Raw genomic sequence first — 144,179 nt, 5'->3', positions numbered from 1 at the left:
TTGTTGGGTGTGTCAGCGGATTCTCCTGGGATGAACCAATCGCGTAGATATTTGGAACATTGGTCTGATCATTTCCATTCACTGAGATCTTCCCTGTCCTGCAGAACAGAAATCATCAAGTGAGTGAGTGGAGCCGGAATAGTGGTGTTGGATGTGATACATTATTTTAGCTGCGCCACACAATATTTAATCTGATTTAATGGACACCCACTGAGGGTCTGCTCACCTAACCTCTTATTATAGTTCACACCAACATTCTCCAGACCAAGATCTTTAGTACACGCCTCCCTGCCTAATGACAGCAGTACCTGCAAAGACAGAGAGAGAGAGAAGCATGCAAGCAATGGTGTGAACAGCATTTACAAAGTTGCCAGGTATAAAACTATCAAATCATATGTTGTAAGCACTTACAGTGTTAAATTCTCCTTCATACGTCTCAGTCCCTTCTGTAGAGACAGCCATCACTCTCAGCTTACCCTCTTCAACCTGCTCTATCTGTGATATGCACACACACACACACACACACACAAGGATTTTTTTAATTAGTACATATACAAAATAAATATATTAATAAAACATACACTCACCTCCTCATACTGTTCAACTCCTCACTGTATGTTTCTATTACATTGACTGGTATTTACCTGATACATACACGCATGTACATGCACACACACACTCACACAGAGAGAGAGAGACAGAGAGGGAGACAGAGAGAGAGAGAGAGAGAAACTAACCTACATAAAAAAATGAGTAAAAACTAAGCAAGAATGCTGCTATTCATTGCAACTTCCACTGAATCCATTGCAATTACAACAAAAAAGTTATTCAGCTCTACCTGTATAGGGATGTAGTGATGGAGAAAGTTGACTCCATGGACATACATATGGTTCTCGATCTTCTTGGTCACCTTACGGTCAAAGCCTTCGAGTAGCACTGACTGCACCATGACTGTGACATCCAGTCCCAGGCCAGAGAGAAAACCAGCACACTCCAGCCCCTCAGCCGAGCCCCCTACCACCAGAGTACACCCCACAGAGTCTGGCACTGCCAGAAGGTCATCACTATGAAACAACACCAACACCACAAGTCAGAGGTGAGAGAGAGAGAGAGAGAGAGAGAGAGAGAGAGAGAGAGAGAGAGAGAGAGAGAGAAAATGTCATCACAGTGGTTTGGATAATCTTCTTACCATGTGATGCAATATTCCCTGTCACCAGGGATCCCTGGATACTGTTGCCTGTCTCCTGTGGCAATAACAATCACAGCTGCTGTGTGTACTGTCTTTTCTCCCTGCGAGTTTGTTGCCTGGGACAAAATATACTGTGTTATCATCCAGCACAAATCCAGCCTGTTGAAAATGAGTGCAAACGAAAACTGAATGTTCCTTTTCAGAGCGTGGCCCCTAATCTCTCTTCTACGATAAGAGGCCCTTGAAGCACCGGAGTAAAGACTCTAAATCTCATTTGCAGCCTGTGGGCTCACCTGCTGCTTGAACTCACCTCGACAGTATGAGAGCCCAGGAATCGTGCACGAGCCTGTATAAAGGTGATGTTACTTTTCCTAAGCTCTTGTCTGCACTCGAAGCTCTGAGCTCTCCTAAACTGCTGCACAGCTGACACCACCTCACTCCAGCTGTGGGAGACTGGAAAGAACACAAATATGAACACACACGCACACACCCGCACGCATAAGCACACGCATACATGTATTTCTGCTTTATGTTTTTGGAAAGATGCTATTACTATAACATTTGTGCAGTTGTAATAAAAAGCTCTTTTGCACATTTGGTTCATTCACATCTCCCTCTCTCTCTTTCTCTCTCTCTCTCTTTCACCGTTTTCCAGTGGTCTCCAGCCATAGTGTGGTGCATCTCTAAGAGCATTCCCAAGCAGAGCAGCCTGGTGAAGCAGTTTGCTGGCTACAGAGCCTAAATTCACACAGAAATCACATTAATGAATAACTGCGATCAACACACACTGCAAACATCAGGACATAAAATGTCGTTCTGAAAAGGAAACACTGCAGAATATGAAGATATTAGATGAGCATTTTTTGTGGAGTATTCTTTAAAAATACAACTGGCAAAAGTATAATGCACCAGTATATATACAGAGGCACAGAGCAATTCAAAACATATATGAGAGGTACATTATGTTTCTTTTTGAAGACATTAGCTGTCAGGAATGGGGACATTAATGAGAAGACAGATCCTCAGTAATTTCGAATTCACAGGAGTGGAAGAGAATAAGAGCAGCTATAGTTGATCGATGCTCATAAACATATTCGTTGCCTGACGGAAAGACTAACCCCATTTTCTTCCTGCAGGGGAGGGAGACCCATAATCTAGTACCAACACCATCTTCCCCAAAGACGCTGCCTCCTGTGGACAGAGACTCAGTCATTAGTAAACACCAATGGTGCAGACTGCTCTGAACTCAACTTCAATGAAATCAAAACAAGGACAAGGAGTTGGAGTTGTGAGGGACGAAATACTACAAATGAAATGACAAATGGCACAAGAGATATAAAACCGTGTAAGAAAAAGATATAAGAGCATAAAAAGCGGAGGTGCGGAGATAAAGGTAAGCAGTACAGAGATGGGGGGGAAACAGAAAAAGACATTAATGAATACAGAGATAAAGATAAGCAGTACAGAGATGGGGGGGAAACAGAAAAAGACAGTTATGAAGTAAGATGGAGACCTTGGCTACTGCGAGACCTGCTGATCCTCCACCAATAACCAGCAGGTCATAGTCATAACAGCCCAAGGCTTCTGTCTGTTCCATGCTGCTGGCGAGCTGGTGTGTGAGGTCTCTTTTCCTGAAAAGGAGCAACAAGACACTGAAGTACAGACACATGTCCAGAACCATTTCACCCTTTTTAAGTGCCATCTCAACTAGGGTGACTCAACGTCAAACAGAGTGTGTTTGGCCCTTAACTATTCTGAGAACTAATGAAGGCCATGCTATAAATAGACGATATCAATGTAGTTTCCACTAGATACAAAGCCAAAAGACACTATGGCAAAAAGATACTGCAATTTCTAATACAAGCTTTCAAACACACAAATGAGTTGTTGATCCTGAGCACCAAGACCCGCTTAATGTTTACCTTAGTCTGTCTGCCACTTAGGACCTCATAACACAGGCAAACACATTTCTACTATAATCACACCTGTAATACATATCGAGCATAAACTTCAATATATGTACATTTCCAATCCTTATACACACATATTCAAAGTTCATACTGTTTAAAAATCATAATTAAAGGTAATAAAATTATTCTGGAATTATTATTCTGAAAGTGGCTGTGGAAAAAGCCTGTCAAACATCCTCAGACTTACCGAGCTTCAAACCCAGTCAGAGCCCCAAAACAAAGCATTCAAACACAGAATCTAAACACTATGACCAACATACTTGTAGACTTTGAAACCTCCTCCCCCTGTCTTACAGACCTAGACCAATGCTAAACAGATAAGGACATGTGACTCAATCATGGATGTATTCTATTTATGTAAAACACATATATGCCTAGGAACACTGAATTCGTTTAAGTAAGAACATGGTTACAAATCAATTAACAAACAAACAAAAAAAAAAATCTGAAATCATAGTGAAACTGTTCTTTTTTTCTGAAAGAAGTTTAAAAAGCAAGGAGACAAAACACAACATTTTTATATGTTAGGATATGGAAGACATTTTACTGGACAAACAGAGAGAGAGAGAGAGAGAGAGAGAGCATGCCTGTGTCAAATGAGCAACGAGCTCTACTCTTCATTCATGAGAAGATATACTCCAGAGCACCTCATTCATAAATATTTCAGAGAGGAGTAAAGTAAAGTTCTCACTGAGTAAAACTGGCAGTCAGGTCAAAAGTGACAGCTGTTCAAGGGAAACTGGCTTCCTACTCTTTGACAGATTAATTCAAATATTCATGTTGTTGTCAATGTCAGGCAATTGCAAGCAGACTGTCAAATAAGGTAACTGTGTCTGATGTTGAGAATTTTGACATGGGTGTAATAGTCCCACTCAAAGACGAGATTGCTGTTTACTTCTATGGAGAGGATGAAAGGGGAAATCATTTAGACTTTGCCCTGTTGGAGCTGTGCACCGGTGTGAGAAAGCCCCTGCCAAAACAGCCCTAACCCAGACAGAGGAGGAATATACGTTAGGCCCTACTGTGCATCCAGAATGTGGGGTAAAGAAGACAGAGCTCTGTTTTATCACTGAACATCAGAAGCTATTAGATGGTGTTAAGAGTCATACTGCAGATAACACTGTTCAGCTCTCCAGTCTTTGATGATTACTGTCTGCTCATTATGTTTGCATATAAAGGAGGGGGGGGGGGGGGGCAAAATTAGAAGAATGACAAAACATATCTTCTCCCCATGACTGCAATTTTTGTGAGGATTATAAAACAGTCTTTTAAGCACAGGAGAGAAAACTTCTCAGAGCATTTACAGAGATAGAACAACAAAGGTTATGTGTTTCAGGAGGCACAAAAATGAACAAATGAGAGAAGATAAGGGTACTGCAGGAAATCCAGAACTCTATAATGAGAATTTCTGTCAGGTTATCCTTGGCGAGAAAGAGAAAGAGGGGGACATTACAGAGAGTGAAGAAGATGGAGATTTAACAGAACAAGAAAGCCATGGACACATGTCCAAAGCATGAATCCCTCAATATTTATTTGAAAAACAGATAGTATTACTTTGTGATTCAAATTGAGTGCTTTTTGGACCGATGCCAATTTTGTGTTAATCTAGCGATAACCAAAGCATGTTTTAAGTTACGACACAATAAATATCCACTGAACGAGTCGTTCCTGGGCAGGTATATGTTCTAACAATGGGCTCAATGTCTACTTAGGCTTAAGAGATGGATAATTTACTTTTGCGAAATTTATACTGAAATTTGGAAGTGCGCTTATTTTTCATGGTGACTTTCACAGTGGATTGACAGTTACATCGCTGCCAGTGGACGGTTGCTGGAATTGCCGCCTAGTGGATAAAGGAAATATTGCACTTTGGACAAGCATCTCCGCGCTGGGACTGGTTCTTTCGCAGCCATTTTCTGTCCAACCACACGGCCGTTCAGAGAAGGTAACCAACCAGGGCTTCATTGCAGGTTTGTATCTGGCTCCGGCCAATGATTGCTAACCGATTTCTCGTTAGCTCGAATGGAAATGTCCGTCTCTGAGTGATTGTTATTTGTTGCCTGTGTGAATGTGCGATTGAAAGCAGGAAGTGTTGAGGAAAATATAGCCTACCAATTATACGACTGAATCGCAGTTCGTAGTTGCCCGACAAACACAGGCCCAGACTACAGTCATACCGGAGATTTTCCGTGTGAACACAAACGTACAAGTCGCTGTTTAAGACGAATAAACAATAATGGGTAATTTGTTGTCACAAGCAACATATATTTAAGCGATACAGTCACAATGTCTGTGGAAATGTTTTGGCTTTTCCATGGTATTGTCGGTAGAAAACTAATATACCCAGGCAATAAAGTTTTGTGTGGTTTACTGTATGCTACCTATTTGGTTGTTGTTTTAGCTAATTCCAACTTCCTAGCGTAGTAACCTAACTAATTCGTAATGTCATTGCTCTACGGATAAGGTTTACTCTGAAAGTTTATGCTGAGTGTGTCGCCTGGACTAAAGTATTGGTACGGGAACTGCATTTGTCATAAATGTTTGGAGTGAGTAAATGGCTAGGTTAGGACTGAATACATTTACAGTGCAGCTAGCCGACTGTTAGCAATAACAGTTAACCGAGCTAATTAACCTAGCATCATGCAGACGAACAGCTAGCTGTACACCCACATGCTATATACCTACTACAGTTAATGTTTGATTTAGTATAACTATGTATAAAGGCTAAACATTGCTGTGTTGTGAATTACCCAACGAACCATGTCATTTTCATGGATGTGTTAAACTGTTTAAACGTACTTTGAATCCCGGACAGATGGACGGAGACAGTTCAACCACCGACACCTCTCAGTTGGGTATAAGTGGAGAGTACATGGCTAGTGGCCAATACGTACTTCAGAGTCAGGACGGTGAGTGACCTCGCACTGAATTGGTCAGTTTGAATCTTATTTGGCGCAATTTTAAGTTTTCAGCTGGATATTTTATAAAGATGCACCAGGGCACTGTGCGTCCGCGAAAGAGTCACTTTTGATCAGTGACACAGTTGTTAATCAGGAAAAAGATATATTAGCATCTTCCTAGAGCTGAAGTAACAGTCTCGGCTCATGAAGGGGATTGTTATTGACAGTTTGGATCTAATGTGTTGGACTTAAATTGGGTCCAAAGTATCGTGATTGTGATACCTTGTTACATTAATCTCTTGAAGTTGATTGAAAGTTCATAACTAAGATAAAAACTACCAAAATCTATACAGTCTGTATTAGGTACATAAAACTAAAGTCTTTATGTGCAGTAAATAGTTATATCTGTCCATTTGAGATTGATGACATTTTTCTTAATTTGTAATTTACTGTCTGCTCTTAGACGATGGTGAGGGAAGTATAAATGACCATGAAGATGGAAATGGCAGTAAGGACAATCTGCGTGAACAGGATATTTATCTTCCTATTGCCAATGTAGCTCGCATCATGAAGTATGCTGTTCCACAGACTGGAAAGGTAGTGGTGTTTCTTTTTTCTCTATCTTGCAGTCACTTCCGACAGAGATTGAATCCCATTGACATCTAATGAAAAAATATAACCTGCTTCGGTGAAAATGTCTCAATTCTGACAGATAGCAAAAGATGCTAAGGAGTGTGTGCAGGAGTGTGTGAGTGAGTTCATCAGCTTTATCACCTCAGAGGCAAGTGAACGATGTCACCAGGAGAAACGCAAGACCATTAACGGGGAAGACATCCTGTTTGCCATGTCCACACTTGGCTTTGACATGTATGTGGAACCACTCAAACTCTACCTTCAAAAGTTCAGAGAGGTATGGCTCATCTGTCGTTTCCTGCTAACACACCAGTAGCACTACATTCCTTCTCACACAGAATTTCATTCATACTTACAGACCTGAATGAAAACGCGCACACAAAGTTCACCAACATACCTTTGGATGACTCTTTACAGAGAGCACATTTACAAACATGCTTCCCCTAGCTTGCTGAACATGAGTGTTTTTAAGGCTGTGAGGAGAAGTGTAAGGTTTGGCTTAGCTAAGTCGATGGGATAATGTGGTGTTGTTTCCTAGGCGATGAAGGGCGAGAAAGGGATCACGTCAGTGGCTGTCGCTGAAGGGCTGGGAGAGGAACTTACAGATGAAAACTTCAGTGAGTGAAACCTCGATGAGTGATTATTAATTTATTAGCTGTATTGTGTATGCGTAACTGCATACACATATGCTATGATATGTTTTAGAGTTTCTGGTAACACCATAGATTGTGTTGTTCCTCTTAACATTCAATTTTTTTTTTTCCCCATTACAGTTGAGTGGTGGTTTTGTGTGTGATAAAAGTGACACATCTAATTAACTAATGAATGCTTTTCTTTCTAATTGTGTGCTTTCATGTACTGAAAGTTGTGGTTACCTGGTACCTGGTTAATTTTTGTCTCTCTCTTAATCTCAGCAAATCAGCTCTCTACAGGACTGATCACAACTGATGGACAACAGCAGAACGTTATGGTGTACACCACATCTTACCAGCAGGTTAGGGTTATACACGACACATCACATTTAATGTAAACCATACCACTGAGGAATCATCCAATGAACTACTGCTTTGAATTTTAAAAATGAATCACACACACAGTTTTTTTGGTGAGTCTGTGTGTGTGACTTGTTGACTAATAAGAACAATCAGTGATTCTTGTTTTGTCAATCTGTGTCTGTTTTAGATCCCTGGTGTCCAGCAGCTACAGTTCTCATGAAGTGGTTGAGTTTGTGATCACAGAGCTACTGGACGGCCCAAGGCTTCGCTCTCACCTCACAGAGGATAACAGTGTGGCAGCTTCTAAGGGCACAGACATGAGTTTGTTGGAAAAAAAAAGCCTGATTTTGTAAATTTGAAAGTGTTTGTGTGTAAATCATTCAGTAGTTCTTTGATTACTATGAGACACATTAATCTCAGACACAAAACTGCCTGTGGTCATTTTCGACCACAGATCTTAATTTGTGATATTGTCTTCCTTTTTTAGGAATTTTGAACGTTTGACAAAGGGGACGCAGGTGGAATGGAACCTGTTTTAAGGGCGGGGCTTGAGAATTTCATTTAGGTTTTTGCAACAGTGGGATTCTCAATGGGTTTCTGTTTGAATCATGCAAACAGTTTTGTATGTTTAATAACTTAATATTGTGTCATGATAATTTCTTGAATTAAAGTGTACAAATCATACTGTGTGCTTAAGTTGGGTATTCATTTATTCATAGTCATCAAATTAATCTGAAAACAAACAAAGCAAACACCATCCTTACAGAGGGTTAAAGTGACTGCTTTATTGGTATTCTGCTAATACATGTTTCAACACTGGTTCTTAACAATTCACCAGAACAAACTGAAAGACACTCTGCAAATAACCTTTGGCTATGAGAACATGTCGACTTTAATGCACGTTTTTTCATTTCTTGTGACAATTTTTCAGTACAAGATAAAAAGTGAACTGTAATATTTTCACTTAGGTTAATATAAAAAAAGGCATAGCATATTAGAAAGTGAAAATGAGTACAAATTCACTGCATATACATATTATTGCTTTAAAGAGGACAGTAAGCTACTCTGTTATTTCGAAATACTCCAGCAGCTATCTGAATCGTGTGGCCTTAAATTGGCACCAATCGATGTCTTACCAAATGTGACCTTTATAACACAAAACACGGAGCTCTTCTCTCATTAAGTGTTGTTAAGTTTTAATCAACTACATGTTGTAGAAAATCTGGAACCAAAGCTATTTTAGTAACCGTTCTACTGAGGTAAAAAACTCACACCTTTCTCAGGTAAAAACCTTAAAAAATCCCACATACTTCAAGGAATGAAACTGATAATCTAAAATCCCCAGGTCTAAGGAATGTCCAACTCTGAACCCAAAATAACATGCAGTGCAGGACTGGCTGCCTACACCAGTAAGGCACATAACAACTTGGTCCTGGTCTGAAAACTGGCTCTTTTTTAGGTGACTGCTTGCCCACTCCGTTTTCACCCGGGTCAGTAATGGATCTGACAAAATGGAAACTACAGTGACTTCCAGATGAAGGTGATACCACATCAAAATAAAATCAGAAGGCTGAGATACTTGGGCGGCCACATTGTTCCACGTGGAAGATGTTTACAAAGGATCCTTTTTTAAAAAAATTGGAATAAGGTATCCATTATGACTAATACCCCAATTAACAGAACCATAGAAACAGAATCAATAAAAACTAAACAGTTATAAAACTATAACTTTAGGAAACCATATCCAGCTCATCAACAGTTAGAGCTAAAATAACTCAATAACAAGAAATAGGAAAAAAAGAAGTGCATATATACAACTGTAAAAAAAATAATAAATTATGAAATGTGCTGAGAGAGTGTGACAGTGCCTATACACATTGTTTTGACTTTCAACAGCTAAAAGGAACAAAAACAAAACTGTAACAAGATTTTATGTGACACTTTTTCCCATGTTTAAAAATGCTATCTCCTAAAAAAACTAGACAGGAACTCCTCGTAGTCTCCATTAGAAGCTAAATGAAGAAAAGAAAAATGACATTAGTGAAAAAATTGTTTCACACTTTATATGCCTGGAAAACACTTGTAAGCTTATGTCACATATAGACTTCAGTAAAGTCTCCCTCCCGCCGGTGAAACACACACACATACATGTCAGCCTGAGATCCCCTACAAATCATTATAAGCATCTTCTAAAAAAATAGAAAAAAAAGAAAATTGACAAGCTTTGCATGAGTCTTTTTGCCCACAACTAACAAAACAAACCTGCTCCTCATTAAAATTCAAATAATGAACTGATAATAACAATGAATTACAATGAATAACAATGAATTATTCAAATATGCTCTGAAAAGATCAAGACATTTTTTCCAATTTTAATGAATCACCTTTTAAAGTTGTCTTAAAAGTTCAAGACATTTTTTCAATTTTAATGAATTACCTTTTTAAGTTGTCTTAAAAGATCAAGACATTTTTTCAATTTTAATGAATTACCTTTTTAAGTTGTCTTAAAAGATCAAGACATTTTTTCAATTTTAATGAATCACCTTTTAAAGTTGTCTTAAAAGTTCAAGACATTTTTCAATTTTAATGAATTACCTTTTTAAGTTGTCTGACTCTGCTGCCCCTGGAGAGCTGGACTCTGGTTGTGATGAAGTCTTAAGTTTGCTCGCATCTGCTCAGACAATACAAATAATTACTAGGGCACACCAATACACAAAAAAATATCAAGCACCTCCCAAATAGAGAGGTCTTCTACCTCACCGTTCACTCCAACAGACATCTAGACACCAGGCATTATAACCATCAGGATAAAAACACACGCACCTTGTAACCAGCGTATCTGAGTGGCAGGGCCGTACCCCTGTTCGTTCTTGGCTGCAATGCGGAACACGATGGCAGGTCGAGCCGAGCAGTCGATGTGGGCGTTGCCGAGGTGGGCGGAGCTGACTGTACAGGAAGTCTTAGTGCCACGGTAAATGCGGATAAATGCTGGCTCCCCCGGCCTCTCAGAACTGTTCCCCCGACTCTTCCTCACGGCTAGGTACATGGAGTATTCTAGAATCTTCCCCGAGGGAGAAGAGGGAGATTCCCATGTAATGTGCACAGAGTCTGTTGCCTGAGGTGGAGAGAGAGAGAGAGAGAGAGAGAGAGAGAAGAGAGAGAGAGAGATTTCAGTAATTGAAAACACAACATTAAAAAGGGAAGGAACTGCTGAACTGTAGAACAGTGCCTCAGGAAGGAGTTGTACCTTAGTGATTTTGACAGCAGAGGGTGCTCCAGGAAATCCAGGTTGACAAGTCTTAAACTCACTCACTGGACTGAAATCTCCCATCCCACAGCTATTCAGACCTGCTACCCGGAACCTGTAAGTGACCCCAGGTGCCAGCTCCTCCTTCTCTCGACCCTCAAAACAATTAGACTTTGGGAGTTTCCACTGAAGAGATATTACAGAGATACAGACAGGAGAGGCAACAAAAGAGTGTATCACATTAGAGGTCATTAAAAAAAAAAGAGAGAGAGTGTCACATCAGAAGTCATAAAAAAAAAGAGCGTGTCACATCAGACGTCATTTAAAAAAAAGTTAAAAAACTAGGGATGAAGGGAGGGGGGTATACAGTGTAAGGATACTAAAATCTTGACATTGAATTCACCGAGATAAAGAAGCGACAAACAAATCAGGACAGTCTATTTATGAGTGCACCGTGTGTGGATTAGGACGTGGTCAGTCACTGACAGATGTGGTATTATAGCTGTGGAGTGTATGACAATGAAACGCTGGGTCATGGTTTCTTTACCATGAAAGAGTGTGTGAATGAAAGACTGACCTCAGCGTTGACGTCAGAAGTTTGTAGGATGAGAGCTGTCCCCAGGTCACCGTTCTCTGAGGGTAGGAAGTAGTGTGTGACCTCAGAGAAGAGAGTTTTGAACACACCGACATCAAACCACGTGGAGTTCTCTGAGCTCTCACTCTGAAAGGCAAAGAGAAGCAGAATGTTAAAGTGATTTTGAATAATACTGGTCACACACACACACACACATACACACACAGTAAACACAGAATCAGGTCTTACCTGTAGACAAGAGGTGGATGCCATGCCTTGGTCTATAGATGAGAAACAGTCAATACAATAGACCAACACACTGTTTTTATGGAACAGGTTCATTATATTTCTAGTTAATGTTCACAAGTGCCTGATCTGTGCCTGCGAGCATACAAACAGAAAACATTATGACACTGAGACTAATGCAGTGCACATGATGGGAATTAGGAGCAAAATACTGTGGGAAAATAAAGGAATGGATAATATTCAGAGCTCCAAGTCAGTAACATCACCTATAATTGATAATTACTGTTGGTATTTAAAAAATGTGGGTTGTCTATGCTGTCTAAACACAATTTCAAACAAAGTCTTTATCCCTCTATATTGAGATGTTTTGGTTCCTCTCAGACGGCAGTGTCATTACCTCGCTGTTGTTGAGATGCACTGTGTTGGTGATCACTGGTTTCCTTTGGCAACGAGCTCACCTTAGAGTCATAGGCCTGGCCCGGTACCGTAGACACTACAACATCGTCAAGTTTTTAAACATGTAATTACACTTCTAAAGCAGGGAGTGAGTGAGGAATACAGTCTTGAGAGATAAGTGCAGACTGCATAAGTAAGAGAAAGAGACGTTAAAAATGAGAAGAGGTATTAAGAGCGCAAGAGAAGGAGCAGTAAAGAGCATTACAAAAGAACACCCAAAGCAGAGAGGAAAATTAAAAAAAAAAAACAAAAAAAACGGAAAGAAAGAAAGAAACTTGACTTACAGGGCTGTTTGGAGGAGGCCGTGTCCGCCATAGGTACGGTCTCACATCCATTTCTTTTCTCTGTGACTGGGGACTGTATGTGTGTTAGTGTCCCACTCTCACATACCACCTCTGGGCCTTCAGACACCACCTGTGTAGAGTCCAACCCCATTACTGAGCAGCTAGTATCCAGTTTTAGTCCCCACCCTTCCGTCATCTATTAACTAACTTCACTGGCATACTGGAACAGACTGGATATAAGGAGAATGAGACAGAACTCTAGCATTCATACGAGTTTCCTTGGTTTTGCTTTAACTAGGGATGTAAAGAAAAGGGATGATAAGATATCAGCAGTAATTCAGTGACAGTGAACAGGCCTACCTCACAGCGGTGCGTTTGAACTGAACACTGACCTGGGATGAAGGGCTCCCATCCCCTCCACGATGGGCCCGTCCTTTCACACCAAGGTCATGGGCCAGCTGTAAGTCTATGGAGTAAACACACAGGACACATATTTATCTTCCTCTAAATATATATACATATACATATAATCTCTGATAATGGCTAAACATAGCCCCTCCCTCAGCACACATGAATATTCTTTGTGAGGCGTTGTTTAAGCACAGCTTGACACTGAGGGTTCAGTTTTTAATTACAACTTTATCTGACAGTAAATTTTTAGTTTATGCTGTCTGCCAGGAGGAAGTGAGTGGGTTTTGTAGGCGTGAAACTAAGACAGAAAAAGACACATCTCACTGTGAAATATCAGCTGCTTATGTCCTGTTCTCTTCAATGTGCTAAAAAGCTCTCTTTTTTCAGGGTAAGTTTCTGCAGAAATTACTATAAAATTTATTAATATAATTTGTATTTTCATCTCCATGAGGTGGACACAAAAGAACCTCTTCAGGTCAGGATGATCTCATATATTTATATCATAGACCTCTTACCTTTGACGTGCAGGGAATGTTTCTTTTCTGCACCCGTGCTGGGTGGTGGCATGGATGTGGTTAGTGAAGCGGATGTTCCACTGGGTGAACTGTGTGGAGCAGTTACAGGCTGCAGCTGGAGCAAGTAACAGTCAGCAGCAGGTAGTGGTCGCCAGGCAACGTGTAGCATGCTGATGGTGGACTTCACCAACAACACAGCAGCAGGAGTGGAGGGCTTCTCTATACTCAACAAAAACACAACCGAATTGTGCAACAGCCACTCAAGTTTTGGTAGTAATATTTCTGAAATGCTTCTAAGTCTCCCATTGTTCCTGAATAATTACAAGACATCCACAAGTATGAATAAACTGGATCATAAAACTCTTAAAGTCTCTTACCTGTTTCGAGGTACCAAAGGTCCTTGCAGCACACCTGGTAGTTCCAGCTCTTCCTGTGACCATCTCGCCCGCTCCAGATGTAGAGACGGGAGCCTATGGTCGTGCCACAGTGCCCTGCTCTTGCCCGGGGTCTACTGGCACTGCTCTCTTCTTCTCCAGGGTCTGAGTCCTGCTGCTGCTGCTCTGGACTGATACACTGCCAGGTCATGGTGTCTACAAAGTATAGACAATGGCTTAATCAAATAGCACCATAGGGACACCGCAGACATTTTCCATGTAACAAGAAACTGGTGTTTGTCATCAAAGAGGAAATCAAAACGATCCAACCATCTGATGGCACAGCCTGTCTGATTAAAACTGTTGGATATACCCTACCCATCACCATATCTAATGATCTAAGAGCTAGTCTTAGTTATAAATTATTTGTGTATAAATTATCCATGTCAAAAATATACCCAACACTGGTGGCTGAAGGGCAGAGTGAAAGCAGCTTCCTGAGATAACTCTCTATCCAGCATCTTAACTTAAACAGTCTGGATGAAATGTAAAATACATCAGCTACATGTGACAGGGACAAGATACTGACCAAGGTTTAGCACTGAAAGTGAGTTAGAGCAGATCCATTCCACCCCTAGTGCATTGGGTTTGTTCTCTGTCTCCATGACTGGGACCCAGCCACCAAACACATACATCCTGAAACAGGAACCAGACACACAATAGTAACCAAACCAGGCACACCTTCAGAATTTCTTTCTCTAAAAGCATTTTAAGGTTGTTCATATGGTCAGGCTATGAAACTGTAAAGTCACCTTCTGTGAAAAAATTAATAAATGGAAAGACTGATATAAAGTGGGATTAAGACAATGTGTCAGGGAAAGAGAGAAGGACAAAAAGTGAGAGAGAGAGAGAGAGAGAGAGAGAGAAAGTAAAACATGGCATCAAACTGTAACATAGAGAAAGTTACAGAGAAACAAAAGAACAGGGAAAGATTTTCATTACTTGTTTCCAATCACATTGGCAGAATGCATGCTTCTAGGTAGTGGAGAAGGTCCTGTGGTTTGAGGTCTGGACCAGGTCATCGTTTCTGAAAAGTATGAATGTGAGCAGTGAGATAAAAGACATGAACACAAAGTTTCACCTCAGCCCAACCTCTCAAACACTCACATCTACTGCAAAATTGCCTCAACTACTATGACGTCTCCAACGAATCAGTTGGTTGAAGCATATTTACTCTATAACCCCAATGACCTCAGTAAGCTAAGGAAAGAAGACATGCTATAATTCCTCAGTTAACAAGCATCCAAAGTATGAACTTGTTTTTATCAAGTGAACATCATTTAAGCTCTCATGTACAGGTCTATTACTATTTATGAAACAAATTATTTCTCCATTAGATTTATTAATCCTAGTATGACATGCTGTAAAGCTTAGTGACTGTCTTTAAGCTCTGATCAGAGCTCACCAATGTCCAGCTGCCACAGGTCTGCCAGTCTTTGTCCACACATGCCTCCATAGATGTAAAGTCTGGGTGCACCACCAGTCTTACTGCTGTACACCACCGAGGTATGGGACTCCCGGGCCGACGGGCCCCCACCTTTTGTTTCTGGAATGTTCCAGCTCTTCACCCCAGACTGGGTTTGTAGCTCTAGCTCATAGAAATCATCCAAATACCTGGAACAGAAACCAGGGAGACACGCTGTCACATATCTTTTGAGTAAAAGTATGTATGAGAAAAGTTTGACAGCATCAATCTGCAGAGTGTCATATAACTATTCCAGAACAGCACTTTGACCAATTGCTCTTAAAATGTGACCAAGCTCTCTACTGAACTAAGCTGAACTCAATATAGAGTGCAGAATAATTCCATATATTTGAGTTGATGCACAATCTGCAGTTCCTGTGTTAGTACCTTGGCACGTTGCCATTTGGGTCTTCACTGTCATTGGCCAACCCTCCAAACAAGTAGCATTTGTTGCCATGTAGAGTGAAGCTGTGTCCAAGGCGAGGACATGGGGGTGAGGCATTTTTTGGTGGGCGCGGCTTCAGCTTCTTCCACAGCCAACGGCTAGCCTGATAAAGCAGTAGAATTCTTTATTACCACACATGAATCGGTAAAAATGAGTAGGTGGGTTGTTCACTTAACAGAAAAAATTTCTTCAGTAACGCATGAGATCTGGAGGGCTAGAAAGACAGACTGTTGTTGCACATTAGATCAAATACCTGGACATGCTTGTTTAGCAAAACAGTAGCTGGTTACTGGACACTTTGTGGGCAGGTCCCTTGAAACTAAAATAATTATAAAAATTACTCACCAAATGACAGCATTGTGAACAACACACTTACCTGCAGTTCATAAAGGCTGTTACTGTATTTTCCAAATTCAACCATTCCTCCAAATACTAAGATGCGTGTTCCCTCACAGGCAAAACCATGAGCAGCACAACCAGGGGGAATATCTCCTCTCACTGCTGGAAGAAACCACTGTCTGGACACTATCAAAGGAGAGAGGAGACCTGGAATAAATTCAGTGCTCTCACAACTGCACTGTCATCGAAGATAGGCTGTGCTATCAAAAACTTTAAGTTGTGCAGGCAGCACCTAGGAAAACAAGGTAATACCACTTTTGGCTTTAGGAAACAGAAAAGAGTGAAGACTTAAATAGTCTACTATTTAAGTCTTCACTCAGCTTTCAAACGTGAGTAACTGTTTTCCTTGAAGTTTAAAAGGTATATCCAAAATTATGAGCCAAGATGAACCTTTTAGCAGCCTAAAGCTGAATGTATTCATTCATGAGCTATATATGCTTTCCGCAGTTTGATGCATGCAGAACAAGCAAGAGTATAAAGGTGCTTAAACGGATAACCACAGACATAACACTGGTGTTGTCTGTAGGTTCACGTTTGTTAACAACATCTACCAGCAAAGGAGGAGCACCACCGAAATTGAGGACCCACTGTAATGTGACCCCTAGTTATGCTGGTTGTAAGATGCGCTGAATGGTTAGAATACTTGGTTGAAAGGATGCACTATACCTATTACAAAACACAACACATTTACAAATTACAGCTGGCAGGGCTCGCATGACAACCAGCGACAATTAATGAAGCAGTACTCATATCTTATAGGCTATTTCTAGGCTTGCAAAGTGCATTAGCCTACCAGTGTTGTAAACATGCAAGTCCTCCGCTATACCCTCGTTTCCCCCTCCAAATATAACTATTAGTTCCCGTATTGCTGCTGCCCGGTGTCCGTGCCTTGCCCGAGGAACAGGTCCAGTAAATGACTGGACCTTTTTCCATAAAGTGCTCTCGGTAACCATAGTGTAAGTCCAACAGGGGACCCCTGACGTAGGGGTTCAGCCATAGAGTGGAACAATATAATGCTATGATTCTCAGTCCCGCTCCTTCACAGGCTTGTGGGTGCCGATTTGTTCTGGGCGCTCAATACCGCCACCTGCTGCACTGGGGTGCATATGGAGTTCTTAAAACGGATTAGACCCGTCGACAACAGATCTGGAAATTGATCTATGAAAATTATCCTCGCATTGTTGGTCAAATAAAGAATAAACTACAGCTTATAACTGGTATTTCTAAGTTATCTTACAGAGTGAATAATCAGTGTATGAATTAAATGTCATTCTGTACGTTCCATGTTTCTCATGAAAACAGTGTCTGATGCAAAACCACATCAAATCAGTCTCTCAGATCAGAAAAGGCGTGAAAGTCATTCTGGAGGAAAACTGCGAAGAACAGCGTTCTCGATGCTAAATGAGTACCTCAGAGTATTGGATTTTCGAGTTAAATTTGATCTGCCCATCCCTTGTTCAACACGACCCTAACTTCAACCACTCATCCTCAGTTCGAACCCGCTGAGATCTCTGCACACACACACACACACACACACACGCTTTCTGTCTGAGGACCCTATTCGATTGGCGGCCCGCCTAGGGGCGATCCCAGTAAAATTCATATTATACAACAGTTAATTCCAAAAGGACACAGAGAGGGAAATCCTCTGCATGCAAGCTCCGGGAGGACACATACGATACTTAAGATTGCTCTCGTGCTGTGCTTTACTGTTTGGAATGATGTACGTATCCCTGTGTCCTTTTGCTGTGACCTTTTTTTTTTTTTTGTCAAATTCGTCATACTTGGCTGGCAAGTAAAATGTGTCTTCGTCAACACTGAAACCCTCCTTGGACTGACAAATACTTATTTTGATATAACTACACTCATTTATTTTATCACCTCCGAGCGCTAAATAAGTATAAATATAATGTCGTAAATGAGCGTAAATCTGTAAATGTAAACAGACCTCTAAAAATTTCTGGCCCACGAGAAAGACCTGGTTTTGAAATTTTCCCCGTTTAAATTTATATTTAACTGAGTGTCCCGTCTGGGTTCATCTCTAACTCATTCAGGGTGGTCTTTTATTTTAAAAAAGTTCTCTCGGCGGACATATTGACATTTCGTCACAGCCGCTCCACGCAGTAGAAGCATGGCTCCAGGAGGGAAGATAAATAGACCGAAAACTGTAAGTTTCAGTGTACCATATATATGACACAGTTTACTTTGCGAGTAAAGGTTGTATATCGCAAGGAAAAACCGTACTGATCTATGTCTGTTTTAGTATTTTCCGGCAGTATGGCAAAACATTGAGCGTTTGGCCTCAGAGGATCTCTCCAGCAGGCTGCCTACCTAGCTTGGCAAGACTTGTAAAGCTATGTGTGAATACATTAACTGTACGGCTGTGCTGGACGTTTTTCTTGTCTTCGGCAGAGTAGATACATTTGTTGAGTAGTACTAAAACATTCGGGGTGCGTGTACGTGTGTTGGGAAGGGGGACTGGTTATATCTAGTACACCACGTCTTCACGCACTTTCAGCTTATTTCCACTGATCGTGCAACGCAGCGACAAGATTTTAATGAGTTAGAACAAGTGTGTTAATGTGGCGCCGTGATAGAAAGAACTCCTTAACTGTGGAATTTGGTATTGTTTATCTGAAAAAAGTATAATCACACTCGATACTTAATGTCCAGTTTTTTGAGGAAGGTTTTTCTACACTCTGATTATTGCTTAACAAATCCTGTCACACCTGCAGGAATACAAGAACAGATTAGGAGTAGATTTTGGAATTGGGCAGGAGAGGATAATTCATTTTATCTATTTCCTTTGTGTCAGTTTGGAGGAACTTGCATTTAAAAGTTAAGAAATTATACCAAAGACTTTGAATGCTGGATGAGTTTAAGTGTTCCATGTAATAATTATTAGGAATTAGGGAAGAAGCTCTTCAAGAGGCGAAGAGCTCTGACAAGGGAGAAGAAGAAGAGGCATAAAATTGTTGGAGCAGTAATTGACCAAGGACTCATTACTAGACACCACCTGAAAAAGAGGAGGTAAGTGCATTCCGTTGAAGACAATCCAGAAACAGTGAAGAACAGCGTTCTCAGTGCTAAATGAGTACCTGCACCCACACACACACACACTTTCTGTCTGAGGACCCTATTCAATTGGTGCCCCGTCTAGAGGCAATCCCAGTAAAATTCACATTATACAACAGGGCAGGAGAGGATAATTCATTTTATCTATTTCCTTTGTGTCAGTTTAGAGGAACTTGCATTTAAAAGTTAAGAAATTATACCAAAGACTTTGAATGCTGGATGAGCTTAAGTGTTTCATGTAATAATTATTAGGAATTAGAGAAGAACCTCAGAAGGCAGGAGCGTTTGGGTAAAATAATTGTTTTTCACCACTCATCCATGTATTTTGCCTCTCTCCAGCTCCAGCTCAAGAGCTAATATCACCCTCTCTGGAAAAAAGAAACGTAAATTGCTCAAGCAGCTCAGTCACGTGGAAAAGGAGAAGGCTGGCATGGAAGGTAGGTTTGAGGACATTCTAAGCTGCATTCTACAGTTGGGGTTTCAGGCCAGTGGAATTGGTGAAGCCAGTGGTTTGGAAGGAAAAATTTAATGGCATTTTAGTTCTATAATATGTTTATTTTTCAGCATTTTTTTTTTCATCTTTTAGATGTTCCATAACAAAATCTAAATCATTTGGACTGTACTCTCCAGTTCTTGAACTTTTGATGGATTGACCTTACTCTGGTATCTTAAGTACAGAATGCTGGATTGGATTTTAAAACATGACCACCATTTTGTTGCTGTTCCACATGTGATATGCAATTTTTGAGTCAAAACTGTTACGGTTTAACATCAAATCTTCAAATAGCAGTACTGATTGTATTTACAAATGTATTTTTTTTACCCTCTCTGTCTGCCCAGTTGTAATAGTACCACAGAAAAAGGAGCCAGCCCCTGCTTCACAAAAAAAGAGTAAACCAAAGAAAGCAAAGGTTCCTGTGTCAAAGGACGTTGAAATGATGGATGAAGATATGGAATGAAGACTCTTGAGAACTGTATCTACTCCCTGAATTCCCATTGAAAAAGCAGACTGAAGCCAATACAATGGGGAAATCTGCCTGGAATGCAATATATACTGGTGAAGGAACACCAGAATTCTGCTGCATAAATCAGCTACATTGTTTTCACTTAATGATTCAGAAAGACATTCCTTCTTGTCTTAAATATTTTCTCAATTCAATGGCTAACCAGGACCACAGCATGAGTGCTGCGCATAGCTTCTCCAGAATGACAGTTTTATATATTGTCAAATTGTTCAATGGAGCTTAATTCTCACATACTACAGGAGGTGTGCCTCATGTTAGATATGTGGGTCAGACAAGTTGGATGAATACACATGCACAGCACCTGGTCCACTCACTGTGTGAATATAAATTTATGATTAAAAAATCTGTTACATTTTAAATGATTTTTTTAAGCTTGCCTTTTGTTTAATAATAGACACTTCTTGGCCTTCCAATTGCCTTATTTTTAAGTTTTTAGTTTTGTGTCCAAAATATTTGAGAGAATAATAAAATCTAGTCTCAAATTTGTTAATCACAAATATGTTTCTAAGTGTTTTGAAGGCTAAAAATTGCAGAGTACTCTGATTAATTCTTGAATCTAATTTGTTTTGTTTAGCAGAGCTGTGATAGAACTAGAGGACATTGTAAGTCTCAATGTCAGTTGTTACTGCAATATGTGATTAACAAATTGTGCTAAATACAATGCAAATATTGCTTCACAAGAGAGCCCAAAATGCACACAAATAAAGTGCAATGATTGAAAATAATAAAGTAATAATACACCAGTTTTTATTGTTTGTTAACCTGGTTTTGGAAAGAAAAAGCTGGTTTAAACAAAACTGGGTTTTGAGATGGTCTATACATATAAATAAGAAAATAATTCCTTTCCAATCACTGCCTACTTGAAAGGCAGGAATTAGAATAAAACCCCCCAAACCATTTTAAATTTGTTGACTTGGTTTGTCTACCATGTGGCTAACAAAATGTGCCAACCACAATGCATATGTTTCCTTACAAAGGAAATAACATACAAATAAGTTGCATTGATTGAAAGTAATAAAGTTATAATTTATTACCAGTTTTTATTTTTAACCTGGTCTTGGAATGATAGGGCTGGAGTAAAATTAAAACTGATTCTCGAGATGGTCAACGCATGTGATAAGGTCTTTTAGTCATTGTTAGAAATTATATTTCTGACATTTTTACTGTTATGTGATGCTCATTTAGGTGTTAAGATTGGATTCCAGGCGTTCTGTCAGCAGATGTATCATAACGTATGTTTATCAGTAATAACACAAATAACCAGGGGATTTGAAATAAATGACATTCAATTCTTGGGAAGTTCAACCAGATCTTAATTCAGTTAATGGAGTCGCGGTATGTTTTGTCACCTCTGTAGGTATCTGTGCCCAGGCGCCAGCGAAGTGAAGTTGTCGTATATGACAATATGACATCGCCTTTTTTTGTGGGGCGGGGGGGGGGCAGTTTAGGACATTAAAACAGCTTTTGATTATGCATTGCTTAATCGGTCCACGAGGCTTTTTTGTACACTGCAGCATTTGCCATGTTTCTGTTAATGCCAAGAAATATTTCTTTATCAGTGTAGTAATGTATGCATGGTTCGTTTGATGGCATTGGATATGGGGGCAGAACAGAAATGTACCGTCATCTCTCCACTAGTCGCGCTGAGGACAAAGAGTCTAAAATGGGTCAGACTCAGGGATCGGAATAAACAGCATTCTAAATCTCTGCAAATATAGTCGGTAATAATAAACGTCCTCGAGGTCATTTCATAAGAATTTTACTTAAAATTCGCATGCCTAGCACAGGTTTTTGTTTGTCTGTTTTAGGTTCGTGTCGCCTTTGTTATTTCTCTGAAAGCTCTTGGACAGAAAGAGGGAAGGGACTTTGTGGCACAAGTGGCATTAGATTGAAGGAATACATTTCAGTATTTCGGAGGTCTTTTAAAGCCCCTCAGAATAGCCGAATAACCGGTGTTCTGTAATTCTCCTAACCTGACGCCGTGACCGATACTGAGATATTCCAAACACTACGTCCCATCATTGTCGTAGGCGTCCAGATCGTCCTCTCAGCGGATATCAGTTTCAAAGATGAAGGACTTCTCCAGACGCACAGAAACGGATTCACACCAGACCTCATCATGACCATCATTAACCGAAGATGGTAACAGAGTCTCCTCCGTCTAATTCTGCACCAGTTATCTCGACGTTTTCTCAGGGAAGGTGAGAAATATTATAATAACAGCATTCGCTTGCTTGATTAATAGGTTATCTTCAATATTCAGGTGAATCTGATCTATGTAACTTACAGCGTTGTAATATATATAGACCCTGCATTAGTGTTTGATTTTAGTTCTTAAATGAATGAATAAGACCAGATACATATTTCATAAAGATTGCATCACCATATGGTCCTACACCGGATACAATGTGGGATGATGCTCGGTAGCCTAGCGACGCACCAACTCCATCACTGAGGGTAGGCCTACCAGCTGTTAAGAAACGTATGATTAAGAACTAGACACTTAACAAACATGATTTTGCCATTACCTACCAGAATTTTAACCCCTCAGCACTACAATCGTAAACGAAGCAAAGATCAAGAAAACGCTGTGTTCTCGTGGCCATGAATTAGGCTGCACTCGCGAACTATTATGTTACAGTAGAAAATTGCAGGGTTTTTTTTGTTTTGTTTTGTTTTTTTTGAGAGAGGTGATTTTTGGCTCGGAGCCCAATAGCAAACAAAAATTTCTATTCTCGTTTTAATGACTGTTGTTTCTGTGTACGGCCAAACTGTAAACATAACGTGCTTTCAGGCATAAGCTACACATGGTGAAATTCTTTTTTTCTCTCTGTTGAATGTCTTCATGTTCTAGGTGAATTCCAATACAGAATTACAAGATACATATTAGTTGTATTTCTCACCTTTAAAATATTCTGTGTGATCTGTTGTTTAACCTACAAAAATGACTAGAGCTCTTTATCTATGTCAAGTGGAAATATGAGTAATGATGACATTTGATGAAAGTCTGTTTTTTTTTTTTTTTAGATAACCTGAAAGTTGTGTTGTAGAGGAAGGGAGTAAAGTTCTACTCTCTGGAGATAGCAGAAGGGGAGTGTGAGTGAACTGTGGACTCAAAGGACTTGAAATCATCTAATGGAGTTCTACTTACACGCTCGAGATACTGGTTAGTAAGGACTTTTTTAAACATGTGCTTCTTTTTAAACAGCCTAATCTAAATTGTAGTGGTGTTTTAGCTTGGTGTTGGTGAGAATACTAAACTAACTTAATTGTTGTACTTTGATTGTATCAGAATATATTGCTTCGCTTCAGATTAAGTATTAATTGTCAAATCTGTTGATAAGATTTGTTTGATTTGATATTTGATGTCATTAAAGACACATTCATATTTTGATAGAGGTAACTAACAACTCATCCATAACTGATTACAGCTCTCAAAAACCATTCAAGCTAAATGTAGAAGACTTGAGCTGATGAAAACCCAGACGCGCATAATGTTATTTTTGTTGTGGTATGTAAGTCAAGAACTAAATGTTCTAAAACTAAAAATGAAGAATCTCATTAAAGTCCAGATTTGTGTAGGTTATATAACACAAGAATAGGTGCTTATCACTTTGTGTTATGTAAACGTAATTCATGTTTTCAATGTAATTGCCTTCATGTACAGATTGTCTGGTAAGGCAACACCATAATGATTCAGTGTCACAAATCAAATTAGGTTTGTGGAACACTGACTTCTCTTTTTGGTTGCACAGTATGATTGCTTGTATGAACCCAGTTGATAAAGACACCTCAGGGATCTTCATATCCATAAATAGGGAGAGAGAGAGAAAGAGAGAGAGAGAGAGAGAGAGAGAGAGAGAGAGAGAGAGATTGGAAGAGCCTGCAGACAGATTTAAAAACAAATGAATTTCAAACTGTCAGTCTAAATTTCCTGAAAACCTTAGACGAAAACATTTTCAGAGAAGGTCCTTGCGCTGGAGTGTCTTCAGGAATCCAGGATGTTTACCTCATGATATGAAAAACTTTATTGTTTCCATCCATTTGTCAGCTTTACTGAAAGCTGCAACAAAGCCAGGTTCATTTTCATACCTGTTCTGTTTCTCTTCTTTCAGGCAGTAATGACAGTAGGTGGTGAGATTAAATTAGAGGTTACCGTCCATTTTTAAATGCCGCAATTGTATTTTCAGGTTCTCTGTTCAAGTTAAGAGCTTAATATATAATCTTAATACACAAATCTGTCTACATATAAGTAAGCAACACCAAGGTGTGCATAATTTTTTTTTTGCTGTGCAGAGAGCAGTCCAGATTGTAAACAAAGTGTTTTGTTGTCACCCTTGCATTTGAGGGCTGCTTAGGGTTACTGTCTGCTAATCTCCTACAGACATACTCACGTATTTCCACCGCTACTACTGACTCTGAGATTGTGTGGTCATCCTGAGAGCTGGGCTATTTTAAAGTCATGTTCTTCACACCTGTTCGTATGGCTTCATCCTGGACGCCAGTCATCCTGCTGGTCGCAGTGCTATTGCTCCACGCCAGCACTGGGTTTGCGGGCTCAGACGGGGAGATGTGTTTCTCCAGACAGCACCGAAGTGCCATTGTCAATGTTCAAGTTGCATTGGCCAGACAGGGCACCGCCTTGCAAGCCCAAGCCAAGCGGAGTGAAAGGGACTGTATCTTCACCTGCTGCTCAGAGGAGGTGAAATCAGGTATCTCAGGTTCAAAGTTGCTGATGTCTCACACTATCAGGACCCAACGACAGACCTGTCTTCATTTGTATTTTTTGATAAATGTAAAATTAGTAATTTGACTAAACTATACAATAATTGTCTAGAGTGTGTCATCATTAACCTTACAGTAATAAATCTCTGTTTCTCTCTTTTTTCTCTGTCTCTTTTTCTTGCTCTTAATCTTTCTTGTCCCGCTCCCTCCTTCTCTCAGGTCTAAAGTGCAACCTGGTAGTGTACAAGCCTCTAGATGTACCTGACAGTAAAGAGAATTGCTATCTGTTTCACTGTGAGACTGAACAGGACTGTCCTTTAATGGCTGCCAAGAATGGAACAAACACCTACGACATTTTCAAAGGTAATTCAGTTCAGCAGCATGTTGTAATGACATTTATTCATTTGGTCAGCTTGCTACACTAATGGTGATTGGCCGGCCCACCAATGTAATGTATCTGCTGTAGTTTCAAACTGCTTTCGTAAACATTGTTCTCTCAGATTTTGTGCTTGTAAATTAGCAGCGATAATGGTTGTTTTTAGTACACTGAAAGTGTACTAAAAGATCAGCCATGTGACCTTGTGTCTAATTATAATCCTTATGTAATCCATATACAGTTCTGAAATGTCTATTTTTATTCAGCCTCTTTGTATCTTAATTTTTGTTTTCAAGGTTTAATTCATCCCACTTCAAAGAGCAATGCCAGGACAACTCTCAAACCCAACCCAACCACCACCACCACAACCACAACCACCACTACTACCACAAAACCAACTACCACTACACAAACAACAACTACAACAACACAGCCAACAACAACAACAACAACACAGCCAACAACAACAACAACACAGCCAACCACAACAACAACAACCACACAACCCACAACTACAACTACAACCACAACCACAACCACTCAGGCTCCTGCCACTACAACCACTACACAAAGGCCCACAACCATATTGCCAACCACAAGTAAGACAATAACTACCACCACAAAAAAGGAGGTTGGTCTCATCCTTGTAACGCTGCCCATGGTTACACTACCAACTATTGCTGATACCACAACTACAACAACAACCACACAACCAACCACCACAACCATGACAACAGCAGTCATGCAAACCTCATCTCCAACCACAACAACAAAAAAAGTATCCCCTCCTTCACACCCACACAGCATAAAACCAAACAGACCCCCTAAAAGACCAAACAAGCTGCCAAAAAAACCAGAGCCCATCCCTCCAAAAACCATTAATACAACAGTGAGCAAGACACCTTTTAAAACCACCACCACTCAAAAAGCAACCACAACAGTTCCTGCAACCACCACCACTACTACTACTGCTACTACTACAACTACGACTACAACTACTGCAAGTACCACCACAACTTCTACTGCAACCACTGAGAAGATAACTACAGCTATTATAGACATGGAGAGTGAGTTGAAGGGTGAAGGCCCATATCTCAACAGTCCTGTTCCTCCAGCACTGGGGTCAGTCCCAGGGAAACCTGTAGTGTCAAGGGGAACTTGGAAGAACAGCCTTGTTGCAGTGGTGGTAGTGGGGCTGGCATTCCTCACCCTTGCCCTGACGCTAGTCGGCCGCAAAGCCATGGAGTCCTTTGACAGACGGCACTACACAAGACTAGAGCTCAATGATCTACACTACGAGGTGTGAAACTGTAAAACTTTGATGTCCCTGAAACCACCGCTAACAGAAGAGTAGGGAACCTGAAAGGACAGACAAAAACAATCCTCCTGTTTTTTTTTTGTATTATAAATAATTGTTGTTTTCATCCACTATAAAAAAGTAAATATTGCATTTTAATATTAGGACAAATTGAACACCTTGATTAACAATAAGAGACGGAGAAAGAAAAGGTGAAAAAAAAAACATTTGTAAGGGGAAAATTAAAGCAATATATCCAACTCAGGAAGCCTCCTCAATTAGAATAAAAGATGTTTTGAAGAAAGTTTTTGCATTTAGTGATGTCCATTTTTCTGCCATGTGCTAGACATGCTTTAAACTTTTCATGATCAAAACAGGAAGAATTAATCAAGGGCACCAAAATACAATGAATTTGCCTTTTTTTTGTTTCTCAAGCCTTATCCATCTTATCTTATAACTACTGCGAACACCACTAATCCACTGATCTAATTCATTACAAAATGCATACAGCTTATGCTTATTACTTGTGTATAAATATCGGCTCTGATTTTGGTTCATCAGAATGGAGCCACATGTTATGGACATAGTATGTAGGAGACAACCACACTCTTGCATGCAAACACCTTTGCCTCATTTTTTCTGTACAGCTTAAGAGTGCTGTTACTACTTTAATGATTCTCTCCAAACTTTGCTGGTTTTTTTTTTATTATTATTATTATTGTAAATGTCTTACTTTCACTGTGTCGTCCTGTGGTATTTTCAAACATTTCAGGAAAAAAACACATGCAATTGGTGGATGCATATATCACGGTGCACTTCTATCCTTTCTTTTAATAGAATGTGTTGATTTCAGAACAGCAAATGATTTTCGTAGGAGTAGACTACACTGACTGTGCACTATTTTCATATAATTTTTTTAATGAATGAATGTGTGTGTGTGTGTGTGTCTGTGTGTGTGTGTGTGTCCAACCACATTTGGGCGCTTGAGTCTTCATATGGCAATGAACTGAAAATATACAAATAAATAAGCATGCCTACTGGTAGGCATAAATTGAAGAGTTTTTCCACACATGGATGTAATTACATTGTACACCATAGGGTGGCAGCACACAACCAGTCTAATAGTCCGAGTTTTTCCACGATTCAGCGATCCTAAACTGAATCCTAAATTGAACAACCACCGACTGGCAGTGAGGTTACACAAATTAGTTGCACCAATTAGTACATAACTGCTTGTATTGCTTTAATATTTTGTATATCCATGTAAATGATAATGGGTTTATCTTGTTTTTGTGAAGTGTCGCTTTTTAATCAATTTTAAATTTATGTGACTATTTTACTTGCAAGTAATAAAATGTGAATCTTTTTGATTTAAGAGTTTTTGAGTCACTGACTTCTTGGATAGTCCATACAACTGATATTCTAAACAAAACTATTTATGTTTCTGTGTCTATAACTGAACCTATTACAGTTAATCCATTAAGTTACCAATCTCCAGTGGTTTCAGTATTGCTTTTCTAGGTGTATTGTGTGTTCGCTCGGATATTTATTTCTTTGAGTGGTTAAAGTGCTCCCGTCAAATATTTTCTTGCGCATTCCGTACCTTTGTATCGAGTTTATCGCGATCAGGTTTTATATCTTGTTTGACGATCACTAAATGAGAACAAACTCTCCTAACGCATGATATGTCAACCTTTTACCAATGCCCACCACAGTCTACAGTTTATCACTTGGTTTTATATAGAGCCTTTAACAGTGATATGAATGAAGAACATCAATAAACAAGAAGTGTTCTTATAGTTTACATGCGTGGTGCACTGGACAAATCTGAGCCTTTGACATACCTTGCCACCTTTCAAACATTAAATGGTTGAACATTAAAACGTAACACTGATATGCTCTGTTAGTGAGCTCAGTATGACATACAGTTGTTTCTAATTTATATGCTTTTATACATTTAAACTCTGGTGTCCTTCAGATCTAATTTCAGTGGAATGAAACGATTGGGGAATTCAGCACCATCGGTTTTCAATGAGACGTCATAACCGTAGCCTACATGTTGAGATTGCTGATCACCTAAATACGTTACATCGTGTTAATAAGTGTCGGTGCACATATTTTCTTTAAACAAGGTACACAGACTGGACACGGAGGAATGATTCAAGGCCACTCCAGTACACCCATTCAAATCTCCCAGTAGACTCCGATCACCACCGTAGCAGGGCCATAGCGGTATGTTGCTCCAAGCCGAAGCACGAATCACGCCGTGAGAAACTAGTCCCATTGGAATGTTTTTGCCTGTGCTTGATCAAGTGTTTTAGACACCCACATTTTCACCATTTTGAAACATTGAAATGACTCTCATTGTACTTTGAGGTTATTGTGGATCACCACCCCTATTTTTAATTTAAAGAAATCTGTTCGCCCGAGAAGAGCGCACGTAATCAACTATAACAATAGCCGGCAGTCGCGGTCTCTCAACGAAATACACAGAAGAGAATCAGGGAAAGGGGGGAGGGTTGGCATTTTTCCTCCCAGCGGAAGGAGACGGACTGAGAGCCAGCGTGTTGTTGCGCTCAGGCAGCAGAATTTGGAATTACAGCGCCACTGACTCCGAGTGAGCATAGAATGGAGCTGAGAATAAATGTAGTTATATCGTATCCGGCCAAAATATAGATACTGTTTCTGTAGATTCATTCCGAGTGAGGAACAAAACAGAGAAATGCAATCCTTGCGCTAAAGAAAAGCGTCAGGGGCACGAAAAAGGGAGGAAGATGGGCGCCGTGCTACGGAGTCTGTTGTTGTGTAGTTTTTGTTGGCAAATCCAGGGTGAGTTTTGGTTCTCTTCTCTTATTCGGGGAAGTTTGGGAAATTAATTGCTAAACAGAGACACTGTTTTGCACACGACTTGACGAGACGCATAAGTGAGGCCCTGAGTTTTAGGAAATATGAGCTTGCCTATTGACAAATAGTGCTATAGTATCCCAGATTCACTGTGAGACTGCTGTTGATAGTTAGCCATATGCTCCAGCCTATGTAGCTAGTGATAGTGTTGAATGCATGCCTGCAAAGCATCAGGCTAGCAAATGTTTTATCCAGCCTTTTTTGTTCTCGATACATTGCGTTTTGTCGACATAAGTCGGGGAAATTGTTGGTCAAGTGTGTCATTTTTGCACTGTGTCGTCTTGTGGTAATGTTATCAGTTATTACACACTTATTTGCTCCTTGATTTAGATAGCTAGCCAAGAAGCCTGGCTAACTGTATTGTTGTAGCAGCACCTCTCAGCGTGCTAACTAGCCATTATTTATCTACGGTAATTAACATTAGCTCGCACAGCTGGCTGAATAGGATTGGTGCCGGAAACAGTACAGTTCATTCAGGCTCGTGGTGATCAAAATAGTAACTTCGGTGATTTCTGACCGGATAACGTGGCTCAAGGTTTACATTTCTTTGTAATATATGCCACAATTAAGAGGGACAGTAACTAGTGCTCGAATGCTGGGCTGACGTTAGCTCAGAACTTGTCCAAATTCCTACATCTGTTTTGAGGTTTTACGATTGCTTGGGTCTCCTAAACTTTATTTTTGTCATCAAAGGACCTGCATTCACGAAATTGCTGCTAGTATAGCTCGGTGGTAGAAATTCCCCGTGCACTAAATGTATAGGCTCTGCATAGTCTTAAACTTTTTTCTTAAGCCACAACTTGCTTCCTAGGCCACAGTCACTTCATTGGAAGTGTTTGTACTTTGTTAACTTCACCGTACTTTAACGCAGGTATGAGAAAGCACCACAGTAGTTTGCACAATCAACAGCAGTATGCAGAACAATCATGTCGACGTGACACTTGACGCGCTTGTTGCGATTTTAAGGTGTTGACATTTATGGTTTGAATAGGATCTTTTTGCTACGATTTTGGGTGATCGTGACGTCAGTTTGAGCCAAAGTTTCCCTTGTGAAACTGGATACTTTCCCTTATCGTTGTAGTCTCAGTATGTCGAAGCAGACTTAACAAATATCTTAAATTGATGTATTCTCCGTGACGCTTTTAAGTCAAATCACCGAATCAGTTATCATACACATTCACATTGTTTTTGTGCTTTGTTTGAATGTTGTATCCAACCGAAAGGATGCAGAGTAACATGTATCACTTCTATTGACCAGGCCCTTTGGAGATCCCACTGAGATGAAGATAGCAAAAATGTATTAGCAAGAGTGATGCGTAGACAGCCTCGTCCCCAATCAACTGTTTTTTTACGTCTCTTGTTTTTCCATCAAATGCAGCTCTGCAAGTGTTGTTTTCTGTGATTTACTGACCATTTATGTACTAATGGTAGCCAGAGACATTGGAGGCAATTTCACAAGAGTGTTGACTTTGAAATGGACTTAGTTCTCTCTCTTTTTTTTTTTCCCATGTCAGTAAAGGTGAAGCCTGAGTCTACAGATGAATGTGTGAAGAGTTACAGCAGGGGAAAAAAAGCCGTTTGGAATTCTGTCATGTGAAAACGTAGTTGTTAAGGACTCAGGAAAAAACTGTACAACTGTGCTAAAGGGGGAACACAAAAGTTAATATTATCTGTGGCCAAATATTAAGTGTCCTGAAAAAAAGAGCAGTATTCCCGCTATTTACACTTGGCAGAGTAGACGAGTGGTCTTGGATGGACTTCAGTAAGCTGTCCCGGTGTTCTGAGAGTTTCTAAATATTTGGAGAAGGAAATTCCCCATGTTAGAAAAACAGCTAGTCAGTTGGAAGCAAGGGGCTTGAGGTTGACCTTAATAGGGATACACTGGCAAATAGTGGTAGTTGTGTCAAATTGGGGTTTGACTTGGTGCCAAGACTCCAAGGAGGTGAAACACATGAAGTGGAGGAGGTGTTGAGGTCACTTCTCACCAGTCGATAGGCCCCAGTCTTTGAGTCTCTTGATTTTTGGTGGCTGAAAAGAACTGATGGAATGGAAAATATTTTTGTGAGATTCCAAGGAATTATGACTTGTCGTAAGCAGCTTGCTTAATCTGGCACCGGCAGACGCTTTGCAATGGGGCACATCTTGACTGATCGGTGATGTAATTATTAGGGGAAACTAGTGTCTCATTTTTTAAATGCAACTGTTTGAGGTGCTTGGCATCAAAGTTAATCCCCCTTTGTCAGAAATGTTATGACTATTTAACGTAAGAAGTTAAGTGAAATCACTGCTCTCAATGTGGGAATTCTGAGATCACCACGGGCAGTAAAGTTCTAAAACTCAGTGGAAAATAAACAGTTTATTCTACCCAAATCTAACACCTAAAATTTAGCTGGAAGTGTTTGGAGAACAAGTAGTTTCAGTGTTAAGTCAGAGTCTGAATGAGGTATGACTGTCACTTTTCACAGCTCACCAAATGTTTACTGGTCTCTTCTGGCACAGTGCTGAGAGCATTGTGCTGTGTTGTGATGCAGCCTGAAGTTTGTAGGCCAGTGCCAAGCCAGTAATGGATAAATCAGCTGTTCTTGTGGAAGGCGTTTTGATTCTCATGAGTTGTGAGTCACGTTGGCACCTTTGAAAGTGTGGCTGTTACAAAAATACAGACCAGACACAGAACACAGAGTCTTTTATAAGAGCCTACATTTTACACAAGTCGCACAAAAAATACTCTTTGATCTGATAATCATGTTGCAAATTTTGCACAGCTGTTAATACTCATGTCTGAAATGTTCATGATTGAACGTCTGAAATGATTTAGTTGGTTTAAAAAAAAAAACACTGTGAAAAGTTTGACCGATGTTGCCATTATTTCATTAAATTATGTCTGCTACTGCTTTCTGTTTCAGTCTTGTCACTCAGGTTTTTGCTCTCCCTACAGGTGGACCCCTCCTACTTTATGCCAATCGGCGGGACTTGAGGCTGGTGGACGCAGCGCAGGAGAAGGGCAATGCCACGGTGCTGGTGAGCGGGCTGGAGGACGCAGCAGCCGTGGACTACGTTTACGCACGGGGCCTGGTTTATTGGAGCGATGTGAGCGAAGAAGCTATCAAACGCACTGTTTTTAACCAGTCAGGCTCGAGCGGGGTGCAGACCACTGTGGTGTCCGGTTTGGCCTCCCCGGATGGACTAGCGTGCGACTGGTTGGGGAATAAGCTGTACTGGACAGACTCAGAAACCAATCGGATCGAGGTAGCGGAGCTGGATGGATCTTTGCGGAAAGTTTTGTTCTGGCAGGACCTGGATCAGCCGAGAGCCATCGCTCTGGATCCTGAGAGAGGGTGAGTGAGAGTTTTTAAATTATAAATAATGGGAGAAAATAACTGTTGACATTCCTGACTTTCGTATCAAAGACAGGGCTCAGGGAGCGGCTTCACCCCGCTGCCTTTTGTCTTTCCTGTTTAAGACAGACCCTGGAGTGCGGAGAAGGGCGGCAGCTCTCTGACTCGTGTGATTGCTGTAATTCATCTGCCTCGTTATTTGTTTCACTGGCATGGAAAGGGAGTGAAGTGGGCACTATGTGTTGGCAGCTGTGGAATGTCTTTATATCAGTCTGAGATAAAGGGGCCATCTGCCTCAGCCAGAGAGAGACACACAGACAGACATGCCCGAGCTGCGGTCAATGTTGTCAGTACTGAGTCAAAAACCACTGAATAGTACAGCGAGCTGCAGGTTGTTTTGTGTGGCTTAACTGTGGGAGAGTGATTCCCGTATATTTGTTGGTATTGATGGAAGTTTATGTTTCCATAAACCAATCACCTTTTTTAAGATTTCATTTAGGTTTGGTGTCCTGACGTTGTTGGTGTCCTGATGCTGTTTTTTTTCCCCCAGATGATGTGTTTGCACACAGTGTGAAATGAAAACTTAAGTCAGTGTTGCCTGTTGAATGCAAATATTTTCAACCAGCCAAGAGAAGATGTCTAAAAATTGATATGGATAATTTATGCTCTTGGCACAAAGACTCACATTCCCGGCAGCGCCGGGGCCTTAAGGTGGCCCATATGTAAATGGTACGGAACAGGATGAAACTAGGTGGAGGGATTACATTTCTTTGAATAGACTTCTTTTTGCCTCTGTCATTGAGAGGAGAGGCTGAAATATCCCCTTTTGTTAGTGTAGATTAAAATCAGGGACTGACTGTGTGACAACAAAAGCCATTCACTGTATGATCACTGTCTTTTAGTCTCTGTTCCCATGACTCAGAACCTTAAACTGCTGTGACTTATCAATCACCTTAGACCTGCTCCGAGTTATATTTACCTTTTCATTCATGGGAGAGGACTAGAAATGTTTGTTTGTGGAGGCCTGCGTGATGTTTGTATGAGTCATGTGTAAGCTCACATTTTTCCTTTTGGTACTTTTGCTTTCTTTCTTCAGAATGTCATGACTTCTTATGTCCACACAAACTCAAAGATGGCAGTTTTGAAGTCATTCGTGTCGTGTAACATCTCCGTACGTTAACATGTCCTTAGCCTCTCTTATCTGGTTTCGGTCTTTAGTCATTTCTACCACTAGCTGAGACAATGGGCAGATTTCATTTTCTTGACTTTAACAACCCGTTTAATTACATCAGCAACATACCTAATCAACAGAATTTTGAATAGCCCAGCTATGGAAACGTTCTCATCTCTCATTCACACCCTTGGACATAATATTTGAATGATTTTAGCTCTTGAGTTTAGTTTGAATAGGCTGTAATCTGACTGTTTCATGCGTCACCCAAGGAACGTATAATGTAATGCTGTTACTTCCCTGCCTTAATTGTGAATATTCAAGTTTGAGTTTCATTTTAGGTTGAGTAATTTGGTGTACCTTTAGTCATCTCTTCATTTAAAGTAAATTAGCTGATCCAACAGTATATGTAGTCCAGTAGGCAATTTTGTTTTCTCTCACAGATTTTTAGAAAATGTTTGGGATTTATCAGGTTAAATGTGGGAACATAAATAGCTTTGAATTAAGAAAAAAGCTTAAGCATAACAACCTACAACTACACAATGACATGGAACATCAGAATGACGTGAATGGCTGTAATAAAGTATTGGGTATGATTTAGGGGTTTGGAGATGGGAGCATATGGCCTTTTATAGCTTGGTGTTCCTTACATTCTGAATGATAACATCACAGTACCACAATTTAAACACTTATTTCTAGGCCCCACTGATACTGGTGTGAATTTTAAAGGAGACTTGTCTCTAAATCAGATGGAGAGGTTTCTACATAGGACAAAATGTGCAAAAAAACATTACTCTTGTATAAAGTTAAAGTGTTGAATAAATGGCTTGTATTAGCTCTCCCTTCGTTCACCGCTAAATTTTGTCAATGCAGCTTGGAGACAAGTAAGGGATTTTATATGAGATTTTATGTTTTGATTCTAAACCACTTCCAAACAGACCTAGACAATGCCCCCATCCTACTACCAAATTCTTCGTCAGAGCAGTTACACGTCTGTTTTTTTTCCCCTTCAGTTTTGCTCACACTCTGAAATGGTTCCATTTCTATCCTCAGTTTTTTGCATTAAATTGTTGTGCCCTGTTCATTTTAAGATTTTGACAGGTATTGTCAGATATATAATGTTGGATTTCCAAATCAGATCTGAATTTCATATCATGTTGACTTGCCAGCTGGTTTTTATCAATGATTCATTACAAAGTATTGGAATCCATATAGATGTATTTCAGCGTCACTTCGTTAATTAGAGCAAAATCTTATTTATTAATTCCTGTCTCTGGCACTTGAGAGAGTGCATAGACTGATGACATCAGCCCCTCACTCGTACTGTCCGTACTCACCCAGCAAAGGACCAGTTAAGTACGGTCTGGTTAAGCTGTTTTAATGTGTTTATTACAATGTTGAATGACTTTAAGAATCTCTTGCTCTCTCCAGGAAGATTAGTCAAATGATCCACTGTTTGAGACCACCCCTACAGATCACCCCACTTCAACTTAAACTGAAATATTTTCATCAACTTTTATTTGCTAGAAGTAATGGATTTTGTGCTGATGGCTGAATTCCATGTTGATGACCTCATTTTTGCGTTTCTGTCTGGAATCTTGTCGCCTTGGAAAAAGTCCCTAGAACCATCCTCCTCTGGATTCCTCAGTCTGTGTCAATGTCGTCATTGGGTTTTTTTCTCTTTAGTTTGGCTGAGAAGAGGCTTTCGGTCATATCATCGCCATTGCAAACGTGACAGTGATGTGCATCACCTAAGATCTGTTTTCAGTGGTAACGTTCAAACAAAGGCCGCCACAGTTTAATAAAGCATAGGGGATCTGCCCATAGGAAATGCAACTGAAAACCTAATACACGACACTTGGGGACAAAAAACTCCTTTAATATGATCTGCTCTTCCTTCTGCATTTCTCTTTTCCTTTCTTTTTACTCACATGTGAATGGAAAGAGTCAACAGACATACATGAGTATCAACATTTAGAAAACACATATCTTACTGTGGACATTTGTTGGTAAATTTGTTTTGGATGCAGTTTTTGGAGGGATTTGATCCTGGTGACAAAGCAACATTCAAAACAAATTGACTGTGTTTTTTTTTAAACATAATATTGGTTGGCCAGGTAATTCATCACATCTCATGAAAATTTGCTGCCAACTGCTCAGTTCACATAAGGTTCAGCTCCGTTGACTGGATGAATCGTTGAAAGCTGTTTAAATTGATTTAAAATGTGTTTAAATTGACCACTTGGATTGCCAAGATCATTGATACCTCTGTTGGCCTCACATAAGTCAGGTATTGTCACAGAGGTAAATAGTTGACAAGAGTGACTCCTTTAACACATCAGTGCCATTCATCCTTTTTGGATCTCCTAGACAAACTGGATCTGACTGTATTGTAGCATGAGTCTGTTGTGGATGATGGCCATTCTATCTGTGCTGGATACTCATGTGTCAGTAGTGTACATAGCTCAGAGATAATATACTGTGTAATTGAAAAGCTGCTAAATTTGGCTTGCTGTAATATTCATTATGGTCAAGCTTTGTATTGATACAGGATGTAAGATTGTATTGGGCAGAACACTGGCAGTCATGTTTTCACCGATGTGCCATGTTACGATGCTGAAGGTTCACAAATATGAACCCACCAGCAAGAGGTGACTGAGTTGTTCCTCACTGTCTGTTTGACTGTTTAGCTGGAAAAGAGGTTGTTAACTCACTGGTGTGTTAGTCATATTCTGTTCTTTTGAACGATTTATAAGCTTTTTTTTAAGGTGGGAAAAAAACACCTTTTCAGTAAATCATTATGATTTGATATTCCCCTTTAATTTGTCATCCTAGTAGCAAGTTCTCATTTTGCATTTGCTCTGAAATGATCTCCCTTTGATAACACTGTTTATGACTAATCCTCTGTGGGTTTAAACCGTATGAGTAGGCCAGGAAGGATCTTCCCTTACACCCGGCAGACTGCTAGCGCTAGCCAGGTGACCACTGCGCGTAACCTGAGTATGCCCTTTTCTCAGGTGGGCAGACAAAAGGCTGGAGAGTAATGTGATACTGCTCTGAGGTGGCCCCACTCTGGCCTTTCTTACTCCTCCACCCACTCAGCCCCCGAAGAACCTGACCAGCCACTGCCCCAACTATGCTATGTGATAGCTACTTACAGCTGGCACAAGTGACTGTTCTTCTCCTCACCAGGCTATGGCTGCCCTCTGCGATTTTACTGACCTGTCACTCAGACAGGATTTTTCAAAAATATTCCGGTCGTATTGAAGTGATTTGTGTTTTTGGAATTGGGGCGGGGCGGAGAGGAAAATGTTCAGGTTCTCGTGGCGTTGTTCCACGGGGCTTCTGTCATGTTGACGTAAAGGAGGGCTTCTTCAGCTTTAGTTTGTTCACAGCTGTGAATGGTGACTGATGAGTGTAGATACACATGCCGTATTCTGTTTATGTTGTCAGCAAATTGAATTACCAAGGAAAGACTTCCTCACAAGCTTGGGGGGGGGGCGGGTGGGGGGGGGGGGGTGGAGACTGTAAAGAGTATTATGTAATCACTTTTCAAAACTTTTTGCATATGCAAAAGGAGATTTTGCCCAAGGTATTGCTTTGACCATAGCTTTGAACCTTTCTTCAGGGCAGTGATTTTTATAGAAGTCATGTTGCTAATGGTAAACATGCATAGAGAAGCGTAGCTAGGCAGTGAAAAAGCAAATGTCTGTTTGACATTTAAAATTGTGTCTTACACACGCTGAGCAAGCCGCCTGGTTATGTGTTAGAAGGTAAATAGTCCACATCCCAAACAGTCATTTCAAACAGTGATGTCTTGAGGACAGCACATCTTGGGCCTCCTAGAACACATTTTTCAATGCAAGAATCCTCCTATGTGTGTGTTCTCTATTCATTCAATGACCACACACACAAAACAAGGAGAGGCATATCCAACAACAACCAGCAAGCTGCTTTTAAACTTTTGCGATCTCTGACGGGTCTCATGTTGATTTTGTACCACCAATGCTACGAATGCGGCATTATCTCCTCAAAACATCCCGTATTTGCTCAGACCTGTGGACAAAAGATTGTTTTATGTTCAGTGCCCATGTTATGAGTGACTGCTCCAACGCTGAGAGTTGTGGTTAACATAGTATGGGATACAGGTGAAATTTCTTTAATGTTCTGTTTGTTCAACTAGTCTGTTGGCCCTCTTGTTAGGCTGTTGCTTTCCCACAGTTATCAAAATGTTTAGGGGTGTATTATGGTGTAAATCATAATTTTGGGAATTAAAAAAAAAAGTTGCAAAATGGGTCTGAGATTCAGTGCAAGTGTAATAGAGATCTTGAGATCCCATGTCCTGCCAAGACACTAACCACTGGGGAGGAGAAAAGTGCAGTCCTCAACATTTTTGTCAGCCAAACAAAATCCCTTTTCAAATAATCAAATCATGTATAATTTGCAAAACAAAATGGACCTATCTGTCTCCTTGATTGATGAATTCAGGGGAGTTAAGTGCATACTGTAAGACAGAGCAAAATGTTGTCTTAATTACAGCGGTACGTCAGATTCCCTGGCAATCCCTTAGTGGTCCCCACTCAAATTCTCTGGAGGGTATTGTCTGTCATGCCATGGCTCTGTAGAATGGCTTCAGGTGCTCCAGACCATGACTCTTTGAAACACTGCCATGGAGCAAACGGCTATAGCCAAGGTGGGCTGGATGCTAGAGCGTCCCAGGGCCTTGACTGATGGACAGGTTGTGCCCATGAGAAGGAAAAAAAGAAAAAGAAAAGAGAATGCTAAGGCACTGGGCTGATGTGTGAAAGGGTTAGCTGTATGTGTGAAAGGGTTCGCTGTATGTTCCTGACACTTTGAAAAATCAGCTCTTATGATTTTTACATCCAGCATAGTTCCACCTTAAAATGTCAAACCTCACCAAACAGTCTTACAGATTCAAATATCTGAGTAGCTTGAGATGAATGTCTACAATGCCTTTGAAAACTGTCTTAAGCTTTTTAAAAGCTCTTGCACTGTCATATAGTGTTTCCCTGACCTCCTGATTACTATTACCTGGTGTTTTCCAATAGTGGAGGAGTGTAGTGAAAGCCTGTCATTGGCTGTGTAAGCCCAACTCATTGTGACATCACTCACCCACTCTCAAGCTTTGTCGTCATTTCTCTATCATTCCTGCCTATTCATGATCGGGCACCAAAGAGGGACACGCATTTGCATGTAAATCCACAAGGACACAGATGAAAGAAGCTGTTCCTAATCTATTCATTAGTTTTATTTAAATTGAAGCCGGCCTGTCCTTCTTTTTAGCATGCAGATTATTGTGGATTCATGTCAGAGGCTAGGCACTGCTGTAGAGTTGGCAGAAAAAAAAAAAAAACAGCTGTTGGGATAGGCGCCTCACAGTTCGTTTTACATATCATTTTGCGGCAAACGCAAACCGTTCTCTTCAAAAGAACATATAAAAGTGTCACAGAACTGTTTTTCGACAACGTATTTTAAAATCCGCGTTTTAAAGGGCCACATAGGCCTCTCCCAGTGGAGCAGACACAAGGTGGGCGGCACAGTGCCTTCCTGCTGCGCTCTGGCAAAGCTGAGATGTAGCCGAGTATCTCCGTAATTACACCATTGTACAAATGGCTCAGCCAGCTTCTGATTTAATCAGCCGGCCCAGTAGAAAGCCCCCTGCAGTGCTTGGCTGCTCTCCCTCCTCCCTCCCTTTAGGAGAATGACTCCCAGACACCTCCCTACTGTGCCTGTCTCTGCGTTGATGACACTCCAAACATGCAAATGCAACTTCCGTCCCATTAACATGACAGTCTTTTGGAGCTCCGTTTTATTTACTTGGGAAATCTCAAATACTAGCCTCCCCCTCTCAGCACACAACACACACACACACACACACACCCAGCCCAGCTCTCTCACGTTTTTTACTTGCTCTGACTGCAGTTTTGTTTCCAACAATCGTTTATTGGTTGTGTGTTCTTCACAAAGGTCCATTGTTGTTCTGCCAGCTGTTTTCAGTCAACGATTTTTCCCTCTGTTTTGCTGACGCTTTTTCATCTGTAAATACGGAGAGTTTGTCTAATGCAGTGATTCATTGTAATAGTACAAAGAGTAGTAAATGGCTCCATCATTTATAGACTCCCTTTACTGTGTCATAGTTGAGAGACGAAATAGAAAGGCTATAAGAAGGCCGGCCTAGCTGGTGTCTTGAAATTGTTTCTTTGTGTTTAACAGTGAATGGACAACATGCAGTGTAGCACTCAGAGTTTCTTCCGTAGGATGAAAATCAAACCGTCTCCTCTTCATATGTGTTAGTGGCTACTGTAGATTCTTTTTCGCAAAAGACGGGCGTAGCACATAGCGGGTCCCTTATTTTACTCTCTTGCATGTTTTTGAAAAGCAGCTCGTGAACTTTCTCTTGGGTGTCCACCTTTGTTTCAAAATTTTTTTCCCCCCTTAATCCATGTGTCTCTCCAAAAGCTACCCGTCTGGCCCCCAGCTCTGTACTGCCTGAATCATTTAGCAAGTCACGTAGGGTAACCGTGCTGACGTAACCACCCTGATTTTGTTTCAAACAAAAAAAGCAAAATATTTAGTTTGATTTTGAGGCATTTTGTCCACCAGAGACCAAGATCTCTTTCACCGGGTTTGAATGCCTGTGCCAAGGGGCACAGTGCCTGTTGCTCTTGATGCCTATTGGATGCCATTCATTGGCATCAGTAGAGATGAAGACAGAGACTAAGTGCCCCTGCCATCCTCCTTGGCTTGTTTGGTGGAAGCACAACAAGATGAGAAGATTGTTAGCAGCAGGAGAAGGTATGCTTTACTGTATACCCCCTGTTTTTTTTTTTTTCTTCTTTTCTTTAAAGGCTCACTTGCTGTAAAATACCCACTCCCTCCCTCTTTTTTCCGTTTCTTCTTCAGCCAAGGCTTGCCAGGGGAGCCATTGAAAGCCTTTATTTTGGTCTTTTAAGGTATTGGCAGCTATTTACTCAGGATAATAGCCAAGCCATGCTGGCACTCTCACTGTGTATGCTTGGTTCTGCAAACTTCCCATAAAGAGAGAGGCAGAGAGACCCAGTGAAAGGGGGTTAGAGAGTTAGAGTGAGGGGGGGGGGGGGGGGAGCGAGAGAGAGAGAGAGAGAGATGGAATTCCAGCAGGCGCTAGGGGCTGTGGACCGGGCGCTGTGTTAATGGGACTCTGTGGGTGTCTGGCTCACACGTGTGCCATGTGTTTGATCCTCCTCTGGAGGGGCCCGGTCTGCTGCCTGCCCTCCCTGCGTGGGACAGCGTTTACTCACTTGTACTCACACACGGTTACACACGAGTGCAAGAGCTGTCTCACATGCGCGCGCGCGCACACACAAACGCATGAACTCTCTTTCGCACTGAGTAACTGGACAGAGATGCTACACTTACACTAACAGACTTCAGACAGTGGATCCTCACTGAATACCAAACACTTCTCAGCAGTCAGTGAAAATGAAATTCTCTTGGTCATTCTCAGATTATTTGACTGACTCATCAGCTACTCAGGTGTTAGATAAACTGCCCTATGCCAAAGACCGAGCATTTATTGTCATATGCACAGTTTGAAACACATTTCCCGTAAAATGAAATTCTTATGTTGCTTTCTGCTCTCTGAACGCCATTATCAAATAATTTAATATAAGAAGTACAAATAAAGGGAATAGTAAACATGTATAAAAATATGTAAGGAGGTAGAGATGAAGGAAAATAGTATAAAAATAAGTAAATAAATATATGTATATGTGTGTGTACACACACACACACACACACACACATATACATATACATGCCTGCCTGATGTCTTTGCAGTGTGATGTAACCTGTAAAAACCTGGTCATCACTGCTTACATGCAGACACCCCAGAGCAACAGCAGCATGTTCACTCAGTTGACATACAGTCTCTGTTACAAGCTGTGTTGAAATGTATGTATAACAAGACTATGTTGTTGGGTTAGTCTTGTTTTTGCACAGTTTCAGGCAATGAAGTTTCATCACTTTCGTCAAGCCATAAACTGACAGCTGCAATGCAGTGGTATGGATTGGAAGAACCATACCATCAACCAAATCTTCTAGCATGACTTCTGTATGCTTTTGTCTTTCCCATTTACTGACTTGGGGTCAGTACCTACAATTTTCAGTCAGTCGGTTCCCTGTGGTTGTTTTGAAAAACAGCTCATATCTCTATGTTCTGAAAAACGATTAACTGTTCTTGTTCACTGGCTCTTATCACTGGTTTTTATTGCCTTCAGCTCTGAATAGTTTTGTGCAATCACCTCTGTGATTGTAGATATACGTGTGTGTTTTTGCAAGTTTTATATGAATGAAAGCTTAATAAAAACTGAAAAAAAAGCAAAAGCAAAACGCTTTTACATTTTGGTCATTGACACTGTCATTAATCTGTTGTGGAAGTCAAACCTGAGCCAAGTTTGGGTCAGTTGAGTTTGGCTCATCTCCTGCTCTTGAGTGGTGCCTTAGAGTCTGTTTCTGTCCCTGTGTGCTGACCTACTCAGTCAGGGCTCTGCTTACACTGAGGCTCTGTGAACAGTGCACTCCTCAGTTCACACCATACAAATGCACCAGCTCAGAGAGATGGGCCGAGACTCTGGGTAGAGCTGCTATCCAAATCCAGTCAGGAACGCACAATTGGAATGAGTTCAACATAGCTGATTAATGCTTCAGGTACCAAAGACAATGACTCTCTTGTGGCCAGGGATGGTCTTTCTCGATGGCGTTTGTTCACCTCTGAGATTACTGACAGGGAATCTGGCTGCACATAGACATTGTTTATCGTTCTCATTCTCATAGCAACACGTTTCCTTTCGCTGCAGTCGCAAAACAACAGCGAACAAAGTCATAAGTCAGATTACACAGCCACTTAGACATTTTGCATCTGAAAGCATCCAGTCACTGACTGTTTCCCTAATGCAGCTTTTACTGTCCCTTTTCAGTTTTTCAAATTCTTAATGCGTTTCAAAGAATGCATTCTCTTAAGGACTAAAATATAAAAATGCTGTGAAATATATATATATATATATAAAAAAAATATATAAAAAAATAGTAACTAACCAACAGTGAGACAGATAAGTATGTGAATATGAATTTACTTTGGAGTGAAAATATTTGGAAATCCTGAAAAAGTTGAGTGGTGTTAGAGGAGTAATAATCTGTGTAAAGTGAGTAATGCCCACAACAAGTGTGTTTGCCGAGGGTCAGTGAGACTCAGCCCAGAGGGAAAGCACTCAGTCAGTACATGAGGCATTTTTTAAAAAGCATGTAATTAGTCTCATTAAAGTCTCCATTTGGGCTGGCCGACTCCCTTCCCCCCCATTTCACAAGTTTTCTCGCTCTCATGCACAGGCTTTTGTGTGGCTCCAGTTGTGCTGTGGTCTTCCCCCCTCCAGACCTGCTTCTTCCACATAATGACAGCCCAGCTTTTCCCACACGCCAGAAGCAGAGCTCACAAACACTCACTTAGCAGCCTGAACATCATTCTGTGTCCTCCAGGCCGGCCTGTAAACTTACCGTTGACCTCTCATTCTCTCTCTCTCTCTCTCTCTCTCTCTCTCTCTCTCTCTCTCTCTCTCTCATTCTCTCTCTCTCTCTCTCTCTCTCTCTCTCTCTCATTCTCTCTCTCTCATTCTCTCTCTCTCATTCTCTCTCTCTCTCTCTCTCTCTCTCATTCTCTCTCTCTCATTCTCTCTCTCGCTCATTCTCTCTCTCGCTCATTCTCTCTCTCTCTCTCTCGCTCATTCTCTCTCTCTCTCTCTCGCTCATATTCTCTCTCTCTCTCTCTCTCTCTCTCTCTCTCTCTCTCGCTCATATTCTCTCTCTCTCTCGCTCATGTTCTCTCTCTCATTCTCTCTCTCTCTCTCTCATTCTCTCTCTCTCATTCTCTCTCTCTCTCTCGCTCATGTTCTCTCTCTCATTCTCTCTCTCTCTCTCTCGCTCTCTCTCTCTCTCTCTCTCATTCTCTCTCTCTCTCTCTCATTCTCTCTCTCTCTCTCTCTCTCTCTCTCTCTCATTCCTGTCACTGGCCTTATGCAAAGGCACACAGTCCGCTCATTTTCCAACGTCTGTGGCTTCCCCAAATTGTACTGCTCCTTCTGGTCTGAGCTTCTAGAGGATTCCATCAGGTTTATCGAGATTAAAATCCCAATGCTTTTGTTTTCTAAGACTACAATATTTTAAACTTTGTCAAAGGCTTGGTGGAAGAATGTTTTGAATGTGATGGCAATGTATTGAGAATTGACCTCAGTTCTTTTGAGCGAACTGTAGTCTTGATTATATCTTGGCTTCGCAGTCTGCTCATGAGAACAGGGCATTTGGCGTATGCGGCTGATCAGGGCAGTCATCCAGAAACAAACTATGGAGGAAAACATCTCAACAGTTCAGAATTACACTGACTGTGATTTATATAGATAGTATTGTACTTCCCTGGTAACCTCAGGTCATGATGGCTTAACACAGACTGCGCCGTGGTTCTGTATTTCCGCGATGAATGGCGTGATAAAATGGCAGAGGTGCAATGTGTGAGTGTGTGCAATTCACTCCTTTTCTGTGAATCACCACCCGCATGGAATCGCACTTGTCTCTCATACGAAATGTCTAGACTTGCCCAAAAGTGGAATATGGAGGAGGGGTGGGGGGAGCTCCCGACGAGCTGCCTCCTCCTTCATGTATTGTTCAACTTTACATAGTCAGGTTAATCCAGGTTTCCTGCGCTCCGCTTTGATGTGTGAGCCCGTGTGTCATGGAATTAAGAGTTGGATTTCCCCATGTTTAAAAGATCTTTTTTTTTTCTTTTTTCTTTTTTTCTTTTTTTTTTTTTTGAAAATCTTTCCCCAAAAATGCAATATTTTTACTGTCTTGAGAATGATGGAATATTACCAAACATTCTTGTTAGGTCTCTTGGTCAAATGAGGATTTGACAAGGAATTTTGTTTTGTTTCTCTCCGCAGACGTTTTGTCTCCCTCAGTCAGTCCCGTCTCACCACACCACCAGTATTATATTTTTAATGATCTTTTTTTTTTTTTTTTCATCGCCTCAGCCCCTTCTGTCCAGGGACCATATTGTTCTGGTCAATTCCACCCCTCTTCCTCCAGAGGCTTGTCAGGTTTTATTTTCACAGCTGTGGGCTCAGACAGGCCCGAGCGGCCCTGATGGATGGGGCAGGCCGGGCCAGGAGATATGAGGTTTTGGAGATGTTTGCCAATGGCGCAGAGGCACACTTGCGTGCTCCCTCTGTGTGAGAAAATCCCATTTGTTTGGTCCCCCTCTGCTTATTCATTGCTTCCTCAAAAAGGCCCGTGAGCCAGGAATGAACCTTATATGTCGAGTTGGTCATTTACGGCTCTGACGGGGTTTTGCTTTCCTGCGCTGAAAGACGTGTTTGTAGAGTTTAGTGGAATGCACTCAAGGCGTTTGTCCTTGATTACAGACAAAAGATTTTTCGGCTTTATGGATGTGGGTGAGAGACAGTTGGGAAGAGGAGAAGGACAGTGGTTAGGGGAAGTATGGTCCAGCTGTGAGGGCCATCAGAGGGTAGTTTGAGAAAACAAAAGCACACGTCAGGACCTCCACACCCCCAGCCGTGCCACTCTGACCGTGGCCTTTTGTGATAATGGGTTGTGGATTGGCTGATTGGGCTGGTGGTCAGAGAGAGTAAAAAAAAAAAAAACACCCATCCCACGTTTTCTTCTCTCTTTCCTCTTTATGAAGCGTTTCCACAAGCAAGCAATCAGCAGCTTCCTGCGGGTCTTTGGGGAGTCCCAAACTGGCTCACCTCTGCTACCCCTGACCCCCCCCCCCCCCCCCCCCCCAAAATACAACCCCCAAGGAGGTCATTAAGTAAAAAGTCTGGCACAAAGGAGTGTCCACAGTGAACAGTGCATTGCCATAAAACATGCCTCCTGTTGATGCTTTTTCCTCAGGCTGTGTTTGTTTTAATGGAACTGAACGTAGTGGACGGGGAGAACATAAAGTTGGAGTTTCTTTTGGTTTGTTGATTAGAGAGGAGTTGCTTTAGCTCTTCATGCATGTACTGGATCTATATTCAGATGCAAGACACCGATATGATTTTTTTCTCTTTTTTTTTTAGTAAGACGAGTGATTTTGTTGATGGTGGGCATTACAGACTATATAACTATGTTCATTCTACCTTATTAAGTTCAAAAGATGGACTCAGATGTTCAGAAGGACCCTTCCCAGTGTTGCTTTGTTTTGTGTGCCTTTTAGTTGCCGGGCAACAGTAACATAGGCCTAAATATAGGCCAAGTCCCTGCTCCAGGCTCATGGCTGCTATAGGCGATTCGTCTAGGGTGAAATATCTGTCTGTGTTTTGATACCTTCTCATATCGTGACACTGTGAACCAGTCAGAATGAGCTTAAGAGGGGTGCAGTTGTAATTTGAACACACCGTGCCTCTATTGGCCAGTGTCCAGTGCCTACAAAATCGACCCGTGTTTCCTGACTACCGAAGCTTCCTTCCTTCCTCTCATTGTAAGTCAGACGTTGACAGGACCGTCCAATGAATGAACGCCGGGGCCCTTGGTATGAAAGGTCAGAAGTTCTTGCTCCCCACAGACATTTGGGGTGGGTTGTTTTGATTAGTGTTTTTTCCCCTTTGTCAGGATAACCACTGTCCCATAAAAACATACAAGTGGAGATATCTATATATATATTTTGGGAAGCACAGCGCTTGTGGGTTGAAGAGAACAGTTTAAGTGTGTCTGTATGACTTTTGGTATTGGTAAAGTGCTATTTTAAGGTTGAGTCTTCTTGTTGTTTTAGAAAACTGGAAGGAAGTGCTCAGAATTATGGAGGAAAGTGTTTGTCTGTGATGCAGGCTTACCACAAGTGAACTGGGAAGGGTTTTCTTTTTTTCTTTTTTTTTTTTTTTGTCACTGCCTTTCTCTCAGGCTGAGGTTAGGCTTTCTTTGCTTTGTTGGCATGTTCCTATAATCCTGCATTATTTTAAGTCTGTTTCATTATTTACAGCTGGAGTAAGTATTCTAACCCATTGTTTTGTGCATTAGTTTCCAAAGTGTTACTGCTTAATAGCATGCTGTTAAACTGCAGCCAAACATGTTGTTGGGTTATGAATCTATCTGCAGATTACGTGGATTTTAAACCTTTTTTTTTTGCTTTTGATCCCTCTCTCCTTCACCACAGGTACATGTATTGGACGGATTGGGGTGATATCCCAAAGATTGAACGAGCAGGCATGGATGGCACCAATCGTGCCATAATCATAGACGCTAATATATACTGGCCCAATGGACTGACACTGGACTACAGTCAGCAGAAACTCTACTGGGCAGATGCAAAATTCAACTTTATCCATCGAGCAAACCTGGATGGCAGTTCAAGGTATAGCATTTTGAGCTCATATTGAAGTTAGTTTGGTTTCTGTTGTTTTTATTACTGATACCATGTTGAATATGTTGGGTGCATACTTAGTCTGAAATGGTAAAGGAGCCTTATCATAAAGTGTTTTATATGTTACTGGTGTTACAGGCATTGATGTACTAATTTTTGTTTGTTTTTCAGGGAGGTGGTAGTTAAAGGGTCTCTCCCTCATCCTTTTGCTCTTACCTTGTATGAAGACACACTCTTCTGGACAGACTGGAATACACATTCCATCCACTCCTGTCACAAGCTAACAGGCCAGGACAGACGAGAGATCCACACTAATATCTTCTCTCCTATGGACATCCATGTCTTCAGTCCAAAGAGACAGCCCACAGGTGCAGTAACTACAGAAACCAGTGGCTTCGCTGCATGATAAGCCTGGCGTGCATAATAAGCAGTTATGCAGTTACGTTTTCGTGCCGCTCAGTGTTTAGTTAAACTGGAGTCGGAAAATGACTCCTGCAGTCATCACAAGATGTTTCAGTGCTTCAAAAATATCCAAAATTCAGTGATTGCTCTCTATACGAACGTCCGAATTTTCTCTCTGAAGTGCAAGCCAAGCACGTGCTTTTGATCAGTAATGCTATGCCTGTCCAAACAACCACATTTTATGTATTTTACTGACTAAAAGAGATTTTCTTCCACAAAAACCAATTTGTGCCAGTTTGTGCCATCAGTCACGAACAGCGTGCTTCGTTACATGTTCCATAGCTTTTATACACCAGAGACCAGATTTGGACTATGGAATAATCTAACCTGATTTTCTCTGTGTTGCTTTTTAGTTCTTTCCTAAAACAATGCACAAAGCAGTCAGGGTTTATGTTTGGTAATACTACTCTGCAGAAATGATTATGGCACAGTTACCTTTTTGCTTCTCTGTGACAGGGCCTAGACAATGGAGCCCCTGTTCTGCTCTCCCCTGACTGAATGCGGAGAATTTCTCATGCCTGAGAGAAAGACCTGGGGCTCAGTCCTAGTAGTCTGAGAAATCCACTCCCTGTCTCTCTCTCCCTTTCCCTCTCTCCTCCTCGCTCACCCTCTTGCTCTCTTCGTTTTCAGTTCCTCAGGTGGCATTTAGGCGCTTTTATCTCTTAACTGTTTCCTGATCCATGTTTAGAAGCTTTGAAGCCTAAAGAAAGCAACTGTTGCTAAAACAACAGAGAAAAGTATACATGTGACCTCCAAAAGTATACCAGTTTATTTCAACAGAACTCATTACCCACGCGCAGAGTACTAGGCTTTCATTTGAAATAGTAGCTGTATATTGTGTATAATGTCAAAAAACTTTGACCCTCTTGAAATAGTTTTTTATGGGGCCCCGGTTCACCGCTGCTTTCCCTCGTTTTTCCATCACTGTACCCTTCAGCGCACCTCAGTCTGAGAACTGAACCTGGCAGGTGTGATATGTATGTGCTGGTTTTCTGTGTTGCAGTTGTGCCTAGCCCTTGCTCCCTGAAGAATGGTGGCTGCTCCCATCTGTGCCTGTTGTCTCCAGTCAAGCCCTACTACCAGTGTGCCTGTCCAACCGGCGTCCAGCTGCTGGAGGATGAGAAGACCTGCCGAGACGGTGAGAGAACTCTTCCTCACACACCAACAGACAAGTTGTGCTTGGCATTGAAAGTCCTTCACAGGAAAAAAAATCTTGCAATCATAAATATTTGCTGAGTGCCTTCAGGGAAGGATAAAACATCTGAATGAAGATTTGTGTCAAATGTGTGACCGTATTTTGTTTTGACACTATCTACACTAAAGATAATTGTTTGCTCAGAGTTTTGAAAAACGTCACGTGTAATGGATCATCCTTGTGGCAATGAAAAAAAAAAAAAAATTACACTGTAAATTGAAATTTTGGATTTTTTTTTTGCGGATGTATTGCACCGTAGAGGAACTGCAACTCAGGCTTGTCTGTCTTAATTTCCCATGCTCGCTCTCTTTCTCTCTGTTTCTGCTTTTTTCACCTCATGTTGCTCGTGTGCTCTGAGCAGCTGAAGGTTCTGTGAGCTGACCTGTGGTCACCATAGCAACGCAGCTCATTGAAGAAGCTGTGAGATTCACTGCCTGGGCTATTCCTCTCTTCTGCTTTCTCTCTTTCTCTCCCTCTGTCTCTCTCTCTCTCTCCTCCCTCCCTTTCTCGTCATTTTTATTTTTCTGCTTCATTTCCCCTAGTCAACAGAGTGAGGCAGGAGAGAAGGCCAACAGGCTTTTGTTGGGAATGGGATCACATGGTCCCCCCACAGACAATACCCCCTTTCACTGCCCGGCTTTAACTATTTCAGAGAGCTCTGTGTTGTGCACTCTTGGGGCCTCCCCTCTCCAAATGATGTGTCACTGATGGTCCGTGTGGGTGAGATATGGGTACAGGGTGACCCACCAGCCTGATGAGAGGGATCCTGGTATTGTCTGGTCAACCAGAGTGTTCGTCATCTTTTGCATGGTAGCGGGAACAATCGAGGGCTCCCCACCCCCTTTCCACCTACCTTACCAGATAATGCCAAGCAGGATTTGAATGTCTTTGGTAGAAAGCCGCTAATTTGTAAATCTCTTTGTGTGTCTTTGTCACACTCTGACCCTCACCCTCTACCCCCCCCCCCCCCCCCACACACACCCCCTGTTTCTGTACAGCCCGATCTACACATGACATGCCCACACATTCAGGGGCTCCCGAATGGGGGCTCACTCCATAGAGCAGAAATGCTGAGTTGAAAAGGATTTCTTGCCTCCCGATTTTACGTTACAGCCCCAATCAGAACATAAGACTTCTTGATGCAAAGAGTGTTTTTAATGTGTTTTGATAGGACCATGGCTTGAAGTTGAAGTCTGTGGGCAGTTTTAGCAAAGATTGTACAACCAGATGCACACACATTCCTTTGAAATAGAGAGAAAGTATTGATAGTTTAGGTTATAGGACCACACAAATTATTGCCCTTTGTGAAAACAGTGTTGTCTAATTTTACAACTCTCCCATTAGATGAAGACTGATTGTTAGCAGATGAACTTGGATAAAATCTAGAAGACATTGTTTTTGGAAAGCTGAAGTTGTACTCTGAAATTAGAGCTTATGTCCGTAATCACGAGAGCATTGTCAAGTGAGTCAAGCGTAGCTAAACTGCTCTATCTGACATATATGGCTCTTTTGCCTTCTCATGCCAGGTGCCACACAGCTGCTCCTCCTTGCCCGCCGTACAGACCTCCGCCGGATATCTCTGGACACCCCAGATTTCACTGACATTGTCCTCCAGGCCGAAGACATCCGCCACGCCATCGCCATCGACTACGACCCAGTGGAGGGCTACATCTACTGGACTGACGACGAGGTGCGAGCCATCCGTCGCTCTTACCTGGACGGGAGTTCTGCCCAGTTTGTGGTCACCTCGCAGGTCAACCATCCCGACGGCATCGCCGTGGACTGGATCGCTCGTAACCTCTACTGGACTGATACGGGGACAGATCGTATCGAAGTGACCAGACTCAATGGCACTATGCGCAAGATCCTGATTTCCGAAGACCTGGATGAGCCCAGAGCTATTGTACTGGACCCAGTAGCTGGGTGAGTTTTAGACATTCTTTTTAGAGTTTTAGACATTCTTTTTGAGTCCTTTTGTGACATAGTCATAGACAGATGCTATGTACAAACCTCAGTGCAAGTTCATTTGTATAGGGCTTTTTAAACAGACTTTGTCAGACTGCACATTTATACAGTCCTGGGCCTTTGACCCAGAGCGTTGAAGGCAAAGGTAACAGTGATGAGGAAAAGTCCTTTTTGCTGAAATGGGAAGAAGGATTAAGACTTGAAGGTGGGGGCCTGTCCCTCTCTTGCTGGCACCCGGCTGTTTGAGTTTGGTTTTAGAGTAGTAGGTCTTAGAGAGTGAGGGAAATAACTGTTATTTTAGGGCAATTATTTGTGTCAGTGCAGAGACACTGAGAAAGAGAGACTCTATCGGTGGTTTGTCAACAGGAGTGAAGTCAGCATAGAGATGAGGAGGGTTCTTACAGTTTTCCATGTTGAACCTATACGCACTTAAATCACAAATACCATCTTGAAAATCTGAAATAATTGTCCCTGTCCACAGTTTTAATCAGTCCTCACCATTAATCCGTTTTATGGCTTTTTTTCTAGACTTACTTGACAGTCCGCTGGCAAAAAAGTATTTTAACAAGTTTTAAAGGGAAAGCAGTTGCCACAACTTAAGCTGCCAGAGCACAGCTTAATGTCACACAAATGTTGTTTGGGAAGTGAAGTCATCACACTTGAACTGTTGGCTCTGAGTCCAACCCAACTTATGCAGGGGCAGTGGTTGACACGGCTCTTGAGTACAGTTCAGGATCCGTCAATACCTGAGGGTTAGACAGATTTCTTCTGCTGTAGAAGTGTGCTACCTGCTGAAGGGTGTGCTGCAGCTGTGCCTGTGAGCTGCCCTCGCAGGACTCGGCCCGTGTAGACGGCTGATGACATCATTGCTAAGCCATGGTCTTCATGTTCCCGCGGTGTCCGCTGGGAAGCCTTTATGGGATGACATCATAGCTCAGCTGCAATGTGTTCTCTGTGTAGTTGGTGCCTTCACCCTTTGGCACATGGAGTGAGCCTGGCACATTGACTTGGCATTGATGAGATCTGAGGGAACTGACAGAGCGCAGTGTTGAGAGAGACACGTACAGACAGGGCATTATAAATGATCTGAGATGCTTAAACGGATGAACTTGTATAAGTCTTAGCTTTCTCCCCAACCGGGCACTTAACATCCTGTTAGCATAAAGAGTCTTAAAGTTTGAACATGCTTTCTTGGATGTTGTATGTGTTCTTCCAAAGTGTCTTTTAAAAGTGGTTTTCTAACTTTCTCCATGGATGAATCGGACATATTTTAATCTCTCTGTTCCTTCCATTGCTGTCATTGTAGGTACATGTACTGGACCGACTGGGGGGACGTTCCAAAGATCGAGCGAGCTGCGCTGGACGGAACAGAGCGTGTGGTGATGGTGAACACCTCCCTGGGCTGGCCCAATGGCCTCGCACTGGACTATTCAGAGAGGAAGATCTACTGGGGTGATGCCAAAACAGACAAGATCGAGGTAAGCTAAGATTGTGTGTTTTTTAGTCTTGGGACCTGTGGCTTTTATCTGCCAAATGTTTCCTCCTGTTGACTCTGCGTTGGATGCGCTACGCACGGCTGTAGGCTGTTAGTGCTGTGTCACCTTTCGACAAATTGGGCACCAGTGGCATGTATTGCCATCAAAATACAGAAACGTTACTGCGTCACAGACGACGCTGCTTTGACAAAATATCCATTTAATTTTCCTCAAATCTGGACCTCGAGTGGCGAAATCTACCTCATCCCGCTGGCCCCGCAGCAAAACCACGATTTGCAAATCCTGATTATTCACCATTTCCTGGTAATATGTGTAGGATCTGTCTCCTTCCTCCTCCTCCTCCTCCTCCTCCTCCTCCTCCTCCCCCTCCTCCTCCTCCTCCCTGTTTAACCCGCTGCTGCTTTGGCATGTTTGATTAGGCAGAGCGCTGGGGGGGGGGGGGGGGGGGGGGGGGGTGTCAGGCTGTGTTGATAATCCTGACAGATAATGGCTAGCTGTGCCGTGGGGGGTCTTTTGTGGTAGGTCCTATCTGGCAGCTTGCAGCAGGCCGGCACCATGCTGGGCAGCCCGCCGGCGGCTTTGTCACCACGCTGCCATCACACAGGGCCAGAGCTAGGAACTGGCAGCTTCCCTCCTTCTCTCTCTTTCTCTCCCTCTCACCCACTCACTGGCTTTATCCTGTGCCTCTGACAAGCCTTAACATGCGGCTCTTTTCAGGTGTGCTGAGTGTGCTTCCACTTACTCATAATGAAATTGTAGTTTCAGTGTAATCCTGATGTAGCTCCTTGAATGGTGATGTATGGGAAAGACATCAAGGAACGATGATGTCTGAAGCTGTAGAGTCGTCACAGGTTTGTCTGTGGTTTTTGAAAGCCACTGTTGTTCCTTACAGGTTGTTGGTCTTTAGTCTTTTGATATTTGTTAGATTTTCTGTTATCGCTTCTGAATGTAAATTGAGTTGGTTTTCTGTAACCTTGGAATGATTTGCAGAAAAACAGTGAAGTCTCTTTGAATTTGAGACCGCATCTTTTGCCCCAGCTCTGAAATGTGCTTATAGTAATACATCTTTAAAAATGCTGTGTTGACATCGCAGAACACAGTGTGAAAGGCTCCGTCTCTGTCTTACATATGCCAGTCTAAACAAGGCCGCGATTAGTTTCAGTTTGAATGCGTCAATCCGTACCATTTAATTTTCCTCAAATTTGGGCCTCGAGTGGTGAAATCTACCTCATCTTTCTGGTACCACATCAAAAATGCCTTTTGCTTGGAAACCTGATCGTTAGAGTTCGGCACTTTTAGAGGCGTTGACAGTTAAGCCACGAACCAAAATGGAGTGTTACAAACTGTCAGTGTTGTGCCCAGATGGAAGGTGTGCTTTAAATCTCCACATTAAACTTCATGGTGTATGCCATGGCTTCTCTTCAAAGGGTTCTCCATCTTACTGATGGAAAGAAACCTTTTTGAATAAAAGCTCTAAACTGACACATTTTTGGCCTCCAATCAGCAGAGGACCGCTTTTGTTTTCTGTGTGTTGTCATAGATCTCTTTGGGACAAATTTTTCCACACCTGCCCCCGGACCCTGTGAGGTTCCTCTCGGTTGAGGGGTGATAATTGGGGGAGTGGTACAGAGAGTGTCCCGGGTTTGATCGCTCAGGCAGTGTTTTGTGGCTGCAGCCCACATCTGGTTCCGATTGCGGCCTCCACTCCAGCTGCGGTCAGCACTGTTTAGAATAGCCTCAGAATCTGAAACCCATACCGCAGTGTGGTCACAACTCCCAAACCAGTGGAGACCTTTTGGCTGAGGCCATCTTACTGAGGATGGAAACTTCATTTTGTGCGTGTGTGCGTGCGTGCGTGCGTGTGTGTGTTTGTGTGTGTGTGTGCGTGCGCGCGTGTGTGTGTAGAAAAACGAGAAGTGGAGAGAGGATGATACGTGTAAACTGCTGCAGTCAGTTTTAGCTGTTGTGTATCGCTTTGGACTCTCGTCCGAAGTACGTCAGTCAAGCTGATGGACTCAGGAGGATTTCCTAATTGCTTTGATTTGTGATCGTCATTTTGGCTTGTTGTTTTCTGATTCACTTAACACGCAGCTTACCTTTCAACGCATGTCTTACCATTACCACATTTCAATCTAAACAGTAGTACTTGGAATGTCCCTGCTTAAGTGTATATGTATAGTTAGGCAGCATACAGTGAGGAGAGAAGTGAAAGGATTGAGTGAAAAATGAGCAGCAGAGCCTGTGGAATGAGAGGAAGTTTGAGTGTAGTGTTTCTGAGGTCTGGGCTTCTGGCCGTGATACAGAAAAGTAGAGAGCGGAAGAGAGGTTCTCTGGAGCAGAAGGCATTGCTCTTCAGCTGCATTAGGATATTAAAAAGTACTCAGTTTTGATCTTGAAAGCATTTTCTTTCATTTTGTTTGCATTTCATGGGGGTTATAGAATGCCGGCCCAATGTGTTTTTGTTTTTTTGTTTTTCCCCCTCAACATTTATATGTGCAGATGCCCCTAGAAAATATTCATAAATTTGTTTAAAAAAAAAAGTTGTCATTTGTAGATTTTATTCATAAGTAAAATATGTCATTTAATCCTTTGATCAGTGAGTATCCTGCTTGCACTGATCTTTTGTGTGTAAAAGACAACATCAGATTTGCACAGTAACAAAGCAAATTACAGGACCCAAAAAGAGTTTTGTGTTTGACGATGATGGCCAGGAATAAACAAAAAAAAACTTATCAGAGGGTCGATGATGAACAGCACCCCTCTGAGCACACACGCACGCACGCACACACACACACACACACGCACACGCACGCACACACACACACGCACACACACACACACGCACACACACGCACACAAATACAACTGGAGATGTGGATTGTTAGAGCTGCTCTGTATGTGGAGGAGAGGCAATGTGGCGACCATATGGGCTCTTGTTTGTTTTCTCTGCCTGCTGGTTCTTGTTAATGGTGGTAGAGCTGCTTTGGCTGTTTTGCCATGGCTCTCTGGTCCTGCTCAAACCTCCCATCCCCACAACCATTTGGAAATGCAATTAGTGTGATCTGTGCCGCTGGAGTCGCCCAAGTCAAATCAGTCTGATCCTCTGTCCCAATGAAAAGTATTGATCAGTGAAAAGCGCTCAGACAGCCGTTAGATGCTAATGAAAATGCCATGCTCAAAACGGTCTGCCCTGATGATTCATCACCCATCACAGCAGCCCATTTGCATTAAAAGCCTGGCCTTCAAAGACAAGCCATTCAAGGTACATTAGGAGAACTCTGTGATTAGTGTAGTGTTCCTGCAGCTGGCAGAGAATGCCATGGAGCTTATTGAGCTGACGCACATGGGCACAGGGAACAATGTTTTTGGTAAATTAGGACTCGATCAACTCTCTCTTATGCTTATTTTGTCATTATCTCCTCTCTCAGGTAATGGATATGGATGGAACAGGCCGTCGAATCCTGGTTGAAGACAAGCTGCCGCATATCTTTGGTTTTACCTTACTAGGGAGACTACATCTACTGGACAGACTGGCAGCGGAGGAGCATTGAACGAGTGCACAAGCGCACGGCCGAGCGGGAGATCATCATCGACCAGCTGCCCGACCTCATGGGACTCAAGGCCACCTACGTACATGAGACGTTTGGTAAGAGGAATGACAAACACACGAGATTAGCCCATCAGAAAGCGAATGAGCTCATATTGTCTCTGACAAGTTCTTGTTATGATTGTCTCTGATAAGTTCTGGATATGAACTACTTGTCAAGTTATTGCAAGGGGCATGATTAATTTTCCTCTTCTTACACGTATGCGACACCTTTCGGAGCATGCCGTTCCGAATGCAAAGTATAGTATGTCTGGAGGTTCATTTTATTAGAACGAGGTCGAGAATTGCAGAGATGTTGAAATCAGCTACTACCAAGTAACTCTTAGATGAGAAGCCTTGAATCCTTACCCAGCCAGTGAACTGTATGTGTGTGATAACTAAGGCTGAAACAGAAACATGCCTGTGGACAGCATAAGCAAGACACAGTGGGGGAAATGGGAATAACTCTGTTAATAATTGAACACTTCACCTCAGCTGTTGAAGGCTGTATCCAGACTGTTGTTGCCCCCCGCCCCTGCCTCAACTGAGCACGCTGGTGAATGTCTCCTTTCTCTCCTCCACTAAGGTACTAACCCCTGTGCTGAAAACAACGGAGGCTGCAGCCACCTCTGCTTGTACAAGCCGCAGGGCGTGGCCTGCGCCTGCCCAATTGGACTGGAGCTCATCTCTGACATGAGCACCTGCATCGTGCCCGAGGCCTTCCTGCTCTTCTCCAGACACACAGACATACGACGCATCTCCCTGGAAACCAATAACAACAACGTAGCCATCCCACTCACAGGTGTTAAGGAGGCATCAGCGCTGGACTTTGACGTCACTGACAATCGCATCTACTGGACAGACATCACTCTGAAGGTAAGACAGAGAGAAGAGAAGGTGGGGGATTGGATGAATACATTGACTTTCTCTCTCTGAGAGATACACACACACACACACACACACACACACACACACACACTAGCCCACCCACTCCTCTTGGCTAGCTGGCTCTTTGCCCGAAGCTCTGCTCAATAATGGGCTCCCTGGAGACGCCAGCTTGGAAATAATTGATGGCGGATTTTTTTCCCTCTCTCTCCCCCATTTCTCTGCCTCCTCTCCATCCCTCTTTATGCAAGGCATGGACTGAAAGCCATCGCTGTTGTTTTTAGCTATTTTTAGCATCCCTTTTTTTTGCAATGCACCTTTGCAAAGTAGATGCAAATTGATTTCTGAATAGGAGGTTGACTGATTGTTTTATTCCGTGTGAGTCTGTGCACTTTGCATTGCTCACTGCTGGGGTACAGACCGTCCATCGTTCTGCTACTCTGAGCTGGTTCATAGCGATGAATTGTCATGCAAATAAAATGTTTTTGACTCTCTCTTTTTTTTTTTTAAATCTGCGGCCTTGGTAGTGCTGTTCAGACTCCACTGCTGATCTCTCCTAGTTAAAATGCCAATGAGCACTTTCGTTTTTGCTTCCATTTCATTTCCACTTCTCTCCCTACGACTCCTGTCTGTCTGGAGAGGAACAGAATGTTCCAGAGGGTAGTGTCGGTGGGAGGTAGTGTTTTAGAGCTATACGGGAGCCAATATGTCTTAGCATGTATAAATAATTTAAAAAGAAGCAGATCTACCTTCCTCTTCTCAGCTCACTGCCGAAAAGAGCTACAAGTTTACAGCCCTTCGCTCTTTTGCTACTTCAACCCCCCCCCCCCCCCCCCCAATTTCACCTCGAGAGAAACACGGCTCCTCATGTTGCACTCGCTGATGATGTGTGTTTGGGAAATATCTAAAAGGAGCACAAACTGCCTTATTTTGTTACATTGCTGCTGTATTCAGTTGACTAGGTGTAAAGCAAGAGTCTGTTTGTGTCTGCAAACTGTCTGTTATCAATAGTGTGCGTGTGTGTTTGAGCATGCGCACGCACATGTACGTGCGTTTGTGTGCGTGCGTGCGCGTGTGTGCATAACCTTGTTTTGGGGTCTTGCAGCTGCTGCAGGGGCCCATTGTCAAGGATTTTTTCACTCCTCTAACAAGGTGTCTGGGGCTTTGTGTGTATGCCGGTGCAAACTGATATAGAAATCTATTCCTTTTTCAGTTAATAAGCTGTGCTTTAAACTAGGGGGTAAAATCGATTAAATTTGCGCATGCAGTTTCCTACTCAGTGAAAGAAACTCTGCAACCTGTAAGAAACAGATGGTAATTGTGGGTTAGAGAAGGAGTAGAGTAATGTCTAATAAATAGCTTTAGGTAATGGACCTCCTTTTCTGATTCATTTCACAGACCATTAGTCGAGCATTCATGAACGGCAGCGCTTTGGAACACGTGGTGGAGTTTGGCCTAGACTACCCAGAAGGCATGGCGGTGGACTGGCTGGGCAAGAACTTGTATTGGGCTGACACAGGCACCAACCGCATCGAAGTGGCCAAACTGGATGGACAGCACCGCCAGGTTCTAGTGTGGAAGGACTTGGACAGCCCACGTGCCCTGGCATTGGATCCAGCTGAAGGGTAAAGCTGAAAGAGACAGGGCATGAGAGGTTTAGAACTTGTTTATGGTACTGTATGGATCAATAGCAACTGTACATGAATGGGTGGTTTAGTATTTTGGCAGAATATCTAGCTCTAGACTTGAATTTTTCACAGTAGCTCTTTTGTTCATGATATAATTTATGTTCCGATTACTGTTGTACGGGTAATTACTTCCAGTCATCGGCTGCTTAATGTGTTTCTGAAATCCAGTTTCATCACTGTGTTCAACAAAGCCCGAGCCGCCTCAGGTTGTGATCCAATAGCAGCCATTGATTTAGTAGCTGTATTTGGCCAGTTTTAAGTTCTCCTCAGGACTGCTCCAGTCTGACGTTTTCCTCTGCACGTCTGCGTGAATGATTTTTGAGGTTTAAATGGCAGTTGGATAGCAGCGTGTAGCGTGGCAGTTAGACAGCAGCCTTTGAATTTTCAGCACAGTTATGTTTGAGTATAAATCCAAGATATCAGGTTGAATAGTCAGTTCAGTATCTCACTGTGTCTGGTTTTTTTTTTCATTTGTATTTGTTCTCCTCAGCTTCATGTACTGGACAGAGTGGGGCGGCAGACCCAAAATTGACCGAGCCGCCATGGACGGCACGGGTCGCATTACTCTGGTACCCAACGTGGGCCGTGCGAACGGGCTCACCATCGACTACGCCGAGCGCCGTCTCTACTGGACTGACCTGGACACCACACTCATCGAGTCTTCCAACATGCTTGGTGAGTGGCTCATCCAAATAAAACTTTAGTTTCACAATAACTGTTACAACAGACAGCACCACGCAGCAGCTTCACTAGCTATGATTCATTTTGTCAGGAGATGATGTAATGGCCCTCGAAATATAGGAGACTATTTGTGATCACTTTTGGGTTTATGTCTTAATTTTACTTATTTTTGTATCATGCACATTTAAGCTTCATTGTAGCTGTAATTTAAAAATAAAACCAAAACCAAAAATGAACAGGTAATGATGCTACATTATTTTATACGCACGGTTCTTTTCCGTCATGTGTCGTACATTTGTAATCGTAAGTGCTTAGTTTAGCTATCAGCTTACACAAACACAGTATGTTCCCTGTTAGCTTGTCATGCCTGTGCCGCCATTCTGTTCAGATGGTGGGTGGAGACTAGGCGACTTCAAAAGGGTGTTAAAGGCCCAGCCGAAACAAAAGCTGTTTGCACTAATGTGGTCTGAGTTTAATCTTGGAACAAACTCTTAGAACCTATATGTTCAAAGCAAAGTGGTGTTCTGTCAGATTCACTCATGGCGTCAGTAATGAAATGAAGCTTGCCTAACCATAGTCTTGCTGAATTACATTATATCATGTGATGCTAAATAGCATTATTAGTGCATGCACAGTGTTACTAGATGATGTCACTGTATAGTCAGAGATTTTCTGGATTCGAGATTTGCTGTTCTCAGACTTAAGACCTTTGTGCAAAGAGTTTGAAATGTTTGAAAGGAGGTTTCTGTGTACAAACCTGAAGATAGTACAGCTCGCATCTTAACAGTATTCCTATTCCTACTATTCCTTAATAGTATTCCATCCAGATTCCATATTTGTGAAAGTGCCTCATATCTAGTGTTTATGATTAGACCTTTCTCATGGCTGGCAGTTTCCACTTTGAATGAAGTTTTTCTTTTTTTGTATTTCGGTTTGTCTGTGGCCTCTGACATGCATTGTCTGCTGTTTCTGTGAAGGGCTGGAGAGGGAGGTGATTGCTGACGACTTGCCCCACCCCTTTGGCTTGACTCAGTTTCAAGACTACATCTATTGGACCGACTGGAGCCAGCGCAGTATTGAAAGGGCCAACAAAACCAGTGGGCAGAACCGGACAATCATCCAGGGCCACCTGGACTATGTGATGGACATCTTGGTGTACCACTCATCGCGTCAGGGAGGCTGGAACGCATGCGCTTCAACCAATGGCCACTGCTCACACCTGTGCTTGGCCGTGCCTGTCAGCAGCTTCGTTTGTGGGTGTCCCGCCCACTTTTCTCTCAACTACGACAACAAGACATGCAGTGGTAATGATGCCTTTCTTTGTCATATGGCATCTTTCTGTACATGTGTAGGTGTAATTAGTACTTCTTGCTTGATGTTAAGACAGATGGGTGAAGGGAAAGTAATGACCTGATGTGGAAGGGACAGGTGCTCAGTTCTTGGGTACCTTTCCCTAGAACCCCTTTCTGTTAGGCCATGACAGTCAGTAAAAATAGTTGTATTGCTGATATCTAGCCTCGCAGGTATTATAAATACTTATTGGAGACCCATTAAGCCACAGGACAGATGGAATAGCAGAAAGCGTGAAAGTGAGGACAAGGATTGGCATTCCGTTCTCGTATGTTTAAATGTAAAACTACAGCCTCAGCAAGACTTGTAGCTGCAGTGTGTCAGAGTGTGCTCCAGTATAGCCTGAGGCCCTTGTTGGGTTGACTGGGCTTGGAGCAGGCAGCCCTTTCCTGGAGATGGAGAGCAGTTGTTCCTGCAAGTATGAGAATGAGCAGCAGGGTATTTTCTTTTTAAAGCTCTTGTGGTTCGTCAGGCCCTTGCCAAGTTGGCAGACGCTGGAAAACCTAAGCCCAGTTTAAGTCCTTTTCTCTCTTTCTCTCTTTCTCTCTCTCTCTCTCTCTCTCTCTCTCTCTCTCTCTCTCTCTCTCTCTCCCTCTTTGTGTTTGACATAGTAAAAACACTTTTTATAAGCTCTGAGAGGCTCCCGTGGGGGAAAAGACTGCTAGCGTGCTGTACATTCAGTAGTGCTTGTGCATGTCTTTATGGTATTTGCCACTACGGTGACTGATAAGTCGTTCAGCTCGTGCTTTTGGGTCCTCGTAGAGGGAGACTGAGGTCAGCCGAGGAACACTGTGACAGCTGGATCCCGAAGCCAGGAAAAACGCTGTTATATTGTCAAATGGAGTAACATGCAAATGAAATATGCTCGTACCACAATCAGAGTTGCTCCTTATTTTTGCCGCTCGCAAAAGAAAAAAAAAAAAACGAGACAAGCGGCCGTCTTCGCGCCGATTTAAATTGACACCACAGGGCCGACGAGGGCCTGCCCAGAAATGCATTCTGTGTGACCTCTGCACCACTGTGACCCGCTTGACTCTTACAGTGATCTCATATCCATACGCACTTTTTTTTTTTTTCTCTCCCTCTTCCCTCAGCCCCGACATCCTTCCTGCTCTTCAGCCAGAAGACGGCCATTAACCGCATGGTGATTGACGAACAGCAGAGCCCGGACATCATCCTGCCCATCCATAACCTACGCAATGTGCGCGCCATCGATTACGACCCTCTGGACAAGCAGCTCTACTGGATCGACTCCAAACAAAACGTCATCCGTCGTGCTCAGGAGGACGGCAATCAGGTATTGGGGACGCATATATGTGTAACGCAGTTACCAGTAAACAGTTACAGAAAAAAATGTATTATTTAAAATCACCTCACTAGTCTGAAGTTTTTTTTTTTTTTGTTTGCTTGTTTTTTTTAAAGCCATCTCCTGGAGTTTCATCGCAGACAATGAGTAACACCGAAACCTTTTTTTTTTTGTTTTCTTCCAGAGTATGACAGTGGTGTCCAGTTCCGCGGGGGCGCCGGGCCTGGGTCTACAGCCCTTTGACCTCAGCATTGACATCTACAGCCGCTTCATTTACTGGACCAGCGAAGTCACCAACGTCATCAACGTCACCCGGCTGGATGGCACACGGGTGGGCGTGGTGCTCCATGGAGAGCATGACAAACCCCGTGCCATCGTGGTCAACCCAGAGAGAGGGTGAGTCGCCCCAGGGTGTTTGAAACGCTGCTGTTGAAGACAACCACATCTTTATGTACTGTCAGAAAGCTATATCCATTCTGCTATTCATCTGAAGTTGATAAGCACTGTTTTGAAGAACAGTTTAATGCCCAGGGATCTCAGTCATTTCTCTGATTTTTTTTCTTTTTTGGCATTTTTACTCACTCTGCCATTCAGCTATATTTAGACATATAGGCTTTGTCGGTCTCACAGCCTTGCCTTTGGTTAACAATGCCGAACATCTTTTCTTCAAGTGAACTGAAGGACTAAACTGATTTTTTTTTTTTCCTTTCCCTTCGTTCCGCTGAGCGAATATCTTTAGATCATGATGTGGTCTTCCACAATAAAGTGTACTGGTCTCATAGATCTCTAAGAGGAGATGTTTACAGGAAAACATAATTGGATACATCCCAAATGGAACAAAAATAACAATACTGTGCACCGGCCTTAACTTCAACAGGAAGATGTGTCGCTTTTACTGTATTTTGAGAAAATACATTTTTAAAAAATTTCTTTTCACTTGGGAGTAAATGGTTGTGTGGTGATTGTCAAGACACAGACCAAGCTTGCATGGATTTGTATACCGGTCTTAACACCCATCTCTCTCTGCAGGTACATGTACTTCACCAACCTGCAAGACCGTTCACCCAAGATTGAGCGAGCAGCTCTTGACGGTACAGAGAGAGAGGTGCTGTTCTTTAGTGGTCTGGGCAAACCTGTTGCTCTGGCAGTCGACAATGAAGTGGGCAAGCTTTTCTGGGTGGACTCAGACCTGCGGCGCATAGAGAGCAGTGACCTATCAGGTGAGACCGTGTGGGCTATCCCGATGTCTTATTGGTGAAAGCTTTTTACAACTAGATTTTAAAACCAGTGCTCCTGGTAAGGATTCAGGTTGTTGAGGGTCCATCACAAAGCTCAAAAAATGTCTTCACCTGGATGTTATGGACCCATTCATCACAGCCCAGTTCCGTTTGACATACGCTCCCTCCACTTTATTATGATCTGTCTGAAGATCTGAACTCAGCTGTAGAATGATAGTACCTTTTTTTGTTTACATGCCTCAACATCATCCAAACCGCTCAGAGCAATGAAAGGTTCACTTTGTCTTTAACTTCTGAACCTGTCACCTTACCTTAGTCTCTATCACACAGTCAACTCTCATGGGGAATGCACTCATTTCCACAGCACTCACACGGTCATTGTTCGCCTGCTGCTTGAGAGCAGTAGCCCAAAGTTAAGGCGGGCATGATGTGGGAGCCAGGCCTGTCTTTGAGGACATGGAGGAGAGCGTGGTGCTTTTGATAGGACTTGGCCCTCTGCCCCACATTCAATACATTCCCAGCATGCTCCAGTGCCCCTCGCCGGCCTAGAGGAATGCTAACCAGCTGAGGCAGTGCTTGGCAATCAGGATAGATTATAGCAATGCTAATAGAGATGGGTGGGCTTAAAGCAAACAGGGACAAATTGCACTCGCAGAGAGCCTTTGCAAACAGAGAAGCTTTTTAACCCCTTACTGATGGAATGGGGTTTTTCTTTGGGGGGGGGGGGGGGGGGGGTTGGATTTTAAGGACACGGAAGAGTGGTCACACAGATAAATGTAGAATGCTCTGTTGTGCCAAAGTGAAATGAGGGGAGAGGGTTTTGGAGGTTTGGCAACAAAATGCCATGGCAATTGTGCCTGACATTAATGCTTTTATTTCTCTCACTTTAGAACATGAAGTACAGTCAAAGTTCATGGGTTCAGTAGGACATTATTTAAAACAAACAAAAATTGCATAGTTGCAGTTTTACTATAGGTCAGTCAAATGCTGTGATGCTGTTTTTACACATGATTTTAATACCTTTCTTCAGTCCCCTCTCTTACTTAAGGTTGTGTTAGGGTGATATTATTGAAGAGATGGTAGAGGTTCAGAGGAGAAAAGAAAGTCAAGTGACTGAATTGATTTTCCTGAATTGAGTCTCTGTAAGCTCCTTTCTCTTTACCCAAGCTGAGCCAGACCTGTTTGTTTTTAGTGTTCATCTGTTTCAGTGGTCAAATTGTTGGGTTTGCTGCAAAAGAACAGAAGGGGGAAAAAATGAACAGGCTTCATTTAAAGGTTTTAGTCCAGTTCTTAGCCTGGTGTGTGAGTAAGAATAAAAAATCCACTTGTAGCATGCAGTGAATTTCAGCTGCTACATTAAAGCTGACCTTTTTTTGGGTCTGGCCCTCAACGCGGCACATTTAAGTCATTACTCTCATCACGCAAAAATGATTTCCCTTCTCCTGTAACACATTAGGATGTTACGCAAATACTCACCGTTGCCAAAACTATAAATCCTCTCTCCTCACAAAAGCTCAACTCCTTCCCCAAATATATCCTTTCCCTCAGCCTCTGTTCAATGCTCCGCTTGTCCCAAACTGCCCCCCCCCCCCACCCCTCGCTCCAGAGCGTACGATCCTCTCCCTTCCCTCAGTTCCTCAATTTTCCCTTTTCTTCCCCCCTCTTCCCCACTCCTCGCGTTTCTCTGATCAGGGGCCAATCGGATCGTGATCGAGGACTCCAACATCCTGCAGCCCGTTGGGTTGACGGTGTTCGGGAATCACCTGTACTGGATTGATCGGCAGCAGCAGATGATTGAGCGCATTGATAAGACCACGCGTGAAGGCCGGACTAAGATCCAGGCACGCATTGCCTCGCTCAGTGACATCCATGCCGTCCATGAGCTGGACCTGTGGGAATACAGTGAGTACCAGCACTTTGTCACCAACACAGCTGTCGGGGCACTTTTGGCTTCCAGTCATATGCCGCCACTTTCATGTGCTCTGTATGTGAATCTTTGGAAACCCGAAGAGGCCGCGTTATGCTGGACCGGTTAGGGAGAGTGCTGGAGTAATTTGTTATTGTAAAAAGATGTTTTGGGGTTTGAAAAGGTTCTTTAAGGCGAAAAATTTCTTTTAAACAAAAGATCTGGCAAGACACCCTCCCACCCCCACATACACACACGCAGATACACACGCACAAAGTTCGTAAATAAAAATTGCAAACAGTGTTCTTTTTTTTTTTTTTTTTCTTTCCTTTTTTTTTTTTTTTTAGGCTTTCTTTCCACATTGGTTACCTTTCAGAGGAAAATCACAGATTGTGAGTCCTCCCCTTTTTCACTGATGGTAATGGTTTTTTGTCGCTGTCCTCCTCTAGGTAAACACCCATGTACATCAGATAACGGTGGCTGCTCACACATCTGCATCGTAAAGGGTGACGGTACCACTCGCTGCTCTTGCCCTGTCCACTTGGTGCTGCTGCAGGATGAGCTCTCCTGTGGAGGTAAAGTCAGCCCCCCTTATGTCTGAATTACAGCCTTACTTCTGGAGGTTACTTCACCACCAAGAAACCAAAACCACTGAAATAACCATTGACCACAAAGGCCTCTCCTGGCTGGTTGCCATGTGAGAACCCCTGTCCCCTACAGATACTGATGGTCTTTTTCTGAGTCCTCAAACTTTTGGGACAAACCAGGTCCATATATTTCTTGCAGTTGCTGTTTGCCTCCACCTGGTTTTGTTGTATCTGCTGATGACACAAGGATGTTGTGCTGTCCTGCCTTATTGTTCCATTTCACTGATTGTCTGTAGCCTGCAGTCACCCACACCTGATGCTGTGGATCTTAGCCGCTCTTACAAGACGTGGGTCTGGTTAGAGACGTAGACTATGAATGTTAGACAGCCAAGCCTGTCTTGTTGACTCCTGTATCTCTCACGTTAAATGGCAGTGGCCGTTTTTTTTTTCACGGCCTGCACTTTTGCTCTCCCCCCTTGCAGAGCCCCCCACCTGTTCTCCTGAGCAGTTCTCCTGTACCTCGGGCGAAGTGGACTGCATCCCGCAGGCGTGGCGCTGCGATGGCTACCCCGAGTGTGACGACCAAAGCGACGAACAGGACTGTCCCGTCTGTTCTGAGAGCGAATTCCAGTGTGACAGTCGGCAGTGTGTGGACATCTCACTGCGCTGCAACGGAGAGATCAACTGCCAGGACCGCTCTGATGAAAACAAGTGTGAAGGTGCGGACATGTTACATACAGATCCGTTTTTGTTGTTGTTGTTGTTGTTTTTTTTTTTAGAGGCGAAGCACCTCATGAACCTCTCATGTAACTCATTCACCACCAGGAGAAATGTGCTTTGTGTCAGTGACCCTGGGTGGTCCTTGTTTACTGTAGATATACAGAGACACAGGGCATTACTCACTGTAGATAAGTACAGATTACTTGGGCTCCCAGACGAAAACAGCTCTGCCATGTTCTGCTGGTGGGCGTGACTTCTGTGGGCGCAGACTGATATCTTTTTCCCCCTCTATGCCTCGAGCAGTTCGGTGCCCTCCTGACCAATTCAGTTGCACTAACGGCCAGTGCATCGGTAAACATAAGAAGTGTGATCACAACATGGACTGCACTGACAACTCAGATGAGATCGGCTGCTGTGAGTTTGCTTCTTATGCCGATTTGCCTTTTATCGGTCATGACTTAAGAGTGATGCAGAGTGTGAATGTCAGCCTGATATGCTGTCTTCATTTCTGTTTTCATCATTTCTCCTCAGACCCCACAGAAGAACCCTCACCCTCTTCCGCCAACACCATTATCTACATCGTGCTTGCAGTCATGGCGCTGTTTGTGGTTGGCGCCCTCTACTTTGTGTGTCAGCGTGTGCTGTGCCCACAGATGAAAGATGATGGCGAGACCATGACCAATGACTTTGTTGTTCATGGCCCTTCCTCTGTCCCTCTGGGTTACGTCCCCCACCCCAGCTCCCTGTCCGGGTCACTGCCAGGTAATGGACAACACTTCCTACTGGGCAGTATGGCATTTTTTTGTGTGTGTGTGTGTGTTTTCTTTAAAATCAGCTTTTCTCAAGTGGATATGTAGTGGAACATATTGCGCTTTGTATATTGTTAATGGTCTAGTGATTAAATGCGTAATGGTCATGTATAGGAGCAATCATATTACTTGTTAATTACGAAGGAAATGACTAACTAGCCAAAGCAGAAAAGAACTTGCGGATAGGCCTCTCTTTCTCCTGTATCCTTTGGACCTGCCTAACACTCCTGTCTGTGTGTTTTCTACAGGCATGTCACGAGGGAAGTCTGTGATTGGCTCACTGAGCATCATGGGTGGCAGCAGTGGGCCTCCATACGACCGCGCCCACGTGACAGGCGCCTCATCCAGCAGCTCATCCAGCACTAAGGGCACTTACTTCCCTCCAGTAAGTTTACCCTGCCACAGCTACCACACCACCACAGCATCTGAACCATGACACATCAGTACACCTCTGCCCTGCACCATGACTCAGACCCATCAGAGGGCCCATCTTAATGAAGCGCTTTTGTTGTTCCACCTATTTGAACGTTTCATATGTTCTTTTTACAAGGGCCGCTGAATGTTCTGATACCATTGTTTTGTCTTTTATGTAACAATGGTTTTCTTGAACACTATTTTATGAAATTTCGCCCTCTCTTAAAAAGAAGTTGTTGGTCTTGCGAGCGTGTGAAACGATTAACAGTGCCCAGCAACAAGTTTAATAGCAGCTGTAAAGAAAAACTGTTTTAAAATGTTGCCATATGAAATAAAAAGAGGCTTTTGGGAACAGTGGTGTGCAAGAGCTCAATCTCTCTCTCTATCTCTCTCTCTCTCTCCTCTCTCAGATCTTGAATCCTCCCCCGTCTCCTGCCACAGTGCGATCTCAGTACACCATGGAGTTTGGTTATTCGTCCAACAGTCCCTCCACACATCGATCATACAGGTACCTCAGGGCACCATCCTGGGCCCCCCTGGTTGTAAGGTTCTAGCTGTGAGAGCAGCCTTTTAGTGGGCATGGTTGGCTTCCCCACTCTCTAACTCTCCTTAGCAGGTTACTGAGCCTAGTTTTGTTTGCACTGTTCTTCCACTAGTAGATGAGTACAAAAAACCATTATGGAAACTGTTGTGTGTGCTACTTCCAGTAAAGAAGTATTACTGGTCTGGGAATGTTACCAGACCAATGGATTGCAGTCAGTTGTTATTCACTTTGGAAACATTCCTGCAGCATATGCAAACACTTAAAAAGCTTCTGTTTTGTACACAAGAAGTACCATTTCAAAGTTCCTGACATCTTTGGTTCAGCTCTTATTGTGCATTTTGTAATAGTACAACTTAGGTTGCTTAAAGCCTCAAATGTTTTAGAGGCTGAAAGAAAGACATAATTAACTCTTCTTTCTCCCCCCCCACCCCCGCCCCTCCTGCAGCTACAGGCCATACAGCTATCGCCACTTTGCACCTCCGACAACCCCATGCAGCACTGACGTATGTGACAGCGACTACACCCCAGGGCGCCGGGCCCCACACACCTCCGCTGCTGCCACTAAGGGCTACACCAGCGACCTCAACTACGACTCTGAGCCCTTCCCCCCTCCACCCACCCCACGCAGCCAGTACCTGTCAGCCGAGGAGAACTGCGAAAGTTGCCCGCCCTCCCCTTACACAGAGCGCAGCTATTCGCACCATCTCTACCCGCCCCCCCCTTCACCCTGTACAGACTCCTCCTGAGCCCTGCCAGACTCACAGATGTGCCATGCCCTCCCTTCACCCACCCAGCTGTAAATAGCAATTGTCCATATTGTGACTTTTAAAAGAAAAAAAAAAGAAAGAAAGAAAAGAAAGAAAGAAAGGAAAAAAAAAAGCAGAAACGAGAAACTATTGAGCAGAAGGAGGCTCTTTTGTACAGAACAATAAATATTGGAAAAAGAAATACAGGCCGGCATGCAAAGAGCTGGAGGACACTTGTACATTAAAAAAAAAAAAGCATATTTATATATTTTCTATACAGCGTTTATTGGTAATGCCATAGAGCTTTGTATTAAGAGAAATTTGTACATTTTTTTAAAGAAAAATTTTATAAAAAATCAACACAAACATTGCGTTGCCTTAAATCCAGGAGATAAGAATCAAACTACCTTCTTACAAGGCTCAAGGACAAAGAAGCACATGGAAGAGTAGTATGGCTCATTTGCTTTCCAATGCCAAATAATTTAGAATCATGTCATTTCGGTCCACACAGATAGGTGAGAGGAGTGCATGTGGGAAAGAGAAGAGCGCCCCCTGGTGGCTCTTCACTTGTCATACATTGTGCTTCTCTGCACCCCAGGCAGCCATTTTGTTAGGAGCTAAGTAGTGAACCCACAACCACCCCCACCCACTGTGCATACCTGTAGCTCACTGACGTTCAGAAAGGACAACGGTACTATCATTAAAGCATTCTTTTAAATAGTCATTTCTGAAAGATTTCCTTAGACTGGCCGTTTAAACTGGAATACATTGGTGCACTGGATAAGCCCCTGTAACAGAAGATTAATCAGAAGCAATAACATTGGGGAAGTTATGGTAATCTAATTCTGGCAGCACCATCCTAAATGGTTCCTTTACCTTAAGTTTGTTAGCTGAGAGTGATGCTTATATAGTTTGGAGTACACTACCAACTGTCATTACATAAGGGAAGCATCTGATTTTGGCTAAAGGCAGGACGCCATTCCTCGGCCGGAGTAACGGGAGCAGAGGACACAGTTGTGCTCCATGGTAGAGGAAGTGGGCGGAACCAACACGGTCATCTCGTGGACGCAAGCCACAGCATTCTTGAGCAATCAACCAAAATTTTTTTGTTTCATCTCTCAAAGTTGTGTGTTTTGTTTTGTTTTGTTTTGGGTTTTTTTTTTTTCCTTAATTATGCCTGACTGCAACTGTGGAATGCACCCACCTGGTTTGGATGAGATCCTGCGTAAGTCCCATCTCTGGGTGCTTTACTCACAGCCCTACTTACATTTCCCACTTTTTCCTTTTCACCTGTTGAGGAACATGCATAACCAAGGAGAAGATCTTGTGCCTGACTAGTTTTTTAAAAGTGGTTCTAATCATATTTTTTTTAATATCAGTGCCCACAGAATTTTACATATTTTTGTGCCACACATTGTATAGATACCATATTTATAAGCTATAAAGAAGATCATTGTAAGTCTTGTCATGATATCCTTGCGGTGCTGGTTTTTTTTTTTTGTTTTTTGTTGTTTGTTTTTTGTTTTTCTTTCCACGACCACTCTCGGCATATGCCTCGTTCTATTTTTCTATAAAGGTTCAGTTTGAAAGGATGACGACAATCTGAGACACACAGTTCAAACTAAGGAACATAACCATGTGTCCCTGGTCCATTGTCATAAATTTGTTTCTCACAGTGGAGAGACTTCTGTGCCATATTTGGACGGCCTGAAACGTAGTGTCTCCAACATATTTCTCCACTTGTGTGGTCTCGACGTGGAAAACACAGTGGTCTGTTTTAGTTAAGACATTAAAACTTGGCAGCCAGTGGGTAATTGTAAGCCTAGAAACTTGGTGTGAGTTCTCTTTTTCTTGACTATTTGCTGTAAACACCTTCTCTGTGGTTCTGTAGTAGGTCTGGGCTTTTTGGGCCATTCTCTCTTTTATTCATTATAGGAACTGATTTTTCAAAATTTTCCATTTCACAGATGATCTGGAAGACCTCAGTTTGCTTTCCATTTGATCTGGTCAGAAATGTGTACCTTTTGATGTTGGTACTTGTCATGTTTCCAGATCCCTCGACCTGTCCTCGGTTAAGGGAAATACACCAGCAAGTATATTCTACTGTAATCCTCATATCTTACACTTCTTCTCTTTGGCTTCTTGAATTTCAGTCATTTACATATACCTCAGAAGTTTTTGTTTGTTTGTTTGTTTGTTTTTGTTTTTTGTGGGAGGGGTGGTTCTTATAGGAGATGTTTGCAACAGACAAGGTTGTCTGTCTGTGATAACAGTAGACAATCAGAACTGTCCCGCGTTGGGAACTGCTCCAATCTGGAATCCTGTATGACTGTAGAAAACTAGGCTTTCTCTCTGTACACAATATGAAGGAGCATCGTCTGCAGAGGTGGCTTGTCTAATGGAAGACATACTGTTTATTCTCTACTCTCACAGGGAACTCAGTCCTCAAATTTGGAGATGTGAAATGGATTTTCATGGTTTTGGAGGTCAAATGATTCATACTTTTTGAAAAGAACCAAAAATCTATCATCTCTAGGATTATTTGATCTCTTTTCTAAAAATCTCATTATCACAAAGCTGCCTTTTTTTCTCTTTGCAGAACTTCACACCATGTTAACAGAATTTTCATTAGCAATGAATCAAGAGTAGCTCGTAGTACAATCATTGCTGTGTAGGTGTACAGCTCTGTCCAAATCTCCCCTACGTTCCTAATGTCCCTTTAAAATGTCTCTGCTGAAAGGGCTCCTGGGTATCCGTGAGCGTCACTGGTCCCCATGGCCACAGTCTGATCAAACCAGCATTTTTGGGTAATGTTCTCATTCTCTTAACTGCACTTTACAGTACTTCTGCATAGTCATTGGTACGACAAAAATCCCTAATCCCAATGTAGAGGTGTGTCTGTTCTTTTAGTGTATGTGTGCATTTAAGCAAAATTATTTCAAGAATTTATCTTTAAGTGCTGCCAACCTAACTTTTGGATGTATGTAGCAAAACGTCATAAGAATATAAAAGGGGCTACCAAAGGTATGAAACACTTTCAGGATTTCTTTTTTGTTTTTTTGATGCATGGTTTGGTAGAAAAGTGACAACCTCAGCAGGGTTCTCCTCTGTTTGATTCCCATGATCAAGTTGTTTTTTGTTTTGTTTTGTTTTTTTGGCTTGTTTTTTTGTTTTGTTTTGTTTTTTACTGGCCATCATTTGTGAGAGAGTCATGAAACCGCTTAAAAAGGATGAGAAAGCTTATTGTGGAGGTGATTAAGTATGGCTGAAGAGCATGTTAATTGTAAACGCTGATGATGGGATTGTTATGGATTACTTGTAAAAAGCACTTTTGGCTCCATAAATTTTGGAGGACTGAGATAAAGAGAGGGGAAGACTGGAAGGTCTATTGTAAATGTAATTTTTTTTTTTTTTCATTCATCTGTTTTTGATACCATGGTGCTTCGCAAGGATGTATTCAAGGTGACCAACATTTGGTTAGTCATATTCATTTTATTTCCACCAACTATACTTTTTTTGTACATTGATCACTTTACTTGTAAAACATTGTATAAAACGGATATGTACAGCCCATTCAATAACTACTATAAGCTGTTGTAACAAATGAAATGTTGATTTTTTTAATAAAATTGAGTGAACTTTTACCTTGAACTTTGGTGTTATGTCACTTCGTCACAGCAAAGATGACACTTGACTCAATTTTGTCCACTTTGTGTGGTATGGCAGAAATTAGACTAATGTAAAGGATTTATGAGAAATGGTAATATGATGAAAAAAATTCACAATTTTGCTCATGTTTTAAAATCATGTTACCTCACATCATGTATCTAACATGTACCATACTATAATCTATACCAAATGACTAGTGAAATCATGTTTTTTGGAACTTATTCCTCATTCTTTAAACAAGCTGAACATGTAATTGGTGCCAGCTAGATGCCAAGTGTCAGTGTGTTGCAGCTGTCTGTTCATCACCTTCAGTTTTCCTCCCAGCTTTGATTAGTGCCTGTTACATACTCCTGCCATGAAACAGAGGGCTTTGTTTATTTTTATATTGCATTTCTTTAGGGTAAGTCATTGTTCACTGACCTTTTGTCTATTGGAGCTGTCTTGTGTGGGGTTTCTTTTCAGTCCTATGTATCTGACAATGCAGTGCCATCTCTGAGGAGAATGGACTTTGCCTGTAAATGCAGAATACTTCTCTATATGTTTGCAATATTGTATTGGTACCTGTACAGTACAAATTCATTTGCATTAATGCTTGTTTACAAAGACACCCCCCTCAACCCCCCTGCATTTTCCAATATTTAAACGTATGGTGAACTCTACCTCAAGATGTTACATTGTTTTACATCGATGGTTTTTGTCGAAGTTGCTGAAATTTGGTGTGTACAGTTTTCACTTGAAATTCACTGGGAAGATGTTAATAGCCACATTCTCGCTGAAACACCTGAGCATCAGAACATTCATAAAGTTAATACCTGAGATTTCCCGGTCCAGACAATGATCTGAAAACAAACAGTTCAAACACATGAGATACTGAAGGTTTAGTTGTATACTGCTAATCAGAACATAGTAGTTACTGAGCCCTGCTACATAATCCCTCTGAGGACAAAAGAGGTGGGGAGGAAAGAACAGTATCATTGTGGGTCTGGTTTGGGGGACAGGTTAAAGGTCTGATTAACAAATACACTTATGTCCATGAGATGGCGCTGTAGGTGCAGCCACTCTGAGCAGCCCATGATTGTAGTCTGTTATCATTTTGTGTTAATGGCCTTTCAGATGTCACAGGAATTTAATGGCCCACTGTAGTTATATCAGTAGCGTCACTTACAGGCTGCACAGTATTAACTCTCTTAAACACAAACTGGGCACCGGATGTTTGTTCAAAAGCAGAATATGTTTCAGATTAAATTTATATTACATATCAGGAATTTTGCATAAAATCATATAACCAGGTAGCAATAAAATAAGTTCATATGTCCTTACCACCTTTATTTGGTACCAAATAATTTTCCGTTTTACTATAGATTTGAGGTGATTTTCAGAGAGAACCGTGTGAATGACACACGAGTTGTGCAGGTGATTAAATAACTGGTAGAGGTTAACAGACTGTCTCATAGAGAGAGTACCATCCTTACCTACCAACAACCAACATTATACAAGTGACAAAACTAAAAACTGATTCTTTGATTTGATTCAGCTTTGAATGCAGACCAAACTGAAAACCACATGACTGGTAATATAACACTGAAAATCATTAATACCACAGAATTCAGTGCGAAATGGCATCTACAGGGGCAAGCTATTCATAAGAGGTAAAAAAAAAAACGTGTCTTGCACTGAAACTGATGAGTAGAAAAGTCTTCTTCTGAGTCATATCTGTGTTGAACATTGTTTTACATTACTGAGGAAGGACACTGGGGAAAGTAATGCATGTGTTAAATGTCAGGGTGTTGTCCTCTTTCAGTATTTGCTCCTCTGTGTACATTACTATATTAATCCTTCTGGTTAGTGTTAACGGAAGTCACCTGGGTGAAGATTTTTTCATTTTTAGATGCTGTGCTTTCCCTCCCTGTACACTTCCCTTTTTTTGCTATTGTTTTGCATTGCTATTGTAAACTACTGAAACTATTGACTTTGGCTCAACAAATGTGGAAAAAATATCTGCTGTCTGATGAAAGGACCACACTGAATTATTGTACAATTTTTTGTACAAACTTTCAATTGGTATTATGATAGCACATTTGCTCAGTAGGTAATATGTGTGATGATTTAATCAAAACATTGGCTCAAAAATAAACTGACATCAATAATCCCATGTTTTTAAGAGCTCTGTTCCAGGAAGTCCATGAAAACTGGGTTGACTGAAATACCATAGGGCATTCCAAATGAGACTCCTTAAACCCGTTTATTTGTTGGACCAGAACATTTTGTCTAGCATGCCTTTTTAACTGGGATTAGGGGGCCCAAACCCACCCCTCTCCCCCTCCCCCTCTGATAAACGCTTGGTCATTCATAAACAGGCCAGGCTTATTGCGACCTCCAGTTTGTTTTGATGAGCCCCTGCTGTGAGGCTGTGTTTTGAGGGGAACAAAAAGACCTATGACGTCATTCTTCAGAACTGTGTGTGTTAGAAGTGTTTGGGGTTGCTCATTCCAGATCACTCCTGGCATTCGGGGGGGGGGGGGGGGGGGGGGGGTAGATTGGGGCAGCACTTGTTGCTTGGCAACATCCACATTGGTGAGGCCCATTATGCCTCCTACCACACTAGCTCAGCTGTTGAGAGGACCCTTCCTATGCTTTTCCTATGCTTCGGTTGTTTTGTCCTTTCAGTGTGCCGAGCTTAGGACAAGAAGATTCTACTCATTTTGTGACAAGATGTTTCTAAAAGATTCAGTTGCATGACCAAATGAGTCCAGAGTAATACAGAATCTTAAGACCTTGTAAGCAGTTCTCAGGATTTGGAAAGTTTAGTAATGACAGAGGCTCAAAGTGAACGTAATAATCAAAATGAAAACCGAATGATTTTGTTCTAATAAATGTATTTCACACCGTCAGCTTGATACTATTAACGTACACCAAATTCTATTCTCCATTTCAGAGCTGACATTATTGAGACAAACTCCTTTACATGTTCCACCTCAATGTCTTGGCGCCTGTAACTCCCGTTTTCATGGTCGCTGTGGTCGAGGGCTGGATTCCATCTTTTCATCCCAGGACTTTAGACACAGAATGAGAGAGGATGATCCTTGTCGGTCCAAAATTTGTCTTTCCTGCCAAAACATAACCTCAACTCTGCTGATATTCCACTAATAAAAAGGTCTCCTTTCGCTGCTCAGACACATGACTGTGCCTCAGTGCTGGCGGTCTGCCCACATTTCAGTTCAGCTTCTAAAAATCTGACAGTAAGCAGCATATGGATTTATTCAGTTTTCGGTCATGATGCAACTCTTATTGGCATGCATATGGAAGAGTGAGCTTTCCCCCATTCCCCTCTCTGGGACTACTCCACACATCCACTGCTTGGACTCTCATACCTATCTTCACATGTCTTTAACTATATGCCCCTTTTCCATTTGACATATGCATCCATTTCTTTTATTGGTTTTCACCTGGTCAAACCATGACTTAGTCCCACTCTTTAGGAAGTCAGGTACTCCACATATACAGTAAACTGTAGGCTTATACACTAAACCTTATGTGCAAACTGAAAAGAATCATGACCTTAAATATATATAATGTATATATAAAATCAAATTTCTCTGCTTGGTTTACCTCAGAATATCCCCCAAATATTCTTTTTGCATTATTGTCCTACAAAGTTCACATACTAAAAGCTGACATTTAACCACCAGAGCTTTGATCATCAATGGTTTCATCATTTTTAAAGACACAGCTGTATATTTATTCAACTTAAAAGCAAAACAGATAAACAAAGTAATGGGTTTGGTTACTCTGTCTGTAGATTTAACTAGACAAATAAATGCATATGTTGAGTACCGTTTCTGATTTTATTCAAGAGTCAGCATACAACTAAGGTTCATCAACATCAAACTTCATAAAACAATGTAAAACTTGTGCATACTGCTGAAAGAAAAGCAAAACTATATTCTCAAACACTGCCAAGGGCCTATTCACAAACTTCACACAGGTACCATCTTGAATGCGATGACATAACACTCCTTTAACAAATGTTGCTAATTCTTTTCCACAGACTTGATTACGCTGTCAGTTGATTCAATTTGCTGAAGAAATTTACTGAAGGATTTGGGTCCTGAGTTACGCGGGCTGACGTCCATCTTTCAGATTTTCGTGATGTAAATCTTCTTAAGACGACCTGACCGCAGTGCCACGTGCTGTGATTACGGTACAAAGCTGTGGTTTGATTAGAGGGTATGTTTTGGATTTTTCGCTGTAAATAAATGAAAGGTTAACTGTCTGAGGGGCATCGCGAGAGGACAGTCACATTGGATTCATGAGACATACTTTCACCCGTTTCTGTAACTCCCGTTATCCCAAGAACATTTTCACAGCTTTAGGGAAACCTTCAACCCAAACTAAACTGTCATGTCTGAACTCACACTGTTCCTCTCTTTAAAAAAATCTAATAAAATCATAGGGAAACAGAAGAAACATACTGATGTCAGATTTAAGAGTGAAAGGCACAAAGCTGCAGAGGCTGCTCTGAGGACACCATTAGAAGTCCTAATCGTGTCCACTGAAAACAAATCAGCAAAACCTGCCCTTAATTAGGTGTTCAGAGCATTAAGCACTAGTGTAAAACCACCGACTGCCTGTTGTCTCTACTCTCATTGGCTCAGTCATTGGATCTTGGTGGGCAAGAGTGCTGAAAATAATACTGCCCAGGTAAGATCAGTCTGTTTGCCCAATGAGAATACTCGGGTCCGTTCTGCTTCATTCCCGGAGAGTCTTTTGTATGTGGGCAGACTGACTAAAATAACTGATTCGGTTTTTTCATTGGCTGTTAACAAGCCTGCAGCAGGAACTATGTCATTCCACAAAGGGAGCTGCATGCCTCTGCTTTCAGCAGTTGCAGAGACCTAGAAAGTAAATAAAGCTATGAAATGCAGTCCAAGACATTTTCTTTTGTGCCTTCAGAAATTTCTAGGTTAACTATGTCTCTGCCCAGTCAATCATAAACACGGCACTGAGTCATTTGTTCAAGCAATAATACAAAAAGCACCAATGGTAAAAGCCATGGCAAACCCTGTTGTGACATACTCCCAACAACATTACAGAAACCATTAAGAAAATTAGGTGTCATTTCATAGCACCACTGTATTTGTTTATTTATGAATCCCCCTCACTCCCAACCTTCAGCATCGGTGGTGAAACTGGTAATTGGGCTCTACTCTCAGACTCCAAAGCTAATGGATGTGTTTGTTGGTTTTGGGAACAAATGACCAAGAGCATGAGATGGACATCATTGTCATAACAAACAAGCAGAAAGTCCTTTCTTGTCATGATGCTTGTCAGTTCTGTACAGGAAAGGCACATCAGCTGGTGTAAATACCTATATTATAAACTACATAGACTGGGTATTAAAGTAGGCTATTTCTACTGTTATTTGTTCCTACATACTTACATTTGCAAAGAATTGCTGAGATGTTTATCCCATGCTGGTAGTCCATCCCCTGTTGGTAAAGAGCCAAGTTGGTTTTAGCTTCTCAGAAACACAACCTTTGATTGACAGCTTCCGCATGACACTTGACACAGAGCCACATGTTTGACACACTGAGAGACAGACGCAGATGTTTCCAAAAGGAGCCTTCCAGACTGGTAATTTGATGGGGCTTCTTTTTTTTTTTTTAAAGATAATTACTGATATGCACTTTAGTGAGGGCATCACAACATTCTATTCAAACGACTGCAAGAAGCAGAAATACAGCAGCTTTTGATTCCGAAGGCTGAAACGAGACTTGCTGTAGTGGAGTGTTAAGCCCTGTGCCCATACTGTGTCCAGTTTTGTTTGCTAAGCAACACTGACTGGAACTTATTTGGACTGCAGATACCGCAGCCTTAACACCTAAATTTACAATCGACTCCTTACCACACACTTGATCTAGATAGGAAATTCCCTAATCATAAACGAATTAGTTTCTTTACATAGTATGTCACACTCCGAAACCCACCTTTCTGTTTCCTCAAATTACTGAATTGTGTTTCCTGATTGTAAAAAGTGATTTTCAGTTACCAGAAGCACATATATCCGCCCATAAATTTGTTATCTTAAGGCAGATAGGGGTAACATTGAAAAGAAGTCCTCACTAAAGTCCAACAAAATATTTTTTTAGCCTTCTGTATTCCCTGGTAGCCTACAGGCAACTCTCACACACACTCACAAGCACAGCATTGTTTTCTTAATCAAAATGGCCAAACAAAGACTCTCACAAATACTTTCTCCCAAACAAATCATTCTCAAACCACAGTAGTGCAATAATATACTGCGCAGATGACTAAAGAAGGTGCGCAAAACCCTTAGGAGTGACCAAAGTGGTGTTGACTCTCTCTATTCTATTTGATGTTTGCGTCATGACACTGCGGCTGATTCTGCTGGGACAGACACAATAAGACGCACAACAGTATCTTCGAACAAGAGTTCCAGCCTCTTTCTCTACTCAACCACTTGCTAAACCAACCCTCTGTCTGTTGGACAGATACAAAGTTCTGCCCTGTTCCATCTCTCTTTCTGTCTGTGACAACTGTCCATAATCAGTCCTTACTTTCCTTAAGCTATACATGTTTTGAAGCAGAAGCTGATTTAGATCAGTTGAAATGGTAGAAAGCAATTTAAACCATTCTTCACAAGCATTTCCATCTCTAAAGGTAATCTTTCAAGGTAAAAAGAAAGAGAATAGCCCTCCACGTTAAATGGGACCTATTTAAAAGTATTTTCCTGCTGCTCAAAATAAGACCTGAGAATGTAATTGTCAATGAGCTACTCATTAAGGATAAAAAGAAAAAGTAATGAGGGAAAAAAAGGAAGAAAAAAGCAAACCCCTTAATTTGGATTTATGAGGTACTGGATAGTTGCTACTTGGCACCCTCAGGAGCAGGTTCAAAGTACATGGCCACTGTCCTCTATCCAGTTCAACTTCATTCACGCTTTGACACAGGCTCCATGTTTAGCTAATGATGCCATACTGACATGGGGTTGATGAATCAGAACGTAAGCGAAAGAATTGTAAATTATGAGCGACACTCATCCACAGACAAAAATAGGCTCAGTCCTCAGTTAAAACAAATTGAAACAAAATAAAAAGTGTTTGTACGTAGTCCACTGACATTCAGTAATTAAACAGCTGCTTTCCGTTGAAAGTTCCTACCTATAAAATTTAGGTATTACCAAACTGTTGTCAGTATTGGGCGAAGAAAAGTCTAAAAAGCACAGCTAATTAGCTGTTCAAAACCAAAAACGACTACCCAAGTGGATTTTGGTCAAATCACGCGATACAAGTTTTTTTTCCCCCATATTGTGAGGAAATGATCTGAGTGTACGAGTTTGCACAGATTTGTGGAGAACATAAGTGCTTGGCTTTCTTCAGGACACCTCAATAATCTCCATGCTTCCTGAGAAGCTGGACTGACTGCCAACTTTTCCCATCTCCTCTCTGGAGTGGCTCTCCGACATCCCATCCCCAAATTCCATCTGGCAGCTTCGGCGTTTCAGCTGCTTTTCGAAGGTGCTCTCCTCGTGCCAACTGCGGCGCGAGTCACCGCGGTCGCTGCTCTTCTGCCGACCTCGTCGGCGCACGGCCTCAAAACCCTGGCTGCAGCTGTAGGCTGTGAAGCCACCACCACTGCCGAAGATGGCAGAGGTGGAATAGAAACGCGCAGACTCCGACGAGAGGTACCATCCGCTGGCCAACGAAGAGGACGATACGCCCATTGGCCCCAGCAGGATGTCTGAGTGCCAGCCTTTTAGCGCAGCACCAGGACCGACTTTGGACAGATGCTGCTGGCTCCGTGACAGCCCGAATAGGTAGCTGGCCATGGCCGTGCTAGGGGTTTCCTCCATGCTGCCACTGCGGTGCAGTGGTTGCGGGTAAGATGGTGGTGGTGGCTTGGATGCACTGGTCTGCTTAGGGGTAGTGTTGGTGGCGTTGGTGGAACTCATGAAGGCTGTAGCTGTGGTAGCTGTGGGGCCCTCTGCCTGCTCCTTGTCAGGACTCTGCTCTGGTGTGGACTGCTCTGACACCTCCTCCACAGGGGAGAACTGACAGGGCTTGCTAGTGGGCTCCTTAAAGGTGGACGGTTTGTAGTATTCCGAGGCATCGCTGGGAACTGTATGAGGCACAAAAGCCCTAACTGGGGTGCCACCGCTCGACTCCCCGTATGATTTGATGTCCAGTGAGAAGGAGCGTTTGAGCCTGGCATTTTCCTCTAAGCCATCACCCATCTGCAGGTTACACAGAGCCTGGGCCAGAAGCTGGTCCTCAGGAACATCTACCAGCACACAGGGCAGAGTCAAAGGCTCCAGCTGACTAATGTCAGAATCATCAGTAACACAACCAAGCTCCTCTGTGACCCTGCAGTCATTCTCTGCTGTAAGCTCCTCTGTCTGCTCTGAGTGTGGGGTCTTAGGTTTTGCTGTTAGCTCGGAAGGATTTTTGATTTTCTTCTCAAAATCCAGCAGCTGTCCCAAGAAGTTGAAGTTAGGTGATATAGTGGGCCTCTTCTCCTTCACAAACCTGTGAAAGGAAAGGCACCATAGCATTTGTGATCAATGAGATTGACAAATTCTCTTTAGAACATCTCAAATTCATAAAATTGACTGGTTGTGAGAGAGTGGGCAGTTTGAGTTGGGGCCGCTGGCCTCGGGTTCATTTCAACAGGCAGTCAGACTGGTTTCAGCTGCTGGGGGTTACCACTGTTGAAAGGGAGTCTGACTGCCGGTTGGTGGAAACCCCCCAAAGAGATTGTGTGTCTTTCTCTTCAAACAGACTGAAGCACTCAGGTTTTCAACAGAGGCTTTCAACTCTACCTGTATGCCTCATCCAAGGACATGTCCATTCTTTTCATGATGTATGCAATGGCTATGGTGGCAGATCGGGAAATTCCAGCCAGGCAGTGGACCAGAACCCTGGCATTAGAAGCTTTTGCTTTCTCTGGGAAAAGACAATCAGATGACTGCAAGTCAACTCGTATTGTCTCAAAATGTAATGCTCCCCTTCCCAACAGAGTGCTCAGGAACAGTGAAAATATACAGCGTTATACAGGGTCGCATAGCTTTCACTATCCCTCTGCTGTGACTGTTGTGTTCTCTCTGCTCTGTGTAAACAAAATATATGACCTCTGGACTACAGAAAATGTGCTTAGGTAGCAGTGGCATTCTATGATTAAATAAATGCTGAGCAACTGTAAAGTGACATGAAAATGGCTATAAAGACTAACAAGGTGAGCTCGACGGTGTTGAGGCTACTGAATGAATACATCGTGAGAGAATTTTGAAACTCTGTGCTACTGTACCAATGAACTCGACAGATTTATCCAACCACGGCAGGATCTTTTCACAGAAGCTGTCATTAACTGGCACACGCAGGAAATGTGACTCTGGGATGAAGTCGGGTTTGGGGCAGGTGTTGCTGGCGTTAAGGACATAAGCGATGTCATTCTGCTGCATTAGATCCTACATCAGGACACGAGAGATAAAAGGATCGATCAGCGTCAGTGACAACTGCTCAAGACACACACAGGCCATTTGCGTACCACATGCATTCTAGTCACTCACTTTGTTTAGAACATCACGCTGGCAGCCAAGGTACAAGTGGGGGAGAATGCGAGTGGGCCCAATATTGGTGACAGGTAGGCAGGGCTGAGAGATACAGGAGGGAACCAGGGCAGACTTGCCCTCACATAGCCCAGGGAACAAGTGTGAGAACTCCAAGAAGCCACCTGCAACACACAAATAGGACAAAGACACCAATGTATAGTTTAGACACAGAGTTTTTATAGTATTGTATAAAAACTAGTTAGCTGTGGGTATGAGTATCAACATGTCAGATATTGATTTAAGACAGTTTACAACAAAAATACATATAGACTGAATATACAGAGGCACCACTTTAAGACTCAGTATGTCTCAGTACAACCTAAACAGCCATTCTCATATTTAAACAAAATATGTGGAGTTGTTTGCTTACCCAAAAAGTATCTTTAAATTCAGAGCCAGCAAATGGCTCCAATTACTGCCTACACTTAATAACATGTCTGTCGAAACCTCTCCTTACCGACACTCTTATTAAATAAAGATCAAAAACAGCCTCTCAAGTTGTCCAAGTCATGTAGCACCAGGATGCTTATTCATCTCTCCTTCGAGAGAGTATGTTCCAGAAAGAGCGAAATACAATACTTTTAGCACCTGTGAGCTTCCAGACAAGCCTAGTCCTGGTTGCTTGACAACCAGTCTCACAAAGCCTTTCCAACCAGATTGGTGTTGCAATATGGATATGCCTGATGGATGCCCTCTTGATAGACTACATCAACAATGAACTACAGCACATGACAAAAATGACCCCAATTCAGCCCATGAAAAAGCTGTTTTGGCAAAAATAACAAGAAAGAAGTGAAATGTTTAAACCACTTTGTCACAATACCATGAAAATGATAAATAACGTCATCAGTTACTGTCACGAAAACTTTTAACATAAAACCACATGAAATTCCACTGTTACCTCCAGAGGTGGTTGCCATATACTAATTAGAACAGAGATACTAAAAGCAGACAAATGACGTGACATAACAGTGACAACGGACAAACCAATGATGACTCACAGCAAACATTCACCTCAAAGCTCTTCCAGAAACTGAAACTCTTCATACATCACGTGTCTTTCCCGTTTTATCACTGACTCGACTAAATCTTTTGTATAACCATTTCAAATGAACGTAAGAAAAAGCTTTATTTTGAAAACAGTGTACTTGTTAACAGCAGTACCGATTACACCCTAAATACATCGAATACTGAACTATGGCAGTTTTTTTTTAATCTGTGTTTTATATGCTTCTTTGAAACATACCAGAAATACATATCACCTGAATACATTTCCCCTTCCTCTTGTCTGTAATCGTTTTCTGTAATTTCCCTGAGACCATTGCAGGACAATGGGGTATTTGGACAACTTTCATTTCCTTACTGCCATCATCACTTCTTCTTTTAAGACATCCCATGAATGTGTACTCTTGATGTTGCATTGTTTTGACACTGCATTGTTTCATCAATTCGCAAGGCAACTCTGGAAGTACACTCTTTTATTCACACCAAGGTTGTGTAACAGTGACGTAATGGTAAAATGGAACAGTGAAATTCTTTGGCTATTGCAACAAGACAAATTTTCACTCCTAATACTGCACTCCTAAGATGAGCTTGCTTTGGCCATTATTATTCAAACACAATGTTCTTTTCCCTGAAAACGGGCTTTGGAAAGTGGTCCCATTTTTGAAGCCATTACATGAATTACTCCCCTGCATGGTCTCACATTAGCTTCATGAGGAAGTTAAGGTTACCAAGAGACTAAAGGTTGCATGAGGATATTATTAATTGTTCTTTGTAACTGAGGTTGGGTGCCTTGAACTGTACAAAAATTGAAAGCTAAAACTTGAAAAAACATTTAAGCCCCATTTCAAGCTATTATAACATCATTTGTTAGAAATCTTTTGTGACAGTGAAGGGAAGGTGTTTAACCTGAAAGTAGATGGACGGATGGAAAGCTCTTCTCCAGTTTGACCAGGAGCACACTGAGAAAAGCTTCTGAGGACAGGGTGGTTGGGTCAGATGAGCTCTGATCATATACCACTACTTCTTGACCTCCCTGGAATTCCAACTGAAACACACAGACGAGAAGCAGGTTAACCAAATTATCCAGGTCTTTTCATGCACTAGGTCACAGTCATGCTTCAAAGCCAAAATGCTGTTTATATCATTTACGTCAACATGGCAGCTGCATGTAAACACTAGTGGCCAAGACATCCAACAAAGCAGGACTGCTGTGTTAAATTTAGAAGTGTAATTAGAACAACCCAAAAAGAAAGTCTTGCTTTGAGATCTGTTACCATGCAAATGGAAAGTCACTTATTTTGTTTTATTGGTAAGGTAGAGTTCTTTTTAATATAGTACAATTCCAAATAAATTAGAGTTCTACACCAGCTAACTGAGATAGGTCATTGGATGAAATACTCCTGCATCTTATTGAGACTTAGAGAACAAAGCATACATCTACAGTCATTTACGAAACTGTTTGCATATGTATGTACGCATACTTCCGTAAATGAGCAACTTGGTCAACTTAAATACGACGACTCATTGTACCTTTCAGCAAAACAACCTGACTGTCAAGTCACACAGAACCAACACACCACCCTCTCAACCTCCATCAGTGATATCTCAATGAGCTACCACACACACACAAACACACAAACAGAGAGGGGGGGGGGGAAGAGAGAGAGAGAGAGAGAGAGAGAGAGAGAGAGAGTTCATGAGAAGAAACAGTCTACAGTTTCCAACAACTCATTGTTGGAAAGTGCTCGTTAAGCACTGTCAACACACTAGCCGCTGATTACTCAAAAACACACACATGCACACAACTAGAAGAAATAGAGAGAGACACAGAGCAGCAAACAGAGAGAGATTATGGTGCCCCACAGTAAACGAAACACACTCTCATGTACATTTAAACAAACTTAACCTCCATGACCCACTTCCACATACAATTAATACAGTCGTAACATTACTCCCATATACGTAAATGGAAAAAGAGCCATAAATAACACATCCTGGCATTACAGCATATCCAGCTCTAGAACACAACCCTGCTCTGCCATTCTAGACAGAATGTATGCAACTAAATGCAGATCTCCAATCATCTTCCCCAAAAGTTAACCATGACATTAGTGAAACTGATCCTAGATCAGTAGTTTTGAGTGACATCAGACAACTCCATTAGCACCCTTGACTTCTAAAAGACATGAAGTGCTCTTAGGCCTCAAAATGCGTGTATTTGTGGTCTTTAAGTGAAGTGGGAATACCACAGTGCCCTGTGGCACAGTCAGGCATTACTGTGATATAATAGAGAAACTGATTTACAGGTGACGTTTCTGCAAACAAATCTCGGGTGGGGCGCAGCCAAATTACTCTGCCTATGAGGAAGACACCTGACCTACTTACCATGAGCTGATACCCAACACTAAAAACAGTTTGGAAAAATACAAGGTAATGACAAGCACTGAAAAACACATTTTAAGAAAAGAGTACACCAGTCTGTTTGCTGCAGGGGATTTTTTTCCAACATCAGTACGAAAGTAACCACTTATGCAGTTTTTAATCATTTTCAATTAGGATTTATTTTTCTATACAGTACTCTATGTTCTTTATGATTTACGTTCTTTAAATATATTTGATGGGACTGAGGAAAATAATGAGCAAAAAAGCAGAAATGCCTTCGATGACTAAGGCTAAGCAAGTAGGGTTAATTAATACTTGTGTGAAGACACCTCAGCAGTTGCTAGCTAAAAGCAGAAGTAGTCTCCAGTCTTTTATCACATATAAGCAGTCTTCACTTCGCAATCTTTCCCTGTGCAATCCGGGACACAGTGCAGCCTAGAAACTGATGTCATCCAGATTGAGCAACATTTCCAATTGACCATTATGCAAACTCTAATCAAATGCTTGTGATGTTGCATTCATATCTGATGAGGGCATAGTTTCTTTGGCCTAGATAAATCCTTTCCTCTGAGTATTGGCTTGAGGCCAAAGGCAGTCACGGCTGAAATCATGTCAAAGCAGCATAGATCCTTCAGACTACAGCTGCTTAGAGTGCTAGAGATGACCAAAACAAAAAGAAGTCTTTTCTCTCTTTAGAAACTTTGGACATTACAAGGGTGGACTTCTGTGGTTTATCGGCTGCACTCACTTTACCACAATGAAAGAAACAACAGACACCCTCCCAGTTCTCTTATAGAATTAATTATAGACCAAACTAATAAGTTGTGTAAATGGCAGACAGGCGTCCTTAAAGCTGTTTTTTTTTAATCAGTGCCAAACCACAGAGAGCCAGAATCTGACACTCTGTAAAAAGGAAACACTGAGGGGACTCAGACATTGGGCTGAGGACCAATGAAAAGGTTCAAGGCTAGAAAGGGAGAGATAGTACTCAGATGAGATCACTCTGGACCGTGTAGACATGGCAACCTGTTGCTAAGGCTTTAAACCAACCCTCGCAGGAGACTGACCGAGTTTGAACTACGACGCTGGTTAATGAAAAGGGTGGCAAAAGTGCATAATATAAAAATGCATACATTAAGTTTCTTTTCTGGTGAGGCTTAAAATCCGAACATGGTGGCCCAGTCTTACATGCAGCCTCAACAAATTTCTAAATACTTTAAACTATTTCATAGGGACTTCATATGAGCAAAGGCTTTAGTACATCTACTCTCAAACAGGAACATGTTGTTAGAAATATGGTGGACTCATTCTCATCCTCCACTCACCTTCTTTTTGGCTGAGTGTTGGAGCAACTCGGCAATCTGTACCTTGTCTTGCTGTAGTCGCCGCTTCATCAGCTTGGAACAGTTAACATTTACAGCCTCTAGGATGTGTGAAGCATTATAGTCTACAAAAGGACGACTGTCAATCAGCAAGACCCGGTCAAGACCGCCCTCCAGCAGGGCCACCAGGCCCTCTGCTCCAATGGACTGCACTGAGCCTGGGACCCCGGCACGTTCAGTCATATCGGCAGGTTCTCTTTCTCTCTGCGCCCTCTCCTCTTTCCTCCTCCTCCTCTTCCTCCCTCCTCCTCCACCACAGGGACTGGAGGTCCTGCGCGGTGACGCAGCCTGGTGAGGGCCCTCAGGAGATGAAGAGCCCCATTGTGGTGGCAGGGGATGATGTCATCCTGGTGGTGCTCGGCGGCCCGGAGAGCAGGCCAAAAAAAGAGTTTAGAGAGAGAGACAGAAAAAGAGAAGCGGTGGAAAAAACAAATGCAAAGCCTCACTCTGGGACCGAAAACTCAAAAAAACCCCACCGTTCTACTTGTGCACCCTCTGTGCGTGTTTATACGAGTACGTATGTAGTAATGGGGTGTCTGTGCCAAAGAGTGAGTCCACTACGGCCCAGTTTGAGCAAGCAGGAGGTGGTGGCTGTTTTTTGGGGGTTACTGAGGAGGGGTAGTGTGGTCTCTTTCACACCATCACACGGGTGAAACAAAAGATGGCTTTTCTCCTGGGCTGAGAGGGGATTACATCATCCTTCACCTCTCTCCTCGTCTTCATGCTTAAGTGGTTATCTGCCTGGGGAGAGAAAAGAGGAGAGAAAGGACACATAGTGCATTACGTTGACCATTCAAACTTCAGACAGCCGTTTCAGAATGGACTTTGTTATGAAAAGATAGGCATTTTGCTATCAATGAAGTTCTTCAGTACAACCATTGGATACTAAGTTGGATGTGGTCTGAAGAATGACTGCACTGGTTTACAAAAAAACCCAAACAATTACATCATTTTTTCACCACCTTTAAGGCTTACTTTGAACTTTTCTTCAAGTGAGGGTCACAGGAGAACCTACAAGTGGTTCTACAAGGTATAATGGTTTAACTGAAAGGGATTAATTTGGATTTGTAAAATGCAGTGAGAAAAGAGGATGGGCAGAAGGTCAGCACACAGTTAAGTAGTCCTGAGAGGAAGCAGACACGTATGCAAAAACACTAACATGTGCATGCATGTCAAGGACGTGTAAAATGCATAATTTAGGAATGCTGACTTCCCATTTAATGATCTTAACAGTGCTGAGTCAATACAGCACTGGAAACTGAGTTGTGGAAATTCCCCCGGTGTAGTAAAAAAGCTCCAGCCCGCAACACTATGGCAAAAATTCCCCCAAATAAGTTCCTCCTCAAAAAGAGGCCACCCACAGAGGACAATAAAACAAATTTTGTGGTGGGACCCATCAATAGCGTGTGCCAAGACAAATAATAAAATCAGAGGAACACTGGTTTGGTATGTTCTACTTACACTGGCCTTCTCCTTTCAAATATATCACACTCCAACCACAGAATGCATCCTGTATGACAACTCATTTACCTTGGGAATCAAACAGGATATTAAGATTCAAATATTCTTGCAATACCTGTGATGAATTTACGAGGCCTCATATTTTCCACTCTATGTGTTGAGGGATGTCTGCAACTTGGATGCAAGACACCTTTTCCCTTTTTAGTGGTACATGGTGAGTAAGGCATCAAATTTGTACGAAAATGAACTCATATCTGGCTGAAACCCTATTTTAAAGAAGCATCTGGATATTTCAGAACTCCTACCTTGTCCTGAGCAAGTTTTTAGCGACCATGCTCACAAATCAAAGCAAATTATTTCCAAATTTCCTCCAAGGTGCCAGTGAAATAAAGTTCATGGAAAAGTAATTAATTCCATGATGAAAATATTTCACATCTCTGGTTTTCTAGTGGGATGAAGGTAGTGTTATTTTAACATCTGCATTACCTGTACACTGACCCTGAGTCACGGATATCATAACCAATATGTTAAAAAAAAATGCAACTGCTAACCCAACAAAGACCATCTCTTGAGATGTGTCGGGTTTGTAAAGTGGTACCATGAGAGTCAAGTACAACAAACCATAAAAGGGGAGTAGTGGGACCACCATGGCTGACAGACAGCCATATAAACCCAGTTCCTTTTCCCCAGTTCTTTTCAGAATTTTACATCAGCTCTGGTTCTTAAAAATCACCTAAATAATGTGGTGCTATGTCTGTTTTAAAGGAAATGAAGTTTTCTTTTCAGAACGTACAATTCTGTGGTGTTATCAAGTAAAGAAGAAGCAATTCTAACGCAATGTAGAGACAAACAGGCAGCCAATTGGAACATCAGAATTAATATCAGGTGCGCCAAAGTTTCAGATGTTCTTGTGGACTTCAGATGAATAGTGAAGGCTGGGCTGTAAATGACAAGGGTGAGGGGGAAGAAAGGGCAAACAGGTGTGACTTATACAGGCATGTGTCTGCAGCAACAATAACTCATATTCACTCAGCCCCTGGGCTAAACTGAGGTAGATCCAGTGAGAAAAAGGTCACGTGGACCCTGGGTATATTACCATACTTTTACACTACAGAGATTACACAGGGCCCACAGACGTACTTGGAACCCTAGAGAGAGACTGATTTATCTGAATTGGAATTGAATTTGTATTGGCATTAAGCATGCTATATCATTGGACTTCATGGCACACTCCAAGTGCTGTCCCATTATCTTAGGGGAGTTACACTGTTAAACAATAATCTATTGGTACCAGTGTATGATAGAAGGACTGATGTTTAGAACTGTAGTTGGGTGTTTATCAGTCACACTGGTGTTAGTCCTAATTTAATCACTGTGCTGTAAGGCACCCTAGGTCTTTTTAGAATTGATTTCCAGGACAAGAACTTTCCAAAAAGTCTCCTGTCCTCAAGTGGGCCAATCAGAAAACTTTTCAGTGATGTCTGCAGGGAGAGCACATGCTGGCCTGCGGTGCTCATGTAGGCGGAATAGGCAACATGTGATCCTGCGAAACTGGAAGAAGGTCTGTCAAGGCCTCCAGGACTTCAAGGTAATCCACAAATAATTTCCATCCCCCTGATCGAACATTTCTAAGTCTTTGTCTCTCTTATGAAAACATTAGACTCAAGTAGCAAAACACTGTTGATGGTTTCCACAAATCAAAAGTCCCGAGTGAAACTAGGATGGAAATATAGCAGAGCAGTACCTTAGCTCATCTAACACATTCGTGAGTATCAGCACAAGTCTCTGAACCAAACAAATATGAACTTCATATGTGTGAGATACCAGCCACATTTATGATGATATACTACTGTCATACAATGTGATATATTCACTCTGATAATCTCACCCTTTACAACCACTTCATATGTTTCATAGATACGCATTTGTTGAACAGATCACAAACTGGCCAATGTAAAAGTACTGCCTCAGACAAAAAAGACAAAAAAAAAGAAATAAAAATCTGTCGGTAAAGGTAGTCTGAAAGCATTTGGTATATCTAACGTTTTTTTGTGAGACTTTAAACTTCACTGAGTTTGTTGGCAGAAAATCTAATCCCTGTTGTGGAGGAAGTTGATCTCCTAATTTGGAATCAGTGACCTTTCTTTGATTGTTTACAAAGAAAGAATGAATAAGAAATGTTTGCCCTGTGGTTTTCAAAGGCACTGCAGTAGAATGGGCCTTGCCTTTACAATTTCATAGCCCTGACTGAAGGTTAATATTCCAACGTGCCTGGCAGAGATAGCAGCAGTGTGAGAACTTTGTCCTGGTGACTGACATTAGAATTCAACCAGATTAAAGGCTTCTGAAATTAAAAAGCAACAGTGTTAAAGCTGTTTTAAATTGGCCCATTAATGCCAGTGAACTTGAACTTGCTTTAAACAAGACAGTCCTGTGTGCCAGTGTTTTAGAGGGCTATGCAGCATGTGTCACAAGGCCTCCCTCAGGCCTTGAAAAACTACATTTTTAAATCACTCATAAACAATAAAGTCATGTATTTTACTGTTCAGTCATAGCTTTATCAGTCAAATTAAAACCAGTGTTGTCAAACTGAGATGAACCCACTTTTAACAGGGGAATTTTTCAATTCCTCTATAATGTTACAGGAGAAAACTGCTTATCAATGTGTTACAAGTTCCTAAAAGAAAGAATTCAAACCACATCACACACATTTCTCAGACATGTCCTTAGATGTGCCACACTTGCCAGATCATAATAATATGCCCATACGGAAGAGTAGCAGTCTGTTTTTCTTTTAACAAGGCATGTCAAGCTTTGAACACATCTAATTTGCAAAGTCTTGACATAAGCTAACAACAAAATCCCTCTGCCTTGTTTTACACCATGTTCTGGTGGCCACTTAATTCGGCCCACCTGAATCAGAGACTCCTGAATCCATGCAGGGGGAAAAAATTAACCGTGACTAATATGGAAGGAATCCGCAACCCCAGAAACAGCACCACATGATATACAGATCAGGCAGACCAAACTTAGACTTTATGGCCTCCACCAAAGGTGAAATATCAGAAAGAAATCTGACGAAGCAAGACTAAAGTGTGACAAGAGGGCTCAAATGGAAATGTGGTTATATATCCAAATGTCTGTCAACTATTATGTCTTGATATAAATATCAGCCCCAAATGACAGGTAAGGGTAACAAATAAAACCCCCATAGAGCTCACTACAACAGTATATGACAAAACTGCAAATGTTTTCCTTATAATGTTGACGAACTCTAACAAGTAACTTGTCCTATGATGATGTAGTATTGTGTTGTTTTTCTAACATATAAATGTAGCTGTTTCTTTGAAGTGCTCTGTTTTGCAAGCCCTGCCTAACTTATGAATGGCTGGGTCTGTAAACTAGGGAACATATTTTACTGTTTCCTCTATTGCATGGACTCTTTATAATCATGAATCTTTGTTCTTAAAAGGCTTTTCAGGCAATAAGGAAGACTTTAAAACTTTCTTTGGTAGAATGACTGTTAAAGTGGTTAAAGCAGCAAATATATAAATGGAAAAATATCCAGAACATTTTAATGAATTGCAAGTTGAAACAAAAGAAAGGCCAAATGTCACCAGAGATGGAAACAATAGATCGGGCTTTGTTACAGCGTTCACTCCGAAGTCGTGTCCTACTGTGTATCCTTTGAATTCCTGAACTGGCTCTGTTGGTTGATTGATAGCTCCCTTTAAATAATATTACTGTATATCCTCTAGTTTCTGTGCTCAAGGGATTAGTGTTTCTTTCCATTAGCAGTGTAGGTGACACATTAGACCTCAGGGACAGTTTAATATCTCCCGAGACCCACACAGGATAGACGCTGTGACACGATAAAAAGAAAAGGGGTCTACTGGAGAGAAAGCTTTTACCATACACAATGGTGAAGGCCGCTGGAAATAACCTGTCAACAGACTCTGTCTAGGATACCTATTCATTCACTTAAGACCCTCTCAAAAATCCAAACAAAACAATTTGTAGACAATTCCGTGCATGCGTCTAGTAACTACAATCATACAGCAAAGTGAGATATCACGCAACATGCTATCACGCCAAAATTATTATTTTAAATGACAGAGAAGGGTGTTAAGTGTTCAATGCTTTACTTATCAATATTGCCATGTTAATTATTATCAAGCATTGTTGCTTTATATGATAGTACTGTTTAAATACATCCATACATATACCATCCATCCATATATATACACACCACACACACACACACCACACACACACACACACACACACACACACACACACACACACATATATATATATATATATAATCTTTTAAATCCAGAGCGCCTCAGCTTCTGCTGACTAGTGATGAGTTATTAAGCAGAAGGCGTGAGCACTGACAGATCAATAAATTACACAACCAAGAAAATGAAAAGTTAACTTAAGTCATTACAACAAGGGACGTGAAATATTAATGGAAACCTGATCTTAGAAAGGTTCGGTCACCATGATTCCTTGTGTTCTTTTGATTACAGTTATTGTCCCCATAAAGTTTCTCAGTGTTTTGTAACCATGGCTCCCCATCATCTCAAACACATAGCAATATTTATAGAACAGTATTCCTTACTTTTTCAAAGAATCCACTGTGGTTGACTGACAGCTGACCAGGCTTCAGGAGACAAGCACTTAGATAAGAATCTACCTCGCAGGACAGCACCTCTGTAGTCACGTCTGTGAACAAGACCCTGGAACTGGCTCAAATCTTCCAGCCCAGGGTCTTATATAAGTAAGTAATGCATATCCATGAATGAAAAAAGGAGTGCGTGGGGTTTAATTTGGGAAGTGCTCTTTCAATGCTATGGCACACCCCATTTCTGGCCTGCTGCCCTGTCACTATTAACAGACTTGTTTCCTCCCTCGCAGTCTCTAATCTGAGGGCTACTTCCATTGGGCAAAGGTGGGGTAAGGGAGTGAGGGGGGTGTTGCAGTCATAGGTAGAAAGAGTTGATAAAAAAAAGTTCCTCTTTATCGGAATAATACTACTACTTGGCTCATAAGTTTTCTGTACATATGGTAGAACTTTCAAGCAAAATTCCTTACCAATATCCATGTCTGATCATAGAACTCTGTCTTAGGGTGTTGTTGTTGTGTTGGTGTTTTTTTTCAGATTCTGTTACCAAGATGGGACCCTGTTGCAGTTTTATTAGTTGTATGTTTTAAAGCTGATATTCATGTGGTGAATATCTATAAAAAAATAATTATTTTTTGATGTACTAGACCAAAAAAACCCATCTGTTTACTGGTGTGTGTGTGTGTGTGTGTGTGTGTGTGTGTGTGTGTGTATAAAACTGTTTAAGTGTCCATGTCTCTAGCCCCATTTACTTAATAAGTGTTCATAAGCTTATTCACATTCTGAGGAATCTTGACTCACTAGTTACACAGGGAGGCTCAATATACTGAGAATTCAAAAATCAAATATTATTTCATTTCATTGTGCCTGTATATTTTGTTTTATCATAACAGTACAGAAATGAAATGTCATTGATCCTTGTCTACAAAAACAATCAGGGCTAACTACAACTGACCCCTCTGTTTTTCACTATTTCTAAGCCATATAGGCTAGTCAGTCTGAGTCATCAGTGTATATGACTTTTCTGATGTCAGAGTGAGGCACAGAGCTATAGAATGATTATGAGCAATCAAACATCTGTTTCTGGGATATCTTCTGATGTTGTCCACGTTTTAAATAACTGACAACTACACTGCCGACTTTTTTAATCTATTTGCATTGCTGGTCGTAAAGGTGATTATTAGACGTATTACTCACAAAACGCGCCAAAAGAACTATTACAACACAGATACAACCATTTCTTTATGTGAAATGTCGCTGTGAGATAATAATACACTTATTTTAAAGAATGTATATAACCTCACCACTTGTCTTCCAGCAGCCACTAAGGGTTCCTGCGTCGGGCCTTTGTATAGTAAGGCTGATAAATAAACACTTAATTCTGTTTCCTTTTTCGTAAATAATCTAAACCGGTTAAACTTCCTCAAGCACAGGATATGGTACAATGCTACACGCCCCCCTCCCCCTCTCCTCCCTTCCACCAGCGTCCGTAACTTAAGTAACTGTAGACTTATGTCTAGGATAAATAAGATTCATGAAACACATTGTCGGGATTTTCTGACAAATTCGACAAATGCTTTTTTCCTCAAAAGAAAAGAAACTTCAGCATGTTGTACAGCCTATAGGTTTCGCTTCTGTCTGGTTTAACTATTTTTGGGCTACACGCGTTTCGTAAACAATTTACGAAACCTGACTGGGAATACATTCACTGTACATAATTACAAAATATATAGACATGGTGAGTTCTAAACGACAGGAGCTTTTAATATCACGCTGAAGAATATGAATAGGCCATTCTAGAAAAATCCAGTAGCTTACGTCCCGCACCTCGAGTGCTTTCATTGACAGCTCGGCTGACATATACTCGAAATGTACAAGGTTGTGTCACATACAGTTCTATAGGTAAATTACATATTTACAATTTAAACTGCCTACTAATGATGTGGCTATTTTAATAAATTTCCATGGTTCGAAAACGAAACAAAACTTGTAGGTAAACGTCACTGAGCTCTAAGGCTAGTAAAAGTGACGACAACAGAGACAGTCTTTTTGAAATTGATTTAACCTATGATTTTAAGTGGTTGTCATGTTAATCTTTGGGCAATCCTGAAAAAAGTTACCACGTTGTATACGTCTATGTTAAACCGGCGATTTAAATACGTAAATACCCACTCCAAGTATGAGCGAACCATAAACACCTTTAGCAGTCCCAAGTTTACATTACGTATTAAACCAAAATTATTTTGATGGGATCAATTATGGGTCACTTGTACGAGTTTTTCTTACCACCGATTAGAACATTGTGTTACTTTGGACTCTCCCGGGCCGACACACATGGGAAATTGAGTTCGCTACAAGGCCCTATTGCCATAGTCGGAGTTTAAGATTTAAGAAATTTCGGAAACTCACCGAGAGACTGTAAACCAACAGAAAGTATACTTGAACATCGCTTCCTTGGTTCCGAGTCCCAAAAATGAAGAGTATCTTAAAACTTAAAAGAAACAAAACAGAGAAAAAGTAAAAAACTAAAAGAAAATGATTCCCTGGTCACTTTAACTTCATCGTAGGGATGAGGTCATCGGTGTAAAAATAAAAGGATGGCGTCATTTGAAACCAGTCCCACTCCGAGTGTACAGGCGACATCACCCTCAGGACACTAACAGCTAAATATGCCACGGTTATACATCTGCCGGCCAGAAACTGGGAATTATAACGCTTTGTCACAAACGGGAGATGTTGGACTTCATGTAGCCTATAGTTCAGCTCCTATAAAGCTTAGTTTTGTACCAAACGCTATCGTGCTTTTGAAGTTTGGGGCGGAGCATGTGAGACCCTGTGCAGTCGAGCAGTGCGCTATTCATGACCTGTTGGCTATAAAGACAATTCTTTCTTGGACATCTTCCAGCCTTATTAAAACCCGGAGAGCTCATAAGTAAAATTCTCCAGCACATCCTCTTAATGAGCGTTCTTCTCATACTAATGATCAAAATACAATTCATTCGTGTTTACCTTCAAAATATCGTAATTATTAGTGGATATGGTGTGTTATTTCATGGTTAAAAAAATCACACTGTAAGGCTTACCCACCAGTCCTTGTAGACTCAAGCAGTTCTTGACACGATGTCTGTGACGGTCTGAAAAATATCAAAGCAACAGAACTTTGAGGCATGCTGTGTAGAGCTGGATGTCCAACAGCCATCATGCTTTGATTTCATGAAAGGGCATGAGACCATCTGTCCTTGTGACTGTTGTGAGATCAGTATCATGACCCTTGCAAGTGGATTTAGCTGTGTGTTTTCAGATTAACAGAAGGGAACAAGTTTGACTGATGAAAAATTGACAAATATATTCCTCCAATTGTTAACCAAATACATAGTTTGTATGAGCATACATTTGCAATTTTCTTAGATCAGATACATTTTAAACACACGTTTAAAAATGAACTTTCATGCTTCACACTGTATTCCAAAATTTGCAAGGAAACATAGGCAATATTTGTATCACTACAATATATTACAACTGCAGTTACTCTATGTTTCTAAGTTTCTAAAAACAGTTTGTGCTGTACTTGTGATCATACTAGCTACTCTCACTATATGTGGATACTTTTACTTAAATCTTACTTAATCTTAATTTTATGTAAATCAAATGAGAGCAGTTTCGTGTTTACATGTTTATTAGCTTTATTAGTGAACCAATTCAGCTACTAAAGGTTTTGGGCTGAGTGTCACTGTCACAAATTCAGAGACACACCTGCCTTAATGAAATAATGTGCTGGTTCAAAATTAAGCTGCACACTGACTTAATAGGGTGAACGGAGTTTATTCTTCCCATGGAAATTAATGGGTGCCAAAACACAAAGGGGTAGTAATGTCTTTTTTTGGTACATCCTGGTATTCAGTGTCAGAGTGCCCCTCTCTTACAAACAACATCTGGAGATCCTATACACAGATGCTCAGAACCAGTGTGTTGGACTTCTACTCTAAGACAATGCATATCCTTGTTGACCTGAGACTTGCAGTCCTGATGTAATATTTAAAGCATTTTAGAGGTAATTGGTCTTCTTTTTCAAAAAATTGCTATGAATTAATAATTCTATGCTTCCATATACTGTAATCAAAAGCTAAGGAAAAAGAGGTCATTTCAGAAAGCATCTATACAGCTCTCAGTTATGCTCATTTTTCTTATCTATTAAATGGAGGAAACCTACTGCCTGTTGAGAGGCTTTAGGGATGGTAAAAATTGAGTGAACAATCCAAAAGGCTGGTTGCTATTGTTGGTATTGGCCTCTACTTTCAAAATGAAATCAAGCCATAATTACAGACTTCTGGAGCCTCGTTGTGCTCTGCTGCTTTTTAAGAGAACAAAGAGCATACAGCACATGTTTGGTTCATGGCTGACCACAGAAATTTGGTCATAGGAACCAACTTAATGTAGAACTGTCATAATCAAATAGATTAATCCAAGCTGAATTCAAGTGACAGTTAAGAGAATGGGATTTTTTCGGTGATACTTTCTTTAATTATTCTCTTAAATTAAACTAACTAAAAGACTATGGTGCATTTTCTTCCTTGGGTCTTCAGGCAGTGCCTGGATAAATTGTTTTTGAAAACAAAAGCTGAGGCCAAAGCACAGGCAAGATTGAAAGGTTTTCATATTGAAGCAATTAATGTACATGGTTAACTAAGACTACTGAATCAAAAGGTCCACATCCCTTTACTTGTCATGGGAGCAGTCTGAGAGATATGGACATCACTAGCCACAGTGCTGAATCAATCTGGGAAACAGAGGCTGGGAGAGCACAGATGAGTTTGTCACTGCTAAAAGAATGTGGTCATATGCAGCCCAGACCACCTCAGAATGTGGTCTGAGTGATCGGATCTCAATGTGACCTCAGTACATCTTGGATGCATTTACACATGTACTTTAGAGCTGTCCACTTGTGATCGGATCACCAAAATTGCATCTAATGCAAGGTCTATACTGAGTCATATTCTGCGAGCCAATTATACTGGGCACATCCTTAGTCAAACACATGCTTTCCTTTTGAGTTTAACACCAAGAATGGATGGCATCAAACATAACACTTTAACTTCTATTTGCCAAGATAAGGAATAGTGGCTTCATTTTGTTTTTCACCAGTAATATGGATATTATGTTCCCATGTTCATTGTATGAATATGTTCATATAGAAGAAAAAGACTTAAATGATATTCTTAATTAATCGGACGGTGCAAACGCGTTTAAAAGGTCACGAACCGTGTGTTAACGGTATTTAATTTTGGGGAGAAAAGGAATCTGTTGTTAGTAGTTTTTATGTCGGATCTTCTTCTAATCCAAACGACCGAAAAAATAAACAAATAAATTAATTAATTAAAAAAAAAAACCAAAAAACCAAAAAAAACATCAAGCCCCAGCAGGCATCGGGAGGGGGCGGTATACAGTGACGACAACAGGAAATGGGCGGATGTAGCGTTTTGCTAAAAACATTGGCAAGGATCTCGAAAGACGTCGCTACTGGAAGAGAATTCTTTTAGTTCTTAAAACTTAAATCTACCGTCTGATATCCAGGATTTATAGTACTTACGCTGTCCTTTTCAGCGTGTTTGTTTAAATAGTCATCCACTTTGTTGGCTGATTAGTTAGCCATTTGGTTTCTCATTTAGCGAGGGTCATCCAAAATGGATGACAGCAAGGTAAGCTAACTTTAGGTTTAATTGTGCTTTGTCTGACTTTCAAAAACCGTATTGTCTCAGTTGTTTTAAGCTCTGAGTTTAGACAAGAGCAAGTTTGAAACTAAATCTTTGTTAGAGAGCATTGTTTAGTTTCAAAACTTCTGAAGTGTGTTTCGTACCCGTGTTTGCTAACCTGGGGCGAATGTGGTAGCTAACACAGGATACAGTGTTGGTAACACAGGTTTGTGGTTGGTTAGAGCAATCCTCATTAATTTTTTCCAGAGTTTCTTTTGAAGAACACAAGAACCTGTACACGATGTCACTTAAACATATCCATGGTCATTTGGTTCTACATTTTATTTGTTATTTAAACATTGGCTGTAAATATTGGTGAACCGTAAATACCATCTTATTTTTTTAGCATAAACTGAGTTAATGTTAACAATTGCCATTGTTTTTCTGTCTTATCATCATGGCCTTAGAGTAGTTGATCTTTAGGTGTGTCTCATAATTAGTGAAGTAGTAAGGAATAACAATAGCAACAATTGTGAACAATTAAAGAACAACAAATTATTTTAAATGTTTTCCCATTTCTAGATAGTTGGTGGAAAAGTGAAAAAACCTGGAAAGCGTGGCCGTAAACCTGCCAAAATTGATCTGAAGGCGAAGCTGGAGCGAAGTAGACAGAGTGCAAGGGAATGTCGTGCCAGAAAGAAGTTACGGTATCAATACTTAGAGGAGCTGGTGTCTAGTAAGGAGAGGGCCATCTGTGCCCTGAGAGAGGAACTGGAAATGGTAGGTTTTCCTTTCATCAAAGTCGAATGTACATGTATATTACTATGTCAGTCTCATTATGATCAGTTTTTTCAACATTACGGTGTTACCTTTTCATAAAGCCTTCTTTGACATTTTATATCATTATTTGCTAATCCTCCATCTGTTGATACACACAAAGTGTAGTCAGGGTATGTATTTACATAAAGAGAGATGCAATGGTTAATAAGGCATATTGTCTGTTTTTTTTCTCTCTCTCTGTTCTGAACCCTCCAGTACAAGCAGTGGTGTTCTGCCATGGACCAGGGAAAGATCCCCTCTGAAATCAAAGCTCTCCTGACTGGAGATGATCAGAAGATGCCCCAAAGTACCAGCACTAAAACACCCAAAAATGGAAAATACAGCTCCAGTGGTAACAGTCAAAACAAATCTGCTTAGGTAGAGGACTGACCACTCCTTAATAAAGCGGTCAGTGGGATTGATAACTAATGGCATGGAATGTTCCAAGGCAGGTTTCCTTGTAAAATCGTCTGTTCATTTCAGTTCAGTCGTCAAACCCAACAGTCACACTGTCAGAGCGTTTCATTCAGACACATGACGTCATTGAAGGAAAAGGGGAGAGGAGTAACCATTAATAGCGTAATATGAATGTATACAGTGTTCCTTCTTTCAAATCCACTCCTAGTTGGACCCATTTGTTTTGACATCGTTATTACATAGTGTTTGAGGATATTGGGTGTATTGCTGTGTATTACTTAATTTAACATTGTTTCTCTTACACTATAAATTATTTGTGTGATGAATGTAATTTACATTTTACCCGTTGTTATTGACACCAACTATTATGATCTCACAAGAACTGTACAATAATGGTCATGAAATTGAGAATCATGTATAGCTCTGTTCTGTCCACATTCTGACACATGGCATTGTCTGATATTTGATTTTTTGTCCTCTCAACATGCATGTCCTTATGTTAATGATATTTAATTTTTCAAACTTAGTCTTTCAGTCTCAACTCTATTTTGAACATTGTCCTATTTGGAACATGATTTTGGAGAGGGTGTACTTGTACACATATTACGACCTATGTGTAACTGAAAGTCTTACAAAAAAAACAGACAACAGGCATTTAGTATGTATCAGAGTTCATGCCAAAATCCAATATCTTCTTTGTCAGCACTTTATATCATTTCTCCTAATTTCATTGTAAGGAAGAACTGATCATCCTTAGGGGATTCTTTAGAATCCATTTTTGTAATTTATTTTGTAAATGGACACAAAAGCACTTTTGTTCTTTTTCCTGTTGTTTTTTAAAATATTTGTGTTGCTCTGTCACTTTTGATTTGTTTAAAGTTCTGCCTGACAGTTTAGCCATAAAAAAAAGATGAATTTAGCTTAAGATTTCTTAAAAACCAATGTAGGATATAACCTGTTATTTGCAATAGCACTGTTTTCAGTATAGCTATTTTGACAATAATTCTCATCTCTCCAATAATAACAAAACTGTTTTTTTCTCCATGTACAATGGCACATTCTGAATTCTCTGCTGTGTTGAATTAATTGCAAGTAGTAATCATTTATTCTGCTTTTTTACAGTCATTGTATAATGTTACATTTCGTTTTGATGTAGCTCAAGGATTCTTGCATGTACTCACCACAATAGCTTTTAAACCAAGTCTAATGGTATATGGGAGAAGAGCAGGGTTTTTTGTTTTAATTATTGTCCACTACAAAGGTTGCCAAAATTTGAATTGGAGAATTCTCTGGAAGAGGTGGATGCTGGAAGGATGTTTATGCAATAGACTAGGGAAACTTGATTCAAGTGAATGAAAAAGGCAATATTACCTGAAAGCTTTCCAGAAATAAGGATGAAAAAGCAAGATGTGTGGCTGAGATAATCATGGTCTGACAAGCACAAGTTGTGTATGTATGTTCAGAAGAAGGGTAATTCAGTGGTAAAAAACAGTTAAGCTCAACTTAGAAATGTTTGTTTTGATTACACTGTTATATAAGCAACTGAGTTTTTGCAAGAAGTATTTGTAAAACTAGTGGGCAGTGAAGGTGTTGAAATGTCAGGCGGACAGGTCAGTCTTGGCCAGTGTGCATGAATCAGATTCCATCTTAATTAAAATGGTAGGATGTAACAGTTGGCTGGAAATCACCCATTCAAAGCCTGGAAAAGCTAGACATTACCTTCAACCTGCTCTAGGTTTTTAATACTATTACATGACTATTGTTACATAAAATTCAGATCTTTGCTGTTTTTGCTCATGTTTCTATTCCAATGTAATTCTCATGTAGTGTTTGTGCAGACAAAACTATATTTTTATATGTAATGTCTGTGGGTTGATTGTATCCCTGTTCCTGAATGCACAGATGCATTATTATGGTTGTAAGACGTGAAGATGTTTAGCAGAAATGGCTTTGTTAACATAATAAAGCTAGATAATAGAACCATTATTTGTGTGTTGTCCTTTTTTGCCTGAGAGGAAACTATGATTTACTGACTCAGACTGGTAGTTACATAGTTTAAAGGCCAAGTTGTTCGTAGAGATAGAATCCTCATAAAGAACCACTCATATGTATGTATTCAACATTCTGAATTGTGTTTGGTATCAAGAGTGAAAATTAATTTGCGACTTTCTTTCCTTTCTGTTTAAGCTGAGGAAACTTAAAAAAAAAAGACTTTTTACAAACAGTTTACCTTTTTATTCCTCTCCTTTGAGGCTCTTCACTTTTTCTTTTAATGATATCTCCATTTTAATGTGAGCGGTTGGGCTTCTAAAGGTTAGGGTTCACAAGCCCTCGTAAATGCTCCAGCAGTTGGAAATGGAATGAACGTGCTTGCGTTTATCAGTTACAGCGTGAATGTGGAGTAGTTCGAAATGAACAGGTCCCTGCTCAAGAAGCTATTGCTTTACACTTTTTTTCTGTGCAGATCCAATAACTGTTCCAAAGACACATCCACTGCAGTATGCTGCATACGTGCATTATAGGTATGGTTTTTGGAAAGCCTAGTGTGATATACTACTATTTTTATTAGTGTCAGTGTAAGCAAAATTTTGCACTCCAGGAGAGTAAAAACTGTTGCTAAGCTGTAATCTATACAGTACCAGACCTGCACTTTGATCTAAGAACATACCACCTGCCACATTTTTTTTATTTGTACATATCAGGTTAGAAATATTTTATGGTCATTTTATAACCAAACATTTCTGTCCGGATCTTTTACACATAACACTGTTTCCAAGTAAAACTCGTCGGTAGTGAAGATGGGTGCTGTTTCCAGGTGCTGTGTTAGAGCAGTTCTGAGATCAGCAGGGACTGTTTTGGTCGCTCTGTGGGAGTGAATGAGAGGCTTTTGTGCCTCCGGTTTAATTTGGATCTCTGCTCTTGGTGAAATTCACAATGGAATACAGAAAACACGGACAAATTGCTTTTGAGATGGCAAACAGGCTTAACGAAGCTACAGACAGTGATGAGAGGGAGGGAACCGAGGACAGCCTCAATGGCTTTATTGTCTATTCAGATGCAATAGTACTTGCCCATCAATGGCTGACTAATTTTTACAAACAACTGTTATTAAAGGAACACTTTCAGCTTATTGTCCTTAATACAGTTTTGAAATCAGAGAGCTGATCTGAAATATATTTTCACTTTGTAATGAAAATACTCGTTCAATGATTTTTTTCTGGCTCGAGAGCAGAGCAGTCTGTGAAGGTCTGTGAAAAAGCTGTGGAATGTAGTTAATGCTTAATTCTTTTATTTGTTTCTTACCAACATATAAGCAAATGTTTTCAGTCACAGTAGGAGACACTTTCTGGAATGAGATGTTTTACACGCAGTGAGTAACACTAAATGGTGTTGATGGGTAGCACCACAGTAGCAACAGATTCACAAGAGAAGCCATTGTCCTTTCCTTCATGCCAGCCAAACTATAGCCTACTGAATTCCTCGCTATCCGTTCAGCTTGGGTTCGAGCAATCACGTGACCATTTCACCTGTGCCTGTGCCGGTGCTCATAAGATTAAAACCAGCATGGTTGTCTAGCTGGCTCTTCAGGCGAAGGCTACCTAAAGCCATTAAAACAGAATAAATATCAAACACACAGACAGAAAACAGACTTGGTGATTCTGCGTCATGTTATACACACACTATTATAATACACAAAATTCAGGTCAAGAAGTTCATCCATAATGCATCACAGACACAAATGATATATGCCTCTAGTCAGGAACACAAAGGATGTTTCTGTGTTCAATGTGCTGCTCATGGGTAACACTCTTATACAAAATGGCAGGACTTCTATAGTGTTGACTTTAAATAAGAGATTCTTTCCTGTCGTTTTCCACACAATTCAGTACATTCTGATGGATTTACAAGAATACATTTCCATCTGTGGTTGTAAATGCTCAGTTTGTTCCATAACATTATGCACATATTTAATGCTCTGAGCAACTAGCACCCCATTTGGTACATTCAAACAATGTCATATACAACATACTTCATCAGCCATTTTTGTCATAAAAGTTACTCCAGACTAGTGTCATATGGAGACTTTGTTGTCTCCGAGGATGTTGACTTTGAGACCAACTCTGTGACAATTCAGACAAATGTATTTGGTGGATTGGCGCTGATGGGCCATGCCAGTTTTTTCTCCTTTGCTTCTCGGTCAAAAGTGTCATATACTGAGTCCTTGATGAGAGTCTTTGCTGGAATGGGCACATCCATGACCCCTACATAGTTCTTTTTGGCCATCCTTGAGCTGGCGGTAATTGTGTATGCATTGCTGCGGTAGCATTTCATAGATGACATGCAAAAGGTCTCCCTCATGCCACGCCTGAAGTTGGCATTGTACACCGAATAAATGGTGGGCTTGGAGGCTGTGGAGCTGAAGGAGATCCAAGTGATGGCTGCGAAGAACAGCAACCCCTGTCTGGTTGGTCCGCTTGGCTCCCTTGGATGCCATAACTGGGCCACAAAGAAGGGCATCCAGGTCAAGAGAAACACAGTATTGAGCATCAGGAACATTTTGATGGTCTTTACCTTAGTCCTTGGAACAATGTTCATGGTTCTACGCACCGTGCGTCCATCAGCACTGATTCTCCAAATGTACCGCACCACTCTTTGATAGAAGGAGAGGATAAGTATAGCTGGCACCAGGAAACCAAACAGAAGGTGTGCCACTCCATAGGCCAGGCTATCCCAGGAGTCTGGCAGAAAGAAATCACAGTGGCTTTCTACTGAGGATGATGAGCCGTAGAAAAAGAGGCATGGGGACACAAAGGTGGCATCAAATAGCCATGAGGCTAGGATCATACGCTTGGCCTTCTCTCGGGAGACCTTGAAGCTCAAGGGATAGACGATTGTGTAGAAACGATCCACACAGATGGACAACAGCACGTACACCTGCACACCGGGGCACAAGTGCTGAATGTAGCGGACGATCTTGCAGGCTGCTGTGCTCAAAGGCCATCGGCCAGAGCTGACCTGGAGCAAAATGAAGGGGGCACAGCCCAAGCTCAACAGCAGGTCAGCGCAGGCCATGGACACCACAAAGTAATTTGTGGTTGACTGAGTTCTTCGGCTGCGGTGAATGACCAGACATACAAGGGCATTACCCAGGACAGAAATTAGCCAGAGCACTCCAAAAATCAGGCCAAGGACCGTTACCTCAGCTGGGGTCAACTCATACGAGGCCAATGAGTTGTTGGATTTGAGAGAGGAGACTTTGGAGGTTTCGTTCCAGGAACAGGTGACGGGTGTTGGTGATTCTGTTAGGTAAGTGGAATTGTCTGAGTTATTGAAAAACATTGGATAAGTGAGGAGAGTTGAATGGAGGGAAAGTTTATTGCTGTCCATCGATGGAGCATACACCATTTCCACGGCTGTTTCAGTCAAAGTCTAAAAAACAAGAAACATAGCATACAAAAGATTATCTTGAATGAATGCTTTATTGACAAGTCATACATATCGGGGGTTAGACGTGATGCGTTATTAATGTATAACCAATAAAACTGCTAAATGTTACCAAAAACCGAATTTGGAATTATTTATTTGTGGCAAAATGGTTTCACCATGTTTGAGACATTAAACATGTTATAAAGTTTAAAATGTAATGACATCCAAGTTCTATTTGTTCAAAAAGCAAAAATAAATCAAGTGACTGGGATTAGGCTGTGGTAAGCAACTCCTTTGTTGTCAGATGAGAAACATGACACCCGGTTACCCAATAACTGATACTTAATGAAATTACAAGACAACCAAAACTAAATTTGATTCACCCTCCGTATAGAAGTGATATGAAACTTAACATTGTTAAAATGCGTCGTGTTGACAGTGTACATTTGGTTAATTAAGATTCACGTTTTGGTTGATTAAAACACCAATTCAGATCAGCAGCAAGAGAATAGGAATGACAGCAGAGACTGTTTAATGAAGCTGTGTTCACACACTTCAGAAATCACTTCTGGGTAAAGCATGCCGGAGGCTTTGTCCTTCTGTTACTGTGAGAAGAGTAATTTAATGGAAAACATCTTAAAAGAAGATGGCAGAAACATTCTTAGAATTAAAGAGTAAGTTCTAAAAATTTCTTTTTGACTTGAAAGAGAAATGAGAGCAAACCCTGCTGCACATAGAAATGTAAGTATTTTTGTTGTGCTTTCCTTCCTTCCTGGGACATAACTGTGAGCTAACTACTATTGCACTGCAGGTCTCACTCTCTTGTCTCTGAGAATTCCAGGTAATCTTGACGTGAGTATGTGTGTGATATCAGGGTTCTCATGCTTTTCCTCCCGAACAAGAGGCAGAGGTTTATTTTAATAACATATGCACAGCCATGCGTAATGTGCACGCAGCAAAACAGTCTTTAAAATTCAAGTAGAAAATACAAACAAATACAAACCATAAATAGACATGAACATTGTGTGCTCCAGACTATTACAAATGTTATGTATGTTATGAGAGAAAGAGAGATAGAGAGATAGAGATATTTGTTTAAACAGTCGGTTTGTTGAGCCAGAGTAAATTAACAATTTTAAAACGGATACTTAAAAAAAAGGTCTTCTGTGGAGGCACTGGGATTCAAACAATTCAGAGAATGTAAAGATTCTGAAAAAAAAAAATCCCAAATATATATTTTTCTTGCTGTGACAATTTCGAACCATTTAACATTTGTGTATCCATTGCAGTCTAAATGAGATGTACAAGCTAGACTTTCCCCCTTACAAAATCATGCATATGAGAAATCAATTCTTCCACTCACAAATTCTATATATCTTCATTTTATATCACATAGTTTATTTAAATGATACTAAACTAGTGAAAAATAACCCTAACCTCATTATTTCATTAACTGTGCAGAGAGAAGACTGGTGTCAAGAGAAACCTTTGGCCTCTCTAAGGACACTAATTAAGACGCAGGGACTGCACAGCACAGCACTGGTTTGTGCTTATCTCATCCTCATGTTTACTCGGGAGGTTTCACTTCTGTACTCCCCTAACAACCTCACTTAGACCTCCAGGCATCCAAGCTAATAAAAAGCACAAAATGAGTCAGGTACAAACAGTACAAAAAGAGTCACAGTCCCAACCCATGTTATCCTATTGAGTTACTAATAAAGAAAAATCGGATTTTCATATGACAGAAGGTTTTAACACCTTAAGGTAATACATTTTATTGCTTGCATTCTGACTGAGATTAGATGGCCAGTGTTGCTTGTGCAACATAAAGAACAAAAACCTTACTTGGTAAATCTCACGGATTTTTTTTCCTATGGGGATCTCTTCGTAGTGACACTTCAGATGCAACGTTGTTTTAATGTTCGTAAATATTAAATGTCTAAACAGCTGCCAAAAGTGTCAGATGTTCTATTCAGTCAACTATGACAACTCTTCACTTTCACTATTAGCCTCAGGTCACAATTACTTTTTTGGTCAACCCACATCGAAGCTAATTGTACATATATAATGGCCTACACGCGACCAATGATATGCTACTCCTCAGAGCGCTACATTCGCCAGAACAAACACGTCAGTGTATTTTACAGTAAGACCTAACATCATATGTGAATAGAATGAACCTGCATAGATGTTATGCAGTCCTCTAAATCCATCAAAGGGCAACTGGTTAGATGGTGACGATCCAGACGTAATAAATTATGAGACTTTTTTACTATGTGTGCTTAATCCTGAATTTAATGTTTGCTGCCCTCACATAATTCACCCGTCAATATAAAACTCAGTTTAATGTGAACAATAACACAGTTCTGGAGGATACAAACATTTAAAATTGATCATGAGAATGATCATAAAATAGGCTAAGACTACAAACATAGCCTACAAAACAAGGATAATAAGATATTTAAGGCAACATCATACAGCATTATCACTGTGATCATTCTTGTCTGTATGGCTCGTCACAAAATCTTTTTAAGGTTTCTCTCCCTCTCATATCCCTCATCATCTGAACCAAAATATGAAAGGAAAACACATTTTGAAATGATCTTACCTCCCATCCTGAACAGAAATGTAATTTCTATCTCTATTTGTTGTCCTGGAGCACAGCATAAACCCCTCAGATATGCCAGATTCCTTATTCAAGCCATTATCAGTCCACATTCACCCCCGCGTATGGTTGGCTATCCATGGACATAGCTTGCTAGCACCACAGCAAGATGTCGTTGGTGTGGGGATGCAAAAAGACTGATTCCATTTTTCATTAATGAGTAGAGTTCGTCACGCGGCAGAACGACCATGCATTGTTTTCTTTTCTGTCTCAATGTGAAAAGTCGATGACACCATCAATGTCGATCCACAGGAAAATTCTTTCAGGACCCTGGACAACGTCTCATTCCTCATCCAGCGACACGTTGCTCTGCCCCACCCGATCGCTAATTATTGCCCGACAAGGTTCGATGAAGCGGCTGCTCTGGGGAAGAGCAACATCTGCCAGTCTAATACACAAATATTGAGATTGGTGATAACTACAAATGGCAATGATTTCATAAGGAATTAGGTGATAGGTCACGAAGATGATAGCAGTTTTATAAGAGTTGATACTGAATACATTGTCAGAACTGAACCTTGGTACAATGGCACAGTTTAATTTTAAACAGCCACACATGATTAGAATTATTTCTTTGATCATATGTCTACATTTAAAGGACCCTTAAGAGTCAAGGGAATGGCTGTGCAGCTTGTGAGATGTCATTGTCGTTCTTTAACATATTATGGCTATAACCAGAATTCTGATTAGTTTTAAATTTGCAAAAGAAAATACATCCCGCTTTTAGCTGTATTGTCAATAACTGGACAACAATACGTTTTTAACATAGAAATGAATCAGTTGTTCCATATTAAGATTCACAGAATACGTAAGAGCGAATTCGACGACTGTTTTGGTCCTTTCATACGGGCTTATAATATACAGATACTTGGAGACAGTTATAAATTGCAGTTCACGGTATACTGACAGATTCTCGCACGGGCAAGTGATTCCGCCGCATCTTCCGCTCAAATAAACCATAGTGAATAATTTATAAACCTGGTCCTTGGAGACTCCTTGGTAACTTGTATCCTGTGGTGCTCTCGTTGCATCATATCATTTATATGTCTAACATTGAACAATGGGGTTTGAAACGTTGCTCCAAATTAAGAGTGGCCAGCTTTAGTAGCTACCACAGTGCAGACATAAACGCCACCTTACTGTTGGCCCATTTTAGTCCTGGGGTGAATTAAGACAACGGTTTCGTTCTGTTGATTTATTGATCAAGTGAATCAATTGTGTTTAGTATTATGTTAACAGCTAAATATTTTGATAGGTATGCACCAAACAAATGAGCAGTCAGCAGCACTGTGATTATTTTTCCTATAAACCTCTTTCATTCTCTTTCCTTTAACAGTCACCCAAGATCAACTTTATACAACTTCATCACACTGTAAAACTAAATTAATCCTGAATCACAATTCGCACCGAGCTGCACCTATCTGTAACCTGCCATCTAGTGGGCTACATTGGTAGAGCAATAAAAATATGGAATTATATCACTAACATAACAATGTTTTTTTGATGTATAGAAAATATTCTACAACATCGCCATAGGGCATGCACGATTCGAAGTTTGTAACCATGCAGGTGATGCAAATGATGCCTTGACTGGAGATTTTCATTGTTTATGTCAATGACCTACCCAACAGCAGGTCGACCTGAGTTCCAAACAAAGACGTCAGCCTCGCTATCAGTTACAGATGTGCTGTTGACAGATGCTGTCGACGCACGTTGCCCTGGCGACCACAATGCTTTGCCTAAAAATGCTGCTCCTGCAGACGGTCGCCATGGTCGCACCAGAAGTGTGCATGCGAGTGGGAGTGGGAGAGGATTTAACAAAATACAGGGGTACAAAAAATTATAAGACAGAGGTAGAGACCTGGATATTGGATATTTATAAATATTTTATAATAACAGTATGTTTGCACCAACAAAATTGGTATTTATTAGTGTACTAGTATTTGAATATGTCGGTTTCTTACTTTTGTCTACTGAAATCCCAAAGGTCATGGAACAGGAGATTATTTTTAATTGAATGACTTTACCATGGAACATCAGATTGTTTTTAACTGAATGATCACACCTGTTTTTTTTTAAATATATATTTACATATTTTGGCCTTTTGTTTTCTTATTCATGCTAAATACTCTCTCCTCTCGGCATTCAAAGTAAGGATATGCTGTCTTATCAGTGTTATATACAGCACAGCAGATGGCGATTCCTGTTGTCTGAGTTCAGGGTATTAGTCAGAGTATAAGGTAGCCTGATATCACACAACAACACAATGAGACACACAAATGAATGCTACCTCAGAGACAAAGGTGTGAGTCAAAGCCTCAGCCTTTTAAATGTGTACCAGTGACCTTTTCAGAAGCCAAAACAATTACCAGGCCGCACCATGTGTTCAGCAAGCAGAAAGCTAAAGAGGGCATTTTGTCAAAGGCATTTGCACAGATTTGGGTTACATTAGCCATGCTGTAATGTAATGTGTGTGATAACTGTGATGGCTGACACTGATGGCGAGCCGGTGTGACTCACCTTGTCCACGCCTATCTACAGAGAAGAGGTGGTTATGGTTCTTATTCTCAGCTTGGATTTGTGCCATAGAGACAGAGTGGTTATATGGAGCTTTTTAGTGCATAGAGCAAAAAAAAAAGCACTATGGATTTTAGAGTCAACATAAGTCTGTTATGTCATTATTTATTTGGTATTTGGTATGATCTCTGAAAATTCACTTACAGTATAAGGAAAAGTAAAACACCAAATTTCCCCATTTTAATATATTTGACATTTATTGATTCAAGCTCTGTTTGGCATTGTAATTTTCTTTGATTCAACGAAAACACATGGTTATAGATAATGTACATTTCAGGATTTAGGGTTGCAGAGCTGCTCCAATGTATTTGTTAAACCATACTCATAATGCCATTTTATTTAAATCAACAAAGTTCTGTCATGAAAAGCCTGGGGTGAAGCCCTCATATATCACAGCTTTACACTGACGTCCATGAATGAACATGAACCTCAGCAGGAAATATGTATCGAATCCAATTTAACATTAGCTTCACTAGCATTCATTCTTCATGACAGTGGTAAATACTAACATAGCCATACTCAGTAGTGAGCAAACCAGGGCATTTAAAATCCGGGATTAATGAGACCACTGGGGTCACTCAACATTTATACTGTAAATTACCTTCATTTTGCAGTTCTCACACTACTCTTAACAGTGTCCTGGGCAGTGAGTGCCAGATTAATAATAATAACTAAAAGAAGGGAGACTGATGAGGTGCATTTTAAAGTTATGGAGACGTACAGCATTTAGTACACATAAAATAAAGTTTAAAAGCTTAAAAGAAAATACAACCCTAGGAAGCAAATATATTTTTTAAGTTTCACAAACATGAGCATCTGAAAGGTCAGGCAAGAAATAAAAAAAAAAAAGAAATAAAAGTGTCCTCCAGAACTCAAATAATTATTTACAACACAAATGTACAGGAATATGACATATCTGACTTTAAGGTCAACCCTCTTCACCTACACCATTATAAGGACAAGGTCCTGGAGACCTTTTCCAGAAGCGCTGTCGTCGCCATGATGTAGAGCCGTCTCAGAGTCTATCCACGTTTCTCAGGGCGCCATCGACAGTCAAAGTGCCAAATCTATGGGAGAATAACACATAAACTTTTATCTTTGTCATACTTTTTACCACAAGTAAAGTTTCTAATACCATGTAATAAAAGGCATTTTATCCTACATTTCTACATATGAAACAAAGAGCATTTTAAATAAGACTAAAGACAAACTGTACAAACCATTGTCTTTTGTTGCCCATTATATTCTATTACGGGGCTATATTTCAAAATTTCACTGCATTTTATCACTCAAACAAATAAACGATCACATAGCCATTCAACTACGAAGACAGAGTGAGAAATAAATACTGGTCAAACTGCACCCAAGTTAGCGATGTTTTGAGAAAAAAGTGATTAAAATTGTCAGTTATTCTGCTATACTATCCCTCTCCAGAGGAAGTGTAGGCATAGCAGCATATTGCTAATCCTTCCATAGATGCGGTGTTAGGACAGGAATTGTTGGTAGCACATATATTTTTTCAGATTGGATCTAAAGCCTTTCCTTGATCTAAGAAGTAACTACATTTGCTGTTTAATTGACTTTCTGGTATTTTATTTCTGCACGGAAAACCTAAATTCCTTTGTTTATTTGGACACTGAGAACAGTATTGTGAGAAAAGATGTCGGATCCTCTGAATCAGTTATGACCATGAGTAGTTAAGCTTTTCACTAGACCTGAACTGGAAAAGGTTGCTCTGTGATCCACTGCAATTCAAATACTAGCAATCTATTTTCTCTCTTTACAGTCTAACAACCACAACAGGGATACATTACAAATGGAAGTATCTGAAGGGCTGACTCTGTCCCATTACTACTACATGCTTCTTTTCCTTCTGACCTTCCTGTCTTGGCACAGAGAATGGGAGAAAAGCATTATGATAAAAGCTCTAGACTGAAATCATAACATTTGCTCAGTATTGCTTCAACACATTCAGTCTTAGTAAAACCTAAGTAACAGAAAAGGAGCTAGGAAAGGCCCAACCACTCAAATACATAACTGACTGAGATCTTACTTGACACTTCTGGCATTGCATTGCATTAATGTCTGAAAGTTATAGTCTTAAGGATGTGACTTTTAATGTTCTCTAAAACATCTCTGACCTGGCACAATGTCTTATACCTAATCTTAAATGACATCAGTAAGGGAGCATTGAGAAATGAAAGGTAGTGAGAAATCATGAGAAATCAATGGCAACCAAAAGTAAACTGAAAAGGGAGCCTCATGAGTAATCTGGTCTCCTTTTCTGGGATGATGTGACAAAGTGAAGTTAAGAGCTGAGTCACATCACCGGGTTTAGCTGGATAGGTTTTGTTAATCATCTCATTAATCAAATTGGTCTCATCAGATTAAGTGTAAAATGCAGTGGGAGTAGCTGGTGTTTATTTTCTGTATTCGTTTTGTTTATTATCATAACAGTAGCAATTATGTGCTACAGGTACCTCTCAAGGAAAAGGTTGTTCTCTGCCAGTTCCTTCACTACTCCCTCCATCTCTTCTTTCAATTTCTTCATTCTGAAAACAAAAATGCATCATTAACACGCTGTCCTTTCACTCAATGTGAAGTGCCTCAACTGGTTTGTCCTGTCACTAGTTCATCTAACTACATTATCAGGATGCTGTTAGGGACAGGGCAGAAAAACACAAAAATAAAATAAATATTAATTTGCAAGGACAATTTCCAAGGTGCAAATAAAATAAGTTTATTTGACAGTAGGGCATGTCTACTGTATGTTGTGGTAAGCTGTGAATCCCAATGCAACGCAGTTGGGAAACTTACCCAAGAGTCATCTCCACCAGCGTGCTCTGACTGAGGTAGGCTTGAGGCTTAATGCCACTTGATGCCATTGGCAGGATTTTCTGTGGCAACTGCTCCTGAATCTATGAACACACACACACACACACACACACACACAGACACACACACTGCTTACATTTCCTTTATATATAATTCATTACAATAACTATGAAAATGACTTCATTTTAAGGTATTTAAGTTTTCCATTAATGTGTCTGAAGATTCACTTCCTTTAACCATCATGCCAATGGTGCAAAATGGGCTTCATCTGGGATCTGGACCACTATCTCTCAGAAGAAGAAGAATAAGAAAAGGCAGAAGAAGAAGAAGACCACTACACTCACCATGTACTGATATAACTGCCTAATCACACTCACTTATGACATATCCCCTGGATAACAATAAGTTGCAGACTACCATGCTCATCTCCCCCTGTCCCCCTGCTGTGGCAGGCAGAGAGAACATCCAGCATGCGTACCTTACAAACCCGCTGCATGAGCATGGTCACTTCTGGCTCCATGCTGATGAACTGGCTGGTCAGGGAGAGCAGTTGCTTCCTCACATGATGCACCTTCCTGTAACAACATCATCATCATCATCACCAATGCATTCCACTAATGACAACACTAAACCAAACCATTTGATTTCAATATGTTTACCATTCCGCTTCTGACTTTGCTAAACATTACCACCCGGTTTCAGTATATTTACCACTCTACTAATGTGCCCATCTCATCTCAGTGTTAATATGGTTACAGAGTGCATGAGTGGAGAGGAATGAACAGAGTGTTCTAGGAGATACGTTTATGTTTAAACTCAGGACATAGTTTGAATCAGGACACAGTTTAACAGTTTCAATAAGTGGTTAATTTTAGCTTGTGTATAGTTATTGCACAATATTGTAAATCTTTAGGTATGTTCAATAAAATACTGATACATATCTGTGATGAAATGACCTAATGTTTTAACCATGGCCATGATATATAAATGCCGAAACTGAGCAGTTAAGCACTGTTAACCTTTTTCCACATTCTAGAACATTACAGTTGTGTGACGTGCTGACATTCACTGCTGCCTTAGAGCAGAACACACACATTCTGAGTTTCCATTTCTCCTGCCAGGCACAGACCCATCCTTGATTGCACATATCTCTGCTTGATTACCTCCTCCTGTAAATATCACTATGAAGACACCAGAGCCTGCCATGGCACTGTTACCAAGACAACAAGAGTCATGCTCGGAGACAGAAACAGTGTGAGGTTACCCAAAGGGGCCTGCGGGCTATAGTCCTCTTGTGTCTTCACTTTTTTTTTCCCTATCACTCTATTTCCAGAACAGCTAGTAAATAAGCAAAACCAAATTCACAAGCTAAAGTTGTAAAAGGACAAATTTTCTGTTTTACAAGAGTCAATGCAGAAAAGAAATGTATTAGATCTCTTTCCTAATCAGGCTATTCATGTAGTAATAACATAGCTAAGTGGTTAAAACTCTTAGTTGACTCAGTATCCTAAATGACAGAGCAACTAATAGCCCAGTTCTGTTCTGAATGTAGCCAGTTCTGCTGTAAAGCTCCAGTTCTATTCAAATGTCAGTGAAGAACTACCAAAACAATGTGATATCGGAAGCTTTTACATTTGTATGAAACAGTTCTGTCACCACCTTTTCCTGTTACACAACATTATCTGGAAAACATATTTTGACCATTTTTTTATACAGTGATTATTTTCTGGAGTGGCATTGGTTTTACTGAAGACTGAAAAACAGAGTTTATGTTAGTTTTATCTAATCTCAGTGCTGAACTTCGATCATTTAAGCTTACGGCACCTCATCCATTCTTCACTCTTGGAGATGAACAGACGGTACTTCATAGCACACTCATCTGTGAACAGTGTCCGAGCTTTGGTGGCATGGAACACCAGTTTCTGCCTAGGGGGTCACAAAACAGTGGAGTAATATGAAGAGAATATTTAAAAATCACTCAGACATTAAATTCAATATCATTTGAGAGCTGATTATATATTTATATATATATATGTATTCAAAGAATCTGGATCAGTGTCACTGTCCCAATATTCTTCAGTACTGCTTTTTTTCTTGGCTCCTAAATGTTGGTATAAAATTCTGGTATTATTATGATGACGTTTCTACAGGTATCCATATGATATTTGACATCTAACTGCTTTAACACATTCCGTGTTATTGAAACTTTCATAACGCAGAATAAGACCTAAGGCCTAGGAGTATTTGAAGAACCCATTCATTAAAATACTTCAAATATATATTTGACTCAGGTGTGTATAAGGACATACTTATCAAATTTGTGGATCTGTTCCTCATTATAAGGTAAACCTGGAGAAGAGAGCAATGTGATCAGTCAGTTTGCATACATGTGCCTTATGTCCTGCAGCAAACACCTCATTCCGATGTTTGATAGTTAAAGAAAATATGACATTCTTAATTCTCTGAGCACAGAGTCGTAGGACACACAACACAGTTCAGCAAACTGTGCTAAGATACATTTTGTGTCTTTGTAGGAAGGGTTTCCATTTTCAAATGAACCTTCCGGAGATATACCAAAATGTGGTAGAGACAATTTTTGGGGTTCACACGTTATCTATCAAATAAATTCATGTGCTTAAAACAAATGATTTGCTGTGCTACTATTAGTAACTGAGATGCTACGTCCTTGTGGACAGAATCAGAATTATCACATATATTTCAAATTCAAAAACTGTAAAGTGGCATTTTGTCATCTGGGTCAAAAGTAGAAAATGTAACTGTAACTAATGTAACTAATAATGTAATTAATGTAACTAATTTGTACTTCAGCTCTGTGATATGGAATGCAGATGCTCACTTCAGCGTGCTTGATTTGTTACGATGTCATCACATTTTTGTGCCATTGGAATACGCATATAGAATTTATGAGTGATACCTACAGAGCAGTCTAGTAAATGTGCTGGTGAAAATTTTATATCAGCCAGCAATATCTCCAGTTGCTTGGTGAAAATGGAAACCCTGGTTATACAGGATAAGAATCTGTCTAAATGTTTCTTTCAGACTCAAAAACTCACGTCGCTCTGCTTTGTCCTTCTTAAACTGCTGGTAAATGGCTGTGATGGCATCCAGGAGAACTTTGATCTTCTCCACACTGGAGGAGGAAGGACCAAGAGTCCAATAAGACTCACTGTACTCAGTGACTCATTTGTAGTGACGAGGTTTGATATGTTATCTGTTATTGCAGTTCAATACTTCATTTTTTATGACCTGTCTTAAACATCGATGTTTTACGTTTTATGGTTACTGCTGATTAAAAACAGCTGTGTCGACAACACTTATACCCATGACACCCTGCAATATTTCATTCTGTTCTAATGCGGAATATTTTTCACACACACACACACACACTAGGGGTGGCAGAGAGTACTGGAGCATTCGAGTACTCGAGCAGTGACATCAATTCTCGAGTTTATACATTATCGTCGAGTACTCGCTAATCGCGTGATGCTAGTTCTCGCGCACACTCAGGTTCCAGTTAGAGCCCTTGGTAAACAAGAGAAACGATAGCGACATTATAAAAGGGTGAATCGATTGTTTGTTTGCTTTACTGTCGCATTTCACTGTGCAAATTTTATTTCCCAACTTTTGTTGTGATGAAGTAAACGTGCAACATTTGTGAGTTGTGGACGGATTTCTCAAGGATGGTTCTAACATCGAGTCTGTCATATAAGAGACAAGGCTACTAACGCAGCTAAACAAATTAATGTTGTTAAAAAATGGGTGCAAGCAAATATGACTAATTTCATTTTTAAGTCAGTTAGGCTTATACGATGACCAGGCAAAAAACCAACCACTTTATCTAAACACAATAAGAACATTTAATGGAGAACTATGCGTTTTCAAATTTACCCGGGTTTAACGCACTATAGTGTGCACAACATGCTTTGTTGACTGAGCTTTGTATCTTGGGCTACTGTAGAATGTTGGTAACACCAACGTTAAAATATCGACGGTAAGACCAAGTGTTATCTTCATATTATATCGTAATTTTGTGCTTTGGCTTATACTCTGGGACCAGCTGCATCATAGTTGCATAGTCTTTTAACTGATGCGGCAGTTGCGAGCCCCCCCCCCCGGTTTCAGGAAACGAGTACTCGAGTTGTAAAATTATGCATTCGTGCAACCCCCTAACTAACACACACACACACACACACACTCACTTTCTGTCCTCAGGATGTGTGCCCACTTGCTGTGTCCATGTATCTGTTAACAAACCACCAGGGAGGAACTTGTTTTTGATATCTTGCATTGTCTGGTCCATGGCACCAAGAGATGATGAGAGCTGCAAATGGACAGGTGAACATTCAGTGGCACTGATTTCTAAATACCAATTGCTAGCATTAAGTAAACAGTATAGTTATTTTAAATGTGAAATGAGAGCTGGAGAAGGACAGACACTTACTCGCATTACTTTTTTGCGCAGGTCTGATATTTCTTCATACTCTGACGGCAGCATGTTTGCTTGAATCAGTACCTCACACCTGAGAGGCAGAAAACATGGAAATCAACAGGAGATGAAGGCCTGAAAATGATTAACCACTAAAGACGTCTGCCAATGAAACATTTGTTACATAGATAACTTTGTAGCACTGATACCATTACCGAAGCCTTCACAAATGATTATGAAAGCTTTCAAATTCAGACACGAAGTCTGTCATCAATCAAAGAATTTTTAATGTACACATTTTTTAGAAAATCTAACCCTCAGAAGTAATGTACACATATTTTAGGAAATGTAACTCTCAGAGGTTGAAAAATATGTTAAAAACAGGAAAACAATGTTATCTTCATAAACTGTAACAGAAACCGTTGAACTTTAAAATGCTGTCCATCAGCTGATTTAGTGTGATACATATCTTTACTATGACTCTATCGTCTGATTTAGTGTGATGCATATCTTTACTATGGCTCTATTCTCTGATTTAGTGTGATGCATATCTTTACTATGACTCTATTCTCTGATTTAGTGTGATGCATATCTTTACTATGACTCTATTCTCTGATTTAGTGTGATGCATATCTTTACTATGACTCTATTCTCTGATTTAGTGTGATGCATATCTTCAGTATGACTCTATTCTCTGATTTAGTGTGATGCATATCTTCAGTATGACTCTATTCTCTGATTTAGTGTGATGCATATCTTCAGTATGACTGTATTCTCTGATTTAGTGTGATGCATATCTTTACTATGGCTCTATTCTCTGATTTAGTGTGATACATATCTTTACTATGACTCTATTCTCTGATTTAGTGTGATGCATATCTTTACTATGACTCTATTCTCTGATTTAGTGTGATGCATATCTTCAGTATGACTCTATTCTCTGATTTAGTGTGATGCATATCTTCAGTATGACTCTATTCTCTGATTTAGTGTGATGCATATCTTCAGTATGACTCTATTCTCTGATTTAGTGTGATGCATATGTTTACTATGACTCTATTCTCTGATTTAGTGTGATACATATCTTCAGGGTGACTCTATTCTCTGATTTAGTGTGATGCATATCTTTACTATGACTCTATTCTCTGATTTAGTGTGATGCATATCTTCAGGGTGACTCTATTCTCTGATTTAGTGTGATGCATATCTTTACTATGACTCTATTCTCTGATTTAGTGTGATGCATATCTTTACTATGACTCTATTCTCTGATTTAGTGTGATGCATATCTTCAGGGTGACTCTATTCTCTGATTTAGTGTGATGCATATCTTTACTATGACTCTATCGTCTGATTTAGTGTGATGCATATCTTTACTATGACTCTATTCTCTGATTTAGTGTGATGCATATCTTCAGGGTGACTCTATTCTCTGTTTTAGTGTGATGCATATCTTCAGTATGACTCTATTCTCTGATTTAGTGTGATGCATATCTTCAGTATGACTCTATTCTCTGATTTAGTGTGATGCATATCTTTACTATGACTCTATTCTCTGATTTAGTGTGATGCATATCTTCAGGGTGACTCTATTCTCTGATTTAGTGTGATGCATATCTTTACTATGACTCTATTCTCTGATTTAGTGTGATGCATATCTTTACTATGACTCTATTCTCTGATTTAGTGTGATGCATATCTTTACTATGACTCTATTCTCTGATTTAGTGTGATGCATATCTTCAGGGTGACTCTGTTCTCTGATTTAGTGTGATGCATATCTTCAGGGTGACTCTATTCTCTGATTTAGTGTGATGCATATCTTCAGGGTGACTCTATTCTCTGATTTAGTGTGATGCATATCTTCAGGGTGACTCTATCGTCTGATTTAGTGTGATGCATATCTTTACTATGACTCTATTCTCTGATTTAGTGTGATGCATATCTTTACTATGACTCTATTCTCTGATTTAGTGTGATGCATATCTTCAGGGTGACTCTATTCTCTGATTTAGTGTGATGCATATCTTTACTATGACTCTATCGTCTGATTTAGTGTGATGCATATCTTTACTATGACTCTATTCTCTGATTTAGTGTGATGCATATCTTCAGGGTGACTCTATTCTCTGTTTTAGTGTGATGCATATCTTCAGTATGACTCTATTCTCTGATTTAGTGTGATGCATATCTTCAGTATGACTCTATTCTCTGATTTAGTGTGATGCATATCTTTACTATGACTCTATTCTCTGATTTAGTGTGATGCATATCTTTACTATGACTCTATTCTCTGATTTAGTGTGATGCATATCTTTACTATGACTCTATTCTCTGATTTAGTGTGATGCATATCTTTACTATGACTCTATTCTCTGATTTAGTGTGATGCATATCTTTACTATGACTCTATTCTCTGATTTAGTGTGATGCATATGTTTACTATGACTCTATTCTCTGATTTAGTGTGATGCATATCTTCAGGGTGACTGTATTCTCTGAATGCTTACAGCTGTTCAGTCTTCTCCAGAGTCTGATTGCAGTAGTTACACATGTGGAATACCTCTGTCTTCTTATGCACTGTCTCATTGAAGTCCTCCTTCATCAGTTCTCTGTAAGGAGAGAATGCAATGCCCAGCGTGCCTTGATGAACTTTATTTTTTTTTTCTCAAAAAAAAATTGTAGCAGCTTGTCTGTTAAAAAGCACTTGCTTGACTCATAATTGTTAAAACATGGCATACAATTCTGGCAGCATACCTAACTTGCTTCTAAAGATGTGGTTAACTCAATACATGGCTTTATATTAAGGACATTCTGTGTTTCAGTTTTATATGGTTACTGCTGCAAAAATATTGGGATAATCAGGCCGTCTAAACATTTAATGTGAAACTGATATATTTCTATAGATAACTGTTCTGGAAAAGAGATCTTCCAGTGGATATCCTCCTGGATTTTAAGGATGTTGGACTTACACCAGGCCCCGTACTCCTTTCCTCACCAGCTCCTGATACACAAGCAGAGACTCAGAGGTTTTCCACAGATGGCCCACATCACCAGCAAAAGTCTGAAGAGAGGATTTAATTTACGTATCATTAGCTCTGCTAACTGCAATCCTAGGTTCAGAAAAGATCAATAACCAGTCAAATATCTTCTTTTTTTTTTCACTTTTTCTTTCCAGAACAATTCTGTATTTTCTCAAAGAAATTTGATGTGTAATCTTGAATGCACAAAAAAGTGAACATTACATCAAGAAATTTTCCCACCATCTTCATTTTGGGGGAAAAAAAAAAATCTATTTCATTCATGGTCTATAAACTTGGGGGAATCGGCTTAGGCAATCAAAAGGGTGAGCGTGACAGTTTGACATTAGAAAATCTTCATCAGCCTAACAAAGACGTCGCTATTGTGATCGGCACATTGTCCTCAGACCTTAATCAAAGGGTTGAAGTGCTCTGTCTGCTCAAAGGGCTGCTCTTAAACTGTCTGTATGAATAACACCATGCTAGAGACAGGATGCAATTTTCATGGATAGTCTACTTAAAATGATGCAGTCGCATCTCTAAATGCTTTTGAAAAATGGGCAGTTTGATGAAGATGAAATTGCCATTTTTTATGAAGAAATTTTTTGGAAGTTTATATGACGCTTTTACATAGCTAAGTTAGGAAAATGCAACCTTGTGTCCACAGCTCAAATTTCAACCATTTTCTGTTTAAAACCTCTACCACGTCACAGTGAATAGAAACTCCAATACTTTCATTCTCAGTTTAGCATCGTTCTCCTCTTTCCTTTACCTTAGCATAGCTGGCATCCAGATCCAAGTCATAGCGTGGCTGCACTTTCGGGGGGCTCGCTGTGGACACAGAATGTCTGTAGTTAAAACATATACTCTATGTGCCACCTGCTTAAATTCATTTTAGTTGGTTTCGGACCAAAGTAAGACAACAGACTGGTCAGGTTGCTAAGTGACTCTTTGTGCAAAATTCCTGTTTTAAATGACTCTTGACTGATGTGTTTATGACTTGGCCATATGCAACTGAACAAAACACCCAACTAATAGGTATTAGCACAAATATCTTCCACTCACTGACTCAGTACATTACACCATAACATACACTGCCATTCACCCGTTTCACTGACTCAGTGTATTAAACTGTACTGTGAATCATATAGCCAATGACTCTGTATTTGACTGGGCTGAGCTAAGAGGGAAAGCAACTCACGGTCTTCAAAAATCAGTCCTACGGTGGTGACCAGCTCTCTGCTGACGAGCATGATAGGGTTGTCTCGAGATGTGCGAGGAAAAGTCTGGGCTTGTCGGTTGGGGTCAAGAACAAGGCGTCTTCCCTCATACAGCAGCTCTTGGTTGGGAGGGCTAATATTGGTCCGTCTAAAGAGCAGCTCCTGAAAGTGCGTGGCTCTGTGTCCACATTTTTTTTTTTTTTTAGGTAGATGTGAGATGAATTTTGGGAAATGTAGTTTTCAGAACAGAAACTTGTGTGTGATAGTAACATAACTAAAATACTAGTTAGGTTCTTACGGATGCAGTATTGAGACATCACATGCACTGATTTACTCCCTATCCTTTATAATCCAGGAATGATCCATTGTGCTCTGGGTGCTGTAGTAACCGAGGTAAAGACTTACGTGTTGTATGTCTGAATATAGACGTGGTGCAGGGTGGCTTGCTGTAGACTGAAGACGTAAACAACTGTGCGATGCAGGATGTCACTGGTCTCTGCAAAGAACTGATCAAAACCCCAGCATTTCTCTTGGTCAGCCTCCAAGATGTTCGCCAGCACTGGAGTCAATAAACTCTGCAAACCTCTGGAGAGACATCAAAAATCACAGACATCTCTATTGTCTATTGTTCTTAGGATGTTAAGCTGTGTGGCTCTCACACTTGATTGAATGTATATGTGTAGAACGGCTAAAATGAGCAGTTAAAATACTGTAGGATTTTCAGGTTGTAAGAAGCACATGCATACTTAGAGAGGCTACAGGACACAGGCATTTCTGTACTCCATTCAATTTTGCCATTTTCAAACTTCTGCTGCCCTGAGATGGCACCGGAGGGCTTCTCTGTAATGATCTTATACCTGCAAGATAACAGCAACAGAGTTTTTTTTCAATGGCATGTCACCAAAGCACAAGATGTTAGAGTATAGCAGCTAAATCCACCAGAAACAAAGCTGAATAATCTGACACTTGGCATTACTATGAACTACGTGGTCTTGAAAGTGAATAATCAAATTTAATAATCAAATCTGATGACAGAGCACCTTTGAGACAGTGCCTTAAAAGTTCTTCAGTTCACTCCTGCCCTTTAACATCAACCCTCTAACACCTACATTAAAATGGTAATTTTGTTGAGTGAATCTATTCTGGTGTGCTTTTGGACAGAGAAAAGTACAGCGTAGTCTATTAACGGTCACTTTGTAGGCCAGCGGACATCCAACGGGGCACTCCTGAGCAAAGCACTTAAGTCACATTCTTCAATTTCATCCACTGGCAAATCTTAAGACAACAAGGACTGAACCCTTACATGACTTCTTTGTTTCTTCGAGGTCCTTCATAGGGTCTAAAAGGTAAACTTCCTGTGGCGGCGTGATAGAACGTGACCCCGATGCTCCACAGGTCCACAGTAGCTCCGTACTTCTTTTGGTGGTCCTTCCTGAGAACTGCCCGTTCATACATGTCTGGGTGCTGAGATATGCATAGAGATGGACTTACACATGAGTACAGAAACAGAGTTCTGTGTACAAAAACACTTGCAAGAAGCAAAAGAGAGTCTTTACTAACGGCCTAAAGTCAGAAAAGGAATACAGAGACACAAACTCATACAAGACAATGTAAACAAGAAAACGACTCAAAAACAGAACAAATCTTTCAGATACAGCCATCCATGACAGTCAAGATGGAAAATCATTTTGTTGCTTGTAACTGAATGCAGATTAATGCTCTCTGGTGGTTTTAGCGATTTTAAAACATCTCCGTAATGTACCGATGTCTTGTAACCTCATCAGAAATGGAAACCTCACTCCAATACTTAAAGACCCTATTTGCCATTAATGGCACTGAACTTGGCAAATCCAGGATGGATTAGAGTGGAAAAGAGGTGATGCAACATATTCAGAAACATTGACTGACACTGAAAATTGAAACATTATTTGACTCAACTTTATTCAAAGTACTGAATCCATGGTTAATGATAATTTTGAATGTTGAGAAATGGGGTTTTGGGACCAGTTTTTGCACAGCTGCAAAGTATCAAATGCCTCATTGCCACAGCAGCAGTTTTATGGCAGCTTGTATGAATTACTACATTATATTAAGTTTCAGATACTCCTCTGTACCATATTTGACTCCCAGTCTTACCAGATACTCCTCTGTGCCATAGAGGGACACAAACTGCTCATCATCCTCCAGTTCACGTGCTGCGCCAAAGTCTGTCAGCTTGTAGACTGAGCGCCCATCTTCTCCGATTACACGCATGATGTTCCCAGGCTTGATGTCTCGGTGCACAATGCCATACTCCCTCAGATGGTTCATCCCTGCCACTGGGGTGTGTAGACAATGGAGATAATGGGTAAGTACCAAACATATGGGGGCTAAAAGACTCCTCTAACATCTCCCTCTGGGAAAGTGCCTCTTTTTTTTTTTTTAATATGGCTATGGTTGGATAAAAAAAAAAAAAAAACAGTAACAGAAATTTGGAAACAAAGCTACATGGGAAAAGGTACATCATTTGATCTGTGTATGTTATTAAAATAGTCAGTCAGCAAATTTAACAGTAAGCGATAGTCCATTTAAGCAATTTCTTAAAAGCACTTGGCTGACAATATGTGACTGAATGAAAAAATGCTCTGACTACTGAGAACACAAGAGTTCAGATAAAAGATGGTTACTTACCAACATCCTGTAAAACAATGAGGAACTCATCCTCTGGTAGTCCATACGCATTGGAGGGCTCCTCCAGCACAGTGTACAGGCTTCCACATGGGCAGTATTCCATCACCAGCACTTTATGACGGGTGTTTGACTGGATAGGGACAGAAACAATGGGTCACACATGTTAAAATGCTAGGACCAAAATGTGCTGTTATCCTTTGTATTACTCAATCTGAACCCTTCATTTCAATGTTCTCCATCAACAGATCAACATTCGGTTTCTGTTGTAGATCTTTGTAAACCTCGTGCATAACTTACATAGCGCTTGTTCAAACACGCTGAACGGGATTCCAACAAAAACCATGCCGGTGGTTCACGATAATGTGGAATATATCGACATTACTGATTCATTATGAAATGTCTCTCAGAAATAGGGAAGTATACACTACTAGCGGTGGCCATTTAACCAAATTTATGATAAGTCATCATTATTTCTTAAGCAGTTATGAATCTTGTATAGCCTGCTGTCGTTTGTAATCATTACAGTAAATGGTGAAGCTATTGATAAAACAAGGAAGTGGAAACTACGCAGATGATTTCAATTTACTGTGACCTAAACAAAGAAGCTGTTACCGGCTGCATATGTAAAATTGAAAGGAGAACTGTCCGAAAGGAACACACAAAACAAAACAAAACAAAAACAGATTCAAATAAAAAGAACACAGATGTGTGCAACTGATACATCATTTTGTGGAGACACACACCGTGAAGTGAAAGATGCAGAAATGTCACACAGAGCTGTCAGTTACACACTCTGACCTTTTGTTAGTTTGAAAGTGTCAGAATACATTTCTCTGGCCTACCTCCTCCTCCACAGCAAAGAGCTTGACAATGTTCTTGTGGTTAAGCTTCTTCAGCACCTCAAACTCCCTCATCTGTACATCCAGAGGTCGCAGAAAACTCAAGTTGTTAAACACTTTGACAGCATAGAGGTCACCTGTTTTCTGAATAAAGAGAAAGACAGCGACTGTTTTTCACCCCAGACTAGGGATCTGTGTACACAGTGCTCTTGTCAAAACCAAGAGTACAAAGCAACATGGTCCAGCTGAAGCATAGTTACTAACCCTTCATAGAGAAGGGATCATAGGATATACAATTAATAACAGTTTACAGCCAGAAATGCTGATGAAAACATAAACAAGGAATAAAGTTGTTATTTCAACTGCCATCTTGATGGTTTTACTGAACACACTTTAACAAAACCTCAGACTGACATATGTCTGTCACACTGCGGCTTGTTCTACAATTATCACTCAGTTTCGAAAGCCCTATAGGTCCACCTGACCTAAAATAACATTTTCCAAGTCACAGCCTCATAAACAATCCTGTTCTCTTCCTCATTACAGACTTGCATACAGAAGATATCACAGGCCATAAGTACGTAATGTGGAGGTCGCTATCACCCTCCCTTGTATTGGCAGATCGGGTGAGAGATCACATGACCAAGCTGAACTTATGTTCCACATGTAACTGTTAATCAAATTCAATCTATAGACAAAGGTGGAGGATAGTGTGCCAAGTGTGTTTATTGGCTGGAACTGTTATTGAGACGGACCATGAACTGTGTTGTTCACAAACAATAGTGTGGTAAGCCAGGTGCTTAACAGTAGCTGACATTATACAAAGCATTGAATCAATACAGCATGTGCCCTTGTAAGAGCAACACACCTTGACTACCCGAATCAACAGCCCTAAAAAGTTGCAGTGTGTGCTGCAAAACCACTGAGTTTCAGACTGACTCATCCAGAGAGTAACACTCTTCTTGCTAGTGAATTAATAGGACTGAATCAACAAAAACACTCGTTCCTGACAAAACAGTATTCCATGACATCTTGCAAGGAATTGGATTAGAATAACATTCAGTATACTTCAGCTATCGTAAAGAATTTTTTTACATTACAGATATTTTTTACATTACAGAGATATTGCAAAGATTTGCGTTGTGAAGCCAGTGTGGGTGAAGGCACAGGCACCGTGGTTTCTTCTGGTTTTAAGGGGAGGCTGAGGCCTTATGTTGCCAAAGCAGAACCACAGACTCACTATCAGATGTACTAACTGGTCCTTGTGAACCACACAAGACTAGATAAACATACGTCCTGTTTGGACACTGAGGAAAGAAACCCACAAGCAGCTACCTTGTGTCTACCGCGGTACACATTGGCTGTCGCTCCCTGCCCCAGCAGATCTGAGATCAGCCACAAGTAGTTTGCTGTACTCTGCATGATTGCCTGAAAAGCACCTGAAAACAAACAAACAAATGAATAAACAAACTCGGTGGCAGAGGATGTGATGAAGAGACCATCTTTAATTTTGAAAAATTAATTTTTTCCCCTTTAACCTTGCATTCAAATTAGTGGTTCAATTTAATTGAAAATGTTACCATAAACTGTTGTCGACTCGGCAAAAGTATGCGTAAATGACAGGTAATTCAATGCTACATTCCATGAATTTATACAGCAGATAAGATGTCAACTCTCTGATGAAGCCATTACTACTCGAGAAACCCACTGATAAGTTTCAGTTTCTATTGCAACTTTTACATTAGGTGGTGACAGCCATACATGTTTCGAAAATCAGGTTTTGTGCATTTAAATGTTGCTTGTATCTGTCCGGAGCATAAACACAATAGTTCGATCAATATTAGAGCCCACAACTGTATATTTTCGTGGTTTAGGACTTGTCAATGTGACGTCACGTCAAAATGGGAAATTCCCAAAATCAGGCATGAGCAGGATATCGTGTGGCCTACATTTGGAGGACATCTTCGAAAATTAAGATTCAGCACATTATTTTTCAGATCAAACGACGAATATACATTCGTATATATAAAATGTATATACATACATGCATACATATATATATATATTTCACATAAAAGTATAGTCGCGAACTTGTAAACTATGCTGTATGGTTTCGTAACAGAGTAGAGCATTTAACTTGCTAAAGCAACATATCTTTTGGCTAACGGAGTACGAATGTCGCTAGTCAAAAGACTGCGATTAATTACTTTAATTTATCAATCAAACAAAGCCGAAGCCATGCAAGTACACCTCCAATATTCTCTTCCTATGGATGATAACTGGTTGAAATGATCGCGGATCTATGTCTTTCGGTTCATTCAAGTTGGGAGGAATGAAATATAACATTTGAAATATCGATAATACTGTGATCCTAAAACAACGGCAATCAAAACGGCAATGATTTTGAATAAAATTTTAGTTTGTTTATTTCCTTACCTCAACTACCAAAACCAATTCCGCTTTCTATTTTGACATCATGTGGTCACGAGACAAGGATGATTCAATCAGAGTAGACTCTGCAGGGGCAAGCGTTCACGGAGAATCTTATTACCGTAAGTATGTCAGTAGACGAGACCCGAGAATAGGGGTTGCGTTGAAATGTGAGATCTTATGTATAGTTTATAATTACTATCATTATCATCATCATCATCATTATTGTTCATAGACTCATGCCTGTCCAGTGCTATGTTATGAAGCAAAAACAATATGGATGGTGTGATCATACACGAGGTCTTCACCAATACCACTAAATAATAAAATTACATAATTTGCACACAATTATACGAAACTGCATGTTTTAGCTGCGCTAGAAATCTGTGATCGCACCCCGCCCTACCAATCTGACAATGTTGAAGGTGATTTAAATGTCATAGGAACTTACATATATATGCATATATAGACGAATAAGAGAAAATCATGTTGTGCAGGATTATTGGCTAATTTCAAAAGGTTGATTCTCTAATGCATGTTCATGTTAATTCATCCAAAATGTATATTAATGAACATGAATTTGCAAAGTCAACAGAAAAAAAGTGGAAGTTAACATCAAATTATGTAACATCGCAACATGTTACAGAATTAAAAGAAAAAGAAGAAGAAGTACTTTTACTGATCCCTGTGGGGAAATTCATCCTCTGCATTTGACCCATCCTATGCACACACACTAGGAGCAGTGGGCAGTACAGTGCCTGGGGACCAACTCCAGTTCTTTTGCCAGTGACTTGGTCAAGGGCACTGACCAAGTATTCACCCTAACATACATGCCTTTGCTCTTGGGAGCACCTTGCGGAAACCCAAGCAAACATGGGGAGGACATGCAAACACAGAGAGGGTCTGGGACGGCAGAGATTCAAACCCAGGACTTTGCTGTGAGACAACAGTGCTAACCACTGGGCCACCATGCTGTGCCTTTAAAAGGTTAAGACAAAAATGGATGGAAGCAGGGAAAAATAACACCAAATATTTATGTTGTTGTTGTTTAGAAGAATTAAATATGGAAATGTCAATGAGTAAATAAATAACAAACAGTGTTTTAATGAAAGCCCACAGGTTTTTTGAGACATGTACACGTCACTCAAACAATAATCAAATAAAGACAGCTTCCTAAATAATTTATCGTATTCCATGAAGAAAATTAATGCTGACTTGATATGACAAGGACAAGATTCATGTGACAAGGACACATCCACTGACAAAGTTGTAGACACTATAAATAGTCTCAAAGATAGCCTTGGCTACCAGGGGAAAACCTTTTGTAATAACTTTGCACCTTTTATGTTTACAGTGTTCCAGGAATTGGGTGAACTGCCTTCATTGCTGAAACAGGGAATTAACACACACCAAATCCTAGTATGGATAAGTTATGCATAGAAAATAGGAGAGAATTAGTTTACTAAATAATGGGATCATATTTACACTTTGCTCACAGATTTAAATAGGAATTAAACATGATCATTGATGAGGAACACTCTGACTTTATGCAAGGGAGACACATTGATGACAATATTAGATTAGCATTTGGCTTGATAGATTACAAGTATTTTATCCCCGATGAAAGTTGTATCTCATTTATTGATTTTTATGATGCAATTGAGCATGCACTTATTTTCAATTTTATTCTCTTTTGTTGTTTTGGGGAATATTTTTGAACACTACTAAAACTTTATATAAGGGAGGCAATAATTCAGTTAAATTATCTCTAGGTATATCTCAGTTATAACAAGAGGGTTTGACATGCGCCATTGGATAAGGCAAGTTACATGGTTAGTGTTACTTCATGCAAGCAAAGGCAACTCATATTAAGAAAGAATTGTTTGAATGGAATTTCGGCACTATGTATCAAAATTAAACTTGACCAACTGATGATGCTATACTTTCTTGAAAACTAAAGATTGAATTGGTAAAGGTGTAAAGTGTACGTATAAGTGAATTTACAATAGTTTTAGGATTAGAACGAATATAAACAAATCTATACCTTTTCCTGTTAAAGAATGTGATATAAAAGTCTCACATTGAGGAATTAAAACAGTTAAAGATACTATTACATACTTAGCAATAGTTCTATGAAATTACTTGAACTTGAAGCCAATATCTGAAAAGATTAAAAAGAGATTTAATATGTGGGTAAGAAAAGATTTGAGTTTTATCATCAAAGCAGAAGATATTTCCAGTTCTGCTTTTGTTTCTCTGTCACTGGATGTTCCAGGGAATATAACTAAAAGCTAGGCAAGATACTCTGCAACACTGTTTAGAGAAACAAAGATCATTATTTAGAGAAAAAGGCAGACTGATATGTTATGGTAGAGAACATGGAGGTCTCTGAGTATTACATTTCAAAGAGCTCAATATTACTCATAAGTTGAAACAACCCATTAAGCTAATATGGAATAACAAATCATTTACAAAAACAAAAAAACAAGAGTATTTTCTGTGAGACACTGTTTGAATATGGAATCCTAGCACTCAATTGCTTTATGTGTAAGGTTTATTATTACCATGCACAGAATTCATTGAAAAAGTTCTCCTGAGACCAAAGGAATATGCCATTGTTATTGATGCAATTCCCAGAAAGGTTGTGTCATTATAAAGGAGCTCTGGAGATTTTAATAATCAAGTAAACCTAAGTGACTATGTGAATGCCATTTTTGTACTAAAAGATAAATGTAGTAATGACTTTATCAGAGATGTGTATGAATCAAATTATGTTCCATTACTAATTATATTAACAATAAAATCAAGAGAGATCATTTAAGATATTACACAGAATTTACCCTGTGAAGTTTAAATTGGAAAGATTCAATATAAATACAGAAAATACTTGTAAGTTTAGAAAAAGAAAACATCGTCCATCTTTTTTTCAAGTGCACATACCCTAGAATATTTTAAAAAGAGGAATCCAATTTTCCAAAGACCAAAAAATATGGGACTGTGGAAAAATTAAACTGTTAGAGGTAAAGATATATCTTGAGCAACATATTATTAATATTAATATGTGCTTTATCATACAGCCATTCATCACAATGGGAAAACATCTAAATAGCGGTCTAGACCTAAGCCAAAATGCAGACACTATCTTAATTATTATAAGTAATTTAAGCAATACAGCATGACCGCAGCATTGCTTTAAGTTTTATTTAAAAAAAACAAAAAAAACAAGGTTAGACTCGAGAACCGGGCTCGTGACCGGAGAGTTGCCGGTTTGATTCCCAGGACTGACATCCATGACCGACATCCTTGAGCAAGGCACTTAACTCCAATGCTCCCTGGACGCAAGGAATGCTGCCCATTGCTGCTCCCGCACCTGGCATGTATGTTCACTACCAGTGTGTTGGATGGGTTAAATGCAGAGGACAAGGCACTGCTCACTGTTCACAGTGTGTGTGTCCGATCACAGAAATGTACATGTATGTATGTATGTATGTATGTATGTATGTATATATACATACACACACACACACATATACATATAAATAAATAAATATATATATATATATATATATATATATATATATATATATATATATATGTGTGTGTGTGTGTGAATGTGTGTGTGTGTGTGTGTGTGTAGGTATGTATGTTGTTCTAACTATATACTGTACTATATATAGTTATTCTGCTTCCTCTGTATGTTACAAAATTTGCAAATAAAATATGTTTGGAAAAAAAAGATTGCATTTCCTAAGCAATACCATCACCTAGTGGTTATTGGAGGTAGTTGGGGCATCAGTTTCATGTAGAATAATTCAACAAACTTATTCATTTTTTCATTCTGGGAATTTGTTAACATTATTTTATTACTTATCGCTATATATATGTAGCAGGTACATATATGTTGATGGCCTCTTTTGTTTGTTTTTAACAATGCCAATTTTTAATTTGTTATCTTGTCATGAATAGCGTAATCTCTTAAGCTTAAGCTATTACACTCACAAAGCTTTACCTCTCTGTAATTTGACTTTACGACAGTAAATATGTTAAGTGTGGAACAACTGTTGCTACACTAACTCAGCAAGAGAGTGTAAATGCTGTTCTTTACAAAGGCAGTGTTATAAGAGCATGGTTAATGGAGAACCATCCCAACTCAATACAGGGGGGTTACTTACCTCTGAACTGAGTAGACACAGTGATGGTGAGATGGCGTGAACACAATCAACACACAAGCTACAGATAACACACAAAACACAGTTCCAATTTACAATTAACGTTATTGCTATGCATTCTGGGAGGAGCCCCACCTCCACCCTTCCAATAACTTCTGTCCAATATGCCACCAATGTGAAGAGGCTGTCCTTAGCAGCACATGTCATAAACTTGCCGGTGCTGTGCCCCAGCCTCCGACAGACTGTGGTGACCAAACTCAGAGGCAGGGTCTAGCCGCTCCCACAACTGCTGGGGCTAACGCAAACTGGCTTCGCCAGGTGCCTCTGGTTTGAGGGGACATCAGATACGGGCTCCACTGGGGACCTCATTTCCCACCCAAACTTCAATGACCAGTGAGTCTAGCCACTGTTCTCATACACTCTGGACTACCAGACCCACAGGACCAGGGAGATGTCCTGGTGATGTCCTCCTGACATCTGGCAGTGGGGATGGAGAGCTGACCGGTAAGCGTACAGTTAAACTGCCCCACCAACCTGTCAGTCTGGGGATGTAAGGGCGTGACGTGGGAGTTTCTAACTCCCAGGTGCTGGCAGATCTCCTGCATCATCAGGATCTCGGCATTTCTACCCATGGTTGCTGTTGACTGAATCAACTGGACACTTCCTTGACAGGCTTGTGTTGACAGCAATCTGCTCAGGCACTGTGTATGTCTTGGGTCACTTTGTGAGGTAGTCCATGGGCACAAGGACATAACGATTGCCTGACCCAGTGTTTAGACAAGGGCCCTGGACGTGCACTTCCACATTCTCTATGTTAGCTCCCACCTGGAGCTGTTGCAGCATTGCATAGGTTCTACTGTAGGGCCCTTTTTAGTGGTGCAGGAGTTGGGGGATGGTGTTGAGGTGTGATTGATGAGCAGCTGCTATAACACCCTTCCCCTGATTGGTCCTTCTCGCCATCAGAACAGGAGCCCCCCAGTCAGAGCTAGACTGTCTCATTAAGGGCAGAAGGGCTTCACCATGGGCCCATGAGGTGTAACTGATGCCCACACTGGTTGCTGCCCAGCTTACACCCAGCCTCTCACAACTGCCAACTGCGAGTAAGCCTCTTGCGCATGAAGAGACACCTCTGCACTGACCCCTAGAGACGTGTAGCGGTGGCACTTATGCAACACTCAGCTTGTTAATGGCCATTGGCTTGGTTTGCATACTGCCTGTCTTGGAAGTTGCTTTGGATAAAAGCATCTGCCAAATGAATAAACATAAAGTAAATGTAAAATCTGTTGGTCACCAGGGTGGCACATTGTGGCTGGGGCCCTTGAGATGTGTCTCTAAACACTCATGGTGCTTGCAGGGGTCATCGTCTGGGAAGGCAAGGACTGGTGCTAATTGTCAGGGCATCCTGCAGCTGTTTGAAGGCAGCTTTGCACTCTGGAGTCCACAGGAATGGTATCCTTTTTTCTGGACATGAACCAGCAGATCGCCCCGGTAGACAACACACCCTCTCCTTGGCACACTGGCAAGGACTCCCCCCATCAGTTGTTTAAAGGTGGCTAGGACATTTCTCAGTCCAAAAGCCATCACTTTAAGAGCCTGCTGAATGCCATCTTCTCCCGTACCTCAGGAGTGTTGCAGGGCAGACACGTAGACAAACACATTCACACACTCATTCACACCTAGGGGCAATTTAGTATCTCCAATTTGCCTGACTTGCATGTATTTGGACTGTAGGAGGGAACCGGAGCTCTCAGGAAACTCACGCAGACACTGGGAGAACATACAAATTGCACACAGAAAGGACCCTGGCCGCCCGCCCGGGAACTGGACCCAGGACCTTCTTACTTACAGTACTACTCACTGCGTCGGCGTGCGCTCCTGCATCATAGAAACATTATAGGGGCCAATAAATGATAGTTTAGGGAATGTTGATATTTATGAGTATTTATGTGTACAACAATTTTTTTAATTTATCGTTTGTTTCTAAACGTTTGTAGGGCAGTTACGCTGCTAAAATAATGTAAAACAGCTTTTCAGCTACACGAACTTAAAGATTAGACTTGAGCACAAGCAAATACGATGCATTCTATCTATTACAGGTATCATTATCAGTTCTGTCGCAGAGTTCCCATTGATTCCTCTAAGCTCCTGTTCTCGCCAGCTGATTGCGATAGAGGGCGTCAAGAACACTTATTATTGCGGAGAGGTGAGGCAGACCTTGTGGAGAGAGAAACGTAACTACAGTCTCATTCACCACTGAGATCTCGCTCGATTTGCACCACGGTTCATCTTTCAACGGCTTTTCTTCGACCGATTATACAGTTTCCTCCCCGACAAACGAACGCGTAAAACGACTACTGGACTTCGGAGCTACAGCCCGTTTGTGTTCCTCGCTTCTTAAGTAATGAACTAATACGTTTTCCCTGTGCCATGCGGTAACACTGGTCAGAAACAAATAACATTCTTCTGAAGCAGGTAAGTGTACTTAACGTTGTACAAAGTGTATGGTCATACAAGTTAAATAACAATTAAGAAATTTCATTTCAGGAGTTGTAAAAGGTTTGGGTGAACGAGGTCCCAGTTTTACCACCTCATTCAGTTTTTAAATACAGTTAAGCTGTAAGTTGTTTTTATTCAAAGTAGAAAAGATCGTTTTTAATAATGTGCCAGCATGATGAAGAAATCGTCATGAATAAAACTGTGAAAATACCTGCATTATGGAAAATTTAATAGCTTTACGAGAAAAAGACTGAAGTCAAGCGACACACCTGCATTACCAGAACACCCTTGGTTGCCATAGCAGACAAGGACTCGGGAACCAATGCGCAGTTCTGTACGCATGCCACATTGTACTTTATTTGGTTGCTTAACAATTAAGACGGCATTAAGGATTCCTAAGAGTGGCAGTTTTTACCGAGCCTTTCAGTTAAAAATGCTAAGGAGAAAGCGTTCGTCTTTGTTCGATGGATCCATGCACTCCTTTCATCACATTATGGGCGTTATTTGGATTTCAGGATAGAGGAGCGTACATCATTAACCATTCATATATCATTTTGTCGAGAACTGTCGTTAAGGCATTAGAATTGTAAATACCGGGGTAGTTGCCTAATACCTCTCGATAAATCAGGCATGTGCAGACTCATACCTCAGTCCTTTGTTTTGAAACGTTTTTGCGCCAGGGAGAGGGATGTACACGGTTTATGTTGTTCGCTTCACAGGAGGACTCTAGCCCGTCACCACAGCTCTTATCACTATGACGGTTTAAAAAGCTAGTAATGTCCTTCCTGCTTTAAAACAGTGCCAAATTTCAACCCGTGTGCTTTAATGCGCTCATTGAATGCAAGGAACTTTGTCAAGGACAAAGCCCACCACGTTACCAAGCAAGACACCACAAATATAATAGAAATATGCAAAACATCAACGTAAGGAAAAGGCGTTACGAGTCATTAAGTCAAAAAGCATGTTATGCATTTCTGGTGCAGGTTAAGGCATTTCTCTTTTGCGCAAAAATCAAACTATGAATCCGAGCAGCTCCCAGAAACCGCGTAATTTCATTTGTCTCATCCATTCTAATTGGCACGATGAATAAACCTATGAATCTTTGTTTGAACTTCACAATTTGTCTGCGACTTAGGAAAGCTCATGGGCAATTTCTTTTTGCTAAGCTCAGGCAAGCACTGGTTCACATAATAAAGAGGCTGATAAATAGCTCATTTTTTAAATCAGGTGTGCCAGAAGACGCTGAGGTCAGATTTCAAGGAACTACTGAATTTGTGGTCAGCTGATTCAGTGCATGGTAACACACACTCGCACACGAGTTTTGGAATTTGGATGTCAAAGACTCTGGCGTAGGCACCAGAAGTTTCTGAAATCATCTCTAAATTGTTAAATGGAATGTAGCACTGTTCATAAAACCCATTTGTAGTTTTCATTGGTCAGTCGTGCTTTCAACTTTTACAACCTTCTTAAAGTATTTGAAACACCATACTAGTGAGAAAATATTTCCCTTGATACAGATATTGGAAAGTTATATGTTATTAATGCCACAGCTACAAAGTGAACTGTAGTTTCTGTAGTTTCTCATCCTGTGCACTGAACTACTTTATACAGTACAAGAGATATACAAAGCCATACAGTTCTCAGCACACTAACTAAAGGGGCTCCAACATACTGTCATGTTTATTGTGTGTGTTATCACACTGACTTGTATTTTCTCTGTGCACTAGAATTAGAATAAGAATTCATTGTCTTTCCCTTTTTAACGTTTTGACTGATAAAATCAAGCTAGTCATTTTAAACTTCCTACATAAATCATGAAGTGGTTAACAGTTTTTCACAGACAAGTAAGCTCATTAGATTATGTCTCCTGTGTCTTCTCAATAATTGGTTTTATATGCAGTTTAGGTCCCTCTCGCACAAGGTTATATCTGGAGTCAAGTTATGCAACTCCTCTACATTTTCATTTAAGTCACATCGTGAAATATAACACTTCCACAACATGAGTTGTTTTGCACTTTGGTATCGTTTTACGTTAATTTTTTTGTTTGCTTGTTTGAATATCAGTCAATACCCCAACAAAACACCTCCTGACATATCACTGTGGACAGATCTTTCTTTGAAAAAGATGGTGTCTGCCATTTTAAATGTTTACCAGGGATCTTTAAGAGACATGCTGCTCTTCTTGCTATCTTTTTTTTCTCCACTGTGTGTTCTCCATATTTTTTAAGGACAAGAATAACAGAGGTACATTATGGAGCCAGATCTCACAATGCTGTCCCAGAGGCCATACGGCCTAACCACTGAGCACACAGCTGCCTGTGAGCGTTTCTCATCTGGGACCATGGTTTCCATGTGAAATTTCTGTCTGGCAAGAGGCCCAACATTCTGCTGGAGTATTTTTGGATGTTCCCTGCCTTGTTTTTGCTTTTTGTTGTTAAACAAGAGATACCCTGCCTGCTGTTTGCTCTTCGTCTGTGCGCACCAATATGTTTGTTATGGTTTTGTATTTACTTAGACAGAATACTCGATCATGCAAGTGAATGTGATGATTTTAATGACTAGAAAAGAAGTTTCACATCTTGTTCTAAATGTTAGATGTGAGTGCAAGCATTAAATTTCAGGACTACACTGAAATCTAATCAGATAAAAGTCTTTGCTTTTGAAAACATCCACAGAGTGCTTGTATTTACCAGTTATTTTTTAAGAATCAATTAAGTTGTAGAGCATGAGGGCACTGGGCACAATTAACAAAGGCGTTGACGACTGTGGGTATTAACTAGGGAGCAGAAGCTCTAATCTGGAGTTTACACAGAGAACAGATGGTGCTAGCAAGAGTGATGCCTTGGTGTTGAGCTGTGCTACACAAGAGCTCAAGTATGAGAGAGAGGCTTTGGGGAAATTTTTTTTTTTTTTATTGAAGTAAACGATCAGGGATCTTTACAAGTGAGCATAAGAATTGTGGCTTTTTAAATATAATAGTCACCGATAGAGCACACTGTATGTGGACCAACATTTAGTTTCCTTTGCTTTTATTGTTGAATAAGTTATTTATTAGTCTTAAAAGGAATGCCCTAGATGTACAGCTGAGAGAAAAACACATTTTAATTGTTTCACTGAAAACTATCCCAATTTCATGAACTGTTTGATTTGATTTATTCTCAAATTCTAATTTCACCTTTTGCTAATTGAGGGACCAACTGAATGACAGGCTTGTTCTTGACAATATCCACATTAATGTCTTTGCACAACATTGTTCCTTCAAATCATACTTCTTTTTATTTTTAGTTGATACTCATTATAGTATGTAGGATGTATATCATGGTTTTCTGTGTTGTCAGTATCTCTCCAGTTGTGGAGACCATCTAGCTTCCACAGTCCAGTGGCTGCACACGTGTGGGTGGACCTGTTCTGGCTGTCAGGATTAGATATTACTATGTCATGACTGGTTTATATAGCTTTCTGGACATCTGATGTAGCATGCCTACCCAAATTGAGAAATGTGACTGGCCATAAGGAATACGAACACTTAGGCCAGAGCCTCCTTTAGTTCTTAGAGTGTGTCTGCTGCTCCCTCTGTCCATAGTACCTTTTCTGACCTTTGTCTGCCTTCTTATGCTGCTTATTCAGGGATGTGGTTATTTGGATGAAATCGTGAAGATGAGGTCAGCATGCCAACACAACATCAGGGGTTTTGACATATTTTTTTTTAATTTACTCAGATCTGTCATAGGTCAGTCCTTGTCCTTTAGAGAAAACTTCCTGGTTTAGGTAGTTTACATCTGGTTTCCCTGTCTGTGTTGCATGTACTGATCTTAAAATTGGTATTTTTTTGCAAATTTAATCACACATATTGCTTGTCAGTTGTCAGGAGGATGTTGTCAACATATTGCACACATACTAACTAATGCATGTGCATCTCCTCCATGCCTATTTGGCATTTCTAAACTTCAGCATGGAAGATTATTGGTGTGTTGTAAAATTGTTGTGGCATTCGTTTCCATGTCCACTGTTCTTCCATGGTGGTGAGGGAGAACCTTGACCCTCACCTATACCCTAGAGGCCACTGGCCAGACCTAAGCAGGAAAGGATCATTATATCCCTGGGGATACCTGACAGAATGATAAGTGGATTGGAGACTAGTCCATGTGCTTTCCCTGTGAGAGTTTAGTCTGATGTAGTCTGTGGTGAGCCTCCGAAAGCCATCTCTCTCTTTCTTTGCTGGCCAGATTGGTGATTTAGTAGGTAACTTTTACTCCTCCACTACACCTGAGTATAGTAATGCTAAGGTTTAGTCTTACCTGACATGTCACAGCTCCTATCTGACAGTATTCTTCCTCAGAAGGATCCTTAACAAGATCACGTGTTTCGTTAGGAGATTGACCGGAGTCCTTTTACATCAGAAGACTCAGCATGGAGTAGAGGGTTAATGACTCATACTCAGTGACAGATGTTCACTCTTTCTACAGTCTTATCGGATAAAAGCTACCACCAAAGCCAAAAATAGTAACGTGGGATGCATGACAATGTCTGTTGTGGTGCTTTAATCAGAACCACCTTGCATAGTTTATTAATCTTTTTTTTTTCTTGGTGTATCCTGAGAACAGTCAAAGTTACCATCTGGATTCTGGAAAGAAGAAATTGCTGTGACAAAATAGACTGCCAAGTCACCCCTATTTTGGCTTGTGTCAAAAAAAGACTGTTGTTGACAAAAAATTAATAAAGTGTTGGTTAAACATTATTCACAGACTTAAAGCTCGTCATCATGTGTATGACTTCAGCAGGTATTGTGTCAGTGTGTTTGCAACAGGCAACAGCATTGGATACAGCCCTTCAGAAACCTGCCTTAGCCAAACGAGGCTCTATTGAGGGGGTTTCCTCTCTACCTTTATCTCTCATGTCATTACGCCTTTTATTGTTTTCTATTCATAGCTCCATTGGTGTGTCTAGGGCTAATGGTGAGCGTGCACAATTCAGCCTTTTGTTGCTATTCTTCTTCCTGTTGGCTTTGTGCTGGCTACACTAAAACATCAAAGAATGGCAGGCAAACAATATGGAGAACTCATCTTGTGTGACTATTTTTATAGTGATCTGGACAGGAAATTGTGGCCTGTTGCATTATTTGCATGACCGATTCTCAAGATTACAGTAGCACCTAAACATTAAATGGAAATCACTTTAATGCAATTTCAAATGACAACCATAAACATCTGTTGCCAGTCTGTGTTTCTGAGAGACTCCCTCCCCTTTTTTAATGGGGTATACTGTACTTTGAGACCAGCCCCCGCCGTCTACTTCTCACCCTCAATTTCAGAGTCCGTTCCATATCGTCCATTCACTGTCAAGCCTGATGCTTATTTTCCCGCTCCATATCTGCATTGAATTGAACAGAATGCAGAGTTGGCGCTGTCTGCAGACCAAATTATCCGGTCGTTATCTGTGATGGTGCTCTGTCAAATCAAATGGAAAAAAGCTGACAGAGTGAACTGAGGATTAACTGCAACTGCACCACTGCAGGTGAACAGGAGAATGATTACATGCACATTTTTGTTTTCAGTGAAAGGCCTTGTTTTGAACATCCCATTTGTAGATGTTCCACTGATACAGGTTATGAGCAGCCCAGATAATGAGGTCTCTTCACTCCTTTGCTGCAGTGGGAAAGCAAAATGTCCTTTGCCCTCTGGTTTCCACAGTTTGCCCTTCCTTTGTCCTTTGGCTCGGTGGGTGCATGACTGAACCAGTTCACTCGAATCATATTGTACTTGCCTAGATCTCTCATAACCTCTTAGTAGTTTTCCAACCATAATAGGGTAGTATATTTGTATTATATACTGCCCTTAGACCATTTCACTACAGGAAAATTTCAAAATGTTCTTGTTTCTTTTTTACTGAAGATTTAGTTTATAGAGTGATAGCTGCATGTGAAAGAGTTTAATGATAAGTGTTTAAATATGAGGAAGATATGAAAAGCTCTAAATATTCTCAGATTCTCAGGTTTCTCAACATACCATAATTAATCCAAACACTAAGGGTTGCATGTGGTGAATCTCTGAATAGCACAGAAATGAAACGTTTCATAAATCTCATGCATCTCAACCTTGTTGTATAATTATACACAAAACGCCTTATTAAAGTCTGTCAGTATATTTTGCGGTCTGGGAAAACGAAACCCAGCTGTTTTTCTTTATTGAATCATAGGACAGCTTCCTCTACCTTTTAAATTTGGAAAAGTTTCTTTGCACCTCTTTTATTTTTTATACTTTGACACATTGGCTCTTTTACTTCCTTTCTTGAACTTAACATCAGGCAACTTTCTTTACCCCACTAATCCCTCAGTCTATCCTCTTGTGTAGGTCCATCACTCATGCAGCTGTTCTCAGAGCGAGTACATAGACAAGGCCTCTGCTTTGGGAAGTGCAGAGTTTAGTACTATTTAAGCCAAAGCAAAATCATAGGAGGTCTTGCCGACTGTGACGGAGATTAAATGCCAGTCTCTATTGTGTAGCCTGTATGCCTTAAGAGATTAAGACTGCTCTCGGAATCCTCAAACCTCTGCTTGTGGTCCAAGCATGTCTGTAAAACAGCAAACCAGAACAGACCAATGTCTATACTAATGATATAATTCTCCCGCCTCACAGTGTCTCTGCAGGGCATTGGACAGTCACATGTCTGCAGTATCACAGAGGGAACATCTCATAGATAGAAGGCTAAACAGGAACACTGCTCATTACTCTTCAGAGCCAGAGGCATGGGTGGGACAGGGACTGACGCAGTCTGCACAGCTGTGTGTGTGTGTGTGTGTGTGTGTCCTTGTGTGTGCATATTCATGTGTACATGCATCTGTTATTTCACAAATTGAAATTTGGCAGCAGTAAAAATGAGGCATGCCTTAACTTGCTCTTTTTTCTATGTCTGTATGAAGAGTTTCCTTGGACAAGTCTGTTGTAAGATCCTCTAGTGATTCTCTGTACAGTCTTCATAGACTTATCAGGGACATGTAGATCCATTGTATTAATGATCTATTAATGTTGAATTTGAGGCAAGTGCTAAGTAAATGAGGGTGATTTGTTAATTTCCATAGCTGGGAAACAGATTTTTTTTGCTTATGAAACACAATGGCAACAAATTACTGTACGTGTTGATCAGTGTTCATTGTATACATTCAGTGAAAATTGGTTCAGAGTGTGTGCAACTATTTCATTTCACACCTTTTGTTCGGAATATTTTTTTTTGCAAAGAGATTCTGTCCACAGTGTTTACAATGACAAATTACCTTAGCACTCAGACTGAATAATAAAAGAAGTTATCTTGGGAATTGCTTGTCAAATAGCTGTGAAGAGGCAATCTAGAGTTGATAACCTGATATCCATTTTTTCACTCTTGTCTCATGCTCACCTTTCCAGACCCACATTGACTCTGCTCTGTGTGTGTGTGTGTGTGTGTCCTTGTGTGAACGAGACCCTTCTGCTGTGTGACAGACTTGCGGAGCAGTGGTTGAGAAAGGCAGGTTTAAAAACAGGTTTTTACTGGCTGGATATTAGTGTGGTATTTCTCATTTAAAGGACTAATGCGCAAAATAAGATTTTGCTCAGCATATGTGGCAATACACAGTGCTTAAATGTTGTGAATTCCCCCTATTTTGATCCTAAATCCTTTGTTGTGGAATTAATTTCTTCACTCTTTCATTACCTGTGGCTTAATCTCTTTATTAGTGTTGCTGCATGAAATGCACAGCAAAGAGGCACATTTTTGGACATGAGTAATGACTTTTGCACACGCACTTATTCTGCGACCTGTCTTACACATGTAAGACCAATGTTATGTTCTTTTTTGTGAATTTTTCTGTTTAGGCATCTCTGTGGCTACGGATAGAAAGGCATAATGAGGTTGATATATATAGTTTATTTAGTTTAGTTATTCTGTACTTTCTAAGTTAGTAGGCTGACTTTACACACAGCACCATTACTACTCACTTCAAATGCATTCATAAATGCATATTGACAGAGTACCTTACCTGTGAGAGAGGGACATCTCAACTCAAGCTCCTCAAGGCTATGAGAATCAAAGACCTTTTGCTCCACCTTTGCTCATGACTTTTTAATGAAACTCCTGGTCACCTTTTTGAGGGAACATGTCTGTTTAATACTAGCTACCCTTGTGTTGTGTTTGCAAGCTACTCATGTGTAATTGCACACAGTCACAACCCACTGCTACCCTTGTAAAGTATTGGCATTAAAAACTTGGCCCAGTCACTGAGGATTGATTTTGAAGTGACAACTGTGACCCTAATAGCTTTATCTTACATTTAGATGTTATGTCTTTATAAAGACTTTAACAGCGTTGGGCAGTCTGTTGTGTGAAAAGATATGGGTTTCATAATCAGCTGTCATGTGGATGTAAGAATTGTGTGAAATTTCAGTGTCTGATCCTTGTTTACTAATGAACCAGAACAACAAACTATACTGACATGCAATTACAACACGAACTAAGCATTTTAGATGCTTGGAATGATCCTTCCTTATAGTTCAGTCCTTCCTTAAAGGACTTCCTTAAAATAATCTTACACATACCAGAAGATGACTAGATTTTCGTCACCCTCATAATCTGTAACCATATTTAGAGTGCAAAAATCTCTCATTAAATCTTTCTGAGTAATACTTTTACAGTAATTCATACCATGACCTTGAGGGCCTGTTTACCCATTGCTCCCTTTATTGATTGTTCTTCAACCGACACCCTCACTTACGTCCTTTTCTGTGTGTAGCTTTGTGTCTGCCTGTGTCTTACTGCCAGTGTCCTCTCACTGATCCGTGAAGGTTGAAGTCTTCAGGTACAATCACAGGTGGGTTTTCCTGAGGAAGCAGGAAAGGGGGGAACTCAGTCATTCAAAGGTCAGCAAAGTGATCCCGGCTGAACTGATCGCAGGAATTGTCAATTTATGCACAGTTGTCACAGAAAATTTAAAACACACACACAAAAAAAGATTAAAAAGGCTCAATTACAACTAGTCTATTTAAGTGTCCTATTTATTTAGAGGTTGGGCATTGCATGGCACTGCATCACTTTATATCTCTAGAGGGTGAAATGTTGGCAATGTTTATTAAATCAACCACCCTAACAGAGCGTGGCAAAATTAAAAATTCCCTAACTGCAAAGACATAGTCAGTTATTGCCTCTTCTCTCTTTTGAGAATGCTGTTACTTGAGGTCAATGAGGAATGCGTCTGGACAGGGCAAGGACTGGAACAACG

At 40.8% G+C, this 144,179-nt stretch overlaps 9 protein-coding genes across 9 annotated transcripts in view; 4 read left to right on the top strand and 5 right to left on the bottom strand.

Annotated features, from left to right (window-relative positions):
• The window catches only part of LOC115806986 (thioredoxin reductase 1, cytoplasmic), a 5,392-nt gene extending 2,008 nt beyond the window's left edge, over positions 1–3,384 (bottom strand). Inside the window, exons 1-10 of the mRNA XM_030767880.1 lie at positions 3,347–3,384; positions 2,703–2,820; positions 2,308–2,380; positions 1,835–1,927; positions 1,500–1,642; positions 1,190–1,305; positions 839–1,064; positions 412–495; positions 232–308; positions 1–98 (exon numbers count right to left, since the gene is read on the bottom strand). The exon at positions 1–98 is cut by the window's left edge and continues 77 nt beyond it. Coding sequence (XP_030623740.1) covers positions 1–98; positions 232–308; positions 412–495; positions 839–1,064; positions 1,190–1,305; positions 1,500–1,642; positions 1,835–1,927; positions 2,308–2,380; positions 2,703–2,820; positions 3,347–3,384 — 1,066 coding nt within the window. The remainder of the gene's footprint in view (positions 99–231; positions 309–411; positions 496–838; positions 1,065–1,189; positions 1,306–1,499; positions 1,643–1,834; positions 1,928–2,307; positions 2,381–2,702; positions 2,821–3,346) is intronic.
• A 1,696-nt stretch (positions 3,385–5,080) lies between these two features.
• Positions 5,081–8,348, top strand: nfyba (nuclear transcription factor Y, beta a). The gene is made up of 7 exons (XM_030770308.1): positions 5,081–5,129; positions 5,975–6,068; positions 6,523–6,656; positions 6,772–6,969; positions 7,231–7,309; positions 7,607–7,686; positions 7,875–8,348. The coding sequence occupies exons 2-7, from the start codon at positions 5,975–5,977 to the stop codon at positions 7,905–7,907; spliced, it is 618 nt and encodes a 205-aa protein (XP_030626168.1). The 5' UTR covers positions 5,081–5,129; the 3' UTR covers positions 7,908–8,348.
• Positions 8,349–9,644: 1,296 nt separating this feature from the next.
• On the bottom strand, positions 9,645–17,116 carry hcfc2 (host cell factor C2). Its single transcript, XM_030767771.1, has 17 exons — positions 16,957–17,116; positions 16,141–16,289; positions 15,707–15,867; positions 15,260–15,468; positions 14,797–14,881; positions 14,384–14,490; positions 13,798–14,010; positions 13,421–13,639; positions 12,887–12,960; positions 12,495–12,624; positions 12,152–12,247; positions 11,758–11,789; positions 11,512–11,655; positions 10,935–11,120; positions 10,511–10,802; positions 10,283–10,358; positions 9,645–9,699 (listed from the first exon to the last, which is right to left on the bottom strand). Exons 1-17 carry the CDS (start codon positions 17,114–17,116, stop codon positions 9,693–9,695), a joined length of 2,340 nt encoding a protein of 779 aa, XP_030623631.1. The 3' UTR covers positions 9,645–9,692.
• A 1,133-nt stretch (positions 17,117–18,249) lies between these two features.
• On the top strand, positions 18,250–21,157 carry c4h11orf98 (chromosome 4 C11orf98 homolog). Its single transcript, XM_030779227.1, has 4 exons — positions 18,250–18,330; positions 19,069–19,193; positions 19,578–19,675; positions 20,079–21,157. Exons 1-4 carry the CDS (start codon positions 18,295–18,297, stop codon positions 20,195–20,197), a joined length of 378 nt encoding a protein of 125 aa, XP_030635087.1. The 5' UTR covers positions 18,250–18,294; the 3' UTR covers positions 20,198–21,157.
• Positions 21,158–29,353: 8,196 nt separating this feature from the next.
• On the top strand, positions 29,354–69,137 carry lrp6 (low density lipoprotein receptor-related protein 6). The gene is given in 24 exon segments (XM_030783565.1): positions 29,354–29,490; positions 32,501–32,900; positions 47,273–47,470; positions 47,651–47,847; positions 48,945–49,079; positions 50,663–51,059; positions 52,408–52,579; positions 56,026–56,103; positions 56,105–56,243; positions 56,770–57,059; positions 58,467–58,693; positions 59,247–59,431; positions 60,415–60,741; positions 61,882–62,084; positions 62,278–62,489; positions 63,123–63,313; positions 65,024–65,233; positions 65,687–65,812; positions 66,307–66,543; positions 66,848–66,958; positions 67,076–67,306; positions 67,602–67,738; positions 68,178–68,275; positions 68,757–69,137. Coding segments are annotated over 24 exon segments (4,857 nt in total). The 5' UTR covers positions 29,354–29,435; the 3' UTR covers positions 69,058–69,137.
• Positions 69,138–76,481: 7,344 nt separating this feature from the next.
• dusp16 (dual specificity phosphatase 16) lies at positions 76,482–95,750 on the bottom strand. Its single transcript, XM_030771623.1, has 7 exons — positions 95,621–95,750; positions 87,067–87,864; positions 84,266–84,404; positions 82,313–82,476; positions 82,051–82,210; positions 81,566–81,689; positions 76,482–81,272 (listed from the first exon to the last, which is right to left on the bottom strand). Exons 2-7 carry the CDS (start codon positions 87,304–87,306, stop codon positions 80,123–80,125), a joined length of 1,977 nt encoding a protein of 658 aa, XP_030627483.1. The 5' UTR covers positions 87,307–87,864; positions 95,621–95,750; the 3' UTR covers positions 76,482–80,122.
• Positions 95,751–98,700: 2,950 nt separating this feature from the next.
• On the top strand, positions 98,701–100,936 carry crebl2 (cAMP responsive element binding protein-like 2). Its single transcript, XM_030778502.1, has 3 exons — positions 98,701–98,907; positions 99,484–99,681; positions 99,937–100,936. The coding sequence occupies exons 1-3, from the start codon at positions 98,893–98,895 to the stop codon at positions 100,096–100,098; spliced, it is 375 nt and encodes a 124-aa protein (XP_030634362.1). The 5' UTR covers positions 98,701–98,892; the 3' UTR covers positions 100,099–100,936.
• A 3,332-nt stretch (positions 100,937–104,268) lies between these two features.
• Positions 104,269–105,543, bottom strand: gpr19 (G protein-coupled receptor 19). The gene has a single exon (XM_030790673.1). It carries the CDS (start codon positions 105,541–105,543, stop codon positions 104,269–104,271), a length of 1,275 nt encoding a protein of 424 aa, XP_030646533.1.
• A 5,348-nt stretch (positions 105,544–110,891) lies between these two features.
• tbk1 (TANK-binding kinase 1) lies at positions 110,892–128,296 on the bottom strand. The gene is made up of 21 exons (XM_030768200.1): positions 128,274–128,296; positions 127,173–127,276; positions 125,841–125,981; positions 124,999–125,128; positions 124,465–124,646; positions 123,632–123,792; positions 123,075–123,185; positions 122,734–122,913; positions 122,310–122,506; positions 121,881–121,939; positions 121,061–121,152; positions 120,599–120,700; positions 118,104–118,182; positions 117,862–117,983; positions 116,716–116,792; positions 115,951–115,990; positions 115,466–115,567; positions 114,120–114,216; positions 113,624–113,724; positions 113,287–113,358; positions 110,892–111,873 (listed from the first exon to the last, which is right to left on the bottom strand). Exons 2-21 carry the CDS (start codon positions 127,257–127,259, stop codon positions 111,822–111,824), a joined length of 2,184 nt encoding a protein of 727 aa, XP_030624060.1. The 5' UTR covers positions 127,260–127,276; positions 128,274–128,296; the 3' UTR covers positions 110,892–111,821.
• Positions 128,297–144,179: the final 15,883 nt, after the last annotated feature.

The sequence above is a fragment of the Chanos chanos genome, chromosome 1, assembly GCF_902362185.1.
Source record: "Chanos chanos chromosome 1, fChaCha1.1, whole genome shotgun sequence".
Lineage (NCBI taxonomy): Eukaryota > Metazoa > Chordata > Actinopteri > Gonorynchiformes > Chanidae > Chanos > Chanos chanos.
This window is presented reverse-complemented; position numbering and strand designations above follow the sequence as displayed.

Excerpts from the sequence above, each read along its gene's own strand:
- c4h11orf98 (XM_030779227.1), top strand. The coding sequence starts at position 18,295 with ATGGCTCCAGGAGGGAAGATAAATAGACCGAAAACT. Across the intron at positions 18,331-19,068 it reads AGATAAATAGACCGAAAACT|GAATTAGGGAAGAAGCTCTT; the intron begins GTAAGTTTCAGT and ends AATAATTATTAG. Across the intron at positions 19,676-20,078 it reads GGAGAAGGCTGGCATGGAAG|TTGTAATAGTACCACAGAAA; the intron begins GTAGGTTTGAGG and ends CTGTCTGCCCAG.
- dusp16 (XM_030771623.1), bottom strand. The coding sequence starts at position 87,306 with ATGACTGAACGTGCCGGGGTCCCAGGCTCAGTGCAGTCCATTGGAGCA. Across the intron at positions 82,477-84,265 it reads ATCCGTCCATCTACTTTCAG|GTGGCTTCTTGGAGTTCTCA; the intron begins GTTAAACACCTT and ends TGTGTGTTGCAG. Across the intron at positions 82,211-82,312 it reads AGCGTGATGTTCTAAACAAA|GATCTAATGCAGCAGAATGA; the intron begins GTGAGTGACTAG and ends GTCCTGATGTAG.
- tbk1 (XM_030768200.1), bottom strand. The coding sequence starts at position 127,259 with ATGCAGAGTACAGCAAACTACTTGTGGCTGATCTCAGATCTGCTGGGG. Across the intron at positions 117,984-118,103 it reads TGCGCAAAAAAGTAATGCGA|CTCTCATCATCTCTTGGTGC; the intron begins GTAAGTGTCTGT and ends GTCCATTTGCAG. Across the intron at positions 116,793-117,861 it reads ACACATCCTGAGGACAGAAA|TGTGGAGAAGATCAAAGTTC; the intron begins GTGAGTGTGTGT and ends TTCCTCCTCCAG.
- crebl2 (XM_030778502.1), top strand. Across the intron at positions 99,682-99,936 it reads TGAGAGAGGAACTGGAAATG|TACAAGCAGTGGTGTTCTGC; the intron begins GTAGGTTTTCCT and ends TGAACCCTCCAG.
- hcfc2 (XM_030767771.1), bottom strand. The coding sequence starts at position 17,116 with ATGGTTACCGAGAGCACTTTATGGAAAAAGGTCCAGTCATTTACTGGA. Across the intron at positions 14,882-15,259 it reads CCTGTGGCAGCTGGACATTG|AAACGATGACCTGGTCCAGA; the intron begins GTGAGCTCTGAT and ends CATACTTTTCAG. Across the intron at positions 10,359-10,510 it reads TCAGATACGCTGGTTACAAG|ATGCGAGCAAACTTAAGACT; the intron begins GTGCGTGTGTTT and ends TTGTCTGAGCAG.
- nfyba (XM_030770308.1), top strand. The coding sequence starts at position 5,975 with ATGGACGGAGACAGTTCAACCACCGACACCTCTCAGTTGGGTATAAGT. Across the intron at positions 6,069-6,522 it reads CGTACTTCAGAGTCAGGACG|ACGATGGTGAGGGAAGTATA; the intron begins GTGAGTGACCTC and ends GTCTGCTCTTAG. Across the intron at positions 7,310-7,606 it reads ACTTACAGATGAAAACTTCA|CAAATCAGCTCTCTACAGGA; the intron begins GTGAGTGAAACC and ends TCTTAATCTCAG.
- gpr19 (XM_030790673.1), bottom strand. The coding sequence starts at position 105,543 with ATGGTGTATGCTCCATCGATGGACAGCAATAAACTTTCCCTCCATTCA.